Source organism: Glycine soja, chromosome 12, assembly GCF_004193775.1.
Source record: "Glycine soja cultivar W05 chromosome 12, ASM419377v2, whole genome shotgun sequence".
Lineage (NCBI taxonomy): Eukaryota > Viridiplantae > Streptophyta > Magnoliopsida > Fabales > Fabaceae > Glycine > Glycine soja.
Window position 1 is genome coordinate 3,163,937 of NC_041013.1, and position 139,812 is coordinate 3,303,748.

Here is a 139,812-nt window from a genome sequence, read left to right on the forward strand (position 1 = left end):
AAAAAAAAAATCGTATCTGATATTTAAGCGGAACTAAGTTATTTTTAAATTAATTATATACAATATAAGTATACAATGAGGTCCCATGGTCTAGTGGTCAGGACATTGGACTCTGAATCCAGTAACCCGAGTTCAAATCTCGGTGGGACCTTGAGTTTATCTTTTGAAATGTTTTGTAACTTGTTCTTGGTGGAGATGACCTGCAATATTTAATTAAATAATTAAAACAAGTTCGAACCGGTTAATACTTAATTTCAGTATGTTTTATTTCATGTTTAGAATTTAAAATTGTTAAAGAATTTTCCAAGAAGAAGATTATAATAAGATTAAGGAAGACTGCTAGGCACAAACTGATATTGATGCACCTGGTTTGAGGTAAACAAAGTTTATCACAAATTAATTGATTAAAACAATAATAAGTCAACCCATCCTTCTCTGCCTCTGCAGGCTACACACAGATCTCAAATCACATTGAAGGGAAACAACTATGATAAGTTGGTAGCAATGATAAGAGATGCCCAGGATAATTTTGTGAGGCATAATCAATTATGTTTCCTTCCCTTCCCTTAATAGACTTCCAACCACACCTCACCATGATCATCCACTAAAACACCATCATTGTATACAAGACAAATACATGACTAAACTTAAGATTGATATGATTGAAAGTACTTTCAGTCACCAAAAATATCATTCACGTAACAGATCGCAAGTAGTGAGAAAAGGCTTAATTGTCATTGCTGTATCAATTTATTGATGACAGATTGATATGATTGAGCCACCCTCCCAAAAACTTATGCCATTGATCAAAGCAAGGTTTTTTATATGACAATGTTAACAGGTCTTCTTAAGATATTTGTTAGGAAATTAAAATAGAGAAGATTTTTATTAAGATGTATAAGATTATATTGTTTATGATTTTTTTTTTACGTTGTATCTATAATAAATATATATATTTTTCTTTTAACTTGATAACCAATGATCTAAAAGTACTAATTAATAAAATTCCTTTCTTTAGACGTGATTCTCAACCTATAACATCTTAACCTTAAAACAAGGTTTTCTTTATTTAATTCTTTATTTAAGTCATTAGGTATGAATGACCTTAACATGTATCCTGGGGACTTTTTGGACATATCACAATTTATGGATTGATTCACAGGTGGCGTTTCTTTATTTCTTCAACACCCAATAAAATGCTCTCAAAATCCCACACAATCACAAGGTTAAAGATGAAATTTGCAAGAGGGTACTAAGTGAATAATCTCGACCTACTATAAAGAGTCAAGACATAGAACACATTACAAATCCTTGCCGAAAATTAAACACGATTTTCTACTTAACGCGATTAGAGACAAAGTCCTTTTTCATCACCGTCGAAATAAATTAAATGAGAGGCTACAACATAAATATTAAGGACAAGATGTTTACTGGAATGTTTATAAAATAAGAATCTCTATGTATCATTCATTCAAAGAAAAAGATAGCAGAATTAGAGAAAGGCGTGGTTGTTATTTCAAAGTTCAAAGTCTATATTTTCTAAAACTTTTCAGAATAGCATAGCAATCAGCGAATAACGCCTAGACAAATTTTCCGTGGATGTGTTCTATAGTCGTATACTACATAGATATAGATTGAGTAATAATAAGTGTTAATAGGAGGAATGTGAGTAATATTCTCTTACACTAGTCTTTCTTATTATGGGTTAAAATTTATTAAAAATTATAAATTTTAATAAGTTTTATCTTTTATTTAATATAAATTAAGAGAAAAAAACCATAAGAAACAAAATCTATAAAAAACAGTAATTTTAAATAATCATAAAAAGAAAGCTTAGAAAAAATTTGTCAACAGATAATACCTTTATCATTTCTCATGTTAATCCTATTTTGGGTGGAAAAAAAGAACGATAAAAAAATAAGAGAGAAAAATTATAAATGCGTTAAGTAATAATGCAAAAGAAAAGAAAAAAAGTGAAAATCATATAGACGAAAAAATCGGTCTGAGTCTGAGTTCTCTATTTTAGACTTGGATATTTTGCGCCTCATTGTAATATACTAATATCCAAACAAAAGGACAAGTGAACTTATCCAACAACAACAGCAACAAAAAAAAAAAAGCGCGAGTGCGTGTTCTTCGTTTACTTGTGCTTCTAACGAAACCTCGAAAGTGAACTGAAGAGTGGCAACTGTTAACTCTTATCCGTTGCCGATTCCCACCACCATCTTCAAATTGAGTCTTGCGCTGGATCAAGCGAATAAGAGAAGAAGAAAAAATAGATGTTTTTTTCATGTAAAACATACAATCTCTACCTTCCCTGCTCCTCTGTTCCCCTGCGCAATTCAACATCATGCACCATTTTCAATTGTCAAAACCCAAACGAGCATCACTCCATTCTCCGCAAACACAATTCCAAATCCACAGCATATCTCCTTCACCACCTCTCCCACAAGGATGGGGCACCCAACCCCATTCCCATTCCCAAACCCAGCGAGCTTCAAGACCCAATGCCCCACGAAGAAAAAGTCAAGGTTTTGGAGCTTTCCCTCGTCAGAAAAAGGACCCCTCAGTTCCCTGGCTCCATCTACGCTCAATCTCCCAGTGACTCCGATGTGGGTTCTTCTCTGCCCCCTCTCCGCACTCTGTTTCAATCAAGTGATGATAAAGACGACGACGAGGAGGAGAAGGAGATGATAATGCGCGCTCTCGATATTCGGAGGAAGGTCACTGAAGAGGTTTTCAAAGAAGCCATGCGAAAGGGAAAGTTTGGAATCACTTACACTACCAATTTGGTTGGCAGGTTATCCGGTTTCATTGATTACATCATGATTGAAGCTGCTAACTTGAAGAGATTGCCCGAATATTCAAACTCCACCTTCAATTTGCGCGCCAAAATTGTCATTGATGACTCTAAAGTTGTGCCACTTATTAGGTATGGACTGAGGTTGCTATGGTTGTTGCTATTTCAAGTTGTTGGTAAGCTGTTTGTTCTTTTGTTCGTGTGAAACCAAATGTCATGATCCAGGTTTCATATTGTGGTTGCTGTTGTAGTTTTGTCGTGATCCTTGTTGTTGGGGGGAAATTGTGGATAAATGTGACCAATGTGGTTGCAATTGCAGTCACAGTTGCTCCATAAACCTTGATGCTGTGGCTCAAATCGTGGCCACAGACCATTTTTTATAACCTTGGGAATGATCATCCCCATTGGTTGTTTATTAATGTGTTGTCTGTGTGGAATTTCAATTTTAAATTCTTGTGTTTGATTCTCTAGATGGTTGAAGCACAATGCACTATCATATCCCCGGATAGCGAAGCTTATTTTGATGTCAAGTGGAAAACTTGAGGCTGTCAGGAGTTTTGTCGAGTGGTTGAAATCGGTACATGTGAAAGGAGAGTTTCTCGGTGTTGTAATGGTGAATGCTGGGGAAAATATTTTCCAGCGCAGCCATGTGGAGCTGGATGAGATTGTTCTGTATTTGGAGTCCAATGGAGTCAGGAGGGATTGGATGGGTTATGTCATTAGTCGTTGTCCTCAGTTATTGTCTTATAGCTTAGATGAAGTGAAGAATCGTGCACAGTTCTACCATGATATGGGCTTAAATGAGAAAGATTTTGGCACAATGGTTTTTGATTTTCCTAAAGTTCTTGGTTACTATTCGCTGGAAGAAATGAATGCAAAGGTACACTAGATTTTAACATAATGTACAGTAATAAAGTCATCCTTCAATATATCCTCATTGTCTTCTCTCATACTCTACTAGTTTATTCAGTTTTAGTATTATCAAAATCAAAACATTTAAAGTCCTAAAGATTTTTTTGATGTGCATGTTGATGATTGTTTGATATATAGATATACATAAAGTCTGATGCTGCTGTTGTAATTTCAGGTTAATTACTTAAAAGAATTTGGGCTTCAAACTAAGGATGTTGGCAGATTGCTTGCTTTTAGACCACAATTGATGGCATGCAGCATTGAAGAACAATGGAAGCCTCTTGTTAAGTATCTGTATTATTATGGGATCACTCAAGATGGTATGAGGAGAATGCTTACCATTAAACCAATGGTCTTTTGTGCTGACTTGCAGATGACTATTGTGCCAAAGGTATGCAAACACTGTTTTTATTTGTTTCTTTTATCGGTTGAGTGATGCTTGTGTTAAGGTGGCAGCTGGTACAATTTAGTAGTGGTACTTGTACTTCATACAGGGGTTTCATTTTGTTATCATTATTTCATTCCTCCAGCTCATGAGATCTAGAAGTGTAGTAGATTCAGAAATAAAAGTTCCAATGATTTCTGTATTGTTTCCTGAGGATAATGCTGACAATTTTTATTGTGAAGGTACGGTTTTTTGAGGATATAGGGGTGCGCAATGATGCGATTGGCAACATGCTTGTGAAGTTTCCTCCTCTACTCACTTACAGTCTGAACAAGAAGATTAGACCAGTGGTTTGACCTTTTCTTATGCAACTATGGAAAATTGCCACCATAAAGTTATTTTTCCAATGCCTTACTGGTGCCATGATAGTCCTTTTGGTTAATAATTGAAAAAGAGAGAAAAAAAAAATGAGTCTTCATATTATTTTCAGGAACACCAGATAAAATTATTGGGGCATTAAATCAATTTGAATGTAATCTTGTGCAGTGATAAAATTGTATTTATCAGTAACCAACCTCATACCTTCATACACTTCAAACCACATCTAGAAAGCATGAGTCATAAACGGGAATTTGTGCATCAAGTGCCTACTAAGTTGTCCTTCATGTAGAATTAATTGCTGCATAGACATATTAATTAAAATAATTATATGTCAATAAACTGGCTCATCTAGAGGCATCAATTGACTCTTTTGCTGAAATTTGAATATTTGTATTATAGGTCATATTCTTGATGACCAAAGCTGGAGTCAGTGAGAAAGATATCGCCAAGGTTGTAGCTCTTGGACCTGAGCTGTTGGGATGCAATATAGCACATAAGCTTGATCTAAATGTAAAATATTTTTTGTCTCTTGGCATACGTCTTCGGCAATTGGGTGAGATGATTGCTGATTTTCCAATGCTGCTCAGATACAATCCAGATGTCCTTCGTCCCAAATATGTTTATTTGCGAAAAACAATGGTCCGGCCTTTGCAAGATCTCATTGAGTTTCCAAGGTATCCCTAATATATTTATGACCATAGATAAGATTATTTGCAAAAACCTTGCTTTATTCTTTATGTCTTTTTATCCCATTGCTTGGCTGTCTCTAATTATTATCCATGCCCCTTGCCATTAACAGGTTTTTCAGCTATTCTCTTGAGGGTCGAATTATCCCAAGACATAAGGTTCTAGTGGAGAATCAGATTAATATTAAGCTAAGATACATGTTGACTAGCACTGACGAAGAATTCAACAAAATGGTCAAGGGCATAATTAGAAAGCGCCTCAGATTTGAATCTGCTGTCACAAATGAGGATACTACGTTAATACTGGAGACTACACCCCAGGCATAAAAAAAATGGTTGCTTTGTGAGAAAATGATTGTCATATAATCATAATTGTTCTTCACAAAGATGGAGGTGCTAAATGACTTAATAGAAGCTGGTATAGGGCAGAAACACCTTAATGAGTTAGTGGAGGAAAAGGAGTTCCCATGTCTTGATAAACACACAAAAAAAGCCTGCAATTTGGCTTGCACTGCCTCCCATGTAAAGATAAAATTGCTGCAGAGTGAACCAATGACACTACCACTGGAATCTGGACCATGTCGGAGTTGTGGAGACCTGACCTGTGTACTCTTTGCAATTATTCTCTAGGATGGTTTGAGGTATATGCTCATGCACACTGTTAATGTAAATGTACATGTTACATTTATTGTGATAAATTTTTGTTACATGCCTGCTTTGTTCTTCATTTGATCTTTTTTACCTGATTTTTTAGACTTTGGGTTTATTTCCGTAACAGGAGCAAGGGAACCATTGATTGCTAGTGCAACTGAATAATCTGTCTGACCTTTCTAATCACGGTAATCTGATATGCTTGTGTTTCAAAATTCTAGATTTGGGTTCTCCTTACCGGCAGAACGTTAAATTTGATCCTTCTTCAGAAGGTCAAATATATGAAACCCATATAAATCTAGGTCCGGTATTTCTGTAACCACCGACTTTGTAGCAAGCTCTTTGTTGACACAATTTTCATCACGCTTATATGAAAAACAGTGATTCATGTATAAAATTATTTACAGATGATCATGATCCCAACGTTGCAAGGCATCACAAATTTATGCTGACCTTTTTTTTATAGGCATGCTGACCTTTAATAAGATAGTTTGTAAAAATATCCTTCAGATCTTAATTTTGATCCATAGATAATTATTTTTTGTCGGTTAGTTAAGTTATTTTACTAATCATGGATGTGTTTATGTAGTAACTAATATGAAAACGACATGTTCCTCATTTTCCCTTGCAAAAGACGTGTTATTAATAAATACCCAGTTAAGCACTTGATCCACTGCCCCTGCCAGTGACATCTAAGGCTGCCAATAAATTATTTAATAGTTAAGTATATTGAGGAATGCTCAAGAACTGCTCCTGCGTGAGGTTTTTTGCACTATTGTCGTTATCATGATAATCCTTGTTACATCATTAGGCCAACTTTTGAGGCTCTTGTGTAGCCCTTGTTAGATCATGCCCGTCCATATGAAACTTGCCCACTTCTGGGAATAAATGTAGCCTAGAAATAGAATCAACCAGAAAGCAGACGCATAAAAATAGATTGTCTTACCATAAAATTCTCCAAACCACGAGAAATTGAAATTTGGTAACTTTCCTTCCCATTAATATTTTGTTCAAAACATAATAAAAATAACAAGGGCATAACTTTATCTGTCGTATCAAAATTCTACATATAGAAATTGAACTAATAATCTACAGCTAGTGTTTAATCTTAGAGACAAAAATAAATTATAATTTATAAATGAAAAGAAATACAAGAGACAAACATGAATCATTTCAGTCAATTCCAAGTCGACATATTGGATTCTTCTTTATAAGCCCAAGATCCACCTGCGAAAAACAAGAAAAATACCACTTAGGATAATATCACTAGTATGCTTTAAAAACATAAAAAAGGACCCATCAATATAAATGACCAAAATAACCAGTTATGATTATCCCCGAAAAATACCTTGTGTCCAAAGAGATCTCTAATGTTATCTATCCCGTATAGTATCATCGTTGGCCTGTTTCCAGATAAATTAAGAAGTTAAAATCAATTTCCAGTGACGCCATATATATGTTGCATCACAAACCCCCTATATATTTTCATTAGACTTGTACAACAAAATTATAATAAGAATTTAAATTTCACAAATGAATTCATTTTATTCTCAGTTACGATTAAAGTGTTCTGAATTTTTTCAAACCTTTCAAGGGAAAGGCCCCATGCAATAACTTGGACATCTTCAGGAAGTCCCATCGGCTGCAACATTTCGGGTCTGAACATGCCAGAATTTCCTACCTCTACCCATTTTTTAAAGCCTTCATGATAACTGTTAAAAGTATTTTATTAATATGACATAATCTCAGGATATAATCAACATAAGGACAAGGCAAATAATCATTATAGAAAGACACACCTAAAAATCTCCATGCTAGGTTCAGTGTATGGATTGTAAGCTGGTTTGAACTTCAGCTTGGTCATGCCTGAACTCAGTAACGAAATCACTTCTTTTAGTTAAAATCAATAAAAAGATTAATCATACTACTAAAGCCTGTCCTTAATACACTTGGCTGTGGATTTATTCCATGAAGTCTCCAACTTACATTCAACATTTAAATCTTTTTCAGTACAAGAGAACATTACCTAAGCGTGAGAAGAAATCATGTAGGACTCCTATTAAGTCACAGAGAGTGAGTCCTAGATCGCATACAAGGCCTGAATTCAAATATGAAAATGTGACAATCACAAAATTCCAGAAAATTTATTGATAAATTTTAGTGTGAAGAATAAACATCTGGCAGGTCAAACCACAACAGAAGCTGAATAACCGTATGTAGTCTATTGCAGTAATTCCCCCCACCCCTTATTTAATATGATTTGAAATAGGACCATCAAAGGTGAACTGTTTTCATTTGCAAGATGAACAATTTGAAAAGGATTAAAATCACAGGGCCATTAACTTGTTAGCTCTCACATACCTTCTATTTGGTGGAACTCAGCAAGATGTGTACGATCAACTGCTTCATTTCTGAATACACGATCTATAGAGAAATATTTTTTGGGGGCAAATGGTTTCTGCATAGACATTCAAATGCACGGGAAAATAAAGAATGATGTAAGCTATAATTCAGAGCTAGAACTTGGAAAGCATAATCGCATATTGTCTGTGTCATAACTTGGTCAAGCTGAAATAAATAAATATACATTATATAGATATTTCAATCCAAAATCATCAGGAAGAATAAGAATATTAGGAGGCTTAAGAGGCACTAAACACCATGTAATAGTAAGCAACCACAAGAACATGATAACAGCAAATTCAGACAGATACCTGTGCTAATTGGTAAAGCATCCTGGAGGAAACAGCAGTTGTATGGGTTCGCAGAAGGTTTTTATTTGCTTCCTCTCTCTTCCAGTCATATGCATACCTACCAAGAAAGAAATTGTAAGGTTTTTTCAGAAAACATTTTGGAAATAATCCATCCATCGATAGTAATTGCTAAAAAGTGTTGAGTTTGCTCAAGATCATACCCTCTAGACCCATAACCACCAGATTCATGAACTTGCCTCACTCTCTGAACATAATCTTCTGGCAAAATCTTTGTTGTTGAAGGAGCTGCAGATATATGTGTCACATGTTCTCAGAATAGAAACAGAATACAAAATTAGCACGATGAAAACAATTAAGGTTTTACTAACTTTCCAAAAAGAATGTATCATGTGAATCACGGGCTGGGTGTTGTTGGGGCTGGAACAAGGCATCAAAGTTCCAGAAGCTGCCAATTAAAACATTCAGATGTAAATTTAAGGCGAGAGCAGACATATAACCTGTTGGATTCAATATCACCTAAATAGTAAATAGGACATATAAGCAAGAATCAAGGGATCATGCAGACTAATAATATGATTTGAGATCTGGAAAATATATATTTTTTAAATGTCACTTCATTTGTGATGTTGTAATGCATTGTTCAGAATTTAGAACAGTTTCTTTTCAACGTCTGAAGCCACTACAGAAAGAAACTTTCCAAGAGGATTTCTCTATCATAACAAGAAAACAGTTCCATTAGTTACTTCAATATCATTCAAAGGCCCGATGAAACAATCAAAGTTATATTTTTCTCTCTTTTTTGAAAGGGGAAAACTTTGGTTTCTGGATTTAAATCTTAAGGGCTACAATATCCAAAGTCACCCACCTACACAAATTAAAACATTTTGTTTCACCTGCTTGCTTGAAAGCATCAGTGAAGACCAGAGCTTTTGTTTAGTTGAAAAGGGAGATGCAGAGAAAATTATCATTGGCAGTCTTCTTTCAACTATTATTATTCTATAAATTATTAAGTTTATTGTTATTTATACATTCCAAGTATGTTTCTTGAAAAAAATATTCCACATGTCATTTAACATCTTTGAGAGGACAGCAACACAACAGAACCTATCTAAATCTCAATCAGAGACACTAGGAAGCCATTGATATGGAAACTCACAAGGCAAAAATAAGATCAAGTTCCTTACATCATTGCCATCAACTTCAATTAAAAGATGATACATGGATATTTATTTAAAATTTTGCAACACAAAGATTATTGGGAAGAACATCCACATGTGAATACGGAGAACTTGATGACAAAGATACAAGGAACTTGATCTAAGTTTTGTCCAAACAATTATTACCTGCTCTCAACAAAATTATTTGTTGGCATCTCCTCAAATCTGCAGCACCAGAAATTAGCAAAAAAATGTTAAACTTGAAATATGAAACGAATATTTACCACAAAGACATCATCCTTCCAATTAACAAAGATAAGACTCACCCCATGCAGAGGAAAATCTGTTTCAGCTGAGCACGTACCTGAAAGTAGAGAAATTTCAGAAGTATTAAACACATGATGTATTGTTTTTTTCTCTTTTGAGGGATAGAAGCATCATTACTAATAACAAAAGTCTCATTCCATTAGGTAAGGTCAGCTAAATTGATCAAACATTGTCGTCGTGCTCTATAAAAAATAAAATTGGAATGACACAAATAAATTGTCAGTCTACATCATACAGATTTGACAAAATTTTATGTTGCCAGATAACAGCCAAGCCCAATCTTCCTTATTTTTTGGGCTAGGGATCAGCAATGTAAAGTGTGGCAATGAAGCACGTCATAGGTAGAGATTTTTTCTTTTGAATAAAAGCTACATCTTAAAATCATAATGCACAAAGGTACACAAAAAGTACTATTAAACAAACACAAAGATAAATAAACAATTATATGCTTTAATTAACATAAATAGGGGGTGTTGTAAAAGCTCTCCATGTAAAACTGCAAACTTAAACATGTAAAAGCACACTTTGTTCTTATAGTATAAAATTTTAACATTTGTTTAATCTTTTTTTTATTCTGAATATTTGTTTAATCTAAAAATCGAATGCTATTACTGTTACAATGGAGTTGGGGAAAATAAAAGGTATATCTCCTTGCCTTCAGCAATGGATGAAGACTGCCACCCTCAAGAGGTTGACCTTTAGCACTATAATTGTACTCCTTGAACTCAAGTTCCTTCCACTCACCACTGACAAAAAAAAATAAAGTCAGTCCATAAGATATGCAAATCCACAAAAAGTATTGTGCGCAAAGTAGACACTTGAAAACAGAGGTTATAATCCCCTTCACATTCAGTTTATGCAAAAAAATACCTCTGAAAATTATCACGAGTCAGATCAGTGACAACCTTCTTTCTTTTGGGCGCATAATTAGGACCTCTTTTCAATGAGTAACCCTTCCACGTCCTAAATCACAAGATACCAAGAAGAATTTCAATAATGAAAGAATAGTAAAAAGTCAATAACAGCACATTCAGTATATCTGAAAAACTAACACAACCAAGATAAATTATTATTACTGTGGAACAATGAGCTTTCTCACTTTGAGTGCTTTGATCTCGTCTGAACCAATGTTCTGCATTTACAAAATTTCTAATGAGACATGAAAATTTCATAGGGAAAACTGCTAAAGAAAACGATAAACAACCCATAAAAAATTAGAAAGGAGGAACTAAAAAGGTCAACAATAATAGCCCCTCCAAACAAATAAAGGACGGTTTTCACCTTCACATCATTCAGAGTAGAGTCCAGGTACACCTCATAACTAAAGTGATCTCAAATCAAATCCCCCCTTCCCACTTCCTGTAACAGTCTCATACGTTGAGTTGAGTCTGATGCTCTATATAAAACCTTGCTATTTTTCCAAAAGTATTATTTCAAACTCAAGTTCTACCTTGTGTGCAAATAGCCAAAACACTCCATTTAAAAAGTGGATGATACCAACTAACGAGACTACCCTGCTGTCTACCCAATGAATAATTTTACATAGCTTGGTATATCTCAACAATTCGCCTCCTCAATTATCATAAAAGTTCCTACTGTTCCTAAATGAATAGAACATAAGTGAAAACCCCCTCCCTGCCCAAGAAAGAAAAAAAAAACTCGGTTTTTCTTCAAATTGCTTCCTCTCAATGTACCTAAGAAGTTTACTGACAAAATTATTCATATTAGTATACATACCAGCCCCTGTTGTATCTGAAGAAGAAGATCTTTGACCTTATCATCCACATGTTGGACCTGCAGCAAGAAACAAGCTCGTTAAAAATACTCCGTAAATCATGAAGTCATCATTCCCATCTCAAAGTACAGAGTCCATTTCCATTACACACAAAATGCCACCTCAACCAAAGTACTAAAAATCTAAAACCAACATGTACCTTTCTAGACATCAGCTGTTTCCCCATATCCACCCATTTGTTCTTCGCAGCCTGAGCACAACCTATCTTAAAGACAGAAGGATCCAGCTTTTTCTACAACCACAAAAAGAAAAACGATCAAATTTATAATTTGTTAATAACACAACACGAATAAGTTGTAAAGAAGGGTGCGTGTAACAGTTAACACATGTAAACAACCTGAAGCTCTTCCTTAGAGATACCCTCTTGAGGAACGGCCAAAAAAAGTTGAACTTCAGGGGATCCTACAGTAGCATACGTTTTCCCTTCATCAGTGAGTACCCATGTTTCTCTCTTAATATCTTGCGCATCAACGTATCTGAAACCGTGCAAGCTCTTAATCACATTCACGATCTCGTTGTGGTCAATGCCGCATTCAGCTGCGAATTCACCCGAGTCTCTAATCTCATCGTTCTTCTCTAGGTATCCCAGAATTGCTTCTTCCGCCATTGCTTCGCCGCACAGCACAGTAGAAGACACAGCGTTTAGAAACAACTTCGGAATAAGATAGATACTAGATAGGTTCGCTAATATTGGGCCACATAACTTGGGTTGGGCCGGCCCAATAACAAAAGAAGAGTTAGTTAGTGAGTTTTGTAGTGTAGGGTTTTAGTACTACCAAGTTTAGCGAGAGCGGGGGTTCAAGCATAATGGCTTCCGCGGTGAGGTTGGCTTCAAGGTCCTTCTTCGCTAATCGTTCTAGAAGCTTCGTCAAGAGCTCAACGACGCCGTTTGTCTTCTCTTCGTCTTCCGCATCACGCATCTCTCGTGCTTCGAGGTACAATGTGCTTCAGCTTCTCTAATTTGAACTACTCTTATCAATCTGCAACTCTGCATTGCGTTTTTGGGTTTAAGTCTGCGGATTTCGTGTTTGATAGGGTTCTGTCGGTTGTGATAAGCGTTGAGTCGTTGATGCCTCTTCACAGTGCTATTGCTAATGCTAGGCTCACCTCCAATATCGCCTTCGATTCCACCTGCTGGAGCTCGCTTTCTCGAGGTACCGCTTCTCCCGTTATTTTACTTGTAATTGTGTCACTAATGATAGAATGTGTGTTGAGTTATCTGTTTTGCGCAATACTCGTAATTAACAATGATCTTTTGGATGATAATTATGCTCTAGAATATACACACGCATGCTTGCGTAATTGCTGTTTTTCTTTTAAGTAGATATTTAAAATTGATTTAATACGCGAAGGACAGGTTCATAATGTGATAAGAATTTATGAAAGAGAATTTTGTTGAAAGTAATAATTGTAATTCTGAAAAATAAATGAATATGTCAGGGAAAAAGAAATTAACTCTCATTGCATGGAATTTGGAATCACCACTCCCACCATTTTTGCAGGCTATGGTGATTCCTAGTTTGTAGGGAATAAGTTTTTGCTAACAAACATGAGATTACACATTCTACGGAATTGCTGTTCTGCGTATTAAACCTATAATAAGAGCAAGTCTGGTGTGGGAAATCAAATCAAAGTTTGCAGAAAGGTTATGAAATCTGAGTTTGAATTAAATGTCCATTTATATTGTAGTATTTGATTCTGTCAGGGATGGAAATGCTGTCCCTTTGTTTTTTGTATTTGCCTATTTGGTACACAGGAATGGGGTACACATGAAATGGAATCATGATTATGAATTATTCATTTGTTTATTAAATGGAAGGAGAACTGTCATATTTTTAATGAGACTTCTTTTGTACATCACTGGATTTGTGAAAAGATTTAGGCCTTTGGTAACTGGCATCTATTTGTTGTTACTCTTGACAGATATCTATTTGGTGCATTTGGTAATTTGCAAATGTTTTTATGAAGTAAAGAATAAGAATTATAGGCATTCGGTCTAAATGTTCAGACCCCAAATGAGATGTTCTTCCCAATTTCCAACACCATGTGTGAGATTCTGTGAAATTTAAGATTGCTATGTTTGTATGAAAATAAGAATAATTCAAAGCATTTAGGATAGCACTAGCAATAAGGACTAAAGGAGGTCTTGGCTATAGGAATAACTTAAGCTCCCATTATTGGATGACATTATAAATGTAGGGATACAAGATTCTGTGTTAATTTACATATTGGTGTAAAAATAAGCACATACCAAATTCCTCCTAATTGTAGTATCACACTATCAGATGAGTGCCCAGTGTGGTAATTACCTTCTTTATGCACATCCTGATAACTTCTTTTACTTTGTTGTATAGGACTTAAAAAAACATTGTGACAGGCCTGCTGGATCCATTCAAGATGAAAGAAAAAATTAAAAAGAAAGAATCATAACTTTTCTTTTGTCTCGCCCTAGGATGGGAAAAGATCATCAAACATTTAAATTGTGGTCAGTTGTACTCTGATTCCCTCCAACTGCAGACTTGTATAATTGGATTTCCTCATTGCCTGAAAATAGATGACCAACATGCTCCCAATTGCTCTTTCTCAAAATCTTCTTGAATGGATTAACAATAAGATGTCAGCTTCCTTAAGGATGTTAAAATGATGTTTCGGGTATATCTGTTAGCGATCAAAGAGTGTATTTACTCCCTATTTTTCGTTGGGTCCTTGTTAAAGCGTCATATTCTGTCCGCTTTCCCCTCTCTTTATGTATGGTACGTTAATGGTATAATGGCATTGTATTCAACCATCGATTTAGCCCACAATGGGAAGTGAAAGTAATTTGAGAACGGAAAATTGTCATGTAATTGGTCTCGGACTGCTAATATTTAATTATAATATATCGTTATCTTATTGTTATAATACTAAATTTAAATTTCAAAAGTCGAAGATGTCTACTTGTGCCATGGTTTGTGCTTTCAAGTTTTTCACTGAGGACATAATGGATTATGGTCATTTTTCCCTCGATTTACATATTTCCAATGTTGAAATTTCTTTCTTCGTCATGTCTATGGGGAGGAAAATAAAAATTCCTTGAAACTTATTTCCTGGATTTTTTACTCCCTCCTGCTGATTGTAATCCATATTTTTCCTTGATGTGTCCTAGACTTTGCAGTTCCTCGGTGACAGAGTCAAAGACTAAAGGATACCATCATATCAAATACTAGTTGGGTTGCATTAGAGTTAATGTTGGTTCACATCTTACTCCTGGTCTATTTCCTTTATGGCATACCTTGGAGCATCATCACAGTCCAGTCTGAAAAATAATACTATTCTTTTAATAATGTAAACCTCCTATATATTTTCACAAGATTGTGTTATAAGGTTAAGGTTCTAAAATTTGATGAATTATCTTTAGCCTTCCTTTTGAATTATGATTCAGAAAAGTGCCCACCAATCCCATTGGTCCAGAAATCATTATCTGTAACATTTTTAAAATATGATATTTGACACTATTTTTTTATAATATATATCGCCGGGTTAAGCCTCCTGATAGACTTTATATGAGTAATGCGTCCCCCATCCCACTTTTTTCACCTTCAGTTTTTCGGTCCAGGATAAGGGATGGGGGAGGTGGTATTTTACAGATTGTAGTGTCGACCTTTGCCCACATGCATATGTCTCCCAAATTCTTACTCGTAAGGTACTGAGTGGGGGTTACCAAAGATTTTTTTGATCATTTCGTTTTTTGGTTTTCCAGCTAGGTGAGAGACCAAGAACATGTTTGAATTTTTGTCTGGGGTGTTCTAAAGTCAGTTTGGGTAGCAAATTCAGTTTTTGTGTTGGTTATGTTATTTTGAAACCAAGTTTACATGAAAGCAAGACTAAGGTTCCTTTCGTAAGCTGAATTTGTAAAATGAAAATTACTCCAAAATTAAGTTTGCTTACTGTTATGGTAAGGACTCGGGACCAAAGTAAGGACAAATTTTGAATAAATACCTTTCGACAGAAGTTTTGAAGTTGATGAAAAAGGAGGATAAATCTTTTAGTTTAAATTAAGAGTTGTATGATGTTTATAGTGAATACTTATATTTTTATTAATCCTGCATTCTATATCTTTTATTTTAAAAATATCAAATTAGTAAATATTTTATTAGAAGTGAAAGATTTGTCCTTCCAACTTTGAACTTTCTACGAAGGGAATAGTGGAGAAAATAAATTCAAGAGGAGGATTAGGGTGGTATTTAATTTAAGTGTTTATTTTCTGTTTTTATTTTTTGAAAATAATTTTTATTTTTTAAATTTTTAAGATTTAAAAAGATGTATCGAGGAGAAAGTATTCTATGGTGTCATCAAGTTTCTACTTCTTCAAGAAAAGATCGAAAATAGTGATTTGTTGTTTTCAGTTTTTGGTTTGATTTTGAAAATATTTTTAGATTTTCTAAATTTTAAATAAATATATTTTCACTTTTATATTATTTTTTAAAAATAAAAAAAACACTCAAATAATTATCTAGAATTGGCATCCGTTACTGCCACTGCTAATTTACGTAACTTGGAGTCAAACACGCCCTCTTCTGTTGGTTAAAGTTTAACTCATGTATTAGTAGTTTTTGGCATTGGATGACGGAAATTGTTTTCATAAGAAACTCCAAATTAATTAGTTATTAATTTAATTCGTATGCACTGTGACACTCATTGACACATTTATTCATTTTTATCACTTTAATGAGAAGATAAGATAATAATACTCCAAAACATTGCTAAAATTATTATATACTTGCTAGATATCAATTAAACTCTTATTTATTGACGTTTTAAATTTTAATATAATATAATTAATTTTTTGTGTGTTTTGTTTGACAAATGATTTAATTTGATTTACTTTTAGCTATTAGTATGATTGAGTTTTTTTTTTTTACAAGAGAAAATCAGTTGCTTTCCATTAATATGATAGAGTGAATACAATTAGGAATATCATAGAAATAATTATTGATAGGATTCTTTAATGACGTCCTGGTTAATGCATGCGCAGCAAAATTAGCCCGACAATAAGCAAATTGAATATAAAAAGATGGATTAGAAATAAGCACATGTCCTATGCTATCTACCAAAACTCCAAATTCAGTAGTGCTATTATTTCGGCTTTTGACTTGATTTACTAAGCCTTTGCAATCACTCTCAAAAATCACTACCGAGAATGGTAATTGTTCCACCCACTTCATAGCTTTAAACATGGCTAAAGTCTCTTTTTCTTGTACCTCCATTACAACATCAATCCACCCTGTACAAAATTGCCTTCTCCATCTCGAAGCACACAACCAAAACCTGATTTGCCACTATCATTAAAGAATGCAACATCAGTATTGCATTTCAACTTGCCTTGAGGTGGTTTCTGCCAATCTAAATCAGTAGGGGAACTAGGCAATTGTACCTGGTATTTTCTGCACTGAAGCTCTTCAAACACTTAAACACCATCTCTGAAAACGATTCTACATTATTCAGCAATGGCTCAATCCAAGACCATAATCCAATCTTTTCCCACATAACAATACTATTATGACAAGTAATGAAATAATGAAAAGAATTCTCCAATTCAATGCTATAGAAAAGGCAAATTGCTGGACAATGAATACCTCTCGTTTGGAGTTGAATCCGTGTAGGGAGACATTCTCTGCATACGCGCCAGATAAGAGAGTCTTGACCTTATGAGGAACTTCCAACTCATATATCATTCCAGTCCCCAGGTACTTGATTCTACTGAATGTTCCCAAAATGATTCATGAGTACCATCTTTGATTAAATCCCGGGAACTCCAAATGCTACGCCAGACAAGGCTTGGACCATGACCAAGATTGGAGTCCAAGAAATCCCCCAAGGAATAATGTTTACAATTTTGCTAAATTAGCGGTCAAAACTATTAACATTTTATTAATATGAATTGGGGCTCATGTTATCCATTTGTTGATGCAACATATTTTCATAAAAGGCTGGATTAATTTAACCTTAAACTACTTTATTTTAAAGTGTTGTCAAAAGATTATTTGAATCTTTCTCAAATCTCTAAGATATTTTTGTACTCCTCTTAATATATTTTTTTAAAATTTATTAAAAATTATAAAATCACAAGAAAGAATTATAAAATAACATGAGAGACTCAATTTTTTTTTTTGTAAATTTCGATAATTTTCAACTAATAAAAAAATGTTTAAAAAAGGATATTAAAGAGTGTCTTAGTATTTCTGTTGTTTCAATGGTTGTTTGTCAATATATTGATTTCATATTTACTTTGAAAAATCTCCATTGAACACCTGTCTGTAATTTAGCGTACTTGGACGGGCTTCGACCTCTTTAATGAAAATTAAAAATTAAAAAATAATAAAAGAAGTGTATGTGTGTGTGCTTGTAATTCTAACTTGGCAAGGAATCCATCCATTCCAATCCATCATCTCCCTACAACGAAGACAGGGAGGGAATGAACGAACCTAAGAACAGATCTCACTTTATGTCCTTTTCAATTCACATACACAGACCAACCCCTAAATCTCCATAACACATTCATTCTCTCTTTCTCTCTAACTCTCTGGATAAGATCTTCAGATACAGAGGGACCCCACTTCCTCCATTAAAATAATAACAATATCCATAACTTCTCAATACCAAAACTCAGAAGAACCCATATGATCTGGGTTGTTCCTGTGACGAAGACGAATCCTCGTTTCTTTTGAGGACTATGCTTTGGTCTGATCCTCCTCCCCTCGGCGCCGATTCTGGGTGTGAGCCAAAAAGCTTTCTTTTTTTCGCTCCATTACGAATTCGTTTGTTTTTCTTTTCGGCAAAGTAGAAGATATTTGTGGTGAGTGCGGTGTGGTGGTTGGGTTGGGTTGGGCGTTAAATAAATAATGCTTTTCCGGTTTCGGTCATGTGTTCGCATCAATGCATGGTTCCTGCTAGTGATGCTTTTGTCCTGTTCCTCTGTCTTTTTTTGGCGGCTATCTTGTCTTAATCTCTACATAGCAGATTCTTTCATTAGCTTTGCGTTTTTTTTTCTCTCCGGTGATTAGTTCTGTTGCTCGATCCATTTGTTTCACTGCATGTGTGTGGTTAGACACTTAAACTTCTTGTTTTTCTGCGGCAAATTGGTGGATTGTCTTCGATATGGTGTAATTTACTGTTCAATAAAAAAACAAAAAAACAGGGTATCAATCGGATTACAGAAAGAGACACTGTTTTCTGCAGATTTAGCCACCGATTTTTTTGATATATTCGAGGACTTTCTAGATTTATCTCCTTCACTCCCTCTTATCCTCTTTTTGTCTCTTCTTTCTTCAGGTTCGGACCTTTATTATTATTATTATTATTATTATTATTATTATTATTCGTTTCTTCGGTTCATCTATTATCTTTTGGTTTCCTGAATCCATTTCTTTCTACGGTTATCTTATCTTATTGGCTACCATCTTCCCTATCTTCCTCAACTGGGTTCTGCGTATTGTTTTAAGTTTAGGCTTGTTTCATTTTAGTATTTGATTGCTAATTTTATATTTCTGTATTCATTTGTTTATTTATTTATTTATTACTTTGTTTCATTCACGATTCTAGATGAGCTCTAAGGTTAGTGAGGGGGTTATTTCCTTTATGTTAGATTTAATCCCCTTCCCCTTTGTCATGCTAATGTATAAATGGTTGTTGCCTTTTTTGTCCTCCATATGTCCAGATTTTCTTCTGTGAATTTGAACTGAATTGAATTCGCTTGGTTGCTGCTGGCTTCTGTGCTTCCTGTTTAACTTATTTCCAGTGGATTATTGTTGGCACAAGTTATTGGTCTAATTGAAATGAAAGAATTTGAGTGAAGAGGAGAATTAGACTGTCTGATCTGGCTATGGAGAATTCTTATAAGGCTAATGGAAATGGACCAACTGAGAATGGATACTCTGTTGCAAGGCATTCTTATCAACCCTCCTTGAAGGGGTCATTACCTTGGCTGGACATAAGGGTGTTTTATGTAAGAGTGTGCAAGTGTGAGCTTGATGATTCCACTCCTGGATTTCTTACACTGAATCATGTTCCTTTGAATCCTGACACTCTTCTTGAAATTAATGGTGTTCGTACTAGTATATATTCTGATGGGATGTCAACCCTTCTCAAGAGAGACAGGGTAGATAGAAAATCAGAAGAAGTGACATTTGTAAGCACTGACAGCATAAGGATGAGTGGTAGTGTCAAGTTCGAGGTGTTTGATAAAGATGTTCTGCTGCTTTCTGGTGCTTTAGAATTGTGTAATACCAATGGTGTTGTTGGGGAATCAAGTTATAATGGACAAAGGTGGAGTATGAACTGCGAGTCATATATAATTCCAGGCACCAGCTTCTTTAAGGGGAAACAATTGCTGTTGCCAGACTCAAGTCTCCCAACAATTGAGGTCTACATTGCGGGCTCCTTCTTGAGTACTCCAATTATCTTGACAAAAACCTTGCAGCTTTCTCAGAAAAAGCATGCAAAGAAGGGGGTGTTGGATGCAATTCCAGAGCATGAGGCCGGTGAAAATGGGAAAGATACTTCTTCAACCCTTTCTTTGCAGGTAATTAGTGCTTGTTCAGTAATGTTTTTGGTGTGCTTCTTATATTGTCCTCTTTTGCCATGTCAGTTCATCGGCCGAGTTAACTCCATGCCTGTTTTTGCGATGTCTGACTTTGCTTTTACTGCCTCAATGCACCTTGCAATTGAGTCATTTGAAACTTGAGATTGTTTAACAGATATTAACATTTGTGTCTGATGGATATCGGGGCCTCTGAGATTAGCAGATGGGACATACATAATATAACTATGATACAAATACAACTGAATAACCTTTGATCTGTGTCCGATGTTTTACTTTCCTTCTTAAAATTATTTTGTTCAGTTATGTATTGTTTTTTATGCATAGCTAGCTGTCAAGAAAAGGATACCATTAATGTCCATTTCTTCATTTAAGTTTGGTCCCCCCTTGACCACATCCAATTAGCTAACAGCAATACATACCGAGTGTTGAAATTTCTCCCCAGACAAGATGTGGAAAATTGATAGCCAAACCAAGTGGAATTTGAAAAATATCCACTGTTTTTCACAAATTATAGATCATCCTTCTTAATATTAACATGCCAATCCTGCAGGCCCCAGATTACCTTTACGACAAACATGAAGATGAAGATTATAACAGCGTCTACCCAGGAACAGCATATGCTGATGGAGAAGATGGAGAACTCTCATGGTTCAATGCTGGTGTTAGGGTCGGTGTTGGTATTGGACTTAGTGTTTGTCTTGGCATTGGCATTGGTGTTGGCTTGCTTGTTAAAACCTACCAAGGCACCACTAGCCACTTTAGAAGACGGCTGTTCTGATTGGTGCTTCTATTTAAGCTTAAAATACTCTGCTTTTTGTCCATCTCCCTCTTAATCCAAAGACAGCTAACCTTATTTTTTGTCCATCTCCCTCTTGATCCATAGACAACAGGTTAAATATCTTGTCCAACTGAGTGGAGGTTTTTTTTTTGGCTTACTTTCTGTATGTAATATAGTTTATTTTTAGTGCAATTCTATGCGAGTTATGATATTAAGTAAAGCAGCAAGAAGTTTTCAATTATTTGCCCTGCTTATTTGAACCGGTGATAACATGATTTAACTTGGGGGGGGGGGGCAGTTTTGATTTTCCTATTGAATATTAATCGTAATAATCCTCCTTCAACAAAGTAATAAGAAACTAGTTCCAAAATGTGTCTATGGTCTTAAAAAAAACTGTATTTTCCTTTATGACAATTGTGTTTCATATTCATTTATTGGTTGAATGGAATAAGTACAAGAGGAGTTGACTGGTCTGCCTACTTCATGGAATTGTGACTTTTTCCTTCTTCCCGGGCCAAATTAGTAGGTACCTTACAATTTAAGCATGTTTGGATAGGCCTCAAAATCATGATAGGCCATGGTTAACTTTAAAACCTCCAAACTTATCATTTTATTGATAGACCATGGTTAACTTTATAACCTCCAAACATATCATTTTATTGACAATTTCTTCGAGCATTTCAACAAAAAAAAAAAAAAAAAAAATCCTCATCCACTTAGCTTTGTGTATCTGAATTATACTTTTGTCTTCGAGACTTTTTTTTTTTTTCCGAATGAACTCATGTTATTAAAATTTTCATTCTGTTTTGTTGAGCTATAAAATTAATGGAGGAGTACTAAAAAAATGCAGGACTAAACATTATATAACATTGAATCAAGTATTATATTTTCTCTATTTTTTTCTTTAATTTAAGCTTCTAGGTCAAATATTACTTGTGAATCAACTACCTTTAATACTTTCGGATGCTTTTTTAAAAAAAAAAATTGTTGGTGAAGGAAAGGCTACGCCCAAAACAAAACAACACTAAAATCCTATAAGAAAATAATAAAGTATCTGCCATTAAGGCACTGAATAAAATCAAGAGGAAACTTAAATATCCTAAACTGGCAGAGTGAGCTGAGATGCTTTGCGAAATAGTCCGCAATTTATAAGCTTTATAAGGACATGCATCCAGTCAACCCACCGCTGCCAATTCCCTTATGAATATCCTGAATCATAAATAAGTTCTTCAAACAATAGTTTAAGTTATGACTGAAGTTTCATATACGCAAAGGCAAATAATAATAATAGTAATTGAGCTAAGTTTTTTGGAAAGTAGTTCAAATTTAAAATAAAAAATATTAAAACCATATTAAATTCGTAAATTTGAAACATTGTAATTGTACTTCAAGTGACGATTTTTTTTTTTTTTTTGCAGCAGGTCAAATCAAGGCTGGTATCTTTATTTTGAGCCAAAATTTCTTAAGCAGCGTTTCACCCGCAAATCATGCAACGGCGAACCAAAACTTCAGAACTGAAAATCTTGCATTCCAAGGAACCCATTAGCCATTGGCCTCAAGACAAGAACTACGTATTTTGGCTGGTTTGGTCCCTACAAGACAAGACATTTAGTTTCGATTTATATGTACAAAGTTAAACTTTCTGAACATAGTATTTACATATGAACAATATTTGACAACACGCGAACCAAACAGAACAGACATGTCATTGATCAAAGAGAGAATATGGTTTGAGGGGTCGGGCCGCACGGCGGAACCAGGTGTTGAATGCAGTGACCAAATGAGGACAATCTTCAACATTTCGGGTTGAAAAGCTGAGGCAGCGCTGCAGCAATTCTTGAGCATCTGACATGGGCAATGTGGAGATGATTCGCAAGAAGGTTTGTTCCAGTTCCAGATGCAATGATTTGTTGCTGGGTGAAACATTATCTTTGCATACAAGCAGTACCGGGAGCCAATCTTGTACGAGCTTCCTTCTGACCTGTCTAGAGGCGAGAATGGTGCCAGCAGAGACAGCATTGGCGAGCCTACATGTACACCTGAGAATAACAGCAGGAAGGCCAGGCACAATGTTCCTCCATGCATCATCACCAAACGCCCTCTGCAAATCAGCAGTGAAGCCAGCTTGCTCGCTCCATTCCCTGACGGCCACATCGGCAACCCTAAGCTCGATCATCCTCTCCACCAGCCACAGAAGATGCTTCCCATTTGTTGATGCCTTATGCAGATTCAGCCTCTGAATAGCCTCCGTCTCGTTCTGATCCCCTCTGAACACTGGACTCGAATAATCCTCCAACGACTCCTTCACCGTCTTCAAGCTCTTCCTGAACGCCTTCTCCAACACTCTCTTCGCCGTCTCCCTCGAAGACAGATCCCGAAGAATCTTCCCTACGAAAGCCTTCACGAACGCAGTGTTGCCGTAACTGTTCATCGCCGAGGAAATCAATCCTTGCAGCATCGCTTCGCATGAGTCCTCTCCCGAAGGCCAAACCCTAGCCACCAGCTCCTTCGACTCTTTCTCGCTAAGGAAGGGGATTAATCTCACTACTCGCTTCTCTTCCTCCTCCGTCCACGGCACCGCCTCGAGGAAATCCACGCACCAGCGCACGCACTCCTCGAAGAGGAGTTCCAGTGCCACCGGTAACAGATCCAGCGCCTTCGACGCGCTGTCCACCGCGGCGGCGAAGTCGTTCGTGTAGAGAAGCTCCAGGACGATGAGATGCAACTGGATCGAGCCGGCGGCGGGAGCCACGCCGAGGTTGAGGCGGAAGAGATCGCGGTTGGAGGAGGATGAGTGCTCCGGCGAGTGGACGTGGCCGATCCACCGGTCGGAGAGGAGGGCGGAGAAGTATTTGGAGCGGCGGAGGACGTCGGAATGGAGGTAGACGTGGAGGTCGGAGTTGGAAACGGAGTCGGCGGTGGCGGAATAGAGCGGAGAGGAAGCGTCGATGAAGAGGCGGAGGACGACGTCGGCAGTGGCGGCGTCGTTATAATGGAGAGCGTCTTCCGCCGCGGGGGAGGGACGGTCGTCGGGCATGGGAGAGGAAGGTCGAGGGTTATGGGAGATTTCGGTTAGGGTTACGTCGGAGAGGGAAGAGATGGTGGCGAGTGTGGAGGAGGAACGGCAGGCTGCGGTGGTGCGTTGCCGCTTCTTGGGAAACATTGGAATGAAATAGTATATTTTAATTTTTGGGGTAAATTGGAAGGGAACGGATCATGATGATGCTCCAGACTGGGGACGGAGGGAAAGACAAGCGTTTCTTTCTTCAACTAGTCTAGATTTTTCTTTCCGTTTTTTTAAGAATCATTATCTTTCTCTCTTCTTTTTATAACAACACAAACACAATTACATAATAATATTTTTCTAGTTGAATTAAGCACTCAATAAGTATCCGTTGCATTTGATTTAACTGACTAACAGTTTACTTCATAAAAAAAAACTAATAAGAATTTGGTCTAGTTTAAATGTTATTAATGAAAAATAAATATATTAAGCAGGATTCGAATTAATTAAACTCTGAAATTATATATTATTTTCCAAATCCCGATTGGTATCATATTAAGGCACTTTGATTGTCCGCGTCATACTAAGATTAAGTTTATCTGTTAAAAAATGTGTAAGAATGTTTGTATTTTAATTTAATATGTTTGTGTGTGTAATATTAAATTTAAAGTATGATATCATCCACAAAATTCAAAAGCAAAAGCAACCTTGTCAGATATAGGTAAATGCATGTTAGTACTTAATTGGGTGGAAATATGTAGAAAAATTGTACCCTTTTGTTTATCAGCGGGGAGACACGGTGACTCATCATGAGCAATGAAATGCGACTCTAAGATAAAAAGTTTAATTTTAAGGAGTGAGTTGAGATAAGGTTGAAGTTAATGAAGATGAAATGGACCTATCTACTGAATTATTTTATTTTAATCATCAGAAAAATCTTATCCAAAACCCAGCACTGGACGGTTCTTTTTAGAGCACTAAGAAATAAACAAATGGAACAATCACGTGCTGCCACGTCTAAAACTAGAAAACGATAGCCTAGATAGTGGGTCCCTTGTTCGTTCTCGACTTCTGTTTTGATCAAGCTAATTCCTGCTTCAACCAAAATGTCTTTAAATTTTAAAACCAACACATTATGCAAGCGTCCACACTAACATGCTAAATGAATAGCATAGTGTTGGAATTTTCTATTCTTTTTATTTTCAGATTTTTTTTTTCTGTTGTGGTTTTTTATGGGAAGTGAATTTTTATATATAATTCATTTTTCTCTCATATTTAATCCTTATTTTTATAAAATTAAGCAACAAATAAGAACTTTCATTCTAATTGTTTAGATTCTAATTCTCGTTTTTATTGTGGTGAGCTCTCTAATGGACAGAATTTTATAAATAGAAGAAGTTGTTTTTAATTTTATATCACCAAAAGTCTGTTCTTTTCTACATAGTAATAACAAAGTTGAGTTGATGTCAGGTTCAAATTTGAGTTGCAATGACAGGAGGAGATACACATTTTGTTCTATTTAGCTCTCCGTTTAATCTAAATGTGTTGTTTAATTGTTTGGCATGTTTAGATCACTATATATGTGAATCACATTTGGTATTAAGGCCAGGTTTTTTTGTCTCGTGTTTTCAGATTTGAATTTGGGCTTTATATTTGAGTTTGTTTTAATTCATATTAAGACTTAGAATGATATTGAAATCGATTTTCTTATTTATCTGTAATTTAAAACGATAATTTAGACTTCATAAATGGTTGGAAGCCATCAAATTTCCATTCGGGTCCGTCTCAAGGTTGAAGACAATGTAAACGGCCTTTGGTTTCGTTTGATGCTACTGACGCGGGCTATTAACACAATCACATTTTGGAATCAGCTGTTGAATTTTAGTGCGGGCCATGTGGCTAATGTTTTTAATAATATTGCAAACATATTCTACATAATTCTCGTGAAGGAGGCCCGTGTTAGCTTCGGCTAGCCCACGTTGCTTTTCAAACAATTTGAAGGTTTAATAATTGTTTGTATAAAAAAAACTTATACATTGCCTAGCCATATACATGTATTGCTATTAACGTTTTATGTGAAATACCTTAATGTCTTTAATTAATAATTAATAATATCATTATTTAATGTTGCTTATAATTAATTTATTTATATACTATATTCATTTAGTTGAGTTATGTGTTTAAATTATTTATTTATTTAGTTTAATTGTATTTTTTTTGTTTAAGCATGTAATATTATGTTAAATAATTTATCCGTTGTTTGATCTAAATATGTTATTCAATTGTTTGGCATGTTTAGATCAATATATATTTGAATCACACATAGATATTGCAGTTTTCTTGGGCCTTCTATTCTTGCCTCTTGTTCAATTGATATTGTACTTTCAAAATTACTTTTAGTCTCTACTATAAATACATAAATATTAAAATATCTTTTTATTTTTTCCTCCCACATTGGCATTTATTCCATCCTGTACAATAAATCAATAGAATCATGATTTCGTTGTATAACTATTTATCTAGTAGAATTATATTTTTGTTATGTTTTTTTAAAAAAAATGCAAAACAAAAGTTTGATTCTATTATACATTATATAAAAAAATCATACTTTTGTTGGATTTTCTTAATTGATCCCCACTTGCATGACGGAATCATTATTTTGTTGTATATTTTTTCTACACACTCAGTTACACAACAAAAATACACTTTTGTTGAACTAGAAGGGTGTGAAAAAATAGTACAATGGAATTTGTTGTATATTACACACTTTCGTTATACTTTTTTTGCACCCCTACTACTATTGGAGTGGAAGTGTGTTTTCATTATGTATTGTTGGGAAGAGTATCTTGAAAATTGATAATGTTGATAGAAGTCAAAAACAATGTAATTGGGGCTAATAGCAAACCCCTTGTTCAAGTTGTCCCAAGCCTTTTTGTTTTTCTTAGGTGGTTCTGTTCAAAGCTTTCTAATATGGGCCATAATTTGCATACGATACATTCTTATCTTCTCACCCCCTTCAACCCCATTTTTTCTTTGTTTCGATTAAAATTGTTCTTCTATTTCTTCCTTCGCACCCCTTTCCCCCCATTCCCTTTCATTTTGCCTCCCACCCCATTCCCACATTATTCTCTTTTCCTAAACCACACACCTCCTTTCACGTCTTCCTTGTCTCTTCTCTTCATTTGTCTTCCTTCTTCTCTTCCCTTCATCACACACCTCCTTTTATGGCACTCCCTTTTTTCTAGGGGTAGAAATGTGGACCTTGATTCGGCAGATAGAATGTGGCAAAAAAAAAAGTAGAAGTAAAAGTAGAATTAAGTCTTGTATTTATAATAATTGATCTAAAAAATCACTTTGTAAAATATAACTGATGTTGATTTTTTTTTATACTATTGAGAGTTTGGATCTCTCTTATCTTTGTTGTAGAATTTTTCTGCGGTTGAAATCTCAATGTGTACCACATTTTCTTTCCTTTCTAATTATTGTGCAATGACTAATTAATGATTAAGATCTTTGCAAGATATTGTCTCAACAAAATTCAGAAGCAAATGATCGGTGATAGCATGATTACGTGGTTTCAATCTCCATTAGGTTGTAAGTGTCATGCTTTCTTCTCATCTAAGAACCATAAGCATCAAGGTTTTGTTTTTTCTTTCGCCAAACTAACTTAATTGTTAAGAAAAAAAAATGAAACATATGCACAAAGACAACGAGAAACCGTACTCAGGATAGTTTTCCTTCATTTGAGTATTTACGAGTTAGGATTAGAAAACTTTTAAAAAACAAAACAATCGTAAACTAAACTAAACATGTGCATAAGTGGCGACATTCGAGGAAAAAATGAGACTAATCTTATTGACCCGTAATTTTTGGTCTGCTCCTCTTCAAATTTACTCGATCGGAAAGGGTGTTTGGGTGGACCGTAATTGTATTGTTTCAACTTTCAAAAGTTAAAATGATAATCATCATTTTCAGCACAATAATCGGAAAATAACACAGTGAAACATGCACGATGCACTGAAGGGGGGAATCATTACATTCAGGTGGCAAAGCATTCAAATATAATAACGTTAATAAAAGTTAATAACGTACAACTGTAAAACGCATATATATCAGGTTATTGTCTTTAGTTCATGTGTTGTAACTTAAACATCTCTGTTCGGTGAATTTCTTTCACTTGTTTACAAAGAATAAGAAAATATTACACCAGAGAAAAACCAGATATAGATACATCGACGGAAAGAATAACATTCTTAAATTAAATTCATGTTACTATATTATACAAATACAAATATAGAAAGACTACTTATAGGATGAAATTTAGGTTCAAAATTAAATGATGCAATAGGATGAAGTTAAATATGTATTTTATAATAATAACTTTTATTTTATTTCCGTTAAAATAACAAGATGTTGAGACTTAGGTAATTATTATTTATTGATTAACATCCCTTAAAATTATATAAGTATATCTATCTTTAACTATTATCATGAGTAAAAAATATTTGAATTGTTATTTTATCTTTTTGAATTTTCACCTTATTGAATTATGCTGTGTTCCATATTGAATATCTATTTATAGTGTTTGTCTAAGTAACATTATCAGTCACATAGCTTATTATAAGTATTTGTATTAAATATTCTATTTTGAAGGTTTTCAAAGTCAATTTTCCACTAGGGCGTCTCCTGCTTTGGTCGGTTGCCTAAATTTGTACCTGACTTTAATCTATAAGTAATTTATCATGTATTGGATTTTGTGTCACATGTTCATGACATGTGAAGTTTCACATTTACCCTTAACAAGTTTATACCCAATTTACGATCTTTAAGTTGGTCGTCATGTACCAAGTTATGTGCCACGTGTATATGATGTGTGAGGTTGATATTTATCCCAAAAAAGTTGCTCTCGAGTCAATATTACCTCAAAGAGGCAATGTCGACTTACGAGTGTAAGGTTAATATTTATCTCGAAACAAATATTAAGCCCAAAAAGTTATTTATTAATAAAATAATATATTAAAATAAAAATAACATAATACATTAACATATAATGAGCAATACAAATTAATCACAACACCAAATTAAAAATTTCACACAATATTAAATATTTACTTACTTATATGAACAATTACTACGATTATCTCTTTCAATTATATGTAAAAAATTAAGTTTTTTATATGGTTTTAATAAAAAAAATAAATAATAATTTATAATATTAGAAACAAAATAAAAATTCACAACTGTTTAGAATAAACCAAACAAAATTTAACACAACATTTTCGAACAAAAAATTAAATCAGAGCAACTCTACAATAAAAAAAATATATATACAAAAATTAAAAAAAAAGAAACAAATCATAGATCCAGCCACAACTTCATAATATAATTAAAAATAAATAAATAAAGTCTCTATGGTTTTTACGACTTTGATAAGAAAAATATATAAAAAAGGAATAATTTTACAAGTATTAGGTTTATGACTTCATAAAAAATAGTGATAATGAGATAAAGTTATAACTTTGTCTGCGACTTCTATATTAATTCATCCACACATTTGATGATAAAAAGTTTTAATACAATGAATTGTGAGTTATATGAGTTTGATTTTTCAATTTTTAATTGTTTTGGTCTTAGGTAAAAAATTATGAGTGTTTTTAATTTATTAAGTTAGAGATTAATTTGACTGATATTATATTATGTAATTATTAGGAAGAAAAGAAATTTTGGGCACTGAAAGTAATCGAAGAGGAGCTATCCCAAAACTTGATCCATCTTGAATTGGCTGAGCTGTATAGGATCGATGAGAGAGCTATTTATCTGAAAACATTGAATAATGAGCAGAAGGCAGCTACCATCAGTGTTCTATATTACATCTCATTTGGAGTCACGCAATTGCTTGCCCAACCTACACGGTTGCACTGCAGTAAAGTATACAATCATATAATCTATTTATTCATTACTATTTTTAACTCTCAGAAAATAAATAACCCCTTTAAATAGTCTAAATTAAATGAGCAACTCCTTCACCTCCTCAATTAAAAACTGATAAAAACGTCACTGCCTGAGCCTGTATTTTTTATATTTAAAACTGGGTCCATTAATTCTTATAAATGTCATATTCCCATACAAAAATCTTACACTATTAGTTGATAAATGGGCAAAATCCGAAAAACTCGTGTTTATTTTCGTGCTGGGGTGGAGTTATATGTTGGTGAAATTAATTGTCAAGCAAGAGAATATTGCATTCAATTAACAAATCGTTTGGTGGTGAGTTAGGTTACGTTTGATAACCACATTCACGTGGAATCACGATCTAGTCAATTTGACACATATATACATCCAATTGCGAGCTATTGATAATGGGGGTGATTATGCTCCAATGCAAGTAGTTCATCAGCTACAATTCAAAGTCCGAAATATTAAAACATGGAATAAATTAAATCACGAAGGCATAGTTGGGTTAGCTCTTGAATTCCAAGTTCCACCTCTAGGTTTGTTTCCTTTTGAATCTCTCTCCCTAGGTTTGTCATGTAATGTTTATGTAACCTTCTTAAGAAAATTGCAAGTCCATTAAACACTCGTAAAAAAAATTAACAATTTAAATGTTATATTCTTATTATTTTTTTTAAAATTATTATCAACAAGAATGAAAAAGGAAGAAGTATTAAATTCAATACACATACATTGAAATAAATGTTGATTGTACAATTCTATTAATATTTTTTTGTTTAAACCATAAATATTAAATACTATTTTTTATGAAAGATAATTTTTTTCAAATTAAATATAATTATTATGAACTATAAAACTCTTTTTATGAATACTTAATATAATTATATACTTAAAATTAGTTATTAAACTAGAATAACTCTATATCAATTAATCAACACTCAATAATAGAATTTTATTAATTATTACTACAATGACTACCTCCTCATATCTTTTAATGTTTTAGCATGAGAAAGGGTGGACTAATATCTAATCGGAGTGTGACCCTTTGGCTGTTCTCGAAGCATTCAAGTGTACAGATTTAGCTCCTTTGAGGTTCTTAAATAGGTGGAGAAATGTGTTCATCTAACATCTAATAAACTTTCATATTTCTCTCATTTTCAAGGAAGGTAATACTTGTGCAAGACAAACTTATTAATTTTAGTATTCACTGCTCCTCTCTCTCTCTCTTTTTTTTTTGTTTTTTAATTACTGATGTTAATAGACTCAAGAGAGAAAATCATTAGATATGAAACAAAACCTAAAAATATATTGATTTTTAATAAATTTTAATCAATTATAAAAAAGATTATAAGAGAGTATTAAAAAAGATGTCACTAGTATTTCTTTTTTCTTAATAAGAAATGGTATTGACACACTCTCTCAAATACTCTTTTTATGATTGATTATACTTTATTGAATTTTTTTTAAGGTTTTATTTCTTATTTAATTATTCTTTCTTGATTTTATTAAATGAAAAGTAAAATCTATTAAAATTAATAATTTTTAATAAATTTTAATCAATCATAAAGAATATAAGAAAGAGCGTAAGAAAGAGTGCTGCTAATATTTGTTATTTCTTGTTAATAGATCCATAACTAATCTTTCTTCTTATAGGTTTAGATATCACTTAGTGATGTTTTGCTGCTCATGAGTTTAGTTTGGTCTTCCATGTATGTTTTTTGCTCTTTTAATCTAATTGGGGTGCCTCAGCGATTTAGGGATTGGGGTTAGCCTAGCTGGGATGAGTCACCTTTATCTAGCTTAGGCTTCCTCAGTTAATTTTTTTAAAAAAAAATCTATTTTTTTTCCTCAAAACATTTGATGTTTTAAAATATTAAAATCTAATTAATGCATTTTTTCAAATATACTTAGTTAATACTTACTATTAGTGATACAAGTATAAAAATCAATGTATTAAATAAGATCATTTTAATCCAAATAGAAAACGCCAAATTAAAAAAAATAATAAAGCGTGTTTGGAATAAAAACAGGAAGTAATTAATTTGAAATGGATCATATATAAAAATCACGTAATAATGAGGGCTCCTAATTACCGTCACAGAGTCTCCTGGTCAGCGTAAGGGCTAAGGAGAGGAAATGGCATTCTCGTAACCCAGAAAACAACAACAGAACATTACACACCCCTTTGGTTTGTGTTTTGTATCCTCTGTTCCTATTTTTTCAAACACAGCAATGACAGAGTCGGCAAGGCCAAGTGTGAGTTTGAAACTTGTTGTGTTAGTAGTTATTCTAGTCGTCTCCGCGTTGCTGATTCTGCTTCTGATTTTCTTCCTCTGCTTCCGCAAGACGCGGAACCTGGTGGCCAAACACAGCTCAGGGAGCATCCCTCTGGTGTCCAAGGAGATCACCATGGTCAAGGCCTCGGATCCGAAGAAGATGGAGGAGGCGGAGGTCAAGGTTGAAATTGGTGGAGCCCAGCACCACCGAAGCAGCGAACTAGTGTCGGTGGAGGATCCCGATATAGGGTGGGGCCGCTGGTACACCATTTGGGAAGTGGAACTCGCCACGCGCGGGTTTGCGGAAGGGAATGTTATTGGAGAAGGAGGCTATGCCGTTGTGTACAGAGGTGTTCTGCACGATGCTTCCGTCGTGGCTGTCAAGAATCTTCTGAACAACAAGTATGTCACACATGCCCAAACTCCTCACTTTCTCTAATTCTCCAATATCTTTTTTTCTTCTATTTTTTACTCTGCTGGGATTCCTCCAACAATTTTCGACCACCTGCAAATATATTCATTTACCGTAAACGTCTAATTTCATCCCTGAAAAGGAAATAATCTTTTATTTTTTATTCTCAATTATTAGAAATCAATAATCAATACACCATTTTATTTTAACTTCTAACTACTGTTACAGTTTTTTTTTAAACGAACCATTACGTAAAATAAAAAATTATACACACAGTTCTTTTTCAAGTTCAGTTCAGGCACCAAGTGACTATTTTGCTCTCCAATTTTGGAGTATTACTTATTCTTTTAACTGATTGTTAAAGTGATTTTTTTTAATGTAAATAGTCCTTACATTATTATAAATCGTGTTCAGAAGTTCTTCAATTATTGAAGAATATTTGCAATTAGTCTGGGAACATTAATTAATCAAATATGTCAATTTAAAGATTAAATTGATAAGTATGCAACACTTGAAATATTATTTATATAGATTTTATTAGATTACGGATTTTATAAGTGAAAAAGTAATAATGGGTCTGGGGACAATGATTTATTACTTTATTCTATTCGTTATTTTAAAATATGTATGTACAGTGACAAAGTTTTGAGTAACTCTGTTTCTTTCTTCGTTTTCTATGTCAATGAGAGATGGCCTGCACCTTTTACAACCCCGCCCCTGTTTCCACAAACTTATTTGTAATCCAAATGAATTAGTACATGTTTGGATGAAAGTTTGAGAAGCTCAAAAAAACTTTTATTTCTAAAATAGTATGGGAGGTCATCTCCCAAGAGTTGTTCCGTTGTAATCTGTTTTCTCTTTGGGCTTAGCCCGGTTGATTATAAAAAAAATAAAAATAGTTGTATAGTACTAACAAATTCTTCATTTTTCCCCTTGGAATTCGAAAATGTGCAATGCAATTTCTAAATATCCAAACATAGCCTTTACCGGGAAAATGCGCGTTGAGTTTGTTTGTCTCAAGCAAAAAAAGTGATGCGTGTTTGGTGGCGGATTATTTTACTTTTGAGAAACAATTCTTTACTTTTAAACGCTATTTAAGAGAGTTTAAAAAAGTACTAATAATGATTTCTCATCATTTAGGCGTTCTAAAAAACTAAAACTATAATAATGGTCATGTGCTTCTCCTCTACTTTGTTTATTATTTTTATTTTCGTTTTATTTTAGGCTGGGTAATAATGTTAGTTTGTTGTTTTTCTCTTTACTTTTTGCTTTATTTATTATGTTGTTCGTATATAATTACTGTGCTCTTTTTCTTTATCAAATCCCCCCCAAAACTTTATTTAAGCAGGGGGAAATAATTATTTGTCTTCGTATAAGTTACATGAACCAATCGCTTTATGTGTTTCGGGATTTGTGACTTTGTATGCAAATTCAAAAAGAACTATTAAATAACGGCAACTTCATACTACTCCATTCATTCAACAATTTCTTAACATTGTCACTTAAAAATTAAAGTTGTCGCTACCTAAATATTTGACTTTTCCATGATAAAAAGAACTATTGGCACAACATTGTGCGAAATGCTTGTTTCTCGATCCAACTAAATTTCTCTCAAGTTTCCTGAAATAACAATGCTGCATGTTTAGTATGTTAATTCAGTGTGAAACCTTTCTGTCATATTCCCATCTTATTTGAAAATTCATGTGCATTATTATACGTAACTAGGGGTCAAGCTGAGAAGGAGTTTAAAGTGGAGGTTGAAGCTATTGGAAAAGTGAGGCATAAAAATTTGGTTCGTTTGGTAGGATATTGTGCAGAAGGTGCTCGAAGGTATTGTTCTGTTTACATGCCTGTTATAATGTTTTTCAGACGATAAAAGTTCAGAATTCCTGTGATTTTTTTTAAATGACATTTTTACTTTCATTCAGGATGCTTGTTTATGAGTATGTTGACAACGGAAACTTGGAACAATGGCTGCATGGTGATGTAGGACCAGTTAGCCCCTTGACATGGGATATTCGAATGAGAATTGCTATTGGGACTGCAAAAGGGTGTGTTTAATGTTCATTGAGTTTTCTTTCTCCTTTTACTGTGATTTGCTTATGTTTATTGGGTTTCATGCTCTGTAGTCTGTATCCATGATTGTTCCATTTTATGTCATCTTAATCATGCTATCTTGACAATTAATGTTTCTACATTATGAAACAGGTTAGCCTATTTGCATGAAGGTTTAGAGCCCAAAGTTGTGCACCGGGATATAAAATCCAGTAACATTCTTTTAGATAAAAACTGGAATGCCAAAGTATCAGATTTTGGACTAGCCAAGCTCTTAGGATCTGAGAAATCCCATGTGACTACGCGTGTAATGGGAACATTTGGGTAATTTGTTCTTTCTCAAGGATCTATGTTACTTTTCAAGTTCTATAGATGATAATCATCTCATGATTTCTTTCCGCTAATTTTCTGCAGATATGTTGCACCAGAGTATGCAAGCTCGGGTATGCTTAATGAGCGCAGTGATGTGTATAGCTTTGGAGTTCTTCTCATGGAGATAATCACAGGAAGAAGCCCCATTGATTATTCAAGACCACCCGGAGAGGTGATTCCGGGTTTTGTCAATGTTTTCATTAGTTCATTCCATAAGAAACACCGTCAAGTCTTACCTATGTTTTTGTTTATGTTCCTCAGATGAATTTGGTAGATTGGTTTAAGGCAATGGTAGCAAGTCGTCGCAGTGAGGAGCTAGTTGATCCTTTAATTGAGATTCCTCCCCCTCCAAGATCTTTGAAGAGAGTTTTATTGATTTGTCTGCGCTGTATAGACATGGATGTCGTTAAGCGACCAAAGATGGGTCAAATTATTCATATGCTTGAGACAGATGATTTCCCCTTTCGTTCTGTAAGCACTATACTCCAGCCACTCTTTATCAGTTTCTCATAAAGATGGCAAACATTCCCCTTAAGCACAGTTGTGCAATGGATTTATCTGTTTAAAAAACTAAAATGCCATTTCAGCTTCCTGAAATGACTAACTTTAACTTGTTAAACAGGAGCTACGTTCAGTTAGAGAAAAAGATCCTGTGCCTTCTCATGCAGATGTTTCCATTAAAGTTCCTTATCCACCAACAAAGCATGCAGAAACCGTAGAAAAATCAAGATGGAGATAATTGTTTGTAATGTTGGTCATCCAACTTTGGCGATCCATTTTTTCTTATTTCTATTAGGATTTCGTGATGTTTTATGAACGAGTTTTGAGTCTTTGTGCATATCTTATACGTTTTAGTTTTTTCCTTTCAGGTTTCAACACCATTTTGTTGTATTGCATTATCTTGGGAACTGAGAGCATGGCTTGTAAATACGCACCTCACTATCTGTCAATTTTGTTTGTCTGCTTGTGGACACATTCAAGGAACTTTAGTGCATGTTTGTATTCATGTAGGATCATTTAAAATCAGGCTGAAATATTATGATTTTAGGTAGAAAATCGCACAGGTATTGTGTTGAAGAATTAATTGAGTTTAAAATGATTTATAGTTGAAGCAACTTTAATTTACTTTGTACTAAATTCAAAATCTTATATTAACTTGTTTTTAGAATAAGAACGTTATAAATTATTTTATTTCAAAATTAATTTAATTTAAAATCAATTCTGTGAATGTTCACTCAAACATATACTTAAAGTTATTGATTATACTTTCTATTTGTCTGGAAGGGATATGAGTATCAGCTTCCTTATGCATTCAATCCCTCAATCCATTTGAAAATATTAAGTGGTCTTGGACTATATATATATCATGGTATCTACTAATTTTTTATATAACCCATAGTTCAGTTCAGTGTTATTCTCTCTTGTAAATTATAAACTTGAATATGTATCACATAATGGATAAAGATTAGTTGGAACTACGAATAAGTTGTAGTCTTGGACTACTTAATTTCTCCAGCCCCATTGACAGAATACACAAAATATGAAACTTTGCTTAATTATCTTCACAAAGAATATAGTGCCTCGTGGACTGAAAAAGAAGTTTAGAACGTTGTTTCATGCTTGGAAGTTGGTACCGTTAGAGAATCTTGCTGGCGAATTAATCTTACCACCAAATATATATCTCCAAGATGGCATGTACAATATGTTGCAAAACCCCATTATCTACCATATATATTTAAACCTTCAGCCGCGAGTCCAATCTTCTCACACTGCCTTAATAAAACAAATTTTATTTAACTTGCATACTTTTTCAGGATTCCTCACCTAAATACTAGACTTGTTTAATTATCTTTATATATCAGCCTGTTATGATACTCCCAACAGTACTATCAACAATGATAGCTCTGCTACGTTTGATATTGAACCCAATTTACGAATCATGGTATTCCTTAACTTCCACGAAGTTCCTGCCTCTGAAAGCATGATTCGTCGCAGGTTGCTCTTGTAAGGAAAAGAATTGCGTTTCTGGTTCGTAGTAATTATTACCCTTGCATAATGCATGAGTTGTCGGGGCATGTATTAATCTACTTTGGAGTACTGAATATATTGACTAGTTTGTAACGTGATATAGTTGTACGACTCTTAGAAAAACATAATTAGCATAACGCCACCAAAGAGAAATTGACTACACTTGTGTTAGCTTGTGCTTGTTTTCAAGTTCAATTCCTTATGCACGTCTCAAATCACATCAAATAAGATAAATGAGACAGAAGCTACGTACAATTGTAGCTCTAGTTTGAGTTACGTCTTATTGTTTAATTATGTGTTTGGTTTTCAGTCTCATGCCAGCTAACGTGTCTATGCTGAATCCAATAAGCGTAGCTTATGCGATTTTGACATGAAACTTAACATAGACGTATAATCAGCGTGTTACCAAGCATTGGTTAAAATGCAAAACCAAACATGTACTTTGTCATTTAATATCCGCATTGTTATAGATGAAGAAATATGCTCGTTATGTAGAAATAGAAATATGCTCAAGTGAACACCTAATGTAAGCTCAACCTTTTCGTGTTTGTCTGCTTGTGCATTTTTTTACCCATACCTGTTTATCATTTCATGTTAGATGAGTTAAAATACACGGAATGAAATTATTTCTTCTAACTTCAAGTCTTGCAAATCATTTCTTAATGAGGCAAAACCAAACACCCACTTGACCACTTCAAGTGTTGTTGCAAGTTATTTTCAATTGAACAATCTGGATTCAAGAAGTTGAGATTCGATTCCAAATTAAAATAACTTCTAATGGACTTCATCATGTGAATAAGTCATTTCTAAAAAACTCTTCAAAGTATACGAGTGAAATTCATTGGATATTTTTTTAGTGATGTGGTATATATTAATAATAGATAATATATTAACATTATTCATTCATTTTTTATAAATGTGCATCGGATTCGTGTTGAAATAAAAAAATTGCATTGTTCACTTCTAATGTTCAAGTCTTTACTCACACCCAATACAAGAGCCCAATTGCCCAATCCTAATAGAACGAATACATTATAAGAGAAAGAAATGTTTGTAACATAGGAGTATAGTTTAATCAGTTTAATCAACATACTTTTTTCTTATTAGTAGTAGTTAAAATTCTTTAAGATTTATAAATTTTGTGACTACTATTTCTCATTCACCTTATTTGTAATAAATTTTAATCCATAATAAAAAACTGTATTAAATAAGATAAATTAAAGAGAACATGTTATCAAATGTTAGTACTTATTTAACAGAAGAGTGTTATTTTTACAGAAATTTAATAGAAGAGTGTTGGCAATACAATTTTTTTTAGTATATTTATATCAACACTTTTTTTATTAATTAAAAATTATATACAACACCCATTAATTAAAAGTGGAACCTGCAATTAATAATTTTACTAGAAAGTGTGCTATTACCCTTTTCCGTTTATGATTGTTCATTACTTATTAAAAAGATTGGGCTAAAGAAAATGACACGTGGGGGCCATAAATTCCCTCCTTTAATTTCATTCCCCTCTCCATTCGCATTATTTTTTCTTTTTAAAAGGGTTAACGGTTCCATCATCTTCATCTGGTACCAGATCTGTGCCATTCATTTCTTCTAGCCATGGACGAGAAGCTCATACAGCGGTTAGAATCGGCGGTGTTGCGCTTGGAGTCGCTATCCTCTGGACTCCACCCCTCCGCTTCACAATCCGGCGGCGCCCACGCTCCCGATGCGGCGCTCGATCCCTCCGTCGTCGCCTTCGCCGATCTGATCGACCAGTACGTCGGTAGGGTTTCCGGCGCTGCAGAGGTTATCGGCGGACAGGTCTTGGGTGTCACCAAGCTGGTGCAGGAAGCTTTCAATGTTCAGAAAGAGCTTTTGATTAAGCTCAAACAGACTCAGGTTCGTCATTGCTGAATGTTCGTTTTGGTGGGGGATTAACGGATTTGAATTGTTGCATTGCACATGAAGATGATATTGGTTTGTTAAAAAATTAGTGATGATATTTTAGTATGTGTACTAGGCTACTAGCTACTTTGGTAATGGTTCTGGAATAGAGTCTGATACTGATTGAATAGAATGTCGTGGCATGCTTCGTCTGTTTTTTTATTTTTTATTTTTTTTTTCGGAATTTTATATATGTATTTGAACTTCAATCTCTGATTGTTGTTGTGGATTGTGTGGATTCGATGCATGTTTTGCCTGTGTCATGTTTACTAGACAAAAGGTGGAGGTTCTGTGTTTCGCGGGTTTTTGGATATACCATAACTTTGAAGCCAAATCGAGAATCAGCTGCTTGCTCAGATGAATAAAAGAGGAGTTAAAGAAATGGTCATGTCAGTTGCTAGACAGAATCCAAAATAGACTAACTTAGCATAGTTTTTTTATGCAGTTGAGGCTGCTGTCATTTTGGAAGTAATCCTTTTATTCTTTCACGCTTGTGTATTTTTGCTGTTAAATTTGCGTTACTCTTAATGGACGAACAATGTGTCCATTTGCGTTAAATTGTAGAAAAATAGACGGACGATAAAAGAAAAAATGTAGAAATTTTTTATTTCAAAATTGGGATTGTGTGGGCATGATAAAATATTGACGTCAATCCTGGTGAAATTGATGTTAGGGGTATCTACGTTTAAACTAATTGACACAGCTTCAAGTACCAGGAAAGCAACAGAACCTTCTCAGCCGGGAGAATCAATTCTACAGTCTCAAAACTTGTGATAATCAGTTGTGTAAAATCAGTTATGATAATCAATTTTTGAAAAATGCATGATGCTGCCTTGTAGGACTAGGATGGATTGCTATAAAATAATTACAAGACTGTTTATGGCCAAGACAAATTGAATTTAGTTAGTAGAAAAGAGAGCACATATAGTTGCTCATGCTGTAAGGTTTTATTTTTTTAGACTATATGTCCCTAGTGTTTGTAAATGCTGTGTTAATATATCTTCTCATAATTTATTGTGCAGAAGCCTAACCTCGCTGGGTTGTCTGAATTTCTGAAACCATTGAATGAAGTGATCACAAAAGCTACCAAATTGACAGAAGGAAGGAGATCTGATTTTTTTAATCACTTAAAGGCTGCTGCTGACAGTCTCTCAGCTCTAGCATGGATTGCATATACAGGGAAGGATTGTGGTAAGTGATGAATGACTCTTATATAGGATGAATCTTTACCATTCAGTGTCTTATGTTTCTTCTGTTTTTTCAAGGTATGAGCATGCCAATTGCGCATGTGGAAGAAAGTTGGCAAATGGCTGAGTTTTACAGCAACAAGGTATTCTTGACACCTGCCAGAATCTTGTTAATTTGTCTTGGATAATTTTCATGATGCTCCTCTCCCCTTCACATTTAGGAGGAAAATATAAAGGAGTCCTTGCAAGTGATCTTCCTTGATAATTTTATCAATTTGTAGAATATCCTTGCATTTTTCATTTTTACTTTAAAATGCATGTCTATTGACTTTCTGAACTTAATGAATGAGAATTGAGAAAGGAAATGAATTATGATTAACTACCTTAATGATTATGTGCTTAGGCTCAGTAATTTGATTTTAAATGCTTGATTTTAATTTGATCAACATTTACATATGGAATGCTGTGTGTTGATCTTGCACTAGGCTCCTAGACTTTTCGTTGCACTTTCCTACCTCATATTGCCTGCTATTTCATGAGTAAAGGATAATGATTTTGCCTTACTTTTATTGTAATAATAATTAGGTGCTTGTGGAGTACAGAAACAAAGACCCAAATCATGTTGAGTGGGCCAAAGCTCTCAAAGAGTTGTATCTCCCTGGATTGAGAGATTATGTCAAGAGCTTTCATCCTTTAGGCCCTGTTTGGAGTCCAACAGGAAAAATAATTGCTCCATCAAAAGCTTCTGCTCCTGCTGCCCCTCCCCCTCCACCTGCTTCTCTCTTTAGTTCTGAATCATCTCAGGCTTCATCTTCTAAGCCTAAAGAGGGGATGTCTGCTGTTTTTCAACAAATCAGTTCAGGAAACGTCACTTCAGGTAGATTATTCTTATTACATTCTTGATTGTAAACTTTATAAATCAGTTAAGGAAATGTTCAGCATTTATGAATGATAAACTTTATCTAATAGGTTTGAAAAAGGTTACGAATGATATGAAGACTAAGAATCGCACCGATAGAACTGGAGTTGTTGGGGCTATTGAAAAAGAAACTCCTGCAAGTTCACGTGTGTTTTCTAAAGCTGGACCTCCAAAATTTGAACTTCAAATGGGCCGCAAGTATGTTTATATGTGTGATGGAGTTGCAGTTACTATATATGTATAAAAGTCAATGCCAATGATTTCACTATTCCATCTCCCTAACCTAATCTCTACCACTGCAGATGGGTTGTTGAGAATCAAATTGAGAAGAAAGACTTGGTCATTGAAGATTGTGATTCAAAGCAGTCTGTATATATTTATGGATGCAAAAACTCTGTTTTGCAAATTCTAGGTAGTCCTTCTTTCTTTTCTTCTCCTATTTGCTATCCAACTTATCACTTGGTCAAAAGGCTATGGCTAAATCACTTCAAAACAATTTGCAGGCAAGGTCAACAATATAACAATTGACAAATGCACAAAGATTGGAGTTGTATTTAAGGTTTGTTAGACATGAGAATTTGATATTTAATAATATTATTCTTACTGAGATGCAAATTCATTTCTGTTTTAAAATGTAGGATGTTGTTGCAGCATGTGAGATTGTAAACAGTAACGGGGTTGAGGTTCAATGCCAGGTACCTAGACTCCATTCTCCATTTTTTCCCCTCACTCCACAACAACTTCCAATGCTGTTGGCATGTTAGGTTGAATATGATATTATTCTTCCTGAGAAATATTTTAATAGTTTTACTGATCTTACTAATGATATAACTGGTGAGATGCATAGCATAAAAGTTTAATATTAATACTCAATGAATACTTGTTACGTCAAATCTCATTTAGTTTTACTCATGCTCGCTTTTACTAATCACAGGGTGCAGCTCCTACAATTTCAGTGGACAACACTTCTGGCTGCCAGCTATATCTGAGTAAAGACTCTTTAGAAGCATCCATAAGTACAGCAAAGTCAAGCGAGATCAATGTATTGGTTCCTGGTGCTGATCCTGATGGTGATTGGGTATGTTTTTTTGTTCTTACTTCCTATTATATTTTTTGATACTGAAAAGTTTGGTTCCTCATCATCAACAAGAACTTGTATAAAAGAGCCTTCTCTTATTTCCCCCTAATTTCTTGTAGATAATTTTGATATTTTAACCAGTAAAAATTGAATATTAGAGTATGTTTTTGCTATCACTATTGATATTGATGTTGTTTAGTACAACTTAGAATAACAGTGTGTAGCAGCCAGCCCCAAAAATGCTATTATGGGATTGCAGAAAGTAGGATCTCTGCTAGGTTAAATATTATAGTCAAACTAAATAATTAATACTCCACATATTTACTCACAAAAAATTAAAATCAAAGAAATTCATGATAAATAGTAGGTCATAGTTTATTGACACAATCACCATCAATCTAGTAATGAGGAACATAGGAATGAAGTTAAAATGAAAGATGATGGTGAAATTAATATATAAAATCAGAATGCATTAGATAAAAATTAGGAGAATGTGAACTGTGAGGTATGAAGGAAGAAGAAAGAACAGACCACAAAACAACAACAAAGCCTTCTCCCACTATAAGAACAGAATGGTACACAGAAAAAAAAAGAATGTAGACCTGTAAAATGTGAAGAAATAAGAAAGAACAGAGCACCATAATAGCACGCTATTGACTACTTTCAGAAGATGTTTTGCTTCCCACCTTAAGTACCATGTGCAATCTGAATTTGTTTACCTATCTTCATGTCTCATACAGCAGTGGATGAAATCCATCTATATTTAGAATCTTATTTAAAACATTGTAAAATTACATGTGGCTTACTGGCTTAGTTTTCCTAAAAATGTTTAATTGGATGCATGATCTTTGGTTAGATATTAGTGGACTAAGTCAAGTGATAAAAATTCCAAATTTTAACCACTTCTTCTGTTTCAGGTGGAGCATTCTTTGCCACAACAATACATTCATTTGTTCAAGAATGAGCACTTTGAAACAACTCCTGCTGCTCATTCTGGAGGTTAAATTGATTGCCAATTTGGACTTTTGGAGTCTCTATTTATATTTAAATCGTTTTGGAATACTGTGGGAGTGGCTTCAATTTGTTGTTTCGTCAATTCATTTACAAACACAGTCATATATATAGGTTTACCGTATACTTGCTGCTTATTCTAGTGATTTTTCCATGGGTTTATTGAACCATTGGAATCATCCATACGGTTTTTTTTTTTAGTAGTTTTCTTCTGATTGAGCGTGTTTTTGTCGTAAGTTGCATTATGCAATTGGTTTTTTTAGCTTTCAGAGGACATCTACATTTGTCTGAACATGTTGGTTTGATTCTGGTGCTTTTGCATATTTGAGGATAGAGCAATGATTATGTACTCAGGTGCATTCGGAAAGATATTTGTGTATCTGTTTTTTTGAATCGATTAGTCCTCCCAGTTTGTATTGAGAAAATGAAACGAGTTGTGAACTTTCTCTTGGCTTCTGCTTACATGTTGGTCAATATCTCTCTCTCTCTCTCTCTCTCTTTTTTTTCTTTTTCTTTTGAAGAGATGTTGATCAATATCTTAAATATGTAATATGATGACAAAACTCGATAATGGATCTGTACGCAGCTTAAGGGTTATATTCTATGTAAAGGTGTTTTGAAAAAGTAGTTACAATGCAGTTCTGGAAAAAAAAAATTGGGCTAACTTGAAAGCTAAGTTAATCATGGCTGAATATCTCACAATTCAATAATTTAAGATACATTAGTATTTTAGTCCGACTATTATATAAGATAAATATTTATTTTTATAAATTAGTCCGACTTATATATATATATATATATATATATATATATATATATATATATATATGTTATAATAAACAGTTCAAATAATATTACAAGGCTATTTTAAATTAAAATAAACAGAAAGTTAAGACTATTATTATGTAAATAGATAAAAATAAAAGAAAGTATTTTGATGTTGTTGAGGTTTTTTTTTTTTTTTTTGCTATTTGAGAAAGTAGTATGTGAAATGCACTTTTAAATTAGAGATGGGAGACCATGGAGTTCGTAGATCAATTTTCACTATTATATTTTAAATTTTTTATAGTATCATTTTTATTTTATTCCTTTGTTTTTTTTTATTGTGTTTTTTTTTCAATACTAGTGTTGACAATAATGGATCTAATAAATATAATCTGGTCGTGAATAAATTGATCAATTTAATGGAATTATTCTACCTTAATCAGTGATCTTAAATTTAAGTATTAAATATATAATTATGTTAAACACTAAAAGGAAGATATTGTCATAAATCTACTTAGCATGAGGAAGATTGATTATCTAGTGAAAGATATTTGTGTGAGAAATTTCATTATAATTTGAGATTTGACTTTTCTAAGATAAGAATAGGTAAAATAAGTGATCTTTATCTTAGTCATTGATGAGAAAATTAAAAGGTAATATATTAATATTTTAAAATATCTATGGTTTATTATGTATGTGTACATGATATTAACCATTGATATTCTCATCAACAATTGAGATAATATACTGTTACCTTCTAAAGTGAATTGCTCATTTTATTAGAGGAGCTGGATCCTACAACTTACAATACAAGATATAGGATAGATAAGATAAATAAATAAGGAGGTGTTTGGACTTGTTTTATTTTTAGCTTCTCTTGTATTTTTAAAAGTATAAAGTTCTTTAATCACGTTGAGGTTGATTTAAGCCTAATTCGATTCAGCTCAGCATAATTCCATGCCTAATTCTAAGTAAGTAGTGCAGAGAAAACCAAAGGGGAAGGAGGAGAAGGAAACAAAATGAGAGACAGCGAGAGGCAGACTCCATGTGACTTGATCCATTTTAAAAACAATTATAGAATCACACAAGAAAGCCGAAAACCAACTCTATAACTGTTAATTAGTTATTCGATCGGTGACCTGCTGCTCCAGAACTAACAGATTTGTATGCTTCCACGAATAGAACCACATAGTCGTTGTGAGTGTTTTTGATAGCAACATTTGTTGCTAAAAATATCAATACTCGTGTTTGTTATTTTCCCATATTTGAGTACAAATAACTATCACTGTGGCTATAGTTTTCCTCTCGATTATATTCAAAATGCAGGCATTGCATGGCAGTTGGTAGGAATTTATAATATTAACAGTGTCTAAATCTTAAAGAATTATGATGGTTTGATTAAAGAATTATGATGGTTAGATTCAACAATAATCCTATGTTTGAAGTGAGGATTTAAAAATTTCTAAGAAATTTAAATACACAATATTTTAATTGTCTTGATTTAAATTTTTTTCATTATGTAAATATTTTGTTTGGATGAAACAATTCAATTTTTTGTATTTAAATTTTTTTGTTTGGATAAAGTAATTCAATTTTAATAAAATTCAATTTTCATTTTACTTCTAATGCCAGTGAACCCCTTGTCGTTGGTGTAGATACCTCCATCATCTTCCTTAATACCGCCAATGTCACTGATAATCCCAACCGCCACCACATCCTCCTTTTTCCGCCAGTGCAAACTAAGCTCCTTCACATCTTCTCCAAATCGATTCAACATAGACATTCTTTCATCCTTACCTCTTCATTAACTGCATCCAACAACCCATTACGAACCATAGGTTGCCATGAAGAAATCCACGTCACAGATCTTTCATCACATTGCATGATTAGAACCTTCATTTCTCTTTATTGTCCTAGAATCCTAACAACAAATATACAAATATCATATTGTTTCTTCTTTTAAGATATGTGCTCGAAAATCTATTTCCTCTCCCTCCGATGAGATCAAGGTCTTTGTCGCGTTTACAATGTCTCGTGCCGCTACGACTATGGTGCCTTGCGTCGTTATCATGTGGCCAAGGTGGTCATGGCGGCAACGGGAGAAGTCAATAGAGAAAATGTGAGATGCTTGGAGTGCGGATCTGTATAGAGCGAGTCACGACAATGGCAGATCCATGATAAAGACAAAGCAACGACAATGGCGGACTCCGCGTCGCTCGAGGCTTGACACCGTCGATCTCTAGATTTTTTTCCATCTTTGTTCTTATTAGTTCGATTTAACACAAAGCCTCGTGTTTGAGCAGAATCTGAACCACAACGATGTGAGTTTCGTTGAATCTTCATTGCAAAGTGTGGGTCAAGTGCCACCACTGTCGAAGCTGGAGAGAATTTTCTCGACGACTCCTCCGCGATGATGTGTTACTCCAACCACCATGAGCACTTGGGTGTGAGAGAACAAAGGGGCCTACGTGAGAGTAGAGAATTTGAAATTCTTACCATTTATGTGTAATTTTAATTCATACCATTTTAGTTTATTAAAATTCTTTTAAAAATTGATGTCATTTTAAATTCTTTGAAATTCAATATCCAAACAACTAAATTATGAGGACGATATTTAAAATTCATTAAAAAAATGAATTGCCTTATTTAAATACCCATTCAAACATAGAGTAAACTTATTGAGAAATGAAAAAAAAGCTTGATCCTATATGTAACAGTTGATTTTTTTTTTATCAATGATTATTCCTTAGCATTTACAACACATATTCTTGGATACCTTCTTCACATCTTATCAATAATAATACCAGCGATCTAATTAAAAATAACGATAAATTGTAATTCAAGAAAGTAAATTTATTTTTTTTGGTTGAGGTGGGGAGGGTTACAGCAGATTCAAAAGCAGAACCTTTAATTAGAACAATAAGAGACGTATATTAATATTATAGCGTTAACAGAGACCTACAAATATTCGATGTGCTAATATGTAAATTGTTAAAGTGAATGCATAATTAGTATTCACGAATCATGGGATAGTTATAATTAAAAGGCGATACTATACAGATACAATATAGAATAAGAATAAATGATACATTTATTTATAATGTAAAGTTTTTTTACACTAGTATTCAATTAAAAATATCATATATTATTATAAATTTGTCAATATAAAAAATAACTATTTTAAAAGTCATCTAAAAAAAAAATTGTACTGATTAACAATTTTTACATTGATAATACATGTTAAAACTCATAGTATAAACTGTTTGGTTAAAATAGAGCATGGACATTATGCATCTGAACTGGTAAGCAGGGGAATAAGAATAAAGTGGCTTGAGCATCCCTTATTCCCTTTGGTTCGATCGAGCAACTTGCCGCTGAGAGTAAGTTTCTCACTATTTTTTAATAAATAAGTAAATTTTTGCTGATTTTTTTTTCATATCTCAAATCTTTGATATTTATTTTATATTATTTGTCTTTTATCTCATTATTTTTATCACATCATTTACTATTTTTTTATATCTCTCTTTTCCTTAGATCCTTCCTGTCGTGTGTAATCAGTATGTCAATATTGGTTGAATATCTCATCTTTTTATTTTAAATATCTGATTATCTATTTTTGTTGTCTGACCCTACTATTTTGTGAGCAAAAACTCGTATAGAAGTTCTCAAATTCTTTGAGTTGGAATTCTCTCGGTAAAATAACCAAAAGAAATCATGTTATTGAGAAAGAACATACAATACTATTCCTTAAGACTCTTTTTTTTTTTTTAAATCCATTCTTCATTCATGTTATTTATTTTTATGAGGTAACTAGCTGTGAATTATTGTTCCAACATTTAAACGTAAAAGTTGCTTGAAAATTCTTCTCACACATTAAAACTAAAAACGTAAGATCCATGACACCTATTTAGATGCAGGGTAAAACATAATTGTACCTTGGATTATTTTATTTTATTTTATTTCAGGACTCGGAAACAATTCTTTATGAACATTGTTACACTATTACAGTGTTTGCTTTTTTTCTTTTTTTTGGACCCAAAGTTACCACTCCTGCTTAGAATAAAGGGTAGTCTAGTAGGAACCGGATCCTTGTGCGAAACCAACGAAAAAAATGAAAAATCATGAATCCCAAATACTATCTCTACCACTTTTGGATAATAAAGTCTTTATCGCCTCTAGTCCTTGTCATTCTGTTATGAGAATTTCACATTTTCACGTGTTCCTTTCCTCCTGAATACTACTAGTATTTATTTAAAAATACACGATTTTAAGTTTTTAAATTTTAACATTTTGCATGCTGCACATGTATAACCGTTCAAGTTTTGTGAAAACGAAGCTTCCTTTCCTTATGTTTCTAAACCTTAAAATTACTGTAACTTTCAAAGGGTGTATAGAGGTAAGGTTATATATATATGTGTGTGTCTATATATACCTATACTAGAATGTGTCAAAAGTTAATTTCTAAAATTTTGATTTTAAGTAGAGAATAGCATAATATTAACGTTAAGGATATCTAATAATTAATACAGGCATACTCAACAATTCCTCATGAATTTAGAGACAGAACTGTGGTTTTTAATTTAGAAACTCAATTTAATTAACGTTCGGCATACATCTGTCTCTGTCTTTTTTTCTTAATTAATTTTCACTTATTATTATTTTGGTGTGCTACATAGTTAAGAAAATGTTTAACGTATACCTTATTTGTTGGGGTATGGATGGATGAAAAGAAGATAGAGAATATAAAAAGAAAGGAAAGAGAAAAGAAAGATGAATTGAAAAGATTCAATAATTTATAAGAATAATTCAATGAGAAGAAAAATATGATAGAAGTGAAATTAAGAAAAAAAGTGAATATAGGAATATAATTAGTGATATATTCATTTATTATTTTAGACCCATCCTTCTATGTTAAAGTCTTTTTGTATAGGTCTTTTCTATTAGTTTTGGCTTACATTTTCATGCTCCCTCTATAAGTTCAAACCACAAAGCTCAACACTCCTTGGTCTAAAGTCTAAACCACCATGGCTACACTTTCCAACCCTTCATTCCTCCTCCACCTTTCCCTGATCATCACTGCAATGTGCTTTGCTGGTTTGTTCTTGTCTCATCAATTCTTCCATATCGATCCTTTGTAACCTTTCAATGGCCTTATTTTCTCTTTTCACATTTTTCTTTGCTTTTCATTTTATGTCTCAAACTTTTCCGAAAAACCTATGAAACTGTGAATGAATTACGAACAACTTTGTGTTTTCAACTGTCAACTGAAGTTTCTTTCATGCTTCCGAAAAAGAACAAACACCCTTCACTAATTTTTTTTTAATCCGAATTTTAAACTGTTTCATAATTCTAGAATTCATTTATTAGCTTCCTGGTATCTCACTAAAAATAATAATAAACGATGCATTAGTAACCAAATTTAGTGGGGGGGGGAAAATAGTGAAGTTATTAATAAATTATTGTCACTAATTTTAATTTTTCTTGTACACTGAATTTTCTTCGTCTTACAGTTTCGCAGCCCTTCATCGGCGTGAACTACGGCCAGGTCGCCGACAACCTTCCGGCGCCGGAGGCCTCGGCGGAGCTCCTCAAGTCCACGACCGTCGGAAAAGTCCGTCTCTACGGCGCCGATCCGGCGATAATCAAGTCCCTGGCGAACTCCGGCATCGGAATCGTGATCGGCGCGGCCAACGGCGACATTCCGAGTCTGGCCTCCGATCCCGACTCGGCGACTCAGTGGGTTAACGCGAACGTGTTGCCCTACTACCCCGAAAGCAACATCACTATGATCGCCGTGGGCAACGAGGTCATGAGCTCCGGCGACGAGAGCCTCGTCTCGCAGCTTCTCCCGGCGATGCAAAATGTCCAGAATGCCCTCAACTCGGCGCCAAAAATAAAGGTTTCTACAGTGCACTCGATGGCCGTGTTGACTCACTCGGATCCTCCATCATCCGGGTCATTCGACCCGGCTCTCGTAAACACCCTCCAACAGTTGCTCGCGTTTCAGAAAGATAACGAATCACCCTTCGCCTTCAACCCGTACCCGTTCTTTTCTTACCAGAGCGACCCGAGACCCGAAACACTCGCTTTTTGTCTTTTTCAACCGAATTCGGGTCGGGTCGATACGGGTAGTGGGAAGGTTTATTCTAACATGTTTGATGCTCAGGTCAGCAATTTATTTTTTCATTCTTATTCTAATAAAATTTTCCTTAGACAAACTATATTCACACTCACGGTAACAATTGGATATAAGTAACTAAGGTTAAAATTATATTTCATTTTTGATCAAAATAATTCTTATTTATTCTTTATTTATTTTTTGACTGAATTTTATATTAAACAGAATTAACATAAAAAATATATATATATTCAGTCATACATTGAACAAAAGAGAGTACACCTTCAATTATTTTTTCGATAAAAATTAATCGGCACTTATTTAACTTTTCTAATTTATAGTAAAAATTAGTAAAGATTATAATAATTTTAAATTACTTAATAATTGAGATGTATAGGTAAAAAGTAGAAGGAAAAAAAAAGAATGAAATTTAAGTGCAAAAATGATAAGTGATGTAATGAAAAAAATTAAAAATTGAAATAAAAAACAAAAAAAGGAAAGTGAATGTATGCTTATATTATTTTTACAACGTATGTTTATATTTATTGTCATCAAAATTTCACTAATAATCTTAACTTTTCACCTACACAAATCTTAAATTATATAATAATATAATATTGTGTATTTTTTAATTAACATATACTTCTCTTAATTTTTTTATACAATTATGTAAATTAAAAGAGGTCGAATAATATTAAAAAAAGGAAAACAATATTTGTGTAATTTCGTTAAACGTTTAAAGGAGTGCAATGTCGAATTGTTCTTAACGTACATGCTACGTGACTACGACACTATGTGTCTAATAATCTTCACTTTGATATATCTGAGACTATAGTATCAATGTATAATAATCTTTTTACCCCATTCTGTAGCCTAGTTGCTAAAATAGTTTGTTAAATTTTGAAAAACGTATGATTTAAAATATTTATGTGTAATTATTTAGTGTTCTGATAATAAATTATGATTTTTGAACTTGCATGTCTTCCTTTTTAATGTTGATGCCCTTTTATTCCAACATGCATGTTCGATGCCCAAGTCAGCAATTTATGAAAATTATATATACATTCTATAAGATTTATGAAATTAAAATTTCATTTAATATTCGTATTTTTTAATTTTACATATTTTTTTCTTAATGTATATAATAACATGATGTCTCATACCTTTGTTCGTTAAGGTAGACCTCTTCTAATTTGATCCCTCTCATAATTAAATATATAAAGAGCCATCATGTCATTAATGTGAATATAATTTATCCAGTTTTCTTTTATATCTTAATTTTATGAACTACTCTCCACCTCATGCCACTTCACTTTGTTCTCGCAGGAATAATCTTTTATACCATTCCTCTGTCTAGTTGTTAAAATAGTTTGTCAAATTTTGAAATATGTATAGTCCCTAAGCCAAATTTGAAACGTTTTTGTGTGATAGTAAGTGTAATTATTTAGTTCTGATATTAAGTTAAGATTGAACTTGCAACTCTTTATAAAGTTTCTGCCCTTTTAACGGATCACTAATCCTGTTCTTGCTTTTGATGATACCACAATAGTAGTAGTACAGAGGTTGAGAAGTCTCACTCACGCTGTCACGCATCTTTTTATTCTGTGTGCTTTTTCTCACTTTTCTGTTTCTGTAATTATAGTGGTTCTTCCTTTTTAATTTTCACGTAGAAAGTGGTTGGATTGCCGCTACATGAAAAAGTGGATAGTTTATCTAATTATGTGAAAATTTGAAATGCAACATGTTCTCTTGCTAGGACTCGTAGAAAGAATTTTTCTAATACTACTCTTACATTCACAACTTTTTTCAAGCATTATAATGCAAACTATTTTAGCTTAGATGGACTTTATTTAAAATTTTCATCATCTCATGTTAAACTCAGATGCAGTTATATCTATAAACATGGTTTGCAATTCTCATCGTATGAGTTGTATAACTAGCACAACTTAGAAGTAAACATCGTGTAATTAATTATAATAAAGTTTGTACAATACTTGTGCATTATAACTGGTTTATGATTCACTTTGGGGTTGAATGCTGAGCATAGGTGGATGCAGTGCATGCTGCTTTGAGCAGTATGGGATTCAAGGACATGGAGATTGTGATTGCTGAGACAGGATGGCCCTCTCGTGGGGACAGCAATGAAGTAGGAGCAAGTGTTGAAAATGCCAAGGCCTATAACGGGAACCTCATTGAACACCTTAGATCACTGGTTGGCACTCCTTTGATGCCAGGCAAATCTGTGGACACATTCATTTTTGCGCTCTATGATGAGGATTTGAAACGTGGTCCAGCATCTGAGCGAGCATTTGGTTTGTTCAAAACTGATCTCACCATGGCATATGATGTTGGCCTAGACAAGTCTGGTTCTACCCACAAGGTGAACAATTAAATTGCTAATTTGCTGTTAATTAATAAGACACATGCATAGTAATGTTGATATTTTATAAACAATTTCGTTCAAATGATTTTTAGTAACACTGAAATGCATGTTTGGATTAGAGTTTGCAAACTCAATTTGCAAAAGTATCTAAAGTCTTACTTCTTCCAAACTCAATTTTTACGCAAAAATTTACTCTTAAACGTACTTTTGAGGGATAACCAAATACGACTGAAAACTCATTCTACTCTCAAATGTAATTTTGGAACCTTCCCACCAGAAATCCAAACAAATCCTAACTAGTTTCCTTAATTTGTCTGTCCACAGAATCCACCAACTAGTCCTGTTACTCCAGCTCCTAAAACGGGAACACAATGGTGCATCCCCAAAGTGGAAGTGACTGAGGCTCAATTGCAGGCAAATATTGATTATATTTGTGGTAGCCAAGTTGTAGATTGTGGGCCAATTCAACCAGAAGGTGCTTGTTATGAACCTAACACGATATCATCTCATGCCGCCTTTGCTATGAATCTCTACTACCAGAAGTTTGGCAGAAATCCATGGAACTGTGATTTCTCTCAAACAGCTATGCTTACATCCCAAAATCCAAGTAAGTTTAATTTCTTAACACCCCCCCCCCCCCCCCCCCCCCTTTTTTTTTCTGAAATCTTTGTCTATGAAGCAATTTATAGTCTTGTATCATACTTACAAATGCCACGTACATAACTTGTCACGTATGATGTTTTGTTCCTTGTGGCGGGAAAGCGTTTAGAAAACAGAAATTGAAGTAGGCTAGAACCTTGCATTGTGTGCTTTATGGGTAGTCTTGGTTTCTAACCATAGGTATACATGAGTGCTTACGAATTAAGATCCTCTCCATTAACTACTAGTAGGAGAGAGAGAAACACAACACTCATGTGGGGTACACTTGCACCCAACTCAGTATTTACATATAATTCTGCTAGTTATCTAACTTGATTTTACTCCTCTTTGTAGGTTACAATGCTTGTGTTTATCCCGGTGGGAGTACCTGAAAAGGCTTCAACTTGATGTCAACTAAAAAGAATTATTTATACTATAATTGAATTAAGGAATAAGGTTCTCATTTGCCCTCTTTTATTTACGAATCAATTGTAAATGGATGCCAATCCACGTTCATTCGTGCGTGGTATCTCCTACTTTTAGCGTCACAAACTCACAATTGTGTTCCCTTCAATTCTCTTGTGATCCAAACCTCCTATTTATTCAATTAAATGCTCTGGGTACATCTTATTCTCACCAAATGTCATTGTGCTGGAATGTTTCCTATGCGTGTGTGGCTGTGACTGCAGTAATAATGTTGTGTGTGGAATAGTTGTTTCGGCCCTTCTCCATCCTCTGCACAATACACAACACACACACACACGTGTTGTTTATTCAATAAACTATTATCGCATGAGGATTTATGTTATAAATTTAACTGAAATTTATTGGAAAGATTAAAAACAGTTTATTTTGGATATATTTGATTCAACTAGCTTATTGAAATATATTAGAAAGGATTTAAGGAAGCTGTAAATCATCTTACTCTTGTGAAGTGTCAAATTCATTTTAGAAAGTGAAGTAAAATTATGCTTAGATCAAAGTTGAGAAAGTGTTTTTGTGAATTTTAATGCACAATTTTGATTGCTAATACACAAAACGAAAAAAGAAGAAAAAAATATTACTTGGAAAGTAAATTCCAAACATATACTAATCATCTCGGTTTTTATATTGAATAACACTTTCTTTATCTCTTTTTTTTTGTTGTTGTTGAATTGTGAATATTATTCAATCTGTTCTGAGAACACTACAAACAAAACCTGGAGTTACATTAAAGACATAAGACTGATTAATGGAAGTCATCCCGTGATATGTTTAACTTATGAACAACTTGATTAGCCTCTCTAAAAATATCCATCCAAATAACAAACACTTGATAGTTGTGAATATTGTGAATACCTCTAACCAAACAGTAACATGGGTGGCAGGGATTACATCCTTTGCTTAACAAATTGATAGTCTCTTGACAATCCAAATCCAAAATTTTGAGACCATGAAAAATGGCCCAAAGTTTAGCTGCCAAAATACTACAGGATTCCAATTTCATAGAGTTGACAGTTGACAATTTATTAATCACCTCTGCATTACTCCACCGAACATTTTTGAAAATGCAATTAAAGATTTATGATGTTTTTCTGCCTCTAGTTAGCCTTGTGGCTTGTATTACCAAGGGAATAATTTTCTTTTTCTTTGAAACCAAGGTTTTTTTTAAGGTTTAAAGGAGAACTTCCATAGAGGTGAATGCTATGAAAGTCCAGGGAAACATAACACAATGAAAAAGGAGAAAAATGAAACAGAATCAAAGTGCATATTTGATTATTTGCTGGTTTACCTAAAACTTGAGAGCAACGACAATATTAATATGATTTAAATCTCCCACATCTTCTAAAAGCTTCTATGGGAAGAAAAATAAAAATCCTAAAGTTGCTTGTCTGAAAACAAAAGCTAAAATTAAAATGCAGCAATCCTTATCAATCAAAGAAACACTTGCATTTGTTAAATTAGTTTGTTAGATATTACATGCATGCATATATTAATTATGAATTAAAGATTTGAAACTTGGTGTGAAACTTTTGATTTAACATAATATTAATATTATTTATTAATAAATATTATACAATGAAAACATTAAACAGCAACTTCCATTGTCGTCCAGCGGTTAGGATATCTGGCTTTCACCCAGGAGACCCGGGTTCGATTCCCGGCAATGGAAATAAGGTTTTTAATTTTGCAAACGCATGCGGAATTGTTAGTGCTTTCTTCTATCATTTTACTTATTTTTAATTGCCTAACTTTAATATGGTCAAACTATGAGCTAACAATGAAATACGCATGCTCATTATTGCATTATTGCCCACCAAGAAATTTGTCTTTTGCTGATAATAATGGGAAGATGTTGAAAACAATAAATAAAATATATTAAGGTGGAGGAGACAATTCCATGGCCCATTCACAAACAAAGATGAAAGATATATTTTTGGGTTTCGGGCATCATCTTTCACACAAGGTCAGCTCCTAATACGGTAGATTTAATTTTTGACATTTAGGACTTATCGCCTTCTCATCTCTTAGTTTATTCAGTAATTTTTCTTTTATAGAAAAATCATGCTTAAGTGGCAAAGTTGCATGTCTATCACGAAAATGTGTGTTTGGAATTGAAGGATGGAGGGTAAAACATAAAAAGATAAAAGTCAAAGACAGAAATAACACTCTAACCTCCTGTTCTTTTTTCGGTTAAGTTGGTTTCATAAGAGCACTGAACTTGAAACCAAGTTGAACATGCTATTCTCTGATATTTAGCCGACACCAATTTTTGTAAGTGAAATATTGGGATTAATTTTTTTTAAAAAAAAATTGACAACTTTGATTATGTATTTATAATGATTTCAATGCTCAAATAAGTATGTACAAAATACAATATAAATTAAGGGAACGAAAATTAAAAGGAGATTTTATCTCACATCTTAAAAAGTCTATTTATGTTATTCTTGATTCGGTCATTTTGATATTTCTTACATGATATGGTGTGAGAATTGTCTTGTTGGATAAGTATTGTGAAAATTACTATCTCTAACAGATTTCTAATCATGATTCAATACTTTGCATCTCTATTGAAGTTTATCCTTAATACATTATACATGCCTTGATGCTTAGCTAATAGATTTCTGTCATTGAATTAATACATTGGTTTAATTTGTAGATTCAGCTCAAATTCTAGAAAGTGGAGGTCCAAATCAATATTCATCCTTATATTTTTCCTTGCCTTCCATTTAATGGATTTATTTTTTCTCTATCCATTGAACTTACTAGTTTTTCATCTTTTTATTCCATAGAAGATGGAAAATGATTCTTTCAACCTTTTTTACCGCATAATTCTTCCAAAACCTTAAATGTACATGTTGCTGTTATATTGATTACTAATATCTTAATTATGAATTAATAAAAATATCAATTAGTTTTAAAACTAAATCATCAACTTAATTTAAATAAATAACATCAGAAAAGTGGAAAATTAGTTATTTTATTAAAAATAGTATTTTTCTAATGTTGAGAGCATGATGGTGGTTGGAATTGGGAGAGAGAGTAGCGTTTCTAATGAATCATAGTTAGTTATTCCATATGTTGTCTAATATTTGTGTTTCATAACCTACGTATGTGGATCTGCCTTCACATATGTTCAACTTGTTATGTCTAACATTGGAATATTAGGTGATGTCGACTTAAGAGTATAGAAGCATGAGCGAGTGCCACGTGGCAGTGCCCTGTCAGCATGATCCTTGCGTTACCAAGACATGCGCACGCACACCATTATGCAGTTATTGTACAGTAACCATAATCATTACTGTTAAATAGAGGTTGGATATAGTATCTATTTATGATTAATCTAGGTTTAAATTTTAATTAAAAGAGATGTTGAAACATATATTTATATTTACATGGAAAGGGAAAAAAAAAAGTCTGAAACACGTTTAAAAATGTGTTGTAAAATTACACTTGAGCAGAAGCCTTAATTCTGCGTTTTGAATTTTTATTGATTTTATTTTGAACATCAAACTAAATATGTAAGCGGAGATGATGGAGAAAGGTGGGGCCGTGTGTGGAAGAGTTGCCAGCGTCAGAAAGTCAGAAACAACTTGACTTCTTCTCCTTCTTCTTCTTCTTCTTCTCTTTGAACAGAACAACAACTCAACTCATCTCACGAATCATTCAGCTTTTTAAATAAATAAATTTCCTTTCTCCCTCACAATCACAATGCTCTTCTACCCTTCCTTCCTTCCTTCCCTAATACTATAATTTGTTACGTCACGGAGCCCAAATGTCTGTTACGGAGCTCAAAGAGCGTCACTCCGCTGCCACCGACACCGTCAACAATCTCAGACACCGTTTAAAGCAGAAGCGCCTTTCGTTGCTCGACACAGATGGTAATAACCTTTTTTTCTTTAATTGTTTTGCTATTATCATTGATTATTTTAGGTAGCACAGTGCTAATAATTGGTCTTAGATCTTGCTTATTGAACTCGTTGTTTGATGGGTATTTTTTCAGTTTCTGGGTATGCAAGGTCTCAGGGTAGAACACCTGTGACCTTTGGACCTACGGATCTGGTTTGCTGTAGAACCTTGCAGGGTCACACGGGAAAGGTACCCTTCCTTGTTCCCTTTTTTTTTTTTGTGATATGTTTTGCTTGCTTGACTTGTTCTCAATTTTGGTCTCTTAACTTGCTTGACTTTTCGGTTTCTAGAGCACCACAATAGCTGCTTATCACTTTTCAGTTTGTGGTTCGTTAAATGATTATGGAATTATCTCCTCAAACGTTAATGAGTTTGAGGTCCTGTGTGGATAAATTTTTTCATAGGAGAAGATAATAAGCAGAAAAAAATTATATAAACTTCTCCCATTAGCTATCTAGCTATCTAGCTTTCTTTTTGTCCACCCCAGTCGTGACTTGTGAGATAGTCTTGTTCTGTCTTACATAGCAGAAATCATCGTGCTTTTGATATACTACATCAGCAATCGTTGTAGATTTCTTCTAATCATCAAACTTGCAGATTTTAGGTTGACTTGGGATTGCTTTCAAATTTATAGGTGTATTCATTGGATTGGACTTCTGAAAAAAGTCAGATTGTTAGTGCATCTCAAGATGGGCGATTAATAGTGTGGAATGCTCTAACTAGGCAGAAAATTCATGCCATAAAGCTGCCTTGTGCATGGGTCATGACATGTGCTTTTTCACCAACTGGTCAGTCTGTTGCATGCGGTGGTCTTGACAGTGTTTGTTCTATTTTCAATCTTAATTCACCCACTGACAAGGATGGGAATCTACCTGTTTCCCGGATGCTTAGTGGACATAAGGGTTATGTTTCCTCTTGTCAGTATGTTCCAGATGAAGATACTCATTTAATTACTGGTTCTGGTGATCAGACATGTGTTTTATGGGATATTACTACAGGCCTTAAAACCTCTATCTTTGGAGGAGAGTTTCAGTCTGGACATACTGCAGATGTACTTAGGTATGTTAGTTGTTTGCTGAATTAGTTTGAACCAATGTTTGTTGTTTGAGTAAATTATTATCTCCTCCTTTGTATTTTGTGTTATTATGCCTACCTACCATCTATTTTGCAAACCTACAAAAAGAACTCATGTGTCTTTACAAAACAAAACTTTACAACTAACTCCAGAATACTGGCAAGACTAGCAGATTTGTCAGATCATGGATGTTTGTTTTATGGTCAAATATTATTCCTACACTGTAAACCTTTCAGTTGAGGGGAAAAAAAAAGGTTAAGAGTACATTCATTTGGCAATGCAGCAGATTTGAATGGTCTTAGTGTTCAATCATGCGTGTCTTTACCCTTTCTCTGGTATATAAGTCTGGGAAAGGGTAGGATTCGACCACAAGACATTCATGATAATGTATTAGTTAAAGAATCTGATAGACATATAATAGTATATTAGATTTAGTTTCAGCGATTCTGTAAATTTATTGGAGGTATCTGCCTGCTTTCATAATAAAGGGATGTCTGTGTTAGGAGTAGGAACCCAAAGAATAACTTTGTTGATTGAATGAATTTGAACTGAAACAAGGAGAAAGAATTCCCCTCTAGTGAACTAACTACTCTATCTGTCCCTAACAAATTCCCCCTCCCCTTCTGTTCCAACTCCTGACAATCTGTGCAGTTGATCCTTTTGCACTTAGACTTGGGTAGGATTTTGGTAGGTTGATGCGATGTGGATTGGGTTAGTGTGGCTTCATCTTTCTATTTTATCCACATTGTACTTCAGTTTGTTCTGTTCTGCTAAGTGAGCACCTCTTATGCTCTCACTTAGCTTTTAATAAATACTTTAATTTATCCCAAAAAAAAAGTGCAGTTGATGCAAAATAAAAGGGAGGCAATAATAACTTACTTACTTTTGTTGCTTTTGATTTGTTGAATAAATTAATCTGCAAAAGAATGGCCACTTTAGCTTCAAAATGCAAAGCATATGCATAAATTTAAAACTTCCTTTCTACACAAATTATGAAATCTGGTTGGTAATCAACATGCTTGTTAAACACCGTGTTTCTTTTCAATATTATTTGTTAGTATTGAATTTTTTCTTAGTAATATATTATTGCTTTGTCCTCTTCCAGTATCTCCATTAATGGATCCAACTCAAGAATGTTTGTATCTGGTTCTTGTGATGCAACTGCTCGATTGTGGGATACTCGTGTGGCAAGTCGAGCAGTGCGGACATTTCATGGGCATGAGGGAGATGTTAATGCAGTCAAATTCTTTCCAGACGGTAATAGATTTGGAACAGGCTCAGATGATGGAACCTGCAGATTATTTGACATTAGGACTGGACACCAACTTCAAGTTTATTATCAGCAGCACAGTGACAATGACATCACTCCTGTGACTTCCATTGCATTCTCTGCTTCAGGAAGACTTCTTTTTGCTGGATACACAAATGGAGATTGCTATGTTTGGGACACTTTATTGGCAAAGGTACTTGGTGCTCTAGCAAAACATACAACAACTTCAGGTTCCATTGTTTCTGGTTGCACTGTGATTGAAGTCGGCTTAGTTTTTTAACAGAACATATGTTTGCTTCTATGCAGGTGGTCTTGAACATAGGATCTCTCCAAGACTCTCATGAGGACAGGATCAGCTGCTTAGGTTTGTCAGCTGATGGAAGTGCCTTGTGTACAGGAAGTTGGGACACAAACTTAAAGGTGAGCATGCATTTTGCCCATATTGAATAACTCTTAGGTTATGTGATACACAGTTGGGTTACCAATTTTGAAATTAGCTTCTACTTGTGTTTGATATTTGTCTTACTTGTCAATAGATTATAGGATTAAAAACATTTAAGCAACTGAATTTATAAGCCTTAATTCCTCCACGGTTTAAACCTTAAATAAATAGGAATTACCTCCACCCCCATCCCCCCAGAGAAGCAACATGTTGACAGATTGCTTATGAGGTTGTATAAATCTAACTAGCACAACAGAGTTGGAACATCAAAACATGATTTCTTTAGAAATGTAAAGGGCCTGACATTATAGAGATTTTAATGTTTGTAACTTCCAGAAGTGAACACGGCCCTGCAAGTATTGGTTACTTAATTAGTAATGACAATAGAACATTTTGTTCTAGGATTGTCCTACCCTCACACGGGTAACAATTACATTATGTCGATTGTATCCCAGAGTAACGATGTGGATGCCACCGATTATACTGGATACGGTGTTTTTGGAGTTATGGGTTAAGTTCTAAAAGTGGTTGTTGAATGTAGATAGCTCTTGTTCACTGAATATATTTGCTAACTACTTGTCCCTTGCACTGCAGATATGGGCATTTGGAGGGCATAGGAGGACAACTTAAGCCATTGCGGGAAGGTCAAATTGGAGACGAATTGCGTGCTAATTTATATAACCCTTCATTTTAGCCTTGCAACTCATGTCCGTTTGTCCATGTGTGTGATCTTAGTACTTTTTCCATTGTACTACCCACTCCGCCAACTGTACCATTCCCTTATAACTATGATAATTATAATACTTAAAGGTGTGATTAGCTATGGAGCTTCCTGAAAGTGGCCCGAACTATATAAAATGAAAATTTGCATTCCTCTTTAACACCTGTTAGTAAATGCTATTTTTGTCCTATAAATCCATAATGTAGCTACCCTTGCTTCAATTATCGTTGAATGCAGCCGCTAAAACCTACTCAAACCCGCTTCTGCCGTAGCCATAACTAAATAGATCACAAATTAAGAGGCCCGGTGCATATATAAGATTAAACTTTTGTAAACAATATTTTTTATGTCTCTTATTATCATCTGAGTGCAGTAATTGCTTATAAGTTCAACCTGAAATGCATATATCTTCTTGAAAATACATTTAGTCGTACTAGTCGTATAAATTGTAACATACATTGAATAACCTGATTGTGTGTAATCTTCTGAATCCTTTATTAGGTGAAGTATGGCAAAAAAAAGAGAGAAAATATTACTTTAGGATCATTGTAGTGAATGCTGCTCTTACGGGCAGCATATCTACCCTCACTGAACCATAGTGCATCAAAATCGTACAGAAAAACGTAGATTTTACGCACAAAATAGTGGCGTGTCTGTTGCACTAAACAATTGCTGTTTTAACAAAAAAAAAACTAATCGTTGAGAAAACAAATACTTATGCAAATCTCCAAAATTCGCATTACAGCTGCTACAAAGAAATGAAGTATAATCATCATTTCATAACCATGGAAGTTTACTCCAATAAACCCGACTTAATACTTGTAACTTGTGTCCAGCTCTCTCTCTCTACACTGCAATTTGGTTCTATCTTTGGCATCTGTTATGTATGGCACGGAGACAACACAGTAGGATGAAACTAAGTGCCTGTTAGGTCACGTTAAAGACAACGTAAGCAACTATTCCATTGCCGGCAGAGGCAGAGTGTAACACACACTATAAGATTCCATTCCCAGTCACACTAATGGACACTCCCCCATACCAGTTGCCTCCGTGGTCCTCTCGGCCTCCCTAGGGATCTCCTCTGTCCTGTGCCCTATGTCCATCATCCGTCGGGTCTCCAAGGCAAGTCTTTGCCAAGGAGGACCTGTCAGTAGATGGGCATGGAGCAAAGAAAGTCTCTGGGGAGGCGAGAGTGGTCTCGGAGGCAACTGCGGTCGTGGAGTGCCAGTTCGTGGCAGAGGAGAATGGGGCAGTGGAGATGGTGGAGGCACCTTTCATTTTAGCCTTGCATCTATTGCAGCGGCTTGTTTGTGCTCATGTGCACGTGTGTGATCCGGTACTTTTTTCCGTTGTACTACTACCGGCTTCCGTAACTATACCAAAATCCCTTTTAGCTAAGAAGCTTCCCGAAAGTGTCCTGAACTATATAAAATCAAATTTGCCATTAACAACGGTTTTAAGGAGCGGGTTAGTGCTATTTTTGTCCTGTAAAATAAAACCATAGGGAGCTACGAGGGTACCCTTGCTTGAGGTGTCTGGTGATTCTATGGTGTTAACGTTGTATGCAGCCGCTAAAACCTTGCTTCTGCCGTATCAGAACTATATGTAAAGGCCCCATGCATATATAAGATGGAACTTCTGTAACCAATATTCTGTATGCCTCTTATTTTCACTTTTATCATTGTTCATAAGTTCAACGTGAGATATTTTCTGAAAAATCCATACGTATAAGCTTCTGAATCCTTTTTTATCAAAAAATATGGCAAAAAAAATACTTTAGGATCATTATAGTGAATGAAGCTCTTGCGGGCAGCACACGCACATCTACAGAAAAACGTAGATTTAAAGCACAAAATAGTGACATCTTTTGCACTAAACAATTGTTATTTTTAACAAATATCCAAATCATTGAAAAAACAAATATTTATGCAAATCCCCAAAATTCGTATTACAGTTGCTACAAATAAATGAAGTATAATCATCACCATTGAAGTTTACTCCAACAAACCCAACGTAATACTGGTAAGTATTGTTGCTAGTCTAACAAAGCATGCAATGGGCGACCAATAAATTGCATATACTAAGTGTACAGTTTTGCAATTCTTTTTACACACGGCTATCTATGAGGCTGCTAAACTCCAATCTCAGTAACAAAAAGAAAGGCCGAGTTGAGCCAACATTTCTTGACAAAGTGCACTAGCCGCTAGCCACAATCTCATGGATGGTATCGCTAACAGTTTCATCCTCGGATCTGACAGCAAGTTTCATCGCAACATCCTTTGGACCATCAAGTCCAAAAGACAACCGCACAAGAACCTTCACATTTCCTATGAATACACCTGACAACAAGCATGTGTGTGACCTTGAATTGGGTGGGACTACCTCGGTTCCCTGCAAATAGTGAACAAAAAAATTACAAGAATGATATCAGCTTCCCAGAAAATAGCCTAGAGTTACTAATGAACAGACACCAGTTAAAGATTCTCTATTCTTTTTCATTTGAAAAATTCTTGGAAGTTATGAAGATAGAGAAATCTCTTGCAGCTCAATGGCACCATTACAAGTCTTATGTCTAGATGATGTCAGATTCATGTATGACTAACTTTTGAGCACCTAATAATCTTTTTTTAAGTTCTCTGGGCATACAATAGCATTTACATGCATTCATACCCTCCTTGTGCCTGGATTTTGGCAATGTCACAAGGCTCAACTTCAAAATCTTTGAAAGGAACTAGGCTGGGTGAGAGCAATAAAATCTTTAATATGCACCAAACGTATTTGCTATATGTAAATAATATCAAACTCTGAACACTTGGGCTTGATCTTTGTGCCATAAGAGTAAGTATTTTACTCCCAAACCAAATCACCCAAGAATATCTTCTAATTCAGGTCACCAGTGAACCTCTATGTCAATGTGTGAATGCACATGTCAACAGCATTTTACATGCGGTGTCTATGTGGCTTGAGTTTAGCAATTGTCAAAGTTCAACTTCAAATTTTTCAAAGGAATTAGGTTGGGTAAGTCTATATGCATCCACTGAAAAAGCACATGACTAATATTAAACCTCAAATTTGTGTGTGGGAAATAGAAAGTCAACTTCTGGTATATGCTCTCGAATAAGTCATGCAGAAAATGAATCTAACAAACAAAACAATACCTTGTTGTGTAGTAAAAATTGTGCAAACAGCTCATAACCATTTCAATATAATGGGTCTGGTTTCCTAACAAACATTTACCAAAGCAGCTATTGACGCCATTGGCTTACCTCACAAGGCTGCATCCCAAGAAGATTAATGACGGTATTTACAGCTTCAGCCAAATTCTCCCTGGGGCCAAGACCATATTCATCCACTCGCTCACAGTCAGGGCCCATGCTTTCCCATGCACTCCTGAAATTAGACACCCCCACTTTCAATATGTAGTCTGCTGTGACAACCTCCAAATCCTCCAGTTGGTATTCATCTTCAACACCATCATCTTCTGTCTCACCAGTGGTTGGGTCAACCTGGTCAATATCCAATACATGAAGCAGTGATTAGATTTCCACAAAAATATTATTGTTTTATTTTCCACAAATTCCGTGCCAGAGAAAAATAAAATAAGCTCCACGCTTGAAATATACACTTCGTGATATATACCAGGGGTCTAGGACTAGGACAAAGAAAAACCACAATGCTTCCCAAGGATAAAGGGGACAAGTACCTCTTTAACAATAAATTTCAGAACATTCGAAAATTTTCCAGCAATTGGCAATCCCTCAGGCTTCTCAAAAGCCACAAATGTTTGCCCAGGTGAATCATAAGGAAGAGATCTGAGAGGCTTTGAGAACACTTCAGAGAACTCTTCTGCTTCCGATGCATCCACAATCACAATAACCTGGAATAGAGGAAAAATTTATACAGAAGACCTGGAGTTGCATTCTAGTATGAAATTATACAGTATCGATACAAGTCATTACATCTTCCAATAATTGCTCTGGTATCGTGTTTGTGCAGTTGTATTGAAACACAACATGCCGATCAAAAATGTGCTTAACAACATTAACTGCATATTCTGTCTCCGCTTCAGTAAGCTCCACAGGTTCTGAAGACTGATAAGAAAGCAACATCAGAATACATAGTACATATTACAGTATATAAGGAAAGAAAATATAAAGTATATAATTTTGAAACAAGAACTAAGTAAAATAACCTTAAAAAGCTTCCCAAAGTTTGCAAACTCGGGAATGGATAGAAGCAGCCTTTCATATGCATCTGCAGTAGATGGGGGACCACTAGGAGGAGCACCCAAACCAGTAGGCTTTTTACCAGGGGCTTTCTTCTCTGCAAGTGGTTGAGACTTGACCTCCCTGGGCACTGAATCAATGTCAAAAGCCTCTTCTGAAGGCTCCTGCATTCACATTAAAAACATGCAATATGTCCATAAGACCTTAACCAATGAAAAGCAAGAAAATAAAATACAGAGAACTTACGTAGTTTTTCAAACTAGTCTCCAGATTGACAAGCGGGATAACAAATGACCCAAAGAGGAAATCTTTCACATCTTTATCTGTCTCGACAACTGAACCATCACCTCCAAGTGTGTTCAGATAAAGTGTTGCTCTGTCACGAACCTATGAAGAAATCAAAATCATTCAGATATAAATCAAAGCAAGTAACAGCGTTAAAGTTTACACACTTCTAGAGTTGCAAATTGTATGATCTCATAAAGCACATAAGTATAGAAATGTCTTGTAAGATATGACAGAAATTCACCTCATCATCACTATCAAAAAGACACCGCCTTAGCAGTACAAATATGCGGGGCTGCAAAGAGTAATTAGGAGATTTAAATTAGTCGAAATATCACCCTAAAAAAACAAAAAGTCTAGGAGAAATTTAGAGAAAATAATTAATTAACCGAGGTGAGTAACACCTTTAGTGCATCAACAGCAGCACCAAACTTTGCCAATGTGCTCACAGCACTGGCCCTAACAGTCGCATTCTCAAGATGTACTCTGTTATAAATATAACGAATATATTTGCTGGGGTCAGAAGTTTTTGGTCCTTCAACTCCCAGGAAGTGCAGTATCTAAGGGATAGAGAGAAAAATTAACAATTAAAGATAAAAATCCAGAAGCGCACAAAGTAAATGGCAAAGGACAAAACCAAAATTACTACCTGTGTGGACAAATAAGTGAATTCACAATCTTCAATAAACTCACAAAGATGAAGCAACCCACTTTCCTTAGCATCAGGGATATCTCTAATAAGAATCACAATTGAATCTACAATTGCTTTCTTGTAATCAAAGCCACCTTCTTCCCTAAGAATGTTACTTAGGAAATTCATCCTGAAAATAATAACAGAAAAGAAACCAGTAATTTAGACCATTCATCTAGGAAAAACATTCAAATGAAATATGTAACTTCTGGGGGAAAGAAACCTATAGAATGACATTGACATATACTCACAGAGATCTATATTTTAAAGGGAATTTCAAGCATAGTGATCTTATTGCTTCAACAACAACAATTTTGAACTCATCAGCAATATCAGACATGAAATTTGTAATCTGCTTCATAAGACGGTCCACACTTGATTCATTTCCTGTCTTCAATAGAGTAGTTATGGCAAGTGTGGCAATGCTTCTGTTCTGGTCAGAGATTAAACTTTCCATATCAATATTGCAGTTAGTGACTGCCATCGGATGTGTCATTGCCACCTGCAAAGTTCAAAGCCACACTCAACCATTATAAAAAAATGTATGGATCAAGTTCGACACATCTTATGAGATTAGCTACAATACTATATTAAGGAAAATGAAAAGATTTTATGATTCTCTATCAACTTCCCCGAAATTATAGCAGGCAAGAAAGCAAAATGCTCACTTCAGAATGGAGGCTGTCATGTATCCTATGTCAAATTTAACAAAAGCATGAAAAAGTATTTTCTCTGAAATTTAAGTAATTAAAAAAAGTTAACCTTGTTCAAGGTGCGGACAGCGGCAAATCTCAAGACTGGCTTAGATGAACTTAAGAAAAGCTGAAGAACAGTAATTGCCGGTGTTAATTCTCGGCTAGTTACTCCATTGAGCTCTGTAATTGCCCTGGCAGCTTCAAAAATCACCATCTCTGACTTGTGACGAAGGCAACTCTCAAGATAATCATAGAAGGGGCGGTCCCCTGATTGTGTATTATTTCCTGACTCCCGAATTACCTGCAGATATTATGCTATCTAAAGATTACGCAAATAAATATCACTTCAGTGAGAGCTATTTATGAAAAGGGAAACACACCTGACTTGTATAACGGACCAAAAGGCATTGAGCCAAAGGAGAGCGAACATTTCCCCTGGTTAAGCTGGTAACCAGCTTGCTAACAGCGAGTCGATCATTCTGCCGTATCTGAAATGTTGTAAGCCACCATGTGTTAGTATCAACACTCTTTGTAGTTTATTTGTTTTTTATCATAATAGAAATAAGATCCCCAGAAGGTAAAATCAAAATTACATGATGTCGAATTTCCATCATAATCATGCTCAAACAGTAACTCCATAAGGCAACTATATACAATTAATGCAGACTAGTTTCTACTTATTTACCACAAGAGGTTGAAAGCATATAAACCTTTGAAAAACTAAGTGATAGAAAAACTTTTCACAATGCATCCACAAGTAAAATACTGCTGTAGTTGAAGCAAAGAGTGTGAATGGAGTATGATGCTAAAGGTCTCAGTCACAGGAGACGGCATAAAACCATATGACGGACAAGAAACCAAACAATCAATATCAACTTCGGCAGTTGTATTTCAAGAAGTGCAGTCTTTCATTTACTTTTTGCAAAATTACTTATTTAATGAGCTTATACAGAAGTCAAATCCTTCAGATAAAAAAGAATAGTTATGAATCTCAGATAGTAGCACGTAGCGGATGACCCAAAAAACACTATAGCAAGGCAGCAGATCAGGAGATGGCCACTATTCTGAAATTTTTTATACAGTTTATGTAACGTATAATATATACATATAAATTCTCAAAAATGATAAAAATTACACAAAATTTATGACATTCATAATTAACAATAAAAAGTCATAGGTGTCTTAAGCAAAAGATACAAGTAAATACCAAGTGAATCTAATATACTCTTTATGCAAGAGCCCTTTGGGCTCAAAATGTGGACAATGCAGAAGCCCGCCTATGTTGTGTTGCAATTAAAATTTTATTCAGAAAATTGGGGGCAATAAGGATCAAATTCTGGACTACTTGGTCATAGAAGCTCTGATACCATGTGAAGAACTATCTACCCCAAAAGCTTAAGTTCTTGGGTGAAAACACCTGAAAAACTTTTATATCTAACAGGTTTAACAGAAAGTAATGAAAAAGTCAAGTTCATACTGAATATTCAATGAATTTTAAATGTTATAAAAATAAAATTGACCATGCAAAAGGTACTCTTGCTACATATCTCAGTGGCTGATGAATTATTTTGCAGCACTGATTTACTATCTGAGAGGGCAACAGAGCTTTTGGGTTTTCAGTAGAATTTGTTTTAATACACCAAGAAATGTAATTACTAGAATCTTACAATTCATGATTTGAATCACAATTTGACTAGTCAATGATTCATATCATGTGATGAATCACAGATAACTATGAATCTTAAATACATGAATGAATTGGCCTGCTTCTGTATCACTGATGTGAACTGCACAGTTCAACAATTCATTGTTTTTAATTTTTTTTACTTTAATTTTACTACTTATCAAAGAAATTGAAATGTTTGATAAGCTAAGACTGTTAAATGAAAAGGAACTGAAGGAACACTTTCGAACACACAATATTTGATTATTCAGATATCTATTTTTATTCTTCTGAAATTGGGTTTCACACTATCACTCTCTCTTTATGCACTATATTTGGTTGTTCCATTGCTCTATTTTTGATCTTCTAAAATAAAGGTTTCAAGCATGCTTCTAAAATAAAGGTTTCACATACACTTGTGATTTTGTTTTGTGACACTTATGGCGATTTTTTAGTTTAAAATTATTACATTGGGTATTACACGGCATTTATCATTTATATGATAAATTAAAAGCTATTTTCAGTGTGTTTTTGAATCTTAGAATTCGATACAATTTATGATTCATGATTCAAAAATTAGCCAAACGATTCATGATTTGGATCGTGATTTGGTAATATTGTCAAGAAACTACAACATCAAACCATTCATGCAACGCAACATACCTGATGCAGCAAAGCCAGGGCATGAAATTGCACAAGAGCTGCCCTTGATTGAACAGCTTCCTGAACCTCATTACTCCATCTTTTTACAATCTCGGGATTTGTCTGATAAGGGGGGACATAAAATAAGCAGGCAACACATATGGAATATGAGATAAGGAATTACAAATAGATTTTGTTAATACCTGGAGTATATGAATGCCGCTAACTAGGGCTGCACTTGCAACAACTGGATTCTTGTCTACAATAGCCTGTTTCAGATATCGCTCTATTTGAGTAAGGAGAGTTCCATCCGTGATACGACAAAGGACACGAATAGCATTAGCCCTGTACATATCAGTCTTACTATTCATGTCCTTCATGAGAGAGCTTGTAACGATGATAACCTGGTAAAAAAGTAAAATAAAAGAGATAGAACGGTCAGAATCTTTGTTTGTGATATACAGACAATATTCGTGAATCTGACTGCTCATGAAAATTGCAAGAATTTGTAACCTCATCTGCAGAAGGGGAGAGTTCCTTTATGATCAGGTAGACCATTCTCCTTAACCCAAGATCCCGAGACTGGAAAAGCTTAGTTACAGAAAAGAAAACTTCTGTGGCTTCGGTCTATGAAATTACAACAAGAACAAATTATTGAAAAGGGATTCGTAACAACTCTAATATAATTCTGCAAAGCCATTCTATAAACAACCACAAATATCTATGAAATAGAAAAGACAAAGGAAAACCTCTTGACCTTTGTAAATGTCTCTCCCTGATTCAGTAGGTATAAAAGTTTTGTGATAACCTGGAAAAGAAAAAGATAACAAACAAATTCAATGTCAAATTCAACCATTGAATAACACAATGAAAACATAAGATCAATTAAAAATAATAAAAGAAAAACCTGTGAACATCTCCTAGCATCTAGTTGTGGGTCATTAAAAACCCTGGCCTCCTGAAGAACAGCTCCCTTTTCAATTCCCAAAAAGGGAGAATACTCAGCTGTTAACCAAAACAATCATAATTCATAAATTAATAAGAGCATTGAGTCATTTATAATACAAGCTGAACTCATCACAACAATGACCAAAATGAGAAGAAGAAGCCAAAGCATTAAAAAAATCTAAATTATCCATCAAGTATCAACTCATCACCATAGACATGTTTAAACAAGCAACTGCAATTTGCACATAATTGACTATATGCATAGCAAATTATACGTCTTGGATAGATTAAAGTTTCTAAAACGACAAGTTATAGTTCAAATCCAATCCAAGCATTGTGATCTGTGTCATTTGCAATTGGAAAGCAAAATTAAACATTGGATCTGGAAGTGAGGGAGTGTTATCCAGCAATGGCAAATAAAGGAAGAGTTAAACGCAAAACAAAATCACAGCAGAGAGCAGATCGAATTGCGAAAGAGAAAAAACAAAAGAACGAAGGAATCACCTTCGTCGTCGCGGTCATCGTCCTTCTTCACGAGCGGCTGAGCCATGTGCGGAATCTACGAGATCTGGAAAGAGCGCAATCGCAACTCTGCAGGTGCCTCTGCGCTGATGCGAGTGCACCACTCAAGTTTGCAAACAGAGAAAATGGTTCGTCAACAGAAAACAAAAGAGAAGAGGGCTTTGTAGTTGTAGTACGAGATTGGGTGGATACTACCCACTGTGTCCTACCGTGTTACTCTCTCGGTGGGTAAAACATCACTGGATTTATTATTACAGCTTTATTTTTGCATCTCTCTTTCTCTTGCATATTGTATTCACAGTGTTATTTTTTTTATTGTATATTACTGTTTTTATTTATTTCTTTTATCTTACTACATCAGCAAAAAAAGTATGCATATTTTTATCTTGCTACCTTGCATATTTTTTATTTTTGCATGTCTCTTTCTCTTGTATATCGTCTGGTACTATTTTTCTTTTTATTTTTTTCTACATCCATCTCAACTTTATCATGAAAGGTGAAAAAACTACAACCACCAAAAAATGTAAAAATATTATTATTATTATTATTATTATTATTATTAAGATAACAATTACTGTAATAATAAACTTTCAATCCCGTCAGTAACAAAAAAAATGTGTTGATAGAAATTAAGATAACAATTACATCCAAAAATACTTCTCACAAAATTATTTTTTTATCAAAATTGCATTTAGATTGTTGTAGAAGAATGAAATATTTATTTGTCAAGGACTACTAGCATTTGAATATAATATTGAGAATTTAATTAATTTGAGTTGAAATAAATATGATTAAAAAAGTAGAATAAAATGATATTATGTTCTATTAATTAAAATTAACTAAAATAAGATGAAATATGATAAAATATATTGTATTTCATTAATCTAATATCTCTCCTTTTCTTTTTCTATAATTTGAATGACACAATATAGAATTTTTTTTTTTTCCATTTCATCATAAAATTATTTAAATAATAGAATGATGATTTTTATTTAATTTAGCATTAATTTATTTAGATTTTACTTAACTTAATTTTATTCACCATTATATGTTTAAATATAATTTAGTTTTCATTAATTTAACATGGTATCATTTATTAGATATGGGGTTCTCAAAATTATTAGTTGAAACGGATTCAGCAATTGCAGTGAATCAGTTTATCCTGTCTAACAATCATCTTGCTTTCAAGCTGGTTAAGGAAATCAAATGGCGCAGAAGAAGAAGATCTGGCAGTTAGTGAAGTTTCGCATGTTAACCGTCGAGCAGACAGTGTTGCTGATTCGTGTGCGAAGTTTGCTTAGTCAAACCATTGTAGCTTTATTTCTTTTACTTCGGTTCCTGATTTTGATCATCGTCTTTTCATGAACAACTTTTTCTGTAATGTTGATTTGCAAGTTAATAAAAGTTCTGGTTGAGGGCTCTTTGTCCTCGCCTAATTAAAAAAAAAAACTTGTATGTTGTTTTGAGAGCACGGGGATACGAGAATTTTACATTGAAAATAGTTTTTTATGTTAAAATTTCACATTATAAAACCATGCGTAAGTTTTATATTTTATATTTTATTTTTTATACACATTAAATAAATAGTGTTTTATAAAGATAAATGAGAAGAATGACAAACATAAACCAATTGTTTTTCAATTTTGTCCAAAAGGGGAGGGGAAATACACTTGTATATAACTCATTACATCGCATGTGAAATACTTAAAAATTTAATCTAAATTTTAAATTGTGTAGTGTGATAACTAATAAATGATAAATCAACATTGAGTTTATTCAAGTAGAATTGAGCTTGAATTGTTTGAGTTAGGTATTAATTTCAAATTTTATGAATAATAAATAAATAAAATGATTGAAATATAAAATTATACTAAAAATAGTTAGTTAAATTTTATTGGACAGATTAATCATCAATAAAAATCAATAAATACTTTTAATGCTTATAACATAACAAAATAAACTAATAAATGATAAAATGAAATAAAAGAATACAAAGTTACAAAATTATATAAATTTGAAAATAAAGAAGATAGAAAAAAAATAAAGAATAGAGATGGTTAGATTCTTTGAATTTAACTCAATTTCAAAAGTTAATTTATGGGGTGAGGGTTGTCCCTTACTTATAATGTGAGACTTCAATTTTTTTCAATACATTTTCTCACCAAACACTTTTAGATTTAATGTGTGGTTAACATAGTGGGTAATTATTTGAATGAGTCTTGGATATGTTTTAAAACAATCTTAGATTCTTAGAATGTGAATTTAAGTCTAATTCATTCTCAAAAGTTAGTTCATTGAATGTGGATTATCTCTCAATTATATACTCTATCTTGATTTTATATCTTATAGGTATAAGACTTGAGTTTTTTGTAATAGAGAGTTTTGTGTTATCATTCAACTTAAAAGTCACACATGGTAAAACATAAATAATTATTGATAGATATGCATGATGTGTCTTGTTTGTTTATACTGCATGTGATTTGGAATATATTTTAAAATTGACCAAATAATAAAAATTAGACATTGTTGCCCGAGGCAAACTACAAATGTTATTGATGTTACGGTATCTCATTTGGTGTATCTCATTTTGCAATATTGTTGTATAAGGCGACATATAAGCTTAGTCATGAGTAAGTCATATCCAAAGGAAATTCACCCTTTGGGTGATTGGATCCATTAAATCTTACTGTCTATTAACATTATCCTCTTCAGTAAAAATTGATTCGCTAACAACATTAACATTTGATACTTAAATGTATTTTTACTTTTACTATTGACTTTTCTTCTTGTAAGAATAAAATTGTATATGATCTAGAAAGGTTGATGTAATAATAAAGATGGGAGAAAAAGAAACATCCCATCTCATTACTTAGGTTTTTTCTTTTGTTTGCTAAAGAGCCTCTACCCTTATTCCTTCAAAGAACTCCTTGTTTTCTGCCTTCTCCAAATTTCCCATGGCTCTCTTTTTTACTCTCTCCCACTTCATTGATATTATTGTTATTATTACCATTGTTCAGCAGCATTAGTAATCCTTCCGAAATCGCATCATACCCTATAATTCTTAGTCCAACCACGTCCTAGTTTGATGAATGCTTATGCCTTGTATATGGCTTATTGGTGTTTGTGATTCCAATATAATGGGAGTTGGTGCTGTGTGTGGTTGGTTTAGCAAGGGTGATGAGAGAGTTAAGTGAGTGTAGTAGGGTTTGAGAGTTATGGTTATTGCTTGATAGGAAAGATGTAATCTTCAGGGTAAAAAGGATGGTCATAGTAAGAGAGGTTTCCACTTTCCACACAGACAGTAAATTTAGTTTGTTTTGTTTGCTTGAAAAATATATAGCTCCAGAAACTCAAGCTAAATTCGATAAAAAGAAAATGAAAAATAAAAAGACAAAAAAATATAAAAAAAAAACATTTTTTTATTACTCTATTTTTTCTATTTTCATTTTTTCTTTCTTTCCTACTATTTGTTTATTAATTTTTTTTAGTAATAAATAAATTTAAAAATAAAATGAAAATAGGAATACATGTGCAAAATAAATAGTAATTTCTTAAGAAATAATTGTGGAGGCTCATAATGTACTAGTCCCAGCTGTCAACGGGGGAATATTCGCGAAGAGAGAGAGGGCGGTTGCAATTGCATAGAGAAGTGCAGAGAGAGCGCAGCGTAACGACTCAGTCAAACAGTCGGTAACTCTTTCTTTTCTTTTCTTTCTTTCTCCGATCGCATCGCTCGCAACCACAATCATGCCTTCCCGAAGAAGAACTCTCTTGAAGGTCATCATTCTCGGTGACAGCGGGTTCGTCTCTCTCTCTCTCTCTCTCCCTCCCTCCATTTGTAGGGTTTACTTCAATCACAGATCTCTTCTCCCTTCTCGCTTTCCAACCTCTTTCTCCACTATCTCTTCAATTCTTTCATTCCGTTAATTCTTTTTACTTCTGATTGGATCATTTTGTGAAAATTTTCATGGATCACAAGAACCGTAGCTTCTGTTACTTGAATCTCTTGGACAATTGTAATCGCGCTTACTTGATTTATTAGTTACAGAGATTTTCTGTTTCCATCGGTTCTTTTTTCTTCCTTTTGAGGACATTATGTAATTTTGTTGTTGATGTTTCGCAGGGTGGGGAAGACGTCTTTGATGAACCAGTATCCTTCTGTTTCTGTCTACATACTCCGTGTTCTTTACTTTGCGATGCAATTTGCTTTCTATTGTTTAGTACTGCATGTAAACTATGTATTTTCCCCTAACATATGTAATTTAGGTATGTGAATAAGAAGTTTAGTAATCAGTACAAGGCAACCATTGGAGCGGATTTTTTAACCAAAGAAGTGCAATTTGAAGATAGGCTTTTCACCTTACAGGTTTGTGAGCAGTGCTTACCTAGATTTTCCTATCGTATGTGTTATGTTACCCCTAATTTTGCTGGAGAATTATTGGTTTGTAACCTACTAACCTCCTTTATGAATGAGGCTGTGCATGTTGATTTTGCATGATGTAAGTTTATTGATCAAATCATCTATTTGCCAAAGCGTCACATATATGTGCACATTAAACCTTTGCCATGCCTATTTCTTGGATTAAGTTTCTTTACTCATTGCTCTTAATGTTAGAATGTCTAGAAGTGTGTCTTTGAAAGTAACGTCAATCCATCACTCACCTAATTTTTACATTTGTACATCAGAAATGTGTAAACCTCCATTTAAAGCCAATTGAACGGGATTCCAAATGCACTATAAATTGTTTTGAAATGTGTAGTTTCTTGAATTTTGTGGAAATGGTCTTGTGCATGGGATTTAGGTAGTGCACGATGCTGTTTCCTGTCATTTCTAAGATATCAATTATCCCATTTGTTGAACATGTGACATTTGAGAGTAGTTGTGATCTTAATACGGACTTCATTGTATGGCTTTTGTTAGTTGTAACATTGAGACTCTTTGGGATGTTATATAGACTGAATCTAATGGGATAGAGAACTAAATCTATTTAAATGATGACTAGATTTCTAATGATTTATGGCTAAATTGTTCCGTTGCCCTTTTAAGAGCCTTTATGTTTATGGAGTCTTTCTAGTTGAAGATTGTGATTTGCGAGTCACAACTGTCATCACATTACAGTCATACTCTTGCAGTGTGTGGAAATTATGTTTGGGTCTATTCTACATCTCATATTTCTATGTCTTTTTAAAGTTTTAGGTTACAATAGTTCAAATTTTATTTTCTTATTAATTTTAATGTTCTTAACTTTACAGATTTGGGATACAGCTGGCCAAGAAAGATTCCAAAGCCTTGGAGTTGCTTTCTATCGTGGTGCTGATTGTTGTGTTCTTGTATATGATGTTAATTCAATGAAATCATTTGACAACCTTAATAACTGGAGGGAGGAATTTCTGATTCAAGTATGCTTTTATTCCTCTCTTTATAAATTTTCTCAAGCTATGTTGTGCAGATTTTACAACTTTTAAGATGTGTGATCACTTTGGCAGGCAAGTCCTTCCGATCCAGAGAATTTTCCTTTTGTTGTCATAGGAAACAAAATAGATATTGATGGTGGAAACAGCAGAGTGGTATTTACCCACCCCCTTAAGTTTGCTATCTTCAATGTTTCTTTTCTCTTTTTCCAAAGTTTTGCCCACATCAGGCACACACATACTCATAAAACACCTAAACACATACTGCTAAACATATGAACACTACCAAGTTCTTGTGTGCAGGTGTCAGAAAAGAAGGCTCGGGCTTGGTGTGCATCAAAAGGAAATATTCCATATTTTGAGACATCTGCCAAAGAAGGTATTAATGTTGAAGAAGCATTCCAATGCATAGCAAAGAATGCCCTGAAAAGTGGAGAAGAAGAAGAATTGTAAGTTCTTAAATGCGTGCATCTCTTCTTTCATATTTGTGAACTGAACAACTGAACTCACTAAGGCACAAATACAATAAGCTAGATCCCAGATTATGAGATTGTGTTCATTGGTTGAGGGAGCATAGTTTGGTTTTACCAGTGTTCTAATTCACAATTTTCATGTTGTCTCTTGAAATCTGAAAATCCATCTATAATTTCTGCTTATTGAGACAAACCATTTGCTATGTTATAACGAAAAAAAGGATTACGGGCATACTTGATTAATTGCAAGCTGATATTGTTTGTAAAGTGCATGTTTCCGTTTTTTATTGTATCTGTTGGCATCATAAACTTGGTTGTCATTTAGCAGCTTTCTCCAACCTCGTAGATACTCCAATGTAATTGTACTTACAAATAGAGTACTAAAACGAGACTTTTTTTTTTTAATAATCTTGAAAGAGCATCACTAAAGTTACATATGCAAGGATAAGACTATGTACAGTACAATGGCCCTCCTATGCGAAGAGCCTTTGGCACTAGGGTATGGTAGTTTTTCTTAATCTTGAAATAGCACTACTTACCATGACACAATTTCAACAGCTTCAAGAATTAGTATCGGAGATGTTAGTTTGTCTATATAATTGTGCCCTGCAATTGGTTATTGGTGTATCTCGATTGCAGTATTTTTTGATAAGTTCCAGATTATCTCTTTCTTGGAACATATCTTGGGGAAAAAGTTTCACTAAATTGATCTTGTATGCTATTTCATATAAAATTACCAGTCGAACCAAAACAAAATACTTTTTTTCGTAATTGTTACCTAGAGATTATAGATATTATTATTATTATTTGAAACTTGAATTGTCCATTCCTATGTTATTGATATTACCTTTTGGGTTTTTTTTGTCCATGTGGTAATTTGTGCTTTATTGAAGATACCTGCCAGACACAATTGATGTTGGAAACAGCAGTCAGCCACGGGCAACAGGATGTGAGTGCTGAATATATAGGTTTTCTTTTCAATACAATAAAGTACATTACTTCAAAATGATAGTCATTGCTGTGTGTGAGGAGACATCATTGTACATTAGTGTTTGCTCAAGAAACAAATTGGTCCAATGCTATACGTTGGGTGCTTGTTTGGTTTTGTGATAATTGCCCATATCAGTTGTTCTACATGTATGCTATTCCGATATTGTGAAAGAAACAGCGTTAGATTTTTCTGAAGTTATTTGTTTTGCATTGTCTATCGTTCATACTCGACATCAATAGTATTTTTTGTACGTCTATTTTCGTTACAAATTTGTTAGCAACCATGATTGTTGCGGTCATGCTTAGAGCTTCAGTGATCAACTCTCAACAGGAGTTGCTCAGTGATCTCTTGAAGTATTGAAACCTAAATAGATGGTGATTTTCTATTCTATAAAATAGAAGCTACCTACGGAATAATTTATATCCTTGGGTTGTCTTAAATATGGCGTGCAAATATTAAGCTCATGTTTTTATAAATTACTAGTGAGGAGAGGCATTCTGTGTCTTTTTACCTATTTTAATTAAAAAGAAAAAAGAAAAAGAAAAAAAAAACTAACATGAGTATTGGGTAATTATTAGAAGAGAAGTAATAAAAGTTTAAAAACTGACAAAGGATAAAATAATCTAATCTAATGAAATGTATACATCAATCAATGGAAGTATTTCCTTATAAGTATGATGCTGGCGGTGGATTTTCTTTGGGTTTGGAAAAAAGTTGGCTAAGGAGGTGGAGGAGGTGGAAAAATCCTTCCTTCTGTATAACTACGGCACACAGCGACTTACAAGGTGTATTTTCCTAAACATGCGAAAAACTACTGAAGTAGTCCGCGCAAAAACAGACTGAAAAAAGAAATAGAATCACTAATTATACGTATCTGACTATTGGTCGGAAGGTGTAATCATTGATATCTAAACCAGTAAACAACCAAGAATAGAAACTAAAGCATAGTTTTCGAAAGTCTAGAAGAAATGAGGAAACCCTTGTATTAGTTCTATGATTGTATGCATGTCCAGTCATTGTTTTTGTAAGTTCATATGATGAAAAGTTATTCACTTAAATTTTTAATGACAATTAACAATGAGATAATATTGAAATAACTTATGATGTTAAGAATTAAATGGAATTTATACTTAATTCTTGTTTGAATAAACTTTTCACTACTTTAAAAAAATCAAAATTAAAATCAACATGCACACATTAATTTATAAATTGTCATTTTATTTTTTCAAAAATTAGTTTTAACTAGAGCATAAAATAATTTGAAAAAATAGGCTATACACTTAACAGTGTAAAATCAAATAATTTTAGCTTATATAAAAAATCAATTTATTTTATCCTTTTTTTTTACTAAATGAAAAATTCATCCAAACATGTTATTAAGGGCAGGAGAAGAGGGGTTGAGATGTGAGTCAAAATCAAAAGCAAGAAATGACGGGAAAAAACAGCCATAGACTGTAGCCAACACTTGATCATTGCCAGACTGCTATATATTCTTTATGAAGTCATCCAAATTTCAATATGCTCTCATCCAATAATAATGTAGTGAATAGCATTCAAGTTAGAGGATTGAAGGCGCGCATTTTGCACAACTATCCACTAGTTTTAAGTTAAACACCTCAAAAATAAATATAAAAAAATCGGTCTACAACTTCAAATCTATCAGTAAACTTCCGTCCTCTCATCTGCGGCTGCTCCTAATAACGGGGAAAGGATGAGCTTCCAATGCACACTACTCTGGTCACCGAATTCCCAATACTACTCAATTTGGAGTTAGTCCTAACCAGCACTTGACCTTTGCAAGAATTTACTGGATCAAATGACCATCTGTTAATAATAATGCAAGCAACAAGGGTCTATGACAGAAATGGTAATAATAGAACCAAACATATACATACATATATGTGTGTGTGTGTGTGTGTGCTGGAACTAAAAATTTATTTTTTGGTCTTTACATGTGACACTCATTTTCAACTTGGTGCTTGTACCAAAAGTTTTAGTTTCAACATGTCCAATTGTGGTCAATTTCATCCTCGTCGTACTGTTATTATGATACCGTATATTGCCGTTACGTAATACAGAAAAGGGAAGGAACTAAATTAAAAGTAATCAAATCAAGCAATTTGGAACAGAAAATCATTTCAAAATACTGACCGGCAAGTATTTGGCAATGTACAAGGGCAACCAAACAATTTATGTCAACATGTAAATAAATTAAGATGGGAGAGGCATCCATTCTATTATAACCCATGAAATTCTCCTATTGTAGATTAGTTTATCTATCTATTCAGTTCAGTTCTCATTTATCATACTTGGTCAAATCTATTAAATGGAATGAGGGAGTTTAGGGCAATGTTGGGCAAAATGAGGAAAAATAGGACTGGTGAAAAATTCCCAATATAGGAAAAAGAAAAAACCAGTTAAAAATAAGGTCAAAGTACAAAATCAGCACTTCAATCATGGGAAAGGGGCTGTAATGTTTTCTCAAGTTGAAATATTTAAAGCTTTCATCTACACAAACTTGCTAAATATTCTCAAGTTGAACTCCATATGTTTCTTCTGCTTCTTTGCATTTCCTAATACTTGTCTTTTTACGCTATTTCCTTTCTATTTACTTTGTCTAAATATACCGGACATTGACTAAACTATTCTAATAATATTAAACTGAGGTACTATAGGGAATATCCTATCTTAACCTCAACTAAAAAAAATCCACAATACAATGAGAATGCATACTCACATTGTCAAAATGATGGCGAGAGATCAGTAAGTATGAAGACATGAACATTTTTCTATATGTATTGACATTTATTTTGTCCCAACAGAAGAAAGCTTTTCCTGATTAGATGGCCGAACTGAATTTCCTGCTGCAGTTGAAGGTGTTAATGGGTTTTGAATAGTTGCTACCGTGCCTGCAGGTCTAGAAATCAGTGGTCTTGGTGGATTCATCATCATTTGTGGTCTTGGGAGTGAGTTTGCAATATTTGTAGGAATTCTATTGGTTGGTATAGATGGTGGTACACCTCTAGATGAGGAAGGTGGTATACCAAGCCTTGATGCAATTATCAAAGCACGCTCATGATAAAGCTTATGCCGTGATCGCTCTACATGCTCCCTTGCCCTCATCACCACATTCTCCACATCATTGAAAAAAGCCAACTTTGTTTCCAACTTGTGCAACTGCAAGCAGACAGAATTTACCAAGACAGTCAGGAGCAAAACATGAATACAATGCAATGAGATCTTTACCAGGCCATCAGATTACCTGCTTTTCTATCAACAAGGAAGTAAGCTGTCGAATTTGGTCTTCTTCCTGATTTGCTAGAAGTTTTGCTTTTACTGCTGCTGCAGCAAGTGTAGAAACAGCAGCACGTTTCACTTTCTCAAAACTGCTATCCTGTTTAGTCTTTGTACCATCATCTTCCACTTTTGCTCCATTATCTGCATTATCTTTACCTGCCCCTGTATGTTGATTTTTGTGGATTAAAGTTGAAATATGACAAAGACTCCTCAATTATTGAGTTAGACCTTAATTGCTCCAGTACAACTCTAATTTCATTTTATGAACAACTACGACATCTCTTCCTCTTTTTGTTTGAGTGTGTGTGTGTGTGGATGAGAGAGGGAGAGAGGGAGAGACCTGTATTTGGACCATTTTCAGCACTAGAATTTGATCTAACTGGATTTGAAGGTGACATCACTTCTACATCCTTTTCTGTCCCATTACATTGGGATGATTTTGATGTAATTAGTGGCTGAGAGTCAATCTTTTCCAATGGCAAGGAATTAGAAACTCCATCCACATCCATTACTGAGTCTGTTGTTTCTAGAGATTCATGAGCTGGATTTGTAGACTCTGGATTTTGAGGCTTGCTCTTAGTTGAGGGAATAGCATCAGAAACCATCTCAGCATCTTTTGATGTCTCTGATGGAAGAGAATCAGACACATGCCTGTCCTTTACAGAAGGGCAAGGTTCTTCAATTAAAGTTTCCTCCTGAGCCTTGTCAGAACTAGATGGAATTTCAGCCTTGGATGTTGAACCACCTGAATTATGCAGAGTGCCAGGTGCTTGATCATTGGGTAGCTTTGCATTGTTGAGATCATGACACTTGTCAAGCCCACATTCATTATTAACCACCGCTTGTTCCTTTGAAGAAATGGGTATTTCCGAGGCGCCATCATCTGCAGAAGCAGGCTTTCCCTTGTCTTCTAAAGCATTACTTTCAATTTTCTTATTATTGTGATCAGTTGGTAAATCTTTATCCTCCAACGTTGATTTATCCTGGTTTACATTTACTTCATCCTGGTCTCCCTCACTTTTAGAATCCCTATGATCCATTCAGACACAACATTGTAAGTCTCAATCAACAACTGGACTAGTTATGGAACTACCAAAATGCAAACTCTCCATATAAAATTTTAAATAGATCACATACCTCTCAGAACTAGTTGGTTCCTTCTTGCTATCTGGCGGATCTTCTAGAAGAAAGCAACACCTTGCAGCAAGCTCGGTGCCAGGAGAATTTCTTGTCATGGATTTTATGGAGCTGTGAGCTGAAGCAACAGCCGCATCAGAACCCACCAAGTGTGCAAGAAAAGTTGCCTGTAGAAGAAAACAACATAATATTACATAGTAAGGGAGGATGTGTTGGATTGTATATAACACTGTAAACATTATTTAACACTTGCAATTTTATTTTGCAACACTTGTTATCTGCGCGACAGACATGATCCAGTGCACAACCAACAGTTGCATACTTACAGCTAAATATAATAATTAATTCAAAATTATTGTTCTGAAGATAGGGGACTTATTAAATAATTTGAATTAGATGCCTATAGCATACCCCAAAAATACAGAATCAAGTGTTACTATTCATGCACTGAAGCATTCAACTTACCAGTGCCATGACAGGATTACCCACATCAGCAAATGAAGAAGGGCCTTCAGGTCCAGGAGAATAACCAACAGCCGCAAATGCTTCCTTAAGAGCATTTATAGCACAGTCATTGTCTGCTTCCTGATCAATCTTTACCTTAACAGCATCTTCTGATTTAGAAGTTTCCTCGCTGGCTTTCTCATCACTGCCTTCTTGTAACTTTGGAGTCTCCTTCTGATTCACTTTGACTTCGAGATCTTCAGCTTTGGAAGTTTTTTCACTGTCTTTGATGCCATCGCTAGTATGATTCTCAATACATTCTGAAGCATCTTTGTCCATAGATGAGTCACTTTTTGTTGCAACTGGATCCGCAGTTTCTTTGCAACCAGCATCAACATCATCATCACAGTCAACAAAGGTATCCTCAATTGGCATTTGAACAAAGTGCAATATGCACTGAGCTTTTGTTTTTGTTCCAACATGTTCTGCAATTTCATTCCAGTTTTCTTTATACAGTTCTAATGCTTCAAGGAGCAGGAGAGTCTCCTGATCAGTCCACTTTCCACCATTAACCCCTGCAACTTCAGCTGGTTCCATGAGTATAAAATCCAATGAAGACATGCCAGAGCCAAATCTTCTATTACTGAAGCAGTCGGTACATAGATCAAAATCTGCCTGTCAGACACATCACAATATTGATAAAATATACAACATGAAGTGCAGGATCAAATTAAATAATCATGAATAACACATTCCAACAATATATTAGTGATAATTCAACTAAAGAGTGAAACAGTTAACCAGCCTGTTGCTAAGTAAATTACAGAAACCATTAAACCCACAAAATCAATCAATATATACAATACCTTTTAAATCAGCAAACAGTTAGCCTCTCATGATGAATGATTCTTTTGTAAGTTCACTAGTATTTGAGAAGGTTTCAAAAATTGACTGTAGTTCTTCCACTTCTCTAGAAATGTCCTTTTATGGTTGGCATTTAAAAAAAATATTTTGAAAAATCTAAATTCAGATAAGATTGTAAACTAATTCCATAATATCAAGCTACAAAGTTGATTAACAGAAAACATTTATTGGAGACATTATTAAAATGTACAGATAATTTAACTCCTCACTGAAAACACAAGGTAAACCACAAACGCACCAACCAATGCAAATAATGCTACAACCTTTAATAAGAGCACGAAGTTTGGGACAAGATTGCATTTGAGTAGTATACAAGGAATAATTAATAAATATAAGTCATATCTTCAGTATATCACTATAACAAGCGCTTCAATCACTCATTCAGTAATATATACCAACCTGCTTCTGGCAATGGTAACGTTTGCGAGAACAATCAGCAGAACAAGAGTTGCAATGGTACTCAAGCATCTCAACTGCTGGCCCCTCTTGTTTCACCAACTCTTCAGCAATTGTAGACTCTGGAAACAAGCCAGAGGTCGTAGCTGGAGTCATTTGGCTAGACCTTTGAACAGGTGGACATAATTGGAGAGTTTCAAAGTGATACAATTTTTCAAGCAACAAACTCTTTTCTGCTTCTCCATCATCACTGGCAGTGGCCACAGAAGAATCCATTGAAGGGAATGGATGGAAGTTAATTAAACCCCAATAGTCCAAAAACTCCATTACCTCTTGCCTGGCATCCGAGTCTCCAACATTAAGCTGTGACATATCTTTCAATTCAATTTGTACATTTGGATTTGAATGAAACTTCTTCATTATCCAATTCCTTATCTCCATGTATACATCAGAAGTCCGATTTTCAGTCTTGCCACTAAAGAAAGAAGGCAACATTTGCTTCTCAATTGGATGAATACATGACCATGAAAACCAACCTGAAATTGAAATCCAAAGATAAAAATGGGTAACTGAAAAACAAACTTTTTAACCTTTGGGTCAAAACTTAAAATATGCTTATTGCAATTAAATATTGAACCAATAGAAAATAAACCATTGGGACATGTGGGGCACCAAGCATTTGCATAACAGTATTACTAGTATCTTGTTGGACAACAGAAGCATTGTACTTAGGACTAATTAATGTAGCATGGTGCTAGAAGGCTCCTCACTGTGCAAATAGTCATTGTACGCAATCTTACCCTTGCAAAGAGGTTCTTTCCGGATTCAAACCATGACCAACTGGTAATCAAGGCACAACTTTACCATTACACCAGGGCTTGCTCTCATGATAGAAATTAGTAATTATACTGCTCCCTTCTTTAGATTATGCAATATACTTTACTCCCAGACCCAGTGGTAAGGATGATAGGTTGCTGTGTGGTTTTGTTCTTGTTTAGACTTAAGAAAGTTACAAAAAACTAAACATAAACACTCAATCAACATCCACACAGTTCTTTCTGATCTTCCTTACGCCTATCTACGACGAAAGACTACACTCTACAAACCATTCAAGTCAAAAGCTCAACATAAGGATTCCAACAATAATCTTATGAATAAAGCTCCGTTGAGGCGGGAAAAACAATACGAAAAAAAATAGTTCATTAATCATTAGTGAACCAAAAACGGGAAGCAAGGAGTCACACTGTTATTAGTTATTTTACTTGTCCTTTTATTAGTTATAAGCTATTTTGCTAAGTCACATTAGGCGAAGGTCGGCTCGGCCTAGTCAAATTTCAGAATTTAGAACAACCACACACAATTTCCCACACCAACCCTCCTCTATCCATAACACTACTCTAATGTAATTTAGAAAAACAGATCAGTTCTCAAACACCTACACATACCTAGGGTAACGAAATTTAAATTGGGAAGGAAGACCAGCACAACTAGGAAGAAGAGCAAACTGCAAATGGTAAAAACATGAACTGAGAGAACCTATCATGCACCAGTTCAGCCGAATCACTCGTTCATTGCAGAACAAAAAAGTGAACAACAATGACATCAAACAAACACATAATGTTTTTTCACACTATCCACTGCAATTCAAGCCCTAAACCTAAACAGAAGCAAATTAGGGTTTGAGAGAAGGCCCAAAGTCTAACCGCAGTGGGTGGGAACCACGTGCGCATTGGCACCGCGAGATCTGATAGCTTCGAATTCGGCTTCAATCGCGGCCTCGAGAGTCTCCCACTCGCTCTCCTTCTTGAGCTGCTCAGCCAGCGCCGTGGACTCAGCAGCGGAAGGGTGGGCGCGTTCGGAGCGTTTGACGGCGGCGGGAGCGGAAGCGGCGGCGGAAGAGGAGGCGGAGAGGTTGTTGGGGGTTTGGCGGGCCCTGGTGAGGGGACCATTGTGGGGGGCAGGAGGGAAGAGCGGTGAAGCCTTGTCGCGAGCGGCGCGTTTGGAGGGTGCGGAGGAGGAACCGGAGGCGCTGAGGGTGCCGAACTTCCTCTTGTTGGCTCCGGCGCGGCGGCGAGACGTTGCTGGCTCCGATGCCGGCGAATCGGCGGCGGAGGGAGCGGCGTCGCGGCGTTTCTCCTCCATAGAGACGAGAAGGAGAAAGAGAAAGGGGGGGTTATTAGGGAAAAGAAATATTTTGGTGAGTGAAACTGTGCTGGTGCTGGACTTGTCTTCCAAACATATACGTCATCTCACTGCCCTGACCCTCTTTTTTGTTATTTCCAGCTACGCCTTTTACTGCTTCCCCCACTCACTCCACTCCTTGTGCCTACTGTAATAGGGAAATGGATTTTGGATCTCTCCATTTTCTCTTTTCATCCTCACTACATTGTTTTTATTTTTAAGGATAAAAGTAATTCCTTTAGTCTTAAGATATTAAAAAAATTTAAGCCCCTGTTTGAGGTCATTTTTTTTAGGATTGAGTTTCAAAATTTTAATTTTAGTTTTAAATTTTTTTAAAACCTGTATTAAAATATGATTAATTTCAAAATTAATTTAAGAGTATTTTTGTTTGCAAATGACAATAGACGTGTTAGTAGCTGATAGAGATATTAATGGTAATTGAAGTGAGAGTGGTGGTAATAATGATCATAACAAACATTTTTTATTTTCCATTCCATTTAATCTCTTGTCATATAAATGACATCTCAACCACTTACATGAGCATTATGTTACCACCAATATACCGCAATTAACAATTGTGGGTTGAGCATTATAGAAGGGATAAAAATATATTTTAACCTTATTTTTATTATTTGAAAATTAATTTTACCCTCAAACATGAAGATTAAATTTAGTAAACATCATTAAATTTAGAAACACAGATTGATAATGATTGCCAAGTTCAAGGATTAAATTATTTGATTATATAGCATTGGAGACTGAATTAATTGGTATATCAATTTCAGACTAAATTATTAACACTTATTATTAACAATTACAAAAAAAGTTACTGACTAATTTTTTATATATAACATTGAAGACTAACTCAATGTATTTATAACTTCAGGGACTTATTTTATATATCTTTCACACTAAATATAAACAGATACAATAAAATTACACAAATATATCAAAGGGAGAAAGGGTGGTCACTGGTGTGAAGGATGGCAAAAGAAAAGGCAAAGACTAGAAAGGATAATCATCAGAAGATAAAATCAACAAAAGTATTCAGATTAAAAAATGGATAAATCATGTGCTGTCATGGCCAATTACTGTTAGCAATATTACGCATTCCTTTGTTGTGATATATTAATAATGATTTCACGTGGAAAATGTAGTTGACAAACTACCCTTTGGATTCCAGTTCCATGCAAACCAAGTTCAGTCAAAGATTCTATATTTAATACCCTTGGCAGTTGCCACCATTTGCAATTGAAACGAAACAGTGGAGTGCATATCAGTTTGTTGTCAAATCTGAGATGTCATTGAAAATGTATTGTTCCCGCTAAGAACAACCATATTGGAAAAAAATATTACATGTACCCCTGTTCTTCTGAAATTGTCGATTTCCAAACTTTATTCTTCTTCGTGAAAGCAGTAGCTTGAGAAAATTAGAAAATTAAATTCTTTTTTTTCTTAAATTCATTACAGACATTATATTCAAAGTTAGACATCTTGAGTAAATTGTTTCTAAAGACAACGTCCCTCACAGCTAAATTCTTAATTGCTGGCAAGTATTAACGGATGTCTTGAGTAGAATTTATTATTATATATTGTTACAAAAATGGTTAAAGTTTTTTACTTTAAATTTATTATGAGAGGCAGGGAGCACAACATGGCCGAAGATATGAAATTTGTTGTATATTGTTAAAGATTTTTACATAAACGCCAGAGAACAGGGAGCACAACATGACCGCAGATATGATGAGGATATTTTTTTGTTCCTTTTTATTTATTATTGTTTTACTTTTTTATTTTTATATACACGTTTATGTATTCTGCTTTTTATTGTTTTTTGTGTTGTTTGTTTTAATGTTTTCTTTTGTTTTTGGTCTATTAATGAAATGGGCCTATGCAGCCCATGTTAACTTTTGTAGGCAATTGCTTCTTGTACCTTTATAATTGCTTCCTGCGCCACTGTAAATTACATTCCGAAATGGGGTGTAGGAAGCAATTGCCCATTTTGTAACCATACACTTTTTTTAACGGGCTCAAATGGTCCAAAATAGAATCTCATTATTTGCAATAGAAATAAAAAGGGTGAATAAAATTGACTGTCTACAGTGATATACTTAAGAAAAAATTGAAAATAAAAGGATTGAAATGTAGCAAAAAATAATGAAACATGGCGTCTTTGTGCAAGTTTAAACAAAGTTGAGGTCAATTTTTAAAACCTTTTAGCCCCTGCAAAACCTGAAAAAGAGTTCGATACTAAAGATGGATATTTAATATATATATATATATATATATATATATATATATATATATATATATATATGCGCTCCATTTATTTTACTTGCCATGGTTGGTTGAAAAAAATGTGGAAGGAAAATTAGTTGTGTCAAAGAGAAAATTTCAGACTAAAAAATTTATCACAATTAAATCGTAAATAAGATATCAAAGAATTTTTAATTTTCTTGTGTTGGTGATAAATAATATAATAATATATTAATGTTACAATAAATTTCATATCATGAAAAATACAAAAGTAAAATTCATGAATAATAACAATGAATCATATTATAAATCCTTATTTATTTCATGTTTTCTCTCATATATCATAATAAAAATTAGAATAAATTAAGTGTAAAGGTTTTTATATAATTATATTATCATTCAATTACAATTTGCTATATATAATAAATTTATTTTTATAATAACTATTATAAACGTCATATAAAAAGAGTTTTAAATTGAATTGATATACATGTCTATTAACTCTAAAAAATATTTTGAGGGTATTATTCGATTACAAAACCATGGTCAATGATACGTCATGGAATGAATTACAAAAATTAGCCACGATTTTTATTTATTATAACGATGGATCGGTGATGTTTGTTGCTTCTATGTTCGTCGAGTGAATTCAGCATAGGCAACCATTTTTTTTAACTGGACAACTACTAGTTACTGAACAGAGTTTTTGTACTAATATCATCTATTCATCCTCAAGTTTTTAAAGTTACATGTTACGGAGGTTGCCAGTTAAACTCCAAGAATCCTAACATGCTCTGAATACATTTTTTAATATCCATGTCCTCAATTTTTTTAGTTTTAAGTATTTTTAATTAGACCCAATTTTTTTTTTAAAAAAATACTACAAATAGATCCCACCTATTAGTGTTTTCTAGAATATATAGGGGTTAATGACTTTGAAAATGACTTAAAACTTGTGCCCCCTGCTGCTACTGGAATTGATATAAGACAAGTTGTGATGATTTTAGTTGCTGGCTTTGTTCAGTGTAATTGAAAGAGAAGTGGCATTTGCTTCAATGAAAAATGGGTGAAGGTGTTTCTGAATTTGAGGTTTCATGAAGGTAAAATCAAACTATGAAAGCAAAGATTGAATGGGTAACATATTTCACTGAAAAAAAAGCATGGAGGTTGATCCTTCAGGTGAATGGATTTGTTGGATAATAAGGTTTTATGATTGAAATTGGTAGAACAACCATGGTGGTAGAGGAAAGGTTTCTGGTTGTTGTGATGGGTTTTAATTTTTAAAACAACGGTGCAAAATAAATAATTTATTTTTCTGAAAGTTATAATTGAAAATGTTCAAAGCTTTTTACTCAAACCTCTTTATCAATTTATGAACAATTCATCCCAACCATCTATTTTTTTTTAATATATCGAAGGTAATTTTTATAATTCATTTATGCTCTTAAATTTTTTTAGGACATTTGAAAAGAATTCAAAACATCAGTCATTGATCAATATTTTTTTCCAAAATCTTCAGTCACAATGGTTTGGCCATCCATACTCCAAAACTTTCCTAATAAATACACAATATTTTTGCTCCTAAACTTGTGACGTTTGCTCCTAGCTCAGCTAGTAATAGTACGGATTTTTATTTTTTATTTTTTATGAACACATGGAAATTGGAATAATCACTAAAGCTTTAATTGATGCTATAAATAAATGCATGAAAAACACTCATAATTGATGCTAAATGAATTTAATCTTTATATTATTGTCTTTATTCCGAATTGAAAAGCAAAGAATGGGCCTTCCCTGATTCCCTCTCAGTATAAGACAGGATTCGGACAACTAGCCCTTGATATTTGTCGAGCACTGGTTCATTATTTGAGCAATGGACCCTTTTTTTTAATTTATAGAATTTTAATGCCCCTTGCTCAATCAAATGGTGCTATTGTAATCAAATTTTCGTTGTATTTTAATTTTCTAGTTATATTTATCTTTTACTTATTAAATTGTATTTTACGTTATCTTTAATTAATTAAATATGAATAAATAGAAATATATGACTTATGTTTGTAATAAATCAAATATATTTAAGTAATTTTTTATTCAAAAATAATAAAAATATAAATAAACTACTGGTAACCTCATTGTTAAGAAAAATATACAAATAATGCGAAAAATCTACCCATCATCATCAATTATTTTGCTCATATACCTTAAGTTATTTAGACAATAATGCATCACACCATATTATTCATTGGATACATCATCATCATCCATTATTTTGCTCATATACCTTAAGTTATTGGGAAACAATAATGCATCACACCATATTATTCATTGGATACGCTCATATAACACACATTTCCTTTTGGTCACATTAATGCAAGAGATTATAAGATTAATTTGATAGTGAAAGAAGAAAAAAAAGAAAGAGAAGTCATGAATTCAAATATTTTCATTTACAAAATTAACAATTAATTGATAAAAAAAATTGATGCATTTAGTCATTATACTTGGTGGCCTGGGTTCAAAATCATAATTCATCTCTTGCTTCCCACCTTTATAATCATTGTCATTGTAAGCTGAGATGTTAGGTCTCGGTTCAAAGACTTTCATGGTTTGCTTCTTAATTTGTAGCATCAATATCCTCATCATTATTGTAAGTTAAAATGTTTGGCCTAGGTTCAAAATCTTTCATATGTTTCGTATTTTCCTTGGTATCAATGTCATCATCCTCGTAAGCTAAAATGTTAGATCTTAGTTCAAATTCTTCTTTAGAAAACACCTTCTTTTCATTGGCAACTTGTGTGCTTGTAACAAATGACTCTTCACTCTTGTGCTTGAGACCTTCAACATGTACAAGATGTTCTCAGATCTTATTGAATACTTTTCAGGTTGAATCTCAGACTTCAATCGAAGAAAACCTTGAACTCCTTCTGGCATTTCTTGATCTTTCATATCATTTTCCAATATTCTCTTGGACCCCTTCTTGATTCTAAGGTAGTAGCAAACTTTTGTGACAAAAATAATAATAAAAAAGTTAAATTGATAGTTAGATCCTAGTATCCCAATGTGGCTCAATTGGCAAGCAAAAGGTGATTTCAAAATATAGATAACTAATTTGGTTACATTTTCAACCCATGCATTTTGCATATCTACAAGTTTTATTCCATCATATATTTATCATTTAGATGGAAGTAGCAAAGAAATATCATAAATAACCAGCATGAAATTAATTCGTATATATATAGTGTAACATAATAAATGAAAAAAATGTTCACTACTAGAAAAAGAGCTTTTGACAACAATTTTTTAATATATTCAAAGATGATTTTGAACCGTCTTTGAAGTCAACGTCGTGAAAAGTCAAGATTTTTCATGACAATTCCTAAAAAATCATTTTAAAAAAACTATCATTTTAAGACGGTTCTTTAAAAAATCGTCTTAGAATGTCTTTATTTAAAATAATAATAATAATAATAATGCTAGAACTACGACATGCATATGATGATTCCCACCATGAAAGAATACAAGCATATATACATATGTCATATGTATACCACTATTGCATGTATATCCATATGCATATGGGCTTTCATATGATTTTTACTAAACAAAACAGCTAACTAACAAAATTGGGTCATGAGCCTCTCAAGAAAGGCCACACAACATCAAGTGGGTGACTCGGTCAGAAGAAGAGTATGCCACCAGCCACATGCAACGTTTGGCAGAAGCGAGTAACATCTTGAATGAAATTACAATATCAATATCAATAAGATACAATTAAGTATGTTTAAATGTTGTTTTTCTTTTCACATACCTATTTCTTGAATCTGTCTAGAGTTTAATAATTATATATTATTTGTATAATTTTTTTTACACTCTTAACTAATTAAAAATTACTGATAGTATGACTTTTAAAATAATTATTATAAAAATTAATACATTTAAAATATATGATAACTTATGATTAAAAAATTCATTATCTATTAATAAAAAATATATAAAAATATTCTTAAAAAAAAACTTTGAGAAGGTGTCATAAACAAAAGCTAACAAAGTGGTAGATTGGGCACGCTGTACACAAGGTAACTTGTTCAAGAGATTTTCATATACCGTTGTGGAGAAGTCACGTGCTCCAGAGTAGGGTTCACTTGAGCGATGATGAAAGCATGTGCTCTACATCAAACTTTCTTACCTATTTGAGAATGCTCCTCTATATTATTTTCTTTATTACAAGATACTGATTAATTAGGACAGGAGCATAAAAAGGAAATGGTCCATGGTTTTAATCAGGTGCAAAGGATAAGCTAACACCTAAAACTGAGTCCAAATCACAGAACAAATTCAGGGCAACTTGATTAATATACCAATTAAAGCTTTTTTTGTGTTTAAGCATACATAGGTTGAAGATTGGAGTGGCATTGGTTTTAGTTGTTGGGGTTGAACGGTACGTCTTTAGCTGCCATTCTATTCTATGAGCAGCCACAACTATAAGTCCTTTCTATTTTAACATCTTAAGCTGACAGTCAAATGTCAATTAGACTCATTCATCAAAGTGCCCTTCAATTCTCAACCACTTTAAATAAGGTTATTGAGGTATCTTTGTATGTGGCAGAGGGAAACAGAAATATAGATGTGATTTGAAGTCCCCTTTGTAATGTTTCTTGCTCAAATGAGTATTCCAACCACAGTCACATTTGGCATGAATGTGTGCCACTGTCCCCAAAGGCTGAGATGCTCATTTGAGCAAGCAATGTTAAAAAGTGGGAAGTTACCAACAACAACCACTTCGGTCTATTGTTTTTGTCTCAAACGTGCTAAGCTCCCAATTTTACTAACAAGCATCGTTTGATTAATTTATTTCTAAAATGTGTCATCTTTGATCTCCCGAAATTATGGGGATCTTCATTGAATCACAAGTCTTCCTCCTCGCATCACTAGAAACTTTAATCAGTATTTATTTACATAAAAAATTTCAATATTGCTCACTCTGCTTGCGTTACTTGGTTAATAAAATTTCAATATTTATATGTCATCATATTAATATTTTGTAAACTTGGAGTTGGAGACACATATGTTACACATGGGATCGTTTGATTTTTTTTTTTTTTAAGAATGGGTTTGGGCACCCTTTGTGCCCATCATATATACAAATATATCTTATTTTGCTGATTAAATTTTTTTTTGTTTAGAAAGTCAAGATCCTTTTGCAGGTAAGAAGAAAAGAGGTGAGAAAAGATCTGATTCATTCCACGTCCTTGAGTGAGGTGTGCTTTGTGGGAGAGGAAAGTGAATTAACACGGTGCGGCCACGTGGAATCATTCACTGAAATCCAGCAACTAACTACAACATTAAAGAGTAGCGTACATAATTCGTTTTTTCTTTTCTTTCTTTCTTTCCATCTCATCATTTATTATTTTCAATTTTTTCTCTTTTTTCTTTAATTGTTCCTCAATTTTTGGACAAGTATCATTTCTTTCTTGTGATATGCATTATTTTTATGTATTTTAAATTATAAAATATTTTTTTATTCAACTAAAATATAATACACATTTATTTATTATTTGACAATTGATATGGAAATATACTAAATTGAGATTAAGCTAAATAATAAAATGTAAAAAAATATAAAATATTCAATGCAGCAGTGTCCTTACAGTTAAATCCATTATTAAGAAACTCGTGAAAAGTGCTAAATATGTATGCAGAGTCAGATCATGAATAAAATTTTCTTTTGATATTACTAATTCGGGTAGTATTTATAATACACCACTATAATATAATTACATTGTAGTCTACTGACTGCTTTTTATTTTAAATTATATTGTAAGTTTTTCTTATACCGCTGATGGGGATAAATACTATATTATTATATAATTATAAGGTTTTACAATAAAAACAAAAATAATTGATTAAAACATATCATAATTGATAGAAAATTCATATTAATCTCACCTAATTGATTTTTTCTTATATTATATATTTTGATGAATTCATAAATGGAAAAAAAAATATAAAAAAATATTTCAATTCAAATTATTATTTTTTATTAAAATTACATTTAAAACCAAATCTATTAAGTGATACAATACGAAAATTTGTTCAATTGAATTAATTTGTTAACTTTCCCCCCTTAAAATCGATTCAGTTCAATCCTTAAAGACTCTTAATCATATTTCTCATGTGACATGTTTTTTCAAATTTTAAATATGGGTTTGTGAAACTTATAACATATGTTATACTTTATTTCAATTTTAATGTTTTGAGTATAAATATTTCCTTTCCTCCATTCAAACAAAGTAAAAGGATATGTTAATTTTCTACAGTATTTATAAAATAATCTGTATACTCTTTATTATTTACCTTTTAATTTAAAAGTTGGACTAAATACATAAAAATATGTTTAATTTGGCTGAAAAAGAAAATCGGCTGCTGTTTAAACACCATTCTATAGAATTCGAATTCAAAAATTCTACTCCACTTGAGAACATAAAGTCCAAATAAGTTATGTTAACTGGGTTAGGAACTATTTTTTTAATAACGAAACCTAAACCAATCCAATCAAACTAAGGCCATAATGGAACCATTGAGTTTGTACGTATTTGATTTTTTTTTTTTTAAATATCTACATATATTTTACTTTTCTTAAATACTAATAAAAGTAAAAAAAGAAGAAGCAAATCATTCAAACCCGATCGACTCCATCGGATTTGCAAGTACATAATCCGGTAATTGTTAGTGCATGTCTTTTTTTAAAATCAAATTTAACTTAAATACATGAATTAGTGTAGATTATTTTGGGTAGAATGATTGGAATTGTAGGTTAGGTTAGACTTATGTTCACTCTCATCTTTAATCAAGACGATGAAATATCTTTCCAATTATTGAACAGAAAGTTTTGATCATTCTAATTTATTAATGATTTTTTTATCATTTTACTTGTTATTTAATTAAATAGTTTTAAGATAATAAAGTTTAATTTCAATACGTTATTAATGTAAAAAATTCCACACGCTTAATCAATAAAAAATTATCATTAATATAACTTTTAAAATAAATTATTATATAAGTCAATAAATTTATTATAGTATTTGTGCATGTAGTATTAACACAAGATAATATTACAGAATTATTTAAAAACTTAATTTTGACAGATTTTAAAGTTAAGAAAATTTAATAAAAAAAATATTAAAATGAATTGATTTTTTATATTATTATTCAATCATAAATTTTTTATGTATGACAAAATTATTGATTATTATGAAAATTAATTTTAAAAAATTATGTTTATGATGATTTATAACCAGTCAATATTAATGTATAACAATATTTACACCGTATGTGTATAAAAATAAAATTCTTTTTATATGAATTTAATTAAAACACATTGATAGTTTGTAAAGATTCTTTTTTTACATGGTATAATAAAATAATTGATTATGATGTATGATAAAATAATTGATTGTTATGAACTTTAAAACACATGCATCAACCTTGCTATTTTTAATGGCTTCCAAAAAGAAAACCTAGATGTTTTTAAATTAATTATTTTCACACACACCCCTCAACTTTTATCTTTTTACATTAATTCACTCCTCAACCTTTACATTTTGACGCTAACTATTTTATAACCCCTTTATATTTTTATAAATTTAATCAGAATACAATGATAGTATAATAAAAATTAAAATTTTAATTTAGAATTTATAGTAGCAAGGTGCTGAACTACTTTCATGGATTTTGATTTAGAGCAGAAAGAAAACTCATGTCAGATTATAATAAGGAATATTATCTAAATATTTTTGGAGGTTACTTTTGGTAGTTCTTTTTTTTTAAAGGCATTTTTAAAACAAATTTTATTCCAACAATGTATTTATATGTGGTTGGATTCATTGTTTTAAAATTTTAAATTATCAAAATATGCAAAATTATCATACCATTTGAATTTAATTTCCAAAGCGATGAATCCAAAAACAATGTTCTGGAATTTAAATGCTAAAAATATGAAAATTTTGCATATTTTTGGAATTTAATTTTCAAACGTGTTTTTTTACTTTATATTAATGTTGTTTTAGTTTGTTTTTATTATGAGCCGTATAAACAAAAAGTATAATTAAATTATTGGATAAATAACATAGGAGAGTCAATACTACAAGTTAACAAAGGATCGACTACTTGCAAAAGTGCAAATGGAACAAACAAATCGTAATTACTGAATTCCATTAAAAAAAATAAAGCAGGGTTGGCAGAAGTGAGAAACATCTTGAATGGAATCAAGTTTCTGTATGCTATATTGCTGAAGCTACTAACCCTTCAACTTTCAGCAATTACTACTTCAACAGTATTTTTTTTAACCATAGTTGGAGTCCAAGGTTCAAATTTGTGGATTGTTGCTTCCTGCACTTTCCAAGTTACTTCTTGTCCTCTTTTCAGAATGTTTTTTTAACCTTTTGGATTAGTGATTTTCGAAGTAAAAAAAAGAGTGAATTCTAAATGTAATTTTACATCTTGAATTGACTATCCCGGAAGGCAAAAAGTGAGTGCAAGAAGCTACTAGAAAATGCAGGAAGCAATAGCCAAATTTGAGTTTGACCTTATTGGTTGAAGAATCCTGTCAATCAAGATGGGCTATCCACCATGGGCACTCGTACCAAAGAGATCCTGAAGCCCAACGGGGTTGGGTTCAAAGAAAATTATCTGTTTCTACTTCTATAAATAGTTGACCAAGGAAAAAAATGCACTGATTCAACAACTACTGTATTCTGACAAAAAAATAACAACTAATTATGCATTATGATAAAAAAAAGTAAATACTTATGCAAGTACACAAACCGTACCGATTCAACTGGGCCACGCAACATAAAATAAGTAAGAACACGTCTTGTTTATTACTATTACACAAATTTCTTTGTTTTGGAGTACTATCAACAGTTGATAGTATTTAGAAATCAACATTTTCTTCGGTGAGTGCAATCATATTCTAAACCAGCCTAAGTACAACATATTGGTCAACATGTGACATTTGAGTTATGTGACTGGGCATGCACCAAGCCTATCTCTCAAAAGAGAAAAGATTCATTCCAGAGGGAAATTAAATTTTTAGTACCATGTAAAATATGACCTGCTTTCACCCACATGGAAGATTAAATTGTATCCTCTTATAATATCTTCATCTAAATTAATAGGCTTCCTTTCTTTGAAGCTCTGAGAAGGAAAAAGATAACACTAAAAATGTTACCAGAACGATAAAAACCATCCATGGTTCACCAATTGTAGATCTTTCTGAGGACTAAACAGAAATTTTGGGAGCAAAAGTTGAATAAGAAGTTATGAAGAGTAATCCTGACAATATGCATCATGTCTATTGATCATAAAAATTCTGCAGGACTCAAAGATAATATATATGGAACTAATAAAAAAAGGGATAACCATATAGAAGATACATCTATAAATAAAGGCTTCAAGTGTTCAGCAGAAAAAGAGAGGCTTAGAAACAAATAGCTCTACAAGATACTAAATTAAGACCATGATCTTTATGGGTCATATACTATCTAGAGATATATTTGTATCTTCATCTCTAATCACGAGCAAATGATTTGAGCTTAAATTTTTTATAGTTTGTTCAACCATGTCTTTCAGTTCCTTGAAACTTTGGTTCTAATTTCTTGGCCATAGCCTGCTGAATATTCTGCTTCTGCTTCTGCTTGTTGGGCACAACATGTGTGTGATATAATATGATATTAGGCTTTATATCAAAGTCCCTAATAAAATGATCCTTCACTGCATCTGATACTTGTGGATCTTGAACAAGGAGGTCTTTGATTGCTTCAGGCATAGGTTGGCCATTCATCATATTCTTCCAATAGTCTCCCATGTCTTTTCTTGCATAGCTGAGGTTGACAACCTATTCAAGTTGAAAGAAAATAGAATTCATCAACAACACATGGTAAACGAGGCTCCACATAATAAAAGATAAAATAAAGTTTCCTATAGCTGCTTCATAAAAGCTTACCAGAAGAGAAAAGACTACGAAAAAAGCAAAGGACTTCATTTTTTTGCTAAGATATGGAGTTCTCATTAGATTTGTGAAGGCTAGGACCTTAAGCCTCTGAGCATCTCTTTTTATAGGCAAGAAGTGATCCACACACATACGATATGTATGTGTTTGTGTGAAAAACTTATAGGAAAATGGGAAGAGTACATAGATGGCTAAACTTTCCCAAAATGAAAAATAAAAAAGTAGAAGAAAAAAGAGTGGTTCAGATTAAAATCAGGAAGAGTAATGCTCTCCCTTTACAACTTCTACATTCATCATGTAGGTGCGTGCATTTGAGTTCCAATAGTTCCTGCTGAGTTTTCCTTTTGGAGTCAACTGCATTCACCTTTAGTAAATTTAATAATTGTACTTATTTTATAGGTTCAATTAATTATTTAGCTCTATATACAAGCATTTTTTTACATTTCAGTCCTTGTGCCTCAATCCCGTGATAGTTTTATATTGTCAGAAAACTAACATCAGAGACTAAAACATAAAAAAAATTTGTTATTACGAAAACTAAAATTGTGATAATTAAACCTATTTTATATTGCAAAGTACTGATACTCCAACCAGAACGCAAGGCCAGGAAATACTTGTACACGATGGCTATTTGATTAGGAAAATGATATCTGAATATCAAAATTCAAAATGGGACAACAGAAAGTTGTCTCCTTTGATTTTGGTATGTATTTTTGAGATGTGTGCATATAAAAAAAAATAACAAATTAGCAAAAGATAAAGATAATTATATTCTGTGTCACATGATTTCAATTTTGGTATGTTTAGATAATGGAACGGGATGGATTATTAGCCAAGTTTATAGGGTCGGTGACACTGTCTCTCTACTCCCTAGCATATGTTTGCAGAAGTCGCGGCACTTCTTCGCTATTGCTATATTATATTTATAGTAATCATTTCAACTTCATTTAGGTTTAGGTTTAACATGTGAGAGATCTAGTATTGCCTTCATTAATTAAGCATTGGTAAACATTTCTCTTCTTTCTGGTGCACAATTGCAAAGGACTTATAATAATATTACAATGCACAGAAACAGTTATTTACTCTCCTCTGCCATGCAAAACAACCTCACAACCATTTATTCACAAAACTCTGGCTTATGCAAAAGTTATGTTTCAAATATTAGGGTTGACTTTGGAATAGTCATTGACTGTGACCTATATATAAAATTAGTCAATTGAAAAATACTAATTTTGACACGTTTAAAATTCAGAAAGGAGTGAATGTCTTCATAAAAAAGAGAGAGGGAGAGGAGCGAATGATATGTATATGATAAGTAAATTTTGAAGTGAAAAGTTCCGGTTTCATTCTAGTCGCAAGGTGTTTGTGGTGCTGTATTCTAATTAGAATTAGAGTTTTACTTGAATAATAATTTTTATAATAATCATTTGAATTAAAAGTCAACATAGATTATAGAGGAAATTTCAATTCATTAGAGAACATAACTAAAAGCACTTGTGAAACTATATAAATTTTGTCCTTTGATATGCTTAGTTCATAAGTAGAGAAGCCCAAAAATATAAAAATTATTGTGCATAACTCATATTCTATAGGCAGATAGATGCTGGAGCGGAGCAATAATATGTCTTTTAGGCTTGAATCACCTGTTTATTGCATTATGAGGGTTGAGGGTGCAGGGGCCTCGCCTCCCATGGTGTACATGGATATAATATTGTAATATTGTATCGTGGTTTATTATATATAATTCATGTATCCTATTTGCCCTATCAATCGTTCTGTCTTGATGACAGAAACATTTGTTGAATGTTGTTAAATGTTTGTGTTTATGTGTATGCATGCTTACTCAATTTTAGATTTTTGGTTGTTATCGCTAACAAAAGTAACATTGAATATTACTCTAGTTAATTTTTGCCCTTATGAATGAGATAAACTAAGCCTCACATGTGAGGTAAGGGGCTTAATATGGTTTGTTACTCGTCATGCTGGCATACTTATAAGCGCAACTCTGAATATTGGTTTATTATTATTTATTAATTGAAAAGTGTGGACACTATGTCATACACCAAGCATATAGCTTGTATATTCTCCTATTCTACAACAAAAGGGTATAAGATGTCAAATTTCATAACCAGCATAAAATATATAAAATGAAGAAAAAAATTAAAGAAACTTGTCGTTCAAAAGTTCAAATGAACCTTATAATTATCATCACTTTTTTATGTACTCCTAGCAAGTATATGTTACTCAGTACTCACAAAAAGATGGTCATATTCAAAACTGTTAGAAGATTTAATCAAATGATTTCAATAAAGACGGTATTCAGTGGGAGTAGCCGGAGATGTGATAATTTGTGGGCGTATCTTGTCCTATGAGATAAAGTTCACAAAAAGACAACCCCAGATTAGATATGACTTATTATGAGTTCGCCAAAATGCTCCGTTGGCTTTTTCTTCAAAGTCAACTTAAATGTGCATCACTAAATAAAATGATTATGATGCCTATAAAGAAATCGAATCAAAATTCAGTTGCACTTAATTTTGCTTCCTATAGGTTTATGCGTGGCATGTAAGCACTATTTTTTGTAAAGATTGCCTTGTGTTTTTCTGTGTCCTATGGGGGGATGGGTTGTGATCTATCTGGATCTGCCAAAGTCAACTTAGTTTCTGCATCAGAATGCCTACTTGTGTCTATAACATAATTTTTCATAAGGAGTTTGAATTGGTTTAAATTTTTAATTGATTAATGTGTTATGTGGTTGGAGAAACAATGCATTCTACTAAGTATTATTTTTTGTTTTGTTTTGTTTTTTAATGTTTGCTGTCAACAATGTGATGCTATTTGATCACGACAATTAAATGGCACCAAAAGTTGCGTACGTCACTCTAATTAAACAATGATCGTTCAACTCATTTAAAAATATATGTGGGAAGGGAGAATTAACTTTTGAAGCAAGCTATTGGCCAAGTGCTTTTCCACATTAGTTAAATAAAGTTTAGCAATATCTTCCCATCCTAGACACGCATAAATATATTTGGAAATTCGTGTCTTATTTGGGTAGGCATTAGAGCAAACTTGATTAGGGTCTAGACCCAAAATTGGGATGTTGTCATGTGATTTTGATATAATAATGTTAAAATTTAAGAGCAAAGGAACACCTAATGCATGAGTATGTATCTATATACGGTGCAAAAGAAATATGCAAGGAATGTTGGAGGAGAAAACTAGATTGTCCTCATTGGTTCATATTTAAGAAAAGCATAATTATATTGTCTTTCGCAGAGTTAATTTGGATTAGCTTCAAACTTAATCACTAAAATTTCTCAATTGAGATAAATATTTGTTTCTAATTATCTTCCAGAGAGAAACCCTATAAATTTATAGGCGCTTAAAAAATTTTGACAAGAAAATTATTGAAAAAAAAATAAGGCGCATTATTTATACAAAAGTAATTTATTTTACGTCATTGATTTATTTTATTTTCTCCATTTATAAGTTAATCAGAAGCACACAAATACTACTAAAAGATAGTCGTATCATGTTGTAATTATGTCAGTATGTCAAATAGTGTTCAAACACTTCAAATACTTTTAGTTATATTTTTATAATATCTTTTTTACTTTTATTTAAGTTTATACCAATACCGGTGTTGAATATTACAATAATTAGAGATAAATTTCAATATGATGTAGTATTATGTTTTAATGATTCATACTTATTTTTAAAATATGAAATTCTCTTACGATTTTCAATTTTTATTTTATATTATTTTTATGTTCTATTATAGTCATGACATCTCTTGTTATTATTAAATTTTGTCATATGTTCGTGTCTGTACTGTATTTATGTTTTATTCAAACTTGTTCCCTTTTTTTATCCTTTATCGACATGGTATGTATATGCATATATATAGAGCAATTATTATATGATCTGAAATCAATACATGTTCAATATTTCAGATAATTTCTATGTGATCAGTAGTAGCTGAGTTTTATCAACTTCCCTTTTGTAAATTGAAAATTTTGACTATATGTGTCATAGACACCAAATGTGTTTGAGATCTTTAATTGAGGTTTTGGACATATATATAACCTTTAGCTTATGGTGTGTGAATCACCAATTAAATGAACGAAGCAAGGCTTGTCAGTTGTCACTTTAATATTGGTTTCTAACAGCTTATGGTTGAGTTGCATTTGAAATCTTTACTCAAACTCAAACACAGCCTTAAATCAAAAGGAGTGGGCTGTTTTGGAATTGGAAACTTTTGAGTGGTCTTGTGGGATGAGCTAAGCCTTGAGGTTCATGACAGCTGCTGCAGATTGAACAGTTTAGCCAACAATTTCAGTTTCCCACTACATGGGACGCACAAAGAGTCAAACGATCTGATCAAGAGAAACCATATTACTTTGATAATTAGTCAAATATTGAGGGAAGTATATGAATCAAGAAAAGTGATATGATCTGTTACCACTTGCCACTATTCATTTTAGTCAAAATTCAACCAGAAGAATGTGGCTCCTTTGGCTTCTTCCTAAAAAAAAAACTTCGTAACCCATTGTCCAGAGGCTCTTCGCTATGCGAAGGTATGGGGGAGGGATGTTGTACGCAGCCTTACCCTTGCATAGGCAAAGAGACTGTTTCCGGATTCGAACCCATGACCAACAAGTCACCAAGGCACAACTTTACCGCTGCACCAGGGCTCGCCCTCTTGGCTTCTTCCTAACTTTATTTTTTTTTTCCTTTTGATCTTTTTTCATGACCCTATGTTGATCTGAGAATGATAGATAGCTAGCTAGCTTTTATGACCAAATTTGTCCTAGATCCCTTAGCTTGATTTTTCAACTCTTTTCTTTTGCCTTGCCTTTATGGATTAGTATAGGATGCACCAGGCAGTGGTGCTATAATGATAGCTAGAAAGAATATAAAATAAGTATCAAGATTTGCAATAGCTCGCTCCAGAGGATCATACTAATAAATATCATATATCAACATGGCCCAAGGCTCTGATGTAGAAATGAATAACAAGCAAGCATATATATATATATATATAAAAGTTAATAATGGCCGCAATAACAGAAAAATGAAAAGAAAAAAAAAACTAAGATGATAATCATAAGAAGACATAAAGCATGATGAATTCCATGAGGAAGATGACAAAGATTTAAAAAAAAAAAACGATCGAAGGAAGGATCCTAATAATGCATCACAATCACATGGACCCCAAACTGAATGTGTTTAGCATCCATCCCCAAGTATATATGAAGATAGATTGTGTAACCTCTTCAAAATTTCTGTCTAGAGAAGAATCTGATGAAATTCTTCCTTTTATTCAAACAAGTATACCCTTCCTCCTAAAATTGTTCTATTTCTCTAAACAGTCTCCCTAAGCCAAGCCATGCCATGACCATGAAAAAAAGAAACAAATGTAGAAAGTAGATGGAAAAAGAAAAGGATGCCGAAGTGAGAATGAGAGGGGAGGGGGGGAGAAATACGAATGTGTTATGAGTAGGGATATTTTTGACTTTTTTTTATTTATTTTCACTAATATATTTTTTTGTAATTTAATATATATATATATATATATATATATTATAATAATTTTAATAAAATATCATGACTACCATTTGAGCTGATTTCGGTCCATGTGCATAAGTCATATCCGTAAATATTTCTACACAATTTTTCCATTATTATTCTCTTAGACTTTTTTTATTCATAAAAATTAAAAATAATATTAAAAATTTATAATAATTTACTCACCTTATTTAACAACCTGAGTTAGACGCTTGACTTATTCTCTTAGTCCAACCTTTAGAGGGACTAATATATATATATATATATATATATATATATATATATATATATATAAAGTAATAAGTGGCATTTACTGAAAACAAATGAAAAAAAAATTAATATCATGGACTCATTTTAAAACAAAAAATGTAAGATCGAATGAAAGGTTTACATATATAAAAATTTTAACTGTGCTTTTTTTTTCTCCAAAAAGTTATTAAGGAACAAAATAATTCTTTTATTATTTTTTATTCTTCTTGATTAAGTTTAGCAACAAAACGGGCCATACCACAGATGGCCCAAAAAGGACAACAAGGAGATCCAATGGGCTTCGAGAAACAGAACCATTAACCTCTGTGGGATCGAATAGAAGATTGGTATCCCTGTGCCACCTAGTTTCGGAGTTTCAACATTCAACAATGGTACCTCAAGCTTTGTCAGTGCCTGCGAGTTCCAGCTTGGCTATCGCTTCTCGCACCAGAAGTCCCTCCCACCTCGTATTTTCTCAAAGGTTCATTTTCATATCACCCAATGCAACTTTCACTTTTTTTCCAATTGTTTTATGCGAACCTAAATTTGAACTACCATTTTACCAGAAACCCGTGCTCGATAGCTTCTTCCTTGCCAAACCCATATGGCCATTCATCGGAAGTTGGTAACTTTCTAATTTGACAACTTTTTCTTTGACTGCAACTCGAAATTTGGTGCCTTTTCTATGCTGTGATAGTTTAACCTCGTTTTGGGTGTGCTGATCCCCTATTGTTGAAGCAAATTGACCTAGTTTTATAATAATTAACTGTCTTGCGTAATTTAAGATATTTATGTCCTGTTTGGATAAACTTCTTCATAAACACTTGTAGGAGAAGAAAATAAGAAGGTAAAATGAATTAAATTTCTTCCCTCAGTTAAAATTAGTTCATGTGTATGTTAAAATCAGCTTTTCAAGAATCTTAAGAGTGAGCTTCTATAAATTAGCTTATTCCTAAGTTAATTTTAACTTATAAGAGAAATTTATTTCATTTTAGTGCTTATTGAGAAATGATAAGTTTATCCAAACAAGACTTAATCAAGAGTTCAATTTTGATCCCAATTCCACAAGTTAGCACATAAAAAAGTGTCACAACGTTGTAGTGACTAAGATTTTCACTTGTAGCAGAGGTTTCGAACAATTGGTACCTTATGGTTCATTGATAAATGAAAACTCTTTACTCTATCTGCAAATTAAAATTGAGTCTTATTAACAAACAGGTGTTTTTTTTGTTTATCTATTAAGCTACGAGTTATTAACATGGACTACTTTGCATAATAAAGCAAGTTACTATATGTATATTTTGTTTTATACAGGGTTATCAAGTAAAAGCCGTGGCTTTCCTTTAAAACATGATGAGAAAAATATCCATGGTGCTAGTACAAGGTAAATTTTTGTTCACCTCCGTGTATTATGTGGTTGTTTGGTAGGGTGCTTATGAATACTTATTTTTTTACTATTATGCATTGTTCAGTGTCTGATTTGTCTATCCTTTACTGGAAAAGAAAAAGTTTATCTGTATATGAGGTTAATTAGGTTATAAAGGAGTTCAATGTGAAACATTACTAATGCGTTCAGCTGATAAACATTACTAATGCATTATTCTCCTTCAATTGAAAAGGATTCCTTCACAGACATGAATTTAGTGCCCTGTGTCTGCACTTTTTTAATTAGTGAATGGATAAAGGACTTACTGATGTTCCAGTTTACTTGCAGTTATGGTGCAATTGAAGCCAAGGGGAATCCGCCGATAACTCCAGCAGTGATGACTCCTGGAGGACCTCTTGATCTCACATCTGTTTTGTTCAGGAATCGTATAATCTTCATAGGTCAGCCAGTCAATTCACAAGTGGCTCAGAGAGTTATATCCCAGCTTGTGACTCTAGCTACTATAAATGAAAATGCAGACATACTGGTTTGTTATGTCTTGACAATGCTACTTTACTTTCATTGTTAAGTCACGAAATGGGATTTACAATAACCTGCTTGTGCTGGCAGGTATATATAAATTGTCCTGGTGGAAGCACATATTCAGTGTTGGCAATTTATGATTGCATGTCTTGGGTAAGATCAAGGTTTTGTCACCCCTTCCAATGGACATACACTCACTTCGAATCCATTTACATTTTCCCTTCTTTTCTAGTTACTTTGATTTCCTAATAGTGATCAATATTTCTACCCTGAAAGTATTTGGTGACTCCATTTTTCAGATAAAGCCCAAGGTTGGTACCGTGTGTTTTGGAGTAGCTGCAAGCCAAGGAGCACTTCTCCTTGCTGGAGGTGAGAAGGGAATGCGCTATGCGATGCCAAATGCTCGCATAATGATACATCAACCACAGAGTGGATGTGGGGTAAGAATTTGTTACAGAAGCCGAGGTGTCATGAAACAGAAAAATCTCCCATACTGATTCGACGTAGGAAAAGAGTAATAATAATGCAGTGATAAGTTATATCATAATAATAATATTAAGATATGACAAATTTGATCTTGGCACCATCTAGTATATGAGCTAAGTGGTCAAAACCACATCATGTTCCCCTTCCTCCCTACAAATTACAAATTTCTATAAAACTAGAGAACCTAAATTTCCAGACTTGAGAGAAGCTCATGTTCCAATTTGCCTGTTAAGTAGCCCATTAATTTTATGTGACAAGTTGCAATGAATCATCTAAAAGTTGTACTGGGAGACTGATCTCTTCCAATGCAAATGTTATGTTTGAAGTCATCTTCCACGCTAATTGTAGAATGCATTCTGTAATTTGAAACTTTATGTATCGATGCATTTACTAATGAAAGTTCTTCATTTTTACACTGGAAATACTATAAAATAATTTTGATTGATGGGTAGCAGGATCTTGATCAATACACAGTAGACATTGTCATTCTGACTGTTCTTAATCTCACTACAGGGTCATGTTGAGGATGTCAGACGCCAAGTGAATGAAGCTGTTCAATCTCGCCATGTTAGTCTTTCTTCCTTTGATTTGCACAATTCTAATAATTTGTACAACTTTAATGCTCCTATGATCTTCATCACACTGAAAATAGATTTTTTGTTAACTCATAAGGTATTGGGTTTTCTCAATTCATTATCATGCACTGCCTCTTGGATTCCCTGTTACTGGAAAACTATACCCTATACATTTATACTTAGCTTCTTGGAATTCCAATTTTCAATGTGTGAAACTAAAATCTTCATTGACACATTTTCTTCATCACATGCCCAAGTTTCTGTGGCTTATTTTTTCTTGTTACTGTTTATTTGACAGTTCTTGGAATGCTATGCTTAAGTCCTTCCTCATACTTACTGTTTATTTGGATTACAGAAAATTGACAAGATGTATAGTGTTTTTACTGGACAGCCATTAGAGAAGGTGCAACAGTACACAGAGAGGGACCGTTTTCTGTCTGTTTCTGAGGTAATGTGAACTGTTTTTGAATTTCCTTCCACAACAGTCAAATAAGTTCGTTGAATTGAGCACAAGTTCTCACTTCTCAGAAATAAAATGTGCTGTATTGCCAATAGCTAATAGGAAATGAAATTTAAGAAAAAAGGTTTAAGTTGGTAGATGGACAGGAGTAAATGTTTCAATATAATTTGGATTTTCTGTTTACTTTATCCCAGCCACCAAGAAGTATTTGATTGACTTAATTCGTCTATAAAATAATGCTTGTCAAAGCACCATTGTTGCTTGTAACCTAAATAGCTATTCGTCTATTTTCTGTAAAGGATATTATTAAGGTGGCTAGTTTCAGTGAGTGCTGCTATTATGTTTTGATCTTAGTTTCTGAAAATGTGTGATCTTACTGGATAGTTTTTTGTTTCTGCCTTTTCTCTGTGCAGGCTTTGGAGTTTGGTCTTATTGATGGTGTCCTGGAAACAGAGTATTGAATACATTTTATTTGCAGGATATATCTTAGAGGTTGAAAATGTTAATTCTTGTCAAATTGATATTGCAGAATTTCATCCATTAATGATAATTTGCAAATGTTGAGGATTGTATTTTCTTCTTAGTTCCTCAAAATTACTTTCATAGAATGGTGTAATTTTACTATTGTGGAGTTCAAGGTAGCTAACCCATGTCGTTTTGATTTGAGTACCTACTACCTAGGTGCTCGCATAGTAAACCCCCACGTGCAGTTTGCTGGGTGTTAGAACTGAAGGAGCCATCTGAGTTATGTTTCACCAGTAAACTGTTATTTTAGTCCCTGAATTTGTAAGGTTTTGTCACGTCAGTCCCTGAAACTAAGATGTCAAATAAGAGTGCAAAATGACAATGGCATTAATCTAAAATTAAAAAAAAACATATGACTTAGGTGATAATATTAACATATGTTTGGGGATTGATGAGAGTAAGTAGTGAAATTTAGAGACTTGTTTGACATTTTTCTTAGTTTCAGATATTAATATGACAATGCTCACCAAATTTAGGGATGAAAATGGCTTTTTATTTCGAGTTTCACTCATCCCACTGAGGGAGAGTACAATCTAATATCCCTTGAATGCAGATCATTCTTGCATATAAGGTGGTCGTTTCCCATGGGAGCCAAGTAATATTCACAGCCATTTGAATATTATTCAACATTCTACCTATTGCAGTGGAAGAAACTACCTCATCAAATTGTTGCAGCAAAAGGGATGACCTTGTGGGATGTGCATGATGATGATACATTCATTGTGGTGGTTGCAAAGTAGGCATCTACTATCCTGCTGCATCATTCTATGTTTACATTGCTAGGACTGAGTTTTTCAGATTTAATTCTCGTTTAAGTTCTTTTGGCAGAAAAAAAATAAAAATAATTGTGCATTAACATATTTTAATTCTTGTTTAAATTGCATAAGGATTGTCTACACACGAGATCTGCTGTATTTCTTGGTATCTAAAAGCTAGAATTTACTACAGAATATTAACCACAATTACAAGACCTACCGGATGATGTTGGGACATTAATGAAGCAAGCAAGCTTTAGACTAGATTTGTGTGATAACCAAACAGGAAATAAACCCAACACGTTAATTACTAAGTTTATAGATTTCATTTTTTGTTGTTATTGTTGTTACTATCTATAATTTTAATAATAATTTTATTTATATTTTATTTTATAAAGGTGAGTACTAATATATATATATATTAGTAATTATTATTATTGTGGAATTGATTTTAAGGCTTAGGGATTTCAATTTTCTGAGTTGTTTTTTTTTTCTTTACTTTTTTTGGTCCCGAAACTATATTTAAAATTTAAAATTTTCAAAATTTGACGGTTATAAATTGTGATAAATTGCAAAATGGTTTAGTACATCACGCATCCTGTTAACGCTGTCTTGATGGAGAATCCTTTTACTAAGTATAAAGTAAAGTGTTAAAAGGTGTTAAATAGTTGGGATTGTTAAAAATAGTTAAGTGTCGAAGAAAATTCATTCCGTGATGTATTTTGGAAATAAAAACTGTGCTGGATTTGGACATAATGAATTTATTTTGGGATTAAAAACTCGTGATGATTTATGAATTTGAACATTTCCTTACTTATCTTGTGCGTCTCAATACACGTCTCTAAGTTGACAATGGTAAGAGAAAGAAAAATGCTCCATAAAAAAATACAAAAAAATCAATAAAAAATACAAATATTTAACTTTATGATATATGATTAACTTTTATATTTTATTAATATATTTTACGAAAACAAAAAAAATTTAAAAAAAAGTATTGAAGGTATTATAGTTTTAAGATATTGCTTCTCATAAAAAATAATGAGATATGATATAAGTATAACAATTTATATAACATAATTTTTTGTGTATATCTTTTTCTATCATATCATTTATTATATTTCAAAAAAAAAATTCTCCTCTCACTTTTCTTTCTTTCTATTTCTTTGTTGTAAGATTTGTTATACAAATTATTGTATCAATATCATTTCTCAAAGAGAGATAATTGCAAGTAGTCTCTACTAAAGGAGAAGACTTTTTAATTTATCAATTGTTAGTTTATTATAGTTTAAAACAAAATAAAAGTCATGTGAGAAATATTAGATACCAACAAATTTCAAACTTTGTAATTTGAAATTAGATAAGGATAAATTTAGATTTTGTATTGAATTTTTTAAAATTTATTAATAAGTTTTTTAATATAATTTTCTTAAGATATTTATAACATATATCTACTTGTCTTTCCAAAAAAGAGTAATATAGCAAGTTACATCTTTATGCATGTTAAGAAAATCCAAGTTGTATCTTGCTAAGACACTCATTATAACAAAAAGTATATATTAACAAACTCTATGTAAATGTACATTTACTTATTTTTTTAAAATATTATAATAAAATCATATCTTAAATGTATTTTAAGAAAATTTAACTTGGACAAGTTAGACAACCATATTTTTACTAGCTTTGGTGGAGCTTTTTATTCTCATTTTTATTTGGGATAAGTTAGTCAATCCTTTAAAATATAAAGTGAAGCAGCTGAGAACTTAAGAAATAAAATTAAAAGTAATTATTGTATAATAAATAAGAATGATAAAAATTAAAATGAACTTACATCATTTAGTTGAAATGATAAACTATTTTTTAAACATATATAGATAATTAAGATTAAAAGATAGTTGATGATCATATAATTATTTAAAATTCATGTATATTATTTGTAATCTTAATTATTAAAAAATATTTAATTGTATATATTTATTGTTCTTATTTTCATAATAATTAAGAAATCTAGTTTAATACACTCTTGTATATCCTTCTCAAAAAAATGTATTTATCTAAAATTATCCTTTTTCTCTTTTTTTATTAATAGTCTAATTACATAAAAATAACAATAAACACATTACAGTGACGATAATTTTTTTTTAAAACAATACTCAACACAATTTTGTCTATGGATTTTTATTGACTTTGAGAAAGAAAAAAAATAAAAAAAATAAGATAATGACGTGTAATCATGAAAAGGAATTTAAACGTTTTAACTTAGATAGCGACAATAATATTTGATTTTGATGCTCCGCAAATCATTTGTAGTAGCAAACATTGCATTAATATATTGACCTCAGCTACATCTACTATTCTATATGATTTATTTTAACATTTTCTTAGGTCCTGTAATTGTTTGATAATTTTAATTAAATCTCTGAATCTTTTTTTTATTGAATCCTTAAACCTCTATTTGTTTTTAATTGGATGCTTCAGTCTAACTACTGTTATTACGGAAAATTAATTGCCTAAAGTCAATTATTTTGTGATTTACGGCAAAGTTGTTGTAAGATAAAATTTGAAAAGAGTTGTGAAAGAATACTTGCATTGAATGGACATAAAAAGATGAGAATACTCAATACATATCTACAAAAGTAACAATACTGAATTTAGGGACTAATTAGGCACTCAGTTAGACCAAAAGATCAAATTAAAAAACATACAAATTTAAGGATAAAATTAAAAAAAAATCCACCTTAAAATATAAATGCACATGATATTTTTAAGTGATTACGTGACTATATTAATTTTTAATTTGTGATAATTTATGCACAGTTGTATTATCTATATTTTCTCACAATAACAATAATTCTCACACTAAGAGTTTGTTTGGTTTTCTTTTAACTTTTTTGTTTTTATATAAGAAATGTATCAAATGATAATTATTTAAAAATATAAAAATTATAAATCTAGATCAAATGATACATAAAAAAATAAGTGCAAGACAAAATTTTAAATATGGTATATTTTTTTCATAATATCAAGAATTCACACACCAACCAATTATTTAATTTTATTTATCAATGCACCTTAATCTAGGATAAGGATAGCTTAACCCACAAAAGTAAGATTAGTATGAGCATAACCTAGTTTTGTTTTGATTACTTTCCAATGAAGATAGGCATTACCTGGTTAATTATTTTAGTTGACTACAGTAGACCTTGACCCATTGCCGACGGAGTAATATTTCATCTCCAGCATTCCAATGAGTTTTAGCTGGCAAGTCAATGCTTTATCGAGGCAATACACGTACCTTGCCCATGTTTACAATGTACAAATTACTACAACTACAAAGTTCAAACTGCGTTTGTGTATAAAAAAAAGTCCAAACTGTGTTCAATTTGCACTTAAAATTATTACAACACATGTAAATTCAATGAATAAAAACAAAATAAAAGTAAAATAAAACTTTTGATCCTTTTGTAAAAATATTTTTACCTGGTTTCTAAACATTGGTATTCTTCACAAATAACGTAATGAGTACACATATGTTTCTCTCCTCTAATAATAGATATTTTATAAACTATATATAATAAATAATTACTGATTTTTCTTGTGTGTTAAGCAATTACGTACAGCGTTGTAATATATTAATATGTTCTAATCTCCAAGTTTTTGCGTGCTCGATATGGTAGTATTATTCTATAACCACATATTAAATGGATGAAACCTATCTCGATCGCTAGCCCCTATAAAAAGGTGGTTTACTACTTCTCAATCCCAGTGGCATTCTCCAATAGCAGGCTTTCTTTCTACTTATTATTAGCAGAAAGATGGCTCCTACTCTTGCCCTTCAGTTTCTTTCTCTTTTCCTTTTGTTCATTATGGTAATTCAATTATGCAATGTGCATGCTCTTAAGCTTGCTTGCAAGGAAACAAAACTTGGTTCAATTTTCATATGCTGTTGTAGAAATATACCAACTACCTCTGTATATTTAACTATCCATAAATATCTTCTACTTTTCACATTTATACAGTAAATTTTAACACCCTAATAATTTGTATATTTGTTTTACATCTTTTTCTATTTCTCCATTTGTTTCTCATTAGATTATTCGTCATATCTATCTCTTTATCTTCTATTCAAGGTTGTATTAAGAAATTTTGAAACTTTAATTAGGCTAAGATTGTTTTGATCAGGTCGGGTCTAATATATATGATCTATTAATTATTTTTTCACTCTTTAATATTTCTAGTTTGGAACAATCATTGATCAAAGTTCTATATATTTAAGTGTAGTTTTTAAAATTTTATAATAGATTAAATGAATAGTTTATTAAATTTATTTTAGTATATACTTCATCTTAAGCAGGATATATTTAAGTAGGAACAATTACTTAAGCCTCACAAGAACGAACTTCTTTCTTACTATATCTCTTTTCCTTCTCTGTGTATACTCAAGCTATTTCTCTGTTGCACCATGTATGCATTAGTAGGAGATAATTCAAATTGATGTGTATACATCTCAAAAATTCTGAGAAAAATACTTTCCATTGTAAAATCATTAGCCATATTTTCAAGGTTTTTTTTTTAATATTTTGATTGATGAATTCTGAGTAGAAGATAATTTAACCACTTAAATTTATAATTTTTGTTAGTAAAAGATAAGAATTTAAGAGTTTTAGCCTTTTAGGTAAAAACACAAGGAGATTACTTTTAAAAATATAAGAGCTTGCTGGTTGACGTAAAAAAAGGACCTTCAGATATCAGAATCATATATAATCTAAATTAAGGGGACAAAAATGTATTTATGTTTTTGTATCACATCAATTATCACCTTATTTTTATTTTGTATTTTTATATTTCTCATCTTTTCAGTTCAGTCTACCTAAAAATGGAATGAAAATTTAGTAAAAGTGACATGTACTCTTCGTGCATGTGTCTCTTTTTTCATTTAGAATCCTTATATTCAAAACCTCATGAGATATAAACATGTGCATGTTAATTTCAAAGGTCGTTACTAATTTCCTTGTCATTGACTGACTTTCATTGTAGAATGGCTATGTCATTGGAGCTAGAGATATGAAGGTAGAACTGCGAGATCAGAAGCAAGTGGAATGGTACAAAGCCACATCAGTGTCCAATGACGAGTCTAATGGCAAAGGGTACATAACCACTTCAGAATCCGCTGAACCTAATTACATAGCTTCATATACTGCTGCTAAACACAACCAAAACCATGAAAAACTCCATCAACCTTACATAGCTGGGTACACAAGTGATGCTGCCAACAAAGCCAATCAATACATAGCAGGGTATAGGACCAAAACTCATGATTCCAATACACCTTACATAGCTGGGTACACAACAACCAGTGCTTCCCACAAAGCCAATCAACCTAATTACCTTGCAGGGTATAGGACCAAAACCGATGATTCCAATACACCCTACATAGCTGGGTACACAACAACTAATGCCCATGTGGCAAATAATCAACCTAATTACATTGCAGGGTATAGGACTAGCACCACCCAAGAATCCAATACACCTTCTTACATTGCAGGGTATAGGACTAGCACCACCCAAGAATCTAATACACCTTACATTGCAGGGTATAGGACTAGCACCACCCAAGAATCCAATACACCTTCTTACATTGCAGGGTATAGGACTAGCACCACCCAAGAATCCAATACACCTTACATTGCAGGGTATAGGACTAGCACCACCCAAGAATCCAATACACCTTACATTGCAGGGTATAGGACTAGAACCACCCATGATCCCAATGCACCTTACATAGCTGGGTACACAACAACTAGTGCCAAGAAAGCTCCAAAAGGGTCATCTCATGATGATACCACTGGACCTTACATAACCCAATATGGTGGACCCGGTCCCAAAAATGACCCAAAAGAATCTTCCAACTTGGACCATACAGAGGCTTTCAAGACAGGATTTTTCGCCTTGGATGATCTATATGTTGGGAATGTGATGACCCTCCAATTTCCAATTCAAGATGTTTCTCAATTCTTACCAAGAAAAGAGGCTGAGTCCATTCCTTTCTCAATCTCACAACTCCCCAGTGTTCTTCAACTCTTCTCAATCTCTGAAGATTCTCCTGAGGCCAATGCCATGAGAGACACACTTGAACAATGTGAAGCAGAACCCATCACAGGGGAGACCAAGATTTGTGCCACCTCTTTAGAGTCCATGCTTGAATTCATTGGCACAATCATTGGTTCAGAGACCAAGCATAATATTCTCACAACCACACTTCCCACAGCCTCAGGTGTCCCTCTACAAAAGTTCACCATTTTGGAAGTGTCTGAAGATATCAACGCTGCTAAATGGGTAGCTTGTCATCCCCTACCATATCCCTATGCCATTTACTATTGCCACTTCATAGCAACAGGGAGCAAGGTGTTCAAGGTCTCACTAGGTAGCGAGAATGGAGATGACAAAATTGAAGCTCTTGGCATTTGCCATTTGGACACATCTGATTGGAGCCCAAATCATATTATATTTAGGCAGCTTGGAATCAAGCCTGGGAAGGATGCAGTGTGCCACTTCTTCCCTATAAAACATCTTATGTGGGTTCCCAAGCCTTTACAAGCCACCATGTGAATGGAATGAGTTCCCTGGGTTTCTGTAATAAAGGTCAATCTCAACAATGATGACCATGTACCCTTTGTGGACTTCCTCTTTGTTTGTATGTCTTGTGCCTTGTTTTATGTTAAAAAATGTGTTTGGCAGAAAAGACTTCATGTATGCTTGATTTTCAGGTAAGAAAATATTTCTATTGGCAGAAAAGACTTTCATTTTATTTTTATTGGTTGAATTTGTATTGGAACACACACACAACATTTTTAACTTCAATCCAAAAAGGCACAGTGTTTATGTGCCTAGAAAAGGATACACAACTCAACAGGAATGGAAACACGGACTTGTTGTAACATTTAATCTAGTTGAAGCTATCATTGACTTAATGTCAGATATTCTTAATGGATGTCAAGCCCTTTCCTTTTCTCTGTTGAATTCTGTTAGTTACTTCATACTGTGTGCCATCTGAAGGAATTTCAATCTCTTAATATTTTTACTGTCTAGTTGCATTAGGCTGCTTCACCTCCTTTTTTCAAGTGCCTTGTGTTTTATGTGGTTGTTTGGTAGGATGCCTTTGAATACCTATTTTTTACCATTATGCATTGTTCAGGGCCTGATTTATTTGTGATTCTTTACTCCTTTGCTGGAGATGCGTCCTCAATATCTGTCAACGCAGCTTTTAACTTGATCACGTCAAGATTATCATATCAGGCAAAAATAGAGATTATCGTATATGCATGTCGTCATCATCTTTAGGTTTCTAGCTCCTGTATTAAACACATCCTTGTGATGCCTTCCTTAACCTTAAAATGATTTTTGCTTTTGGGTCTTCACATATGTGGCTCCTTGATCAATAATTGTAATTTGTCCATTGTAATAGACAAAAATAGATGTGCTTATGGAACCCATATTTCTAAGGATGGATGCAGATTTAGTGAAATATTTTAAGTCAATATGATAAGGATTTAGACTTGCGCGAATTTCAGAAGTGGCATGGTCCATACCACTATTTATAGAAGACTCTTTCCAGTAGCATCAACGATTATAATAATAAAATGAGCTGCGATCAAACAATTACAATCAAATTAGGTACAATCAAATGACTACAATTATTATTCATGTTAGCAATCTCACTATTTACTTCAGATTGTGACTAGCAATCTATCCAGTCAAGAATCTAATTATTCATGTCAGGAATAACCCTATTCAAGTCATAATGTTACTCACGTATAAATAATTTTTTACCAAGGCATGGTCCAGGGCTATTATATACTACATATAAGGAAAATGCTATGAATCTAGTGTTTATGAAAATGAAAGAAATCAAGTTTATTATATTTGCAATTTCTAGCCACTTTAATTTGGTTTATTACTTCAACCTAAGGATGGCCACAATCCACAATGGGTCCCTCCTCTTTAACAAATTACAATTACGATTTCTGGCTTTCTTCCACTACCATGTTAACTAGTGTAGCGACTGTAATTGCCAGCGAATTTTTAGTTTAGCAACCTCTGAAACATTGAAAATCCATATAGGTTCTCAATGGTTTAATTCATGGGCGATTTTCAATCACCCTGTCCGTGAAAGCTGCCAAATATGCGATTTGGAAGTGCCCTTTTGAAGTTGAGCTACGGAATGACAAACACCAACTACGTGTGTTTTAATGTCTGTTTGGAAACCCGTTGTAGCAGCAAAAATCACATCAATTTTGCTTTAAAACTAACAATTAACATCAATTATAACTTGATGGTGAAGGGAGTAAGGACGAAAATGAAAGAACAGATTGTGAATTTAAATTTTTTGATAACAAAAAAATTAACAATTAATAATTAATATTTTTCTATAGAAAAAAGATTATGTTATAAAACTATGAAGATTAAACTGCTAGTTTTTAAATATATGACCAAACACACTCTTATGGTTTGTTTGGTTAAGAGATTTTGAAGGGAAAAAAAGGAGTAGATTGAAAAGCTCAAATTTTACACTTCTTTGATTCTTTCATCATCTCATTTTTTTTGTTTGTGTGAAGGGGCTACTGAACTGCCCTGCTGTCCTGTGATGGGGTCATTACTCTATATGCATTAGAGGTACTCTATATGCATTAATGCCAGCCAGAGAATAGTGACCACAAGACAGCCCAATTCATGCATGATCGATCCATGTGTGTGCAGAAGTATACAAAAGTGGACCACTTCTGGCCATGACATATACAATGATACTGTACCTGCTGGAAGATAATAATATACAAAGTAACACGTATAGGATTGCTAGCTTGTTAAGTTATTATATTTTACCCTCTTTGTTGTCTTTTAGCTTTGATATTCCACGGTTTTCACATTCATGAGGGAACCGTACAAAAGACTTTTAAGTTTTGAAACTTAGTCAAGGGTTCCTCGAATCATGGTGACACATTATTTTTTATATTTTTTTTGTCTTATGTCCAAATGATAAATGTTTCTCAATCCATTAAAACAAAAACTAATCTTCTTTGTGATATCTAATTATAACTTATCTAAGAAAATTTTATCAACACGTTATCAATAATGTTGTTTATTTATGGTATTTAAAATAAATAATACAGTAGAGGTTCCTCGAATCCTGGAGATATTGAAGTACACCTTGGTAAATGGTAATCTTGTTTACTAATGATATTTATACAGGACATTGGATTCATAATGACTCATGAGTACAAACTCCCTCTTCTCACTTCTTTCTACCTTCGGGAATTTTTTTGGCTAGACAAGGAAAAAGAAAAGGTTAATTTGAGGATGGCATGCAAAAGATGTCCTGGTTTACTTGCAAATGCAGCCAAACCAAACGTGATCCTTCAATTTGTAATTAGGTCCGGAGGGAGAGAACACATATATCAAGATTAATTAAAATATCTAGAGACACTGTTAGATGGTGCATGGTCTTATCCAACTGCATCTCTCATTCTCAAGACAATAACCACTTGCTTGCAAATTATTAAGGAATCAACCATACCCTACAGCTACAACTTGAACATCGTTTGTCGCAGTAGTGGATAATTTTATTGCTAATCAACTTCACAACTGGCACTCTTGAGACAAAGACAAAGAAGCCTATTTCTTTAACTAAAGAAAGGTCAATGTATTGGTTTAGGGAATGTGCTAATCACACATTGCCTTGGTTTTTTGCCTTTTGTTTTTGTTTATTTACCACCTAAATTTTCATCTTCAGTCATGGTTGGCCATGTTGTGCACAAGTCTCAAGCCCTTTGTATTCTGTGTCTGGCAAATTTGCATGAGAAACCAAGAAATTAAAATGAATAAAGAAGTGTGCCACTCATTACTTATTTTTATTACTATTATGCGAGTACTAACCGGCATCTTAAGGATATTAATTAATAAACTCAAAATATAAATTTTTATTAGGAAACAAAAAATTGTACTGTTTATGTTTTTTTTTACGTTCTCATATAATTTTATATGATAAATATATTTTTTAATTTCTTAATCATTGTCATTAGAGTTCTAGTTAACAAGATTCAAGATACACATATTTCATGTTTTAATTGAAAAATAACCACCGGTGGTATGTAATGCACTACACTAGTCATTTTATGAAGCAACAATTATTGGTTTCAAAATAATAATAAAAAAACCACTGGTGCTATGTAAACGATTACACTAGTCGTTTTTTTATAAATAAAAATTTAGGTGAATTAGGTTCCAAAAATTTGTCGTAATTAAAACATATCTTAAAAGTACTTACATAATTACTTATAAATTACCGATCAATAAGATTTTTATATCGATAATAAAAATCAAATTTACATCTTTTTTAGATACAAGTTTATTTTTGAACAATTGAATTATTGTTGGCACCCTAGTCGTTTTATGAAGCAACAATTATTCACTTCAAAAGCATAGGAAAAAAAAAAGTAAGTAAAATAAAAGAAAATGTGAGGTGATTCTAACTTTGCTCGCATCAATCATATTATAATTACATCAAATGACAAATGCACAAGGAAAAGATCGACCACTTACACTTTTGAGACCCCAAGGATTTCTGAACACAATAAATAGAAAAGTGGAAAGGAAAAAATTGCAACCAAACAAAACAAATCCCTTGGATGTTTGGACCTAGTGGAGTTTCCTCACCTTCCCTATCTAGTGCGTCATCTAGTAGAGTTTCCTTCGGCCCACCTTAATGGGCTCCTGTTCGACCTCAATCTAAAAAACAAAAATACATCCATTAATATACGAAGTCAACGTGACTAAAATGAAATATAAAAAATATAAATTTAATTCTTAAATATAAAAAATACTATAATTTAATCTTGCCATTAAATTCATTTTATTATTAATTTATAATATTTAATGATTAATTTGATAATAACTTATAAAATTTATTACCGATTTATCATTAAATTATCTGACTAATTTATTACACTTTTTGTATATTCAGTAACTCAATTTAAATTTTTCATCTTCTACAAATTAGATTAATTTATTAGTATCTCATTTGACTATTTACCTTAAACTCTTCTTTTTGTTTGTAAATAAAAAAATATAAAAGACCACTCATTTTCTATATATTTCCTCTTTTTCTCACTTCTTTCCGGTTTCCGTCATATATAGTTCTTTTCTCTACTTCTCACATTCAAACAACGCATTCTGGCTTGCTAGTTTGTATTATTTACAATAATTTTTTAATTGAAAGTCTTGTTTAAAAATTATAATAATTACATTAGTATTTAAAAGTTATCTTGCAAACATTAACTTTTGTTCTCATTTCTTCCTTTCTCTCTCTATATCATTCCTGTTAAAAAAACATACGTCTAGGAAAAAAAATCATAAAAATAGCTGTTAAAAAAACACTCTCTTCCTTTGAACCTTTGTCATTCATTGAAATTATTGTAAAATTCTTTTTTGCACACACGAAATTACTACAGTATTACTGGATGTCCCAATGCTCATTTGTCTATGTTTGGACATTGGTCCCTAGCTGGACTTGTGCTACTTGGCCATTCCCATTTTCTACTCCCTTAGTGGCGTTGGATTTGGACCTAAAAGTACCAAAAGACCCTTCCATGTCTTCGAGCGTTTTACCCCGAGTCTCAGGAAGCAGGGTGTAAAAGAATATCCACCCAAGGGTAGCAATGCCACAATAAAGGAAGAAAGCTCCACCAATGGTGATGGCTTCAGAGAGGGACAAAAAAGTCATTGAGACAACCCCACTTGTGGTCCTGTTCACCACAACTCCCGCGGCCGCACCCTGCGCCCGCAGCCTCAACGGGAAGATCTCAGAACTATAAACCCACGTGATGGGACCCGCACCAATGGAGAACGTGGCCACGTAAGCCAACACCATGGCTATGCTCAATGCAACGGCCCACATTAGTTTCCTCTCGGAGTGACCAATGATCGTGAGGCTGATAGCGAGCGTGAGGAGAGAGAGCACCATGCCCCCGACACTAGACAACAACAACGGACGACGACCCACGCGGTCCAACGTAAAAGTAGCCGCCAAGATGAAAACGGTTTTGACGAATCCAACGGCCACGGTTGCAAGAAGTTTATGCGTGTCGTCTTTGATCCCAGCCTTCTCGAAGATCCTGGGGCTGTACAAAACGACGGCGTCTACGCCCGACGCTTGTTGGAAGAAGTGAATCCCAAGGGCAGCGATTACGATGTGACGAATTGGGGGCGTTGGATAGAGGAAGAGTTCTTTCCATACGCCTTCACCTGTGCTTCGTTTGGTTACCTGAACGACGTCGTCGTTGCAACTCTCGGGGATCCCTGCGGCTTGTTTGATTTCGGCTAGCCTTAGTTGGGCCTCTTCCCTGCTGTCTGAGGTTTTGTTAAGCACTTTTCTTGCCTCTCCCAAACGACCCCTCATCACTAGCCACCTTGGGGACTCAGGCATCGCTAACACTCCCACCGTTAGGACTACCGAAGGAATTGCACCCACTCCAAGCATCATTCGCCATCCCACCTTCAGTGTCAGCTTCGAAAATCCATAGTTTGATATGTATCCAAGTAATATCCCTCCATTAATAAAAACCTGCAAAATCATATTATCATATATATATATATAACGATGGAGATATATATATAGAATTAAAGAAACGAACCTCGGGGAAGGATGTGAGGAAGCCACGAGAGGAGGCCGGGGAGACCTCGGCGGTGTAGACGGGGGCTATCATGAGGGCGTAGCCGATGCCGATGCCGGCAACGAAACGGCCGAACATGAGAAAGGAATAGTTGGGGGAGAAACCCATGAGAAGTGCTCCGACAAAGAAGATGGCGCCGGCGAAAACAATCGTGTAACGCCGACCTATCCAGTCGGAGGTTCTGCCGGCGAGGCATGAGCCTATCAGAGAGTAGAGGTTGATGATTCCGAGCAGGATCTCGATTTGCACATCCGACACTTTCAGGTCCCTTTTTATGTACAAGGCTGCTCCACTCATCACACCAATATCTGTGACAATAATACACTTATTATTACATACCACGTCTCACTTAAAATAATGTTCTCGGAGATTATTCCCTTTTTCTAATTAAAGAATCATGCAAACTCTTGTCCCACTAGCTATTTCTTTTCCTTTTCCTTTTCCTTTATCTTTTTGTATGTGTTTTGTGCGCAAAAGTCTTGTTCCTTTTTTCCTTTTTCCACGTAAACTGGATAAGTTTTACGATTTTCGGCCCGCGCGGAAGAAACTGTGTTTAGTGACGGATCAGGAGGACCTAAAGTCGGTTGGGGCAAAAACAAAATTTTAAATAATATTTATTATCAAACATATGAAAATAATATAAAAGAAACGAAACATGAGAAAAAAAAAACCGTTAAAAGATAAAAATTGACAATAAGTAATAAATTGAAGGCAACGGGATTAAATTATAAAAATAGGAGGTGCCAAAAATAAGAACGCACTAGTATATACTCTTGTATTTCGCTCAAAGTCAGGTGCACCCCTCAACTGAACTTCGGTCCATCATTGACTATGTTAGTTTCTCCTGTGTAATCAAATTAATAGTACGTTTGGTTTCACGTTATAGACGTATTTTTCAAAGCCTAATAGTTATAGCTTGCAGATTACAAACATGATTTATCCATTCTCCATGAGTTTTTTCTAAACACACTAAAAGAAGTTACATGTAGAGCAAGACAAGTAGGAATGAATATATTCATAAGACTCACCGTAGCCAAGCAAGATGGAAGTCATGGAGGCCAGCACAGCACAAGCAAAAGCATACTTGTTCCTTTTGCGCTTCTTTGGAGGATCGAAATCCTCAAGTGTTTTATGAGCTTCTGCAGCTTCAACTATCTTTCCCTGAGTCATCTTATTGACTTAGTTTAGCTGAATATCAGCAGAAGGGAAAATATGAGAGTGGGAACGAGGTTAGAGAAAGGAATGTTAAAGTGCTAACATGTATTTAATTTAATTATTGGGTTATATAATATATAAGTATGATGATAAGTGAAGAGAGAAATTAAGGAGTAGTGGGAGTTTGGCATATGAATGTGAGGTTCCGCTAGAGTTCTTATATAGACCAAAGGCTTTCGTCACCATAGACTAAGGAGTCTCACATGATAGATCGAAGTAGAATCCCCAACTCACTCTCTCTCTCTCTCCGACCTTCAAATCATTTCCCCTGTGTGTGCCATACCTGTTCCACACTTTCTAAATTTTTATTTTGTTTCTGAAAATGATTGTTGTACACTCAGTTAGCCCACAAGGATACGCAATGTAATACGATAAAAATAAGAGTGATTATATTTTGATAATAAAAAAAAAATATGCTTAACTAATATTTTTTATTATCATATTATATCATCAATTAAATTAATCATTTGTATATCTTTTTTCTCTCTCTCAAGTTATATATGGATAACTTAAGATTGATTAAGAATTATTTTTCTAAATATAAAAAGAAAAATAAAGAAACGCGATGAAAGTGCTTATTCATACGTGAATATTATTTGTTTTTGCGTGTAGAAATCACGAGTGCAAATTGGCCTCGTGGTGTGGCTCCCAGGTACTAAATGACAAATCAAATAAAATCCAAGTTGTAATTTACTAGTTAATATTCCTAAAATAATTTAAGTGGTGTATGGATCAGTAAATATTGTATGATGAATAATAAACATTTGGAAGTGTATCAGAAGAATAAATAATAATAATAATAATAAGTGACGTATATAAGGAAAAGGTGGCGTATCTGTGTAAGAGTTTAATAGATTCCTATACAGTATTATTTTTTAAGGTTAAATTATTTAAACCGGATCAAGATTAATAAAAATAAAAGACGGTGAGATTAAAACTCATTTATAAACATTTCTTATTAGAATATCATTATTATCACCTTTATCACTATAATTACTATATCATTATTATCATTGGATTATCATTATTGGATTATCACTATCCATCATTATTGTAATTATCACTACTTAATTATAGCGGAAAATAGACAAGTCTGATTATCACTACTTAATTATGGCGAAAAATAGACAAGTCTGATTTGAAGAGATTCTTTTTAATCTCAGTCACAAAATTTTTAATTATATTGTAAGAGCCATCATTGATTTTTTGCTCATTATATAAAAGGGATTTTTCATTTGAAACAGGCCCTTTCTTTCTTTCTTTCTTTTTTCATTGGTAGGGTTCTTCCGATTGAAACCATCCCTTTATTAAACATAATAGATTTACATAAGCATTATATATACATCACTGAAATTATTAATATTTACTAACTCCATTATATCTTAATTAATTTAAATAGTACTACTTTTTTAAATAAACTAGTGAATAATACATTTTAATATAACAAAAGTGACAGATAGAATTAACAAAAACAATTTATTTTAATACAAATAATTAATATATATTGCTTGAAATAATAAACGTTCACTTACACAAATAGTATCGATTGAGCTATATAATATAGTTAATTTGGCACAAATGATATATTTTTAATTAACGCAAAAATTATTTGTTAACCAAGACAAGTAATATTTTACCATTAACATACCAACATGTATTCAAAATATTTCTCAAACCAATTTTTCAATATACTTTTTATCGATAAATATTAATTATTATTTATTAATTAGTAAAAAAAATTGAATTCAAGATTTCTTTCCTCTTTCTTTTTCCTTTATTATTAACTTGGGTGATTGATTACATGTCCAACCTTTCACTCTCGCCGTTCACATGACTGGTTGATGTCGGTAATTGGGTCTTTGGGATAAAGTTCAGTACTTCAAGAGAGAGAATTGCTAGCTAATACAATTTCACAAGTCTGTTTGGTTGCACGAATAATGTTTCACCAGTCCTTGGTGAATTTCATTACGGATTTGGATATATAATATTCCTGACAATTAAGACAGCTTCTATTTTTGTCTTATGAGATTCTTTTTGGAATATACTAATAACTTTTTGAGATCTGTAGCCAGTTGGATACGTAGCTTATTTTACTGATAACTTTTTTAGTGCTTATAAAAGAGAACCCGATTCATGAATCTTAGTAAATAGTAATACATATTAAGATTATCCAAAATAATTTGGATGGCGAAGTTATTTATAAATGAGATTAACATTTTATTAGTTTGATGATAAGTTTTCAAACCGATAAAGTTGTGGAACGAGGAACCCACCCAAAGACAAGAAAATAAACAAGGTCCTTTGGTTTTAGAAGCTTAGAAAGGCAAGTATATATACGTGGGTGGAAACAAAAAGTGGTTCAATGAGAGCATGTTTGTTAACCATTTCTGAGAAGCTCCAAAAGACAAATGTAAAGCACAATGGTGAGTTTGTCTTAATGTTTAATAAAAAAGCAATTTTAATAGAAATGATTCCAAACTATTAAATGTTAATGTAAATAATTTAAATTAATTTAAGTTATAAATTTATATCAAAACGTAATTATTATAAAAAATATTCTTGTAATTTATCAAACGGAGAAAGATTAGTCAATCTCATTTGCACCTGTTTTGAACTTTGAAATTATAGTATGTACACAACGTTTCTTGTCTGGCCATCCTGTTGAATTGAAAAAGGAAAAAGTGGCTTTTAAGCAACATTATGATCCCATCTCATTGATTGCTTAATATAAGACTGACTCCACCGGCCAGCAATTTGAGTGTGGAGGGAGTGGATGTAGATATTATGAAGTTATCATTTGGTCAATTCTATTTTCACATAATATTTTTATTACAATTTATATAATTTTTAAAAATAAATATAACTAAAATGATTTATGCAATTAAAGGAGATAAATAATAAGTTGTACAAAATGTTTTGTAAAACTATTATAAATATAACATTACTATTATTATTGGATTGTCTTTTTCTTTTTGATAATGTAACAACTAGTAGTGAAGTGAGCAGAATGACGGAATAATTCATATATTCATATTTCTTAATGCAACTTTATCGACTAAAAAAATTAACATGATTTATGAATATCTCTCTCTCTCTACCTGTCATGATAATTTTATTGACGAATAAAACAGAAATACTAAGTTCTTCGATTCAGAGTCACTCGACAAAAGAAGTATGTAGTTTTTATGTATGTAAGTTGCAGTAAAAAAAATGTAAGTTATTGATTTAACATGTATACATGAGCGTAACAATCATTTATTTATTCACATCTTAAGATCCAATGCATTTTAACATTAATATCATCGTTAATGATTTTGCATATCAAAATGCTTGAAAAATAATAACTTTTTATTATAATTTAAGCATATTGTTTTTCAATTTAAAATAAAAACAGTTTTTTTTATAGGTGACAGACATCAATTTTACGAGTAATTGAAGAGTATATTTTATCAGTAATAAATAATGGTTTAAGAGAATATATTGAATAAAAATATAGCATCTTTTAAAATTTAGTAAAATTATATTATTTACTTAATATAAAACATGTATTGTTTTAAATAAAATTAAGTGTTTATATTTTTAATATATATATATATATATATATATATATATATATATATATATTAAAATAGTCATTTTTATAATAATCCTCGTACATATAAGGATTATTATAAAAAGAATTATTTTATCGGAGCCATGTGTCAAAGATTGGCCTATACAATATAATCTATGAGAAATATTAATGATATTCTTTTTTTAATGCTTTTTCTGTTATTGATGAACATTAATGTTGGCATGGTGCATCTGTTATTTAATTATTTTCTCTCGTGATTTAAATGTGAAATTATACTAAAATTGATGATTTTTAGTAAAATTCAATTAGAGATTAACATTTCTCATAATTTGTTTAAGAATTTGTGATCACCATTAACCTACATCACATGGTAAGAATAGTAAAAAACCACGCGTATTACTCTATAGGGGTGATTAATGTTTTTTATTGCAAGTAATCTATGTAACGTTAACGTACTCATACATATTTTGTAAGTAATCAATCTATGTAATGATAACATACTCGTACATATTTTTGATTCGTACTCATACATATAATAAGCGCTGATTCCTTACCTACCTTTGACCACTTGTATTATTTCGTGAGTATTATATATGTGCCAGTAATAGTATAAATTAACAAGAATGATTAAGAAGATGAAGAACAAACAACGGCTTCTTCACAGTTAGTATTATATGATTTTCTTTCAAATGATTAATTAAGATCACCACAATAAATAGTTTAAAATTTCTTACATGATATTGAAGATTCCAACAAGAGTACTTTAGATCTTCCCCGTCCCTGTTGTCTTTTCAATTGATAAAGTGCCGCCACAAAAATTAATTAGAACAGCTTAAACAGTTATATTAAATTTAATCAATATAGTAAACAAATTAACTCATGATAAGTATCAAGAATGATTGAAGCTGATCAACTTCTTCTCAATGGTTTTTGCATGGCACACTTGTCGATCTTCAACGCCTCAAGAACTCCAGTGGTAACGCATGCACAGATGCTGATTAACTGTCGTTTTTGTTTAGGTTTATTAATATATCATCATCATATGCGTCATCACCACCATTTGAAACTGCAAACTAAGTTCCAAAACTTTGGTAGGGACATTATACATTAATTACACTAGTATAGTAGTAGTAGTACTCATTCTCGTAATGTTTATTATTCTCCGTAGTTAGAAAGCAAACAATAGGATCCTTTCTTTCCTTGGGGACCAATCGACCAAAGGCCCAATAGACAGTCCAATACACGTGAGTAGAGAATTTGACTCCAAAATCTCTCGATCTTGTGGTGTTGCTTCTTTCACTTCTTTGGCCTTTTTCTTTCTTGGCACGCTAATTTAAACCTCAGAATCTATGTTAATGTTTGCTTTTCCTTCTGGGAAATATGGCAGGTAAGGCACTGGATGTATATGATAGTGAGGGTGGTGGAAAAAAAGGAATGGTTGGCCTTGGTTGATTGCATTTGGCTGGTGTACGTGTTTGGACTCTGGTCTCCGGATCAGAATGTGTAAAATTAATCTGGGTTTAACTGAGTTTTAATAAATTGATTTAAGTTTCAAAATATTTATTTAACTAAATTAATATAATGAATATTATTCAGAAAATGTAAAAAATACTTTTAAAATCATGAATGTAAAGGGTGGAAGAGTATTATGAATATTAATTTATTGGTAAAATATTATTTTTTTATCTTAATATATTTAGAAGCTTTAGTTTTAGTTTCATAAAATTTTAATATATTTTTAAATTTTATATTTTTTTATTCATATGATTCAAACTTTAAGTATCAAAAAGTCTATAACAACTCACGTATATTATTCAACCAAACTCAGTTATACCCTCTTGTTTATGAACAATAATTTAATTTTGGTTCATCTTTCGAGATTAAACAAATCTTTTTGAGTAAATATAAAGACTAAAAAGACATTCAATTTTTGTGGGGACTAAAATCAACATCTAACATTTTGCAATATTTTGAGAGACTAAAAATATATTTTATCCTAAATTTAATAATATACACTTTTTTATGATAATCTAATTTATTTAGATGGTTTATAAAAGTGGTACTCATATTTTTACAATAAACTAATTATCATTATTGTTATAACCATTATCATCATCATTGTCCTAATAATTATCACTTCATTGTCATGATTACCATGACCGTTGTTACTCTTGTTACCTCTAATTTTATTATTATTATTATTATGTTGTGAATATTTCTATAACCATTATCATAGCAATCCCACCACCACTTATCATTATCTTGTTTGTATAATATTGTAAATAATATAATACAATAATATTATTTAGTGTGCATCAAATATTAAATAAAACTAAAGTTTATCATAATGGTATATCTTATCCTATTTTATCATATTCCAAACAGATCCTAAACTTTTCATTATGACAATTTATTATCTATATGTTTTAATAGTCTCATTTCAAATTATTAATCTTTAATATAATTAACTTAGTTAATTCTTCCTCTCTAAACTAACATTTACTCTGACTACCCAATCATCATCGAATCAAACATCATATCCAAGGCAGCTTGGTGTATCTAAGATCATTTCTATCATTGTTATCAATTAGCATAACAAAAATTGTGCCTTTAGCTTGACAATATTAATATATATGTCAAAAAATACTATGAAGCATTAATATAATCGTGCTGCAGTATATCAAGAAGCTTGTGCCTTTAGCTTGATGTACAATGTTTAGCAATCTCAAAGTTGTGGATATCAATTGATTTTGCATTTTCGTCTTGTCATAATTAGTCGGGGTGATAAAATCACTATCGTTCTGAGAGACCAGACGTGATAGTTGATAAATCAGGCACTAATGAAAAAAACAAAGCTTTCAGAATCGTAGAAAAATGTACAAGTAATGAAGGTTATTATTGGCCAATTTTTAATGCTTTTAGTTTGCTTTGTTTATTGGTTTTGTCCGTTTCCATCATATATGATCTATTATGAAGTAGGCAAATGAGAAAAAAAAAATATTAAAGGTGATTAACTAAATTTTTTGACTGGAAATAATTATTAGTAAAATCAGTGAAGATTCTAAAATAATACAAAATGGCCCAAAAAATATCCCATATTTGATTTCTTCTTTATATTTCAGGTACAGATTCGTCAATTAATTGGGGAGATTAGCCAAGGAGCATTAAGAGATCAGCAAAATCACTGCAATTTGACCGTTTATCCCAGAATATTACTTTTAAATAAAACCATAAAAAGTGTTTCTCTAAATTATTGTGAGATGGTGGAGGGCCATTATTAATTAGATAACCATTGCACACTTTTTCTACTCATGCTTGTTGGGCAATAATTATATTATGTATTAACAGCAAATAACGCACGTGGAGACCCAGCAATGCTTTTGAACTGATAAGTAATAACTACATATTTTAAAGAACGATGTGGGGTTATATTCTTCCCTGCTAAATCCGTAGGGTTTATTTTATTTGATAGTCAAATAACAAATATTTCTAATATACTTTTATTCAGTAAGTCAGAATAAAATTAAATTAGAATTTGTTTGGATGAAGAATTTTAATTAAAAAAGTAATTTATCAGAAAAATTAAATTTCTTTAATTTAAAATTTATTGTTTGAATATTTTTTTATGAATAATTTAATTTTTTTGAATTTTAAAACAAAATTTTAATCAACTAAAAATGTGAAATTTTAATTTTCTTTTAAAATGTGAGAAATTAAAATTCTCTTCTAGAAAACATTCCAAAACGTGCCTTCATCCTCTCTTCTAGCTGAAGGTTTTCAAAATCTCGTTCTCAAACTCACGACTCTTCCTTCACGTTGATGATCCTCTTTTTTAAAAAATACTAGCTGAACTCGCGGAGCATGATTGGGTGCAGGCGTAAGGGGACATGTAGAATTGCACCTGCCAGTCAGGAGAGCATTCGTCGCTGCCCATCATGCGGTGGAGGGGCTCGCTAGCGTAAAGGGCATAGGTCATGCCTTGCGTTATTGACTGAATGCTGTGGTTGGGGGTATGGTGGTGTACGCTGTCCTGTCTCGGTTTCCTTACACTCTCCATGTAGCATCGATATTGCTCTCTTTGGAAGCATATCAACCATATCATTTTTTTCTCTTTGCATTCATTTTCTTTCACCCTCATAATTTTAATTTTTTTTATTCAAACACAAAATTTTAAAAATAAAAGAATTTCAATTAAAGTATTTAAAATTCTTAAAATTTAAAATTTCTCAGACTTCTAACTTCCTTTATCTAAACACACTCTTAAGATTTTTTAAATAAGATCTTAAATTTAAATTTTGTGAAAAATATGGTTAGAATTAAATTTTGTGAAAAATATGATTAGAAAAAAAACCACATTAAATATAACCCATCATGAATTAACCTAGCTAATAGATACTTCATCCTTAGAATATAGTCAAAAAAATCATTGTTAAAAATTGAGAGTTTACTAATAAAAATTACGTTAGAAATAGGCTTAAAAGTATAGCAGAAAATTAAGTATTCCTTCTTAAAAAATATGAAGTATTCCTTTAAAAAGTCCAATTTCGCCGCCCGTAAAGGTGAAAAGTCTAGTGTGTTGTGCGTTTAACTTTTACAAACCGAACACTAATGTGCATTTCAGATGCACATTAGTATTATAATAAAAATAATATTAGCTTGTTTCTGATAATGTATTTTGAATTTTTAGTAATTATTATAGTCAAGTACTCAGTTGGTCAAGTAATTATTACAAACCAAGGTATTTTGTATTTTTAACTTTTAGTAATTATAATAAAAATAAACCGAACGCTAATGTGCATTATAGTCAAGTACTCAGTTGGTTAAGTCATCCCCTGTCTGACTCTCTCCATCACAAACGCCTCTTTGCCATCGATAGACTCGTTGCTTCTCCATGGCCATCAATGGTTTTCAAGAAACAACAAGCAATAAAGAACCCAACATAGAACAAAACAATCCAATAAGAACAAAACAATTCAACATAGAACAAAACATAGAACCATGAGTTTTTCCCCTACAAACACATGAGTAGAAATATGCACATTAGTCACAGTAAGATTTAGGTAGCATCAACACAAACAATGTGTGCCTAACATTTCAAACTTTTAGCATCAATTGTAGAAAAAGAAATATAAACATTAAAACATCCAAATACCCAAGGTGTTGAAGATTGACAACCTAGTTCCCAACTAACACCGACAATTTGAATTCAATATTTGCTCCTGGAGCCACGAGAGCAATTTAAGGATGAGGAGATCAGCTTCCTTTATATTAAATTAAGGTGCAAAATATTATTATCAAAATTTTCATTTGACAGTTTGGAAATCATATGATAGATTTTGGTTAGCCCACTGGCACAGTAAAGTAGCATGGCAGTATATCTTCACACACCCACTGAATCCAGATCTATTCCTGTTAGTTCTGCTTTTGAACTTATAACCGATATGCTTCAGAAAGGAACTGAAAGAACGAGGATGAATACAAACCTTCGGAGGAAACCGTTTGAGCAAAACAAGTAGTGTTTGAGAAATCAAGTTTGAAAATCGAGGACCAATGGGCACATACTCCAATAATCTGGATCCATGAACAAGGAAACAATTAATATTATTCATCAAGGAGGAATTACTAAAAAGGATGATCAAATAAAAATCACAAATCTTACCTCTCAATGTCATCAAGAATGATGACACTCAATGGTGACTTGTATGAATACTCAAAAACCTATTAGAAACCATCAGACCATAGAATTTACATGATACAGTCAACTAGATAGAGAAATATAGAAAGATTATTATATCAAATTGTTAATGAACTAAAGATAATTGAAAGTCAAAATACTTGAATTTTGACTTAGTAAAAACTCACTTGTAACCACACAAAAAACCTCACTTGTAAGGTCAGTAACGAAGTCTTCAGAAACTATATACACTCAATACTCAATAGATTCAAAAGAAAGGCTAAAAAAATTGTAGTTATGACAAACCTTAATAATTTGTGCACATTTGGTGCTCTCATGTAGACCAATCATTGATTTAGCTGAAACCTACCAAAATTCACAAGATGAATTGCTTGTGACCATAATTATAAAGTCAAAAGCAATGCACATTTCTAGAGTAATATACAATATAAGAAGAGAACTTCTTGACATATGAATTTGATTTCTTTGTTATTCTTTCTTGTGTTGTCCTTTAAAATTATATAGTTTTCATAATTTTTAAAATTAAATATCACCATTAAATATTAATACAACTGTTATGCATTGTTATTTTAATGGGAGCAGCATAGGACAACATGAAAGAATGACAGTAGAGAAGTCAGGTTCGTGATGATCAACATAAACACATTTATCAAAGAGCAATGTTACTTGTAGAGCAAGCTAAAGTGAGTAAAGGAAGCCCACTTGTCACTTGTCTCTTGGAAGGTTCCCGTGGCAGGTATGTCGCTTAGGGAGTTTCATCTTAATTTGACTTTCATAACAGATTGTTTCTACCTTACTTTGTTGTCATAGGGGTAAAACTGCACTTTCAGCTAGTGTGGGTATTGACAGCGACTTTCCATATGTTAAGAGACCTGACTTCTCTGTTGTCATTTTTTTACGTTGTCCTTGTGCTGCCCCATTAAAATAACAATGTATAAACAACTTTATTAATATTTAACGGTGATATTTAATTTTAAAAATCATGAAACAGTATAATTTTAAAGGACATTACAAGAAAAGACAACAGAGAAGCCAAATTCTGATTACCACACTCCACTATGTCATGGAGACTATAAATCAAAAAACATAAAAATAAGTTAACAGTAACACAACAAATTTGACGGTTTCCACAATACTTCCAGAGACTTAGATTTCAATTTTGCTACATTCATCATAAATATAAATAACTACTTCTGAAAACCAGTAAAACATAATAAACCATCGAAGTTGGAAGAACATTTGAGATACTTAATTCTACAAAGTTTAAGTGTTTGGCCCATCAAAGGATACTTGGGTGTTTTTTTCAAATGCACTTATGGAAATATAAGTTGATTTCTTATTAATAAAAGAAAAAAGAAGCATTCAAACGTCCTAATAAATAAACTTATGTTTAACTTGTCTGACATCTTTTCATTCCATTCTATGTAGTATGTGTCAGTTAATTAACACTACAAGCATAAATCCACAGTCCCCAATATACCAAGACTTTTAGTAGGCATCCGCAATCCTGTAATTAGAAAAGTTCTCTTTATTTTATTAATATCTACAGGTAAAAAATTATTTGTATGCTAGGTGTATAGTTAGCTGCATCCCAAAATGAGTTGTTATTTACCCTGCCAAACGGATTGGAAATGATTACTATGGCTCTAGTCTAGAGTCCTTTAAGCACTTCTATTTTTTCAACCAACTACATCTAAAACAGATATTGCTGCCAAGAGGATAGAAGCAGTTAGCCAAAAACTGCAATAACATATCACTAGCTCATTATGTAATGCTGCAGGAAGTATTCAACCTAGACTGCCTAATACCTTGGTTCCTGGAATTTCTTCTACAGATTACATTTTATGCAAGTTTTTAAAATGATAATGAGGTGGCATTAAATAAAGTGAAAATTCTCAACCATATCCGATAACTCTTAATCCTTGTGACTAAAAGTAGTACCTGCATCTTTCATGATCATCAGTTGAAGCTCCTAATGCGGAAGTCACTTCATGTAGTGCATTCAAAAAGTCATCCATTGTAACCTTAATGTTCTCTTCCTCCACTTGCTTGGTGAGATCATCTGGACTCAATTGTCTATTTAAAGCATATGAGATGGCACTTTTCACAACACCTTAAAATTCTGCCCCACTGTAGTTTTTCGTTCGAGCAGCTGCAGAAGAGAAGAAAAAGCAAACCCAGAGTAAACATCCCATGAACTTCATAGTTGAATCCATGTGATTAAGATAATTTTATTTTTCCAATTTTTGCTAAAAATGAAAAACTAATATTGACATCGGTATTTGGAGATTATGCTCCATCTAAATTGGCATGATGTCAAAATAACTGATTATGAATAATATCTTTCTTGGTATCTTATGGTTGCCTTCAACCATTAATCATATCATCATGTTACAAAATGAACCCATTAACCAAGTGTGTTGGCTAATTATCAAAATAGGACCATAATTTCTCCATTGTCCAATTACGGAGCAAGGAATGGTATCATCACAAAGGACAAGAATTCATTTATGTTTTGCGATTACCTTTTTTGCCTCTTCAGCAGATGTTTGTCTTACTCCTAACCTAAAACCAAATAGTTACTAAGATATGGTGAAACTGATTCTAAAATCTCGAGGATTAATACTGTTTTTTTATCTACAAACATTAATGGTTAGTTTTTATGTTAGAATGTTAGTGAGAGGGATTGGAGGATTAATAATGATTCTATAACTATAAATCCATTCTTATCTCATTGTTATTTAACTAAAATTTATTTTAACAAAGGAAACTATTTAGTCAGCTTGTACCTTTTCAGTTTATGCTTGGAAAATGAACTTTCTTTCTTACTTTTTTCAAAATTTAAAAACATTTCACCACATTTTACCAAACAATATTTAAATTAGTATAAAACCAAATTTTAGACAAACTAGTTTTGATTTCTACGAAGCACATACACTTTTAGAAAGTGATCGCCTCCATGTTAGACGCGAAGTGTCACACACAACTAAATATGCAAAAAGTAATAGGAAACCTTGCATTTTTGTGTCACAATATACAAATACAATGCCAAGGTCTGTGTTAGTCCTGCATTCAGTTTGTCCATGCTTAGGTGATTTCAAAACAAATTCGAAGGCAAAAATTTACACAACCTTATAAATTGCTTGGAACTAGAACAGATGTGAACTAGTTTTTAATTTTCCAGACTCCCCATTCAGGTTTCATATGATGAAACTATCAAATAAAAGAGCTAATGATAGGTCATGAATAATATCCACTGATAAAGAAATATTTTTGCTAACGCAAATAAAAAGCATAATATGCTACTTTTTTTATTACTTTCATAATTTCATTTCATCAAAAAAGTAAATTTATACATATGTAAGACAAGAAAAGAACTAACACATACCAAGCTCTTGAAGGTTCACATCAGCAGCTAGAAAAGAATTTTCTATTTCTAAGTTGAAAAGCATTTTCCAATGATAATTCAAACCACAACATCAAACAAAAGATGATCAAGTTAAAAGCAAACATTAATGTATAGAAGAGAATACTTAATAATGAAAAATAAATATAGATTAATAATCAAAATGTAAACCTAAGAATGAGTTCAACTACATCAACCCCAAAATGAATAAACCTAACTACGTGACTACAAGAAGAAAAGAAGAAAATAGATGAAAAAAATGATGAGAAATGGTAGGAAAGTCATGGAGGACAAGGGAGAGCTTCTCAGCTGCAACCTAAAATCCTATATAGTTCCCCCAACCAAATTTGTTTTCTATTTGCATCCTTGGTGCTTAAATAGAACTAAATGTGTTAAACTGTAGTTCCATAATTGAGTTAGTGCACTTAGCATGCACTTGCTCACTAAGCGGGCATACAAAAGTTGTACTGATTCAAGTGACTATAGATACACATTAAGTCTGACATCTATGTTCCTTCCAGTTTCAACAATTTCCTTTAAAAGAGTTTTGAATTGGATCACAATACCAACTCTCTTCTTTTTTCATTTATTTATACAACAAAATAAACTAAAATGAGATGAAAAATCAAACATTTAAACTATTTTAATTTATTCAAAACTTAATTATGAATAAGGTCAAACAAACTTTATCTTATTCAAATATTAAGTTAATTACTCACAAAATAGTCATTAAAAAAGTTCATAAGACAATTATCACTAACCCATGATTAATTGAACGAAAGGAATTATGATTATCCTATCTTTATTATCTGTACATGTTCAAATTTATTATACAAGAATAAAGAGTAATTTTCAAACCTTTTGTTCTTTCCCATTCAAAAAATTTCCAAATTGACCTGCCATAAGTGTCTTTCCGGTTCTAGGAGGCCCATAAAGAAGCATGCCCTTCACATGCTTAATTCCTAATATGAAAGCTCAAAGGCTTGCAAGTAAGAAGATGATATACTATAAAAATAGCAAATTAAATGAACCAAAGTATCCAGTGTATTACTTAGATGTCACATGGAGAGGGGGAACACGAGAGGCAAAAGGTCTTTGAAATATATCTTCAAATTATGCACTCAAACCACCAATACCCAACGACTCAAGGTTAAATTCTTTTTGCTTGAAAATGTTGCCAGTGGCATGAACTAAGTTATCCATATGTCAAAAGTCAAATACTAATCCTTCAAAATACCGAAATTCATTTAAGAAGTTAATCCAATGTTTTTTCATATACATAAGTCAAAGATCGAATTCATAATCACCTACTTTAGAGATGATGCTATCTAATATAGTTGAGAATGATGTGGTTATCACTAATTTTAGATATAATATATTTTGATAAGTATATATTAGCTTTGTTGTTTATCAAGAAAAAATTTATTTCACGAAATCACATCACATTCTCTAGAATCACATTCCAAAAATACACTAGTTAGGAATGTTATTTCTTTACATATATAGAATGCATTTGATTAACTTTTAATACTCCTAGGAATATTTTAAAGTTTTAAAATAATAAATAATAAATAAAAGTAAAAATGAAAGTTACACGGGAGTTAAAAAAGGATTTCTCACATCTTTTTGAGAATGTAACTTTTTGTACCTCATTGACATAGGAATAAAAGTTGTATAGACACGAGAATGTAACATTTTTTGGAGTAAAAAAAATCAAAAATATTTTTCGATAACCTGTTATCAACATGTTTTATCTTTATATTATATTATGAAAATATAAGATGATTTCATGAAACAAATGTTCCTTTAGAGTGTATTTAATAATTTTTAGTAGAGTTTTTTTTCAACTAAGTTTTCTTAATCGATAGAGTAAAAATCCAAGACTTCACTAAATGGATTTTGTTTCCTTTTTTATTTGCTTACCTTTTTTATTAATGTATATTTTTTCATGTATCATGACTCTTCAGGTTAAAATATGATCCTTAATAAATATATGATGTGTCAGTTAATTAACACTACAAGCATAAATCCACATTCCTCAAAAACTAAAAAAATATTGATAAACCAAAAATAAAATTATTATTTTATTAAACTCAATGAAAAAAAAAACACAAAATCTACTGATGTACAGTCTTTTTTTTTTTTTTTTTTATAGAATAAAAAAGAAGAAACAAATCTTGCATTGTGTCTTTAGGGATGATGTTGAAATCCCTAACCTAAAATTTCCCTCCCTGATGGCTTCACCGGAGGTGGTTTGTTACCCGACATTCTCTTTGTCTTCACTATCACACGACAAACTGTTTCTCTTTGTGTTTGTGTTTGTGTTCTGACTCACACTGATCATATGCAGCTTGGGTTGAGACTGCTCCTTTCACCCGTTACTTCCGACCTTCTTCTCCGCACAGCATGGTATAATATGCGTGCTTCTCTTCAATCATTTTTTAAAATTATAAAAAAAAGTTTTTTTTTACTCATCAACACCCTTTTCAGTGATATTGGGTTACTTGTTATAGCTGTTCTATAGGGCTTGCGCTTCCCGTATATTCCACGTTTAAAGCTATTGAGAACAATGACCCATATGAGCAACAAAGGTGCCTATTGTATTGGGCAGGTTCTATTTTTTTCTTCAACCTCCATTTCCTTGTTAAACATAATAAAATTGATCAACAGATTCTTTTTTTGTTAGTATTAATTTGATTGGTGTTAGTGATGCATGCTAAATTGCTAATGCCTTTATGATGTGTAGAATACATATATCGAGGTCACGGGTTAAGGCTTACGAGGACTATTCCGGTGTATTTTGATTCCTTGTACAACTTAAAGAAAATTTTGGTTGTTTTTTTCGTTTGAAGAATTCTCTAGTTAGTGGGATGGGAGTAACTTTGTGCTCTTTTATAATCTGTGCTATTATAATGATTTACTTTGATGAGTTCATTCAGTTGATGGATTCGTCCGCACGTGTGTTAACACGGATCTCTCTTGTTGTTTTCAGCTTATGGATCTTTTAGTGCTGCAGAAATGTTTGCTGAAAAATTACTTTCCTGGTATGGACAACTTCTCCATGTGTTTTATTGGTTTAAGTAATTGAGGTTTTTCATTTTTCTTTTCATTGAAGCCCACCTTGGTATCTATTTCTGATATTCATTGCTAAACAGATTATTTCTATTTCCTTTCATTTATCTTGTGATCCTAGTTGTCTGTGTTTATGATCTTCTGAAGGACTAAACCAAGAACATTAAAGATTTCAGCCCTGATTTGTTTGTTTGCTTTCAGATTTTACTTGAGGCATTATGATCTAACAAGGTTTGTTTGCCATGTTTAATTAGGATTCCACTCTATTATCACATGAAGTTTGCATTTCTTGTTTGGCTACAGCTTCCCACTCTTGATGTAAGCTTAACCAAATTGCTGCACTTATTCACTTCCTGCTATGCTTTCTGACTTTGCTTAGTTAATACCTTGGTTGTTTTGTTCTTGTATTGTTGTTTTTAATTATTAAGGGAGATGTCTTTTGTTCTGTTCTTTTACTCCTTTCGCACTTGTTCTCTAATAGAATCTGTTCTTTATCAAACATAAAATTAAAATAAATAAACAAAACCACATGATACTTGTTGAACAGGGTGCAAGACAACTGTATTCTAGTCACTTGCGTCCATTCCTGTTGAAGCATCAAGCTAGAATGGATCTGATTGTTGAATTTGTGTATGGTGCAATGGTAAGAAGTTGTTCATAGATTTCATTATTGTTGAAAATGCATTTTTCATCTGGTTTGATTTTCCAATTGTGGGTTATTAGGGCAGAGGGTTCTTATTATGCTTTTTAATTTATTATTATTGTCCATAGGAATTTGGCTAGGTACTGTTTGTGTGCCAGCAGTTGTGAGTTAAGAAGGTGCTTCTCAGCAAATTTGTTTTATGAATTGTACAGGACTGATTTGGCAATCTTCCTCATTGTTCATGTTTGTTGCATATAGCATTATCATATCATACATAAATTTATTATGTACTCTATATAAAGTATAAATTCTTAAAAAATCATTTTTTTAATTGATTTCTGACCTTAACCTTACAGAGTAAAATTATTAGTGCATACCAACCAGAATTAGAGTTTGCAAGAACTCTTGCAGTGAAATTTTTAATGACAGGTATGTGTGTGAACTTTGTAGCTCTATTATGCTGCCATTAAACTCTCCATTTCAATTCCAATCTGTTATTCTAAAAGAAAACAAAACGAGTCAATGGAAAATCGGTGCTAGTTTAATCCATTTAGCTTCC

At 33.0% G+C, this 139,812-nt stretch overlaps 17 protein-coding genes, 1 long non-coding RNA gene, 2 other non-coding genes and 1 pseudogene across 34 annotated transcripts in view; 13 read left to right on the plus strand and 8 right to left on the minus strand.

The window, feature by feature from the left end:
- Positions 1–79: 79 nt before the first annotated feature.
- On the plus strand, positions 80–151 carry TRNAQ-CUG. Its single transcript has one exon. It is a non-coding gene; the product is annotated as a tRNA-Gln (tRNA).
- A 1,943-nt stretch (positions 152–2,094) lies between these two features.
- On the plus strand, positions 2,095–6,223 carry LOC114380565 (transcription termination factor MTERF2, chloroplastic-like). Of its 3 annotated transcripts, none has more exons than XR_003659765.1 (7): positions 2,095–2,932; positions 3,272–3,680; positions 3,888–4,103; positions 4,340–4,447; positions 4,878–5,152; positions 5,278–5,805; positions 5,919–6,223. XR_003659765.1 is itself a non-coding variant. In XM_028339679.1 (6 exons), exons 1-6 carry the CDS (start codon positions 2,280–2,282, stop codon positions 5,489–5,491), a joined length of 1,875 nt encoding a protein of 624 aa, XP_028195480.1. In that variant the 5' UTR covers positions 2,095–2,279; the 3' UTR covers positions 5,492–5,891. The 3 variants fall into 3 exon arrangements, 1 of the variants encoding a protein (XP_028195480.1); XR_003659764.1 differs by having other exon boundaries at positions 5,943–6,223; XM_028339679.1 differs by lacking the exon at positions 5,919–6,223 and having other exon boundaries at positions 5,278–5,891.
- Positions 6,224–6,787: 564 nt separating this feature from the next.
- Positions 6,788–12,467, minus strand: LOC114380566 (phenylalanine--tRNA ligase alpha subunit, cytoplasmic-like). Its single transcript, XM_028339680.1, has 17 exons — positions 12,146–12,467; positions 11,948–12,040; positions 11,751–11,807; positions 11,090–11,145; positions 10,884–10,976; positions 10,669–10,759; positions 10,013–10,050; positions 9,873–9,911; positions 8,898–8,974; positions 8,730–8,814; positions 8,530–8,626; positions 8,177–8,273; positions 7,842–7,913; positions 7,615–7,681; positions 7,402–7,527; positions 7,164–7,218; positions 6,788–7,042 (listed from the first exon to the last, which is right to left on the minus strand). The coding sequence occupies exons 1-17, from the start codon at positions 12,413–12,415 to the stop codon at positions 6,989–6,991; spliced, it is 1,467 nt and encodes a 488-aa protein (XP_028195481.1). The 5' UTR covers positions 12,416–12,467; the 3' UTR covers positions 6,788–6,988.
- A 108-nt stretch (positions 12,468–12,575) lies between these two features.
- Positions 12,576–15,313, plus strand: LOC114380567. Of its 2 annotated transcripts, none has more exons than XM_028339683.1 (3): positions 12,576–12,743; positions 12,844–12,962; positions 14,954–15,313. In XM_028339683.1, the coding sequence occupies exons 1-3, from the start codon at positions 12,616–12,618 to the stop codon at positions 14,971–14,973; spliced, it is 267 nt and encodes an 88-aa protein (XP_028195484.1). In that variant the 5' UTR covers positions 12,576–12,615; the 3' UTR covers positions 14,974–15,313. The 2 variants fall into 2 exon arrangements, with proteins under 2 accessions (XP_028195484.1, XP_028195483.1); XM_028339682.1 differs by lacking the exon at positions 14,954–15,313 and adding an exon at positions 14,163–14,654 and having other exon boundaries at positions 12,578–12,743.
- A 1,449-nt stretch (positions 15,314–16,762) lies between these two features.
- Positions 16,763–17,470, minus strand: LOC114380069. Its single transcript, XR_003659648.1, has 2 exons — positions 17,222–17,470; positions 16,763–17,126 (listed from the first exon to the last, which is right to left on the minus strand). It is a non-coding gene; the product is annotated as an uncharacterized LOC114380069 (long non-coding RNA).
- An 84-nt stretch (positions 17,471–17,554) lies between these two features.
- On the plus strand, positions 17,555–21,410 carry LOC114380068 (uncharacterized protein At1g01500-like). 4 transcript variants are annotated; one of them, XM_028338980.1, is made up of 3 exons: positions 17,555–18,643; positions 19,505–20,368; positions 20,940–21,410. In XM_028338980.1, the coding sequence occupies exons 2-3, from the start codon at positions 19,670–19,672 to the stop codon at positions 21,165–21,167; spliced, it is 927 nt and encodes a 308-aa protein (XP_028194781.1). In that variant the 5' UTR covers positions 17,555–18,643; positions 19,505–19,669; the 3' UTR covers positions 21,168–21,410. The 4 variants fall into 4 exon arrangements, with proteins under 4 accessions (XP_028194781.1, XP_028194782.1, XP_028194784.1 ...); XM_028338981.1 differs by having other exon boundaries at positions 17,555–18,561; XM_028338983.1 differs by lacking the exon at positions 17,555–18,643 and adding an exon at positions 18,702–19,119 and having other exon boundaries at positions 20,940–21,408.
- A 1,155-nt stretch (positions 21,411–22,565) lies between these two features.
- Positions 22,566–24,543, minus strand: LOC114380064 (BTB/POZ domain-containing protein At3g50780-like). The gene has a single exon (XM_028338975.1). The coding sequence runs from the start codon at positions 24,328–24,330 to the stop codon at positions 22,873–22,875; it is 1,458 nt and encodes a 485-aa protein (XP_028194776.1). The 5' UTR covers positions 24,331–24,543; the 3' UTR covers positions 22,566–22,872.
- Positions 24,544–32,203: 7,660 nt separating this feature from the next.
- Positions 32,204–36,334, plus strand: LOC114380066 (probable receptor-like serine/threonine-protein kinase At4g34500). 3 transcript variants are annotated; one of them, XM_028338978.1, is made up of 8 exons: positions 32,204–32,801; positions 34,537–34,641; positions 34,740–34,862; positions 35,020–35,190; positions 35,281–35,410; positions 35,500–35,709; positions 35,861–35,988; positions 36,108–36,334. In XM_028338978.1, the coding sequence occupies exons 1-7, from the start codon at positions 32,356–32,358 to the stop codon at positions 35,975–35,977; spliced, it is 1,302 nt and encodes a 433-aa protein (XP_028194779.1). In that variant the 5' UTR covers positions 32,204–32,355; the 3' UTR covers positions 35,978–35,988; positions 36,108–36,334. The 3 variants fall into 3 exon arrangements, with proteins under 3 accessions (XP_028194779.1, XP_028194780.1, XP_028194778.1); XM_028338979.1 differs by having other exon boundaries at positions 32,204–32,379; positions 32,470–32,801; positions 35,861–36,272; XM_028338977.1 differs by having other exon boundaries at positions 35,861–36,272.
- Positions 36,335–38,745: 2,411 nt separating this feature from the next.
- LOC114380065 (cyclase-associated protein 1-like) lies at positions 38,746–43,864 on the plus strand. Its single transcript, XM_028338976.1, has 10 exons — positions 38,746–39,162; positions 40,230–40,398; positions 40,473–40,537; positions 40,980–41,271; positions 41,364–41,511; positions 41,616–41,725; positions 41,817–41,872; positions 41,952–42,008; positions 42,248–42,391; positions 43,309–43,864. The coding sequence occupies exons 1-10, from the start codon at positions 38,881–38,883 to the stop codon at positions 43,393–43,395; spliced, it is 1,410 nt and encodes a 469-aa protein (XP_028194777.1). The 5' UTR covers positions 38,746–38,880; the 3' UTR covers positions 43,396–43,864.
- A 5,245-nt stretch (positions 43,865–49,109) lies between these two features.
- Positions 49,110–53,948, plus strand: LOC114379232 (glucan endo-1,3-beta-glucosidase 7-like). Its single transcript, XM_028337857.1, has 5 exons — positions 49,110–49,261; positions 49,678–50,333; positions 52,333–52,665; positions 52,993–53,275; positions 53,662–53,948. Exons 1-5 carry the CDS (start codon positions 49,192–49,194, stop codon positions 53,697–53,699), a joined length of 1,380 nt encoding a protein of 459 aa, XP_028193658.1. The 5' UTR covers positions 49,110–49,191; the 3' UTR covers positions 53,700–53,948.
- Positions 53,949–55,387: 1,439 nt separating this feature from the next.
- TRNAE-UUC lies at positions 55,388–55,459 on the plus strand. The gene has a single exon. It is a non-coding gene; the product is annotated as a tRNA-Glu (tRNA).
- Positions 55,460–57,315: 1,856 nt separating this feature from the next.
- LOC114379866 (guanine nucleotide-binding protein subunit beta-1-like) lies at positions 57,316–61,364 on the plus strand. Its single transcript, XM_028338657.1, has 6 exons — positions 57,316–57,668; positions 57,791–57,885; positions 58,331–58,755; positions 59,877–60,234; positions 60,348–60,461; positions 61,078–61,364. The coding sequence occupies exons 1-6, from the start codon at positions 57,563–57,565 to the stop codon at positions 61,111–61,113; spliced, it is 1,134 nt and encodes a 377-aa protein (XP_028194458.1). The 5' UTR covers positions 57,316–57,562; the 3' UTR covers positions 61,114–61,364.
- Positions 61,365–63,069: 1,705 nt separating this feature from the next.
- Positions 63,070–71,098, minus strand: LOC114379865 (coatomer subunit gamma-2). Its single transcript, XM_028338656.1, has 18 exons — positions 70,859–71,098; positions 70,314–70,411; positions 70,164–70,214; positions 69,920–70,033; positions 69,610–69,810; positions 69,428–69,529; positions 67,482–67,589; positions 67,169–67,402; positions 66,658–66,908; positions 66,365–66,536; positions 66,120–66,275; positions 65,960–66,010; positions 65,677–65,817; positions 65,397–65,594; positions 65,164–65,295; positions 64,908–65,081; positions 64,471–64,710; positions 63,070–63,595 (listed from the first exon to the last, which is right to left on the minus strand). The coding sequence occupies exons 1-18, from the start codon at positions 70,902–70,904 to the stop codon at positions 63,401–63,403; spliced, it is 2,664 nt and encodes an 887-aa protein (XP_028194457.1). The 5' UTR covers positions 70,905–71,098; the 3' UTR covers positions 63,070–63,400.
- Positions 71,099–74,453: 3,355 nt separating this feature from the next.
- Positions 74,454–77,966, plus strand: LOC114379918 (ras-related protein Rab7). The gene is made up of 7 exons (XM_028338739.1): positions 74,454–74,676; positions 75,000–75,026; positions 75,143–75,242; positions 76,130–76,276; positions 76,364–76,444; positions 76,592–76,737; positions 77,655–77,966. The coding sequence occupies exons 1-7, from the start codon at positions 74,624–74,626 to the stop codon at positions 77,719–77,721; spliced, it is 621 nt and encodes a 206-aa protein (XP_028194540.1). The 5' UTR covers positions 74,454–74,623; the 3' UTR covers positions 77,722–77,966.
- A 1,215-nt stretch (positions 77,967–79,181) lies between these two features.
- LOC114379563 (SWI/SNF complex subunit SWI3D-like) lies at positions 79,182–86,276 on the minus strand. Of its 3 annotated transcripts, none has more exons than XR_003659523.1 (8): positions 85,654–86,276; positions 83,954–84,486; positions 82,652–83,305; positions 82,187–82,353; positions 81,390–82,078; positions 81,015–81,211; positions 80,490–80,929; positions 79,182–79,559 (listed from the first exon to the last, which is right to left on the minus strand). XR_003659523.1 is itself a non-coding variant. In XM_028338241.1 (7 exons), the coding sequence occupies exons 1-7, from the start codon at positions 86,090–86,092 to the stop codon at positions 80,558–80,560; spliced, it is 3,051 nt and encodes a 1,016-aa protein (XP_028194042.1). In that variant the 5' UTR covers positions 86,093–86,276; the 3' UTR covers positions 80,150–80,557. The 3 variants fall into 3 exon arrangements, 1 of the variants encoding a protein (XP_028194042.1); XR_003659524.1 differs by having other exon boundaries at positions 79,182–79,576; XM_028338241.1 differs by lacking the exon at positions 79,182–79,559 and having other exon boundaries at positions 80,150–80,929.
- A 4,384-nt stretch (positions 86,277–90,660) lies between these two features.
- Positions 90,661–91,956, minus strand: LOC114380274 (annotated as a pseudogene).
- Positions 91,957–97,708: 5,752 nt separating this feature from the next.
- On the minus strand, positions 97,709–98,724 carry LOC114379198 (organ-specific protein P4-like). Its single transcript, XM_028337800.1, has 2 exons — positions 98,391–98,724; positions 97,709–98,282 (listed from the first exon to the last, which is right to left on the minus strand). Exons 1-2 carry the CDS (start codon positions 98,526–98,528, stop codon positions 98,001–98,003), a joined length of 420 nt encoding a protein of 139 aa, XP_028193601.1. The 5' UTR covers positions 98,529–98,724; the 3' UTR covers positions 97,709–98,000.
- A 5,812-nt stretch (positions 98,725–104,536) lies between these two features.
- LOC114380585 (ATP-dependent Clp protease proteolytic subunit 6, chloroplastic-like) lies at positions 104,537–109,133 on the plus strand. 2 transcript variants are annotated; one of them, XM_028339714.1, is made up of 10 exons: positions 104,567–104,697; positions 104,783–104,841; positions 105,531–105,600; positions 105,931–106,129; positions 106,213–106,278; positions 106,425–106,565; positions 107,125–107,178; positions 107,542–107,634; positions 108,060–108,138; positions 108,725–109,133. In XM_028339714.1, the coding sequence occupies exons 1-9, from the start codon at positions 104,606–104,608 to the stop codon at positions 108,105–108,107; spliced, it is 822 nt and encodes a 273-aa protein (XP_028195515.1). In that variant the 5' UTR covers positions 104,567–104,605; the 3' UTR covers positions 108,108–108,138; positions 108,725–109,133. The 2 variants fall into 2 exon arrangements, with proteins under 2 accessions (XP_028195514.1, XP_028195515.1); XM_028339713.1 differs by lacking the exon at positions 108,725–109,133 and having other exon boundaries at positions 104,537–104,697; positions 108,060–108,283.
- A 3,527-nt stretch (positions 109,134–112,660) lies between these two features.
- Positions 112,661–115,735, plus strand: LOC114380560 (polygalacturonase 1 beta-like protein 3). Of its 2 annotated transcripts, XM_028339675.1 has the most exons (3): positions 112,661–112,792; positions 113,961–114,410; positions 114,510–115,735. In XM_028339675.1, exons 1-3 carry the CDS (start codon positions 112,739–112,741, stop codon positions 115,530–115,532), a joined length of 1,527 nt encoding a protein of 508 aa, XP_028195476.1. In that variant the 5' UTR covers positions 112,661–112,738; the 3' UTR covers positions 115,533–115,735. The 2 variants fall into 2 exon arrangements, with proteins under 2 accessions (XP_028195476.1, XP_028195475.1); XM_028339674.1 differs by having other exon boundaries at positions 113,961–115,735.
- A 4,600-nt stretch (positions 115,736–120,335) lies between these two features.
- Positions 120,336–123,086, minus strand: LOC114379818 (polyol transporter 5-like). The gene is made up of 3 exons (XM_028338563.1): positions 122,677–123,086; positions 121,610–121,956; positions 120,336–121,539 (listed from the first exon to the last, which is right to left on the minus strand). Exons 1-3 carry the CDS (start codon positions 122,816–122,818, stop codon positions 120,457–120,459), a joined length of 1,572 nt encoding a protein of 523 aa, XP_028194364.1. The 5' UTR covers positions 122,819–123,086; the 3' UTR covers positions 120,336–120,456.
- A 14,627-nt stretch (positions 123,087–137,713) lies between these two features.
- LOC114379124 (HVA22-like protein k) overlaps positions 137,714–139,812 on the plus strand; it is a 2,903-nt gene continuing 804 nt past the window's right edge. The window contains exons 1-7 of one of the 3 annotated variants that reach the window (XM_028337711.1): positions 137,714–137,787; positions 137,889–137,947; positions 138,052–138,149; positions 138,531–138,582; positions 138,865–138,928; positions 139,158–139,253; positions 139,610–139,682. In XM_028337711.1, the coding sequence (XP_028193512.1) occupies positions 137,773–137,787; positions 137,889–137,947; positions 138,052–138,149; positions 138,531–138,582; positions 138,865–138,928; positions 139,158–139,253; positions 139,610–139,682 (457 nt within the window). In that variant the 5' untranslated portion in view covers positions 137,714–137,772. Of the gene's footprint in view, positions 137,791–137,888; positions 137,948–138,051; positions 138,150–138,530; positions 138,583–138,864; positions 138,929–139,157; positions 139,254–139,609; positions 139,683–139,812 lie in introns of all 3 variants that reach the window. The other 2 variants (XM_028337710.1, XM_028337712.1) reach the window with 2 other exon arrangements.

Bases quoted from the DNA above. Each gene is read 5' to 3' on its own strand.
- LOC114380565 (XM_028339679.1), top strand. From the start codon at position 2,280: ATGTTTTTTTCATGTAAAACATACAATCTCTACCTTCCCTGCTCCTCT. The intron at 2,933-3,271 runs GTATGGACTGAG...TTGATTCTCTAG, and splicing joins AAAGTTGTGCCACTTATTAG to ATGGTTGAAGCACAATGCAC. The intron at 4,104-4,339 runs GTATGCAAACAC...TTTATTGTGAAG, and splicing joins AGATGACTATTGTGCCAAAG to GTACGGTTTTTTGAGGATAT.
- LOC114380566 (XM_028339680.1), bottom strand. From the start codon at position 12,415: ATGGCGGAAGAAGCAATTCTGGGATACCTAGAGAAGAACGATGAGATT. The intron at 8,627-8,729 runs GTATGATCTTGA...CTTTCTTGGTAG, and splicing joins GGTGGTTATGGGTCTAGAGG to GTATGCATATGACTGGAAGA. The intron at 7,682-7,841 runs GTAATGTTCTCT...TACTGAGTTCAG, and splicing joins TGATTTCTTCTCACGCTTAG to GCATGACCAAGCTGAAGTTC.
- LOC114380567 (XM_028339683.1), top strand. From the start codon at position 12,616: ATGGCTTCCGCGGTGAGGTTGGCTTCAAGGTCCTTCTTCGCTAATCGT. The intron at 12,744-12,843 runs GTACAATGTGCT...CGTGTTTGATAG, and splicing joins CGCATCTCTCGTGCTTCGAG to GGTTCTGTCGGTTGTGATAA. The intron at 12,963-14,953 runs GTACCGCTTCTC...GATGTGTCCTAG, and splicing joins CTGGAGCTCGCTTTCTCGAG to ACTTTGCAGTTCCTCGGTGA.
- LOC114380068 (XM_028338980.1), top strand. From the start codon at position 19,670: ATGGAGAATTCTTATAAGGCTAATGGAAATGGACCAACTGAGAATGGA. The intron at 20,369-20,939 runs GTAATTAGTGCT...CCAATCCTGCAG, and splicing joins CTTCAACCCTTTCTTTGCAG to GCCCCAGATTACCTTTACGA.
- LOC114380064 (XM_028338975.1), bottom strand. From the start codon at position 24,330: ATGTTTCCCAAGAAGCGGCAACGCACCACCGCAGCCTGCCGTTCCTCC.
- LOC114380066 (XM_028338978.1), top strand. From the start codon at position 32,356: ATGACAGAGTCGGCAAGGCCAAGTGTGAGTTTGAAACTTGTTGTGTTA. The intron at 32,802-34,536 runs GTATGTCACACA...ATACGTAACTAG, and splicing joins AAGAATCTTCTGAACAACAA to GGGTCAAGCTGAGAAGGAGT. The intron at 35,191-35,280 runs GTAATTTGTTCT...AATTTTCTGCAG, and splicing joins CGTGTAATGGGAACATTTGG to ATATGTTGCACCAGAGTATG.
- LOC114380065 (XM_028338976.1), top strand. From the start codon at position 38,881: ATGGACGAGAAGCTCATACAGCGGTTAGAATCGGCGGTGTTGCGCTTG. The intron at 41,512-41,615 runs GTATGTTTATAT...CTACCACTGCAG, and splicing joins GAACTTCAAATGGGCCGCAA to ATGGGTTGTTGAGAATCAAA. The intron at 42,392-43,308 runs GTATGTTTTTTT...CTTCTGTTTCAG, and splicing joins CTGATCCTGATGGTGATTGG to GTGGAGCATTCTTTGCCACA.
- LOC114379232 (XM_028337857.1), top strand. From the start codon at position 49,192: ATGGCTACACTTTCCAACCCTTCATTCCTCCTCCACCTTTCCCTGATC. The intron at 50,334-52,332 runs GTCAGCAATTTA...TGCTGAGCATAG, and splicing joins CTAACATGTTTGATGCTCAG to GTGGATGCAGTGCATGCTGC. The intron at 52,666-52,992 runs GTGAACAATTAA...GTCTGTCCACAG, and splicing joins AGTCTGGTTCTACCCACAAG to AATCCACCAACTAGTCCTGT.
- LOC114379866 (XM_028338657.1), top strand. From the start codon at position 57,563: ATGTCTGTTACGGAGCTCAAAGAGCGTCACTCCGCTGCCACCGACACC. The intron at 57,669-57,790 runs GTAATAACCTTT...GTATTTTTTCAG, and splicing joins TTCGTTGCTCGACACAGATG to TTTCTGGGTATGCAAGGTCT. The intron at 58,756-59,876 runs GTATGTTAGTTG...GTCCTCTTCCAG, and splicing joins CATACTGCAGATGTACTTAG to TATCTCCATTAATGGATCCA.
- LOC114379865 (XM_028338656.1), bottom strand. From the start codon at position 70,904: ATGGCTCAGCCGCTCGTGAAGAAGGACGATGACCGCGACGACGAAG. The intron at 70,412-70,858 runs GTGATTCCTTCG...TTTGGTTAACAG, and splicing joins CGATGACCGCGACGACGAAG to CTGAGTATTCTCCCTTTTTG. The intron at 65,296-65,396 runs GTTATTTTACTT...CTTTCTTATCAG, and splicing joins ACTTTGGGAAGCTTTTTAAG to TCTTCAGAACCTGTGGAGCT.
- LOC114379918 (XM_028338739.1), top strand. From the start codon at position 74,624: ATGCCTTCCCGAAGAAGAACTCTCTTGAAGGTCATCATTCTCGGTGAC. The intron at 75,027-75,142 runs GTATCCTTCTGT...TATGTAATTTAG, and splicing joins AAGACGTCTTTGATGAACCA to GTATGTGAATAAGAAGTTTA. The intron at 76,445-76,591 runs GTATTTACCCAC...TCTTGTGTGCAG, and splicing joins ATGGTGGAAACAGCAGAGTG to GTGTCAGAAAAGAAGGCTCG.
- LOC114379563 (XM_028338241.1), bottom strand. From the start codon at position 86,092: ATGGAGGAGAAACGCCGCGACGCCGCTCCCTCCGCCGCCGATTCGCCG. The intron at 82,079-82,186 runs GTATGTGATCTA...AATGGATCATAG, and splicing joins GAACCAACTAGTTCTGAGAG to GGATTCTAAAAGTGAGGGAG. The intron at 80,930-81,014 runs GTAATCTGATGG...GTCTGCTTGCAG, and splicing joins CCTTGTTGATAGAAAAGCAG to TTGCACAAGTTGGAAACAAA.
- LOC114379198 (XM_028337800.1), bottom strand. From the start codon at position 98,528: ATGTGTGTGGATCACTTCTTGCCTATAAAAAGAGATGCTCAGAGGCTT. The intron at 98,283-98,390 runs GTAAGCTTTTAT...CAACTTGAATAG, and splicing joins TCGTAGTCTTTTCTCTTCTG to GTTGTCAACCTCAGCTATGC.
- LOC114380585 (XM_028339713.1), top strand. From the start codon at position 104,606: ATGGTACCTCAAGCTTTGTCAGTGCCTGCGAGTTCCAGCTTGGCTATC. The intron at 106,279-106,424 runs GTAAGATCAAGG...TCCATTTTTCAG, and splicing joins TTTATGATTGCATGTCTTGG to ATAAAGCCCAAGGTTGGTAC. The intron at 106,566-107,124 runs GTAAGAATTTGT...ATCTCACTACAG, and splicing joins AACCACAGAGTGGATGTGGG to GGTCATGTTGAGGATGTCAG.
- LOC114380560 (XM_028339674.1), top strand. From the start codon at position 112,739: ATGGCTCCTACTCTTGCCCTTCAGTTTCTTTCTCTTTTCCTTTTGTTC. The intron at 112,793-113,960 runs GTAATTCAATTA...CTTTCATTGTAG, and splicing joins TTTTCCTTTTGTTCATTATG to AATGGCTATGTCATTGGAGC.
- LOC114379818 (XM_028338563.1), bottom strand. From the start codon at position 122,818: ATGACTCAGGGAAAGATAGTTGAAGCTGCAGAAGCTCATAAAACACTT. The intron at 121,957-122,676 runs GTGAGTCTTATG...TTATTGTCACAG, and splicing joins TTCCATCTTGCTTGGCTACG to ATATTGGTGTGATGAGTGGA. The intron at 121,540-121,609 runs GTTCGTTTCTTT...ATGATTTTGCAG, and splicing joins TCCTCACATCCTTCCCCGAG to GTTTTTATTAATGGAGGGAT.